The 140,564-nt window shown below is 41.8% G+C and overlaps 11 protein-coding genes across 20 annotated transcripts; 4 read left to right on the top strand and 7 right to left on the bottom strand.

The window, feature by feature from the left end:
- Window positions 1-144: 144 nt before the first annotated feature.
- LOC308402372 (bactericidal permeability-increasing protein-like) lies at window positions 145-5,150 on the top strand (the record flags this gene model as incomplete). Its single annotated transcript, XM_080891169.1, has 15 exons — window positions 145-247; window positions 340-454; window positions 549-680; window positions 754-909; window positions 1,001-1,064; window positions 1,744-1,804; window positions 1,883-1,974; window positions 2,076-2,252; window positions 2,335-2,394; window positions 2,467-2,634; window positions 2,718-2,785; window positions 2,870-2,912; window positions 2,987-3,050; window positions 4,099-4,175; window positions 4,337-5,150. The coding sequence occupies 15 exons, from the start codon at window positions 145-147 to the stop codon at window positions 4,373-4,375; spliced, it is 1,419 nt and encodes a 472-aa protein (XP_080747295.1). The 3' UTR covers window positions 4,376-5,150.
- Window positions 5,151-5,234: 84 nt separating this feature from the next.
- On the bottom strand, window positions 5,235-13,848 carry cdk5rap1 (CDK5 regulatory subunit associated protein 1). The gene is made up of 13 exons (XM_080891168.1): window positions 13,373-13,848; window positions 13,191-13,294; window positions 13,072-13,106; window positions 12,886-12,986; window positions 12,603-12,813; window positions 12,395-12,515; window positions 8,302-8,532; window positions 8,117-8,214; window positions 7,964-8,019; window positions 7,553-7,683; window positions 7,305-7,454; window positions 5,923-6,063; window positions 5,235-5,552 (listed from the first exon to the last, which is right to left on the bottom strand). Exons 1-13 carry the CDS (start codon window positions 13,656-13,658, stop codon window positions 5,421-5,423), a joined length of 1,797 nt encoding a protein of 598 aa, XP_080747294.1. The 5' UTR covers window positions 13,659-13,848; the 3' UTR covers window positions 5,235-5,420.
- Window positions 13,849-13,894: 46 nt separating this feature from the next.
- ghrh (growth hormone releasing hormone) lies at window positions 13,895-48,027 on the top strand. 3 transcript variants are annotated; one of them, XM_080891173.1, is made up of 8 exons: window positions 44,912-44,953; window positions 45,264-45,307; window positions 45,497-45,577; window positions 45,801-45,888; window positions 46,559-46,663; window positions 47,476-47,580; window positions 47,684-47,809; window positions 47,906-48,027. In XM_080891173.1, coding segments are annotated over exons 2-8 (519 nt in total). In that variant the 5' UTR covers window positions 44,912-44,953; window positions 45,264-45,306; the 3' UTR covers window positions 47,919-48,027. The 3 variants fall into 3 exon arrangements, with proteins under 3 accessions (XP_080747298.1, XP_080747300.1, XP_080747299.1); XM_080891172.1 differs by lacking the exons at window positions 44,912-44,953; window positions 45,264-45,307 and adding an exon at window positions 13,895-13,967; XM_080891174.1 differs by lacking the exons at window positions 44,912-44,953; window positions 45,264-45,307 and adding an exon at window positions 44,671-44,720.
- Window positions 33,298-44,715, bottom strand: LOC308402373 (mitochondrial tRNA methylthiotransferase CDK5RAP1-like). Of its 3 annotated transcripts, XR_013972743.1 has the most exons (6): window positions 44,089-44,592; window positions 43,907-44,010; window positions 43,788-43,822; window positions 43,602-43,702; window positions 42,332-42,447; window positions 33,298-35,167 (listed from the first exon to the last, which is right to left on the bottom strand). XR_013972743.1 is itself a non-coding variant. In XM_080891170.1 (5 exons), exons 1-5 carry the CDS (start codon window positions 44,372-44,374, stop codon window positions 34,974-34,976), a joined length of 720 nt encoding a protein of 239 aa, XP_080747296.1. In that variant the 5' UTR covers window positions 44,375-44,587; the 3' UTR covers window positions 33,299-34,973. The 3 variants fall into 3 exon arrangements, 2 of the variants coding, with proteins under 2 accessions (XP_080747296.1, XP_080747297.1); XM_080891170.1 differs by lacking the exon at window positions 42,332-42,447 and having other exon boundaries at window positions 33,299-35,167; window positions 44,089-44,587; XM_080891171.1 differs by lacking the exons at window positions 33,298-35,167; window positions 42,332-42,447 and adding an exon at window positions 42,570-43,529 and having other exon boundaries at window positions 44,089-44,715.
- A 3,177-nt stretch (window positions 48,028-51,204) lies between the features above and the next one.
- rpn2 (ribophorin II) lies at window positions 51,205-62,861 on the bottom strand. Of its 2 annotated transcripts, none has more exons than XM_080890378.1 (17): window positions 62,769-62,861; window positions 62,240-62,430; window positions 62,044-62,139; window positions 61,750-61,925; window positions 61,569-61,644; window positions 60,945-61,079; window positions 60,682-60,858; window positions 60,466-60,584; window positions 60,124-60,229; window positions 56,116-56,207; window positions 55,882-55,996; window positions 55,470-55,664; window positions 55,304-55,390; window positions 55,118-55,213; window positions 54,562-54,637; window positions 52,994-53,123; window positions 51,205-51,817 (listed from the first exon to the last, which is right to left on the bottom strand). In XM_080890378.1, exons 1-17 carry the CDS (start codon window positions 62,779-62,781, stop codon window positions 51,802-51,804), a joined length of 1,896 nt encoding a protein of 631 aa, XP_080746504.1. In that variant the 5' UTR covers window positions 62,782-62,861; the 3' UTR covers window positions 51,205-51,801. The 2 variants fall into 2 exon arrangements, with proteins under 2 accessions (XP_080746504.1, XP_080746503.1); XM_080890377.1 differs by lacking the exon at window positions 51,205-51,817 and adding an exon at window positions 52,321-52,431.
- Window positions 62,862-63,963: 1,102 nt separating this feature from the next.
- Window positions 63,964-72,775, bottom strand: mybl2b (v-myb avian myeloblastosis viral oncogene homolog-like 2b). 2 transcript variants are annotated; one of them, XM_080890379.1, is made up of 15 exons: window positions 72,511-72,775; window positions 71,979-72,075; window positions 71,772-71,843; window positions 71,596-71,688; window positions 71,278-71,498; window positions 70,604-70,736; window positions 70,450-70,509; window positions 70,147-70,347; window positions 69,701-69,973; window positions 69,486-69,625; window positions 68,421-68,517; window positions 68,225-68,332; window positions 65,201-65,305; window positions 64,980-65,111; window positions 63,964-64,882 (listed from the first exon to the last, which is right to left on the bottom strand). In XM_080890379.1, exons 1-15 carry the CDS (start codon window positions 72,528-72,530, stop codon window positions 64,754-64,756), a joined length of 1,881 nt encoding a protein of 626 aa, XP_080746505.1. In that variant the 5' UTR covers window positions 72,531-72,775; the 3' UTR covers window positions 63,964-64,753. The 2 variants fall into 2 exon arrangements, 1 of the variants encoding a protein (XP_080746505.1); XR_013972651.1 differs by lacking the exon at window positions 63,964-64,882 and having other exon boundaries at window positions 65,068-65,111; window positions 65,201-67,475.
- A 300-nt stretch (window positions 72,776-73,075) lies between these two features.
- On the top strand, window positions 73,076-74,274 carry LOC308401966 (uncharacterized protein). The gene is made up of 2 exons (XM_080890448.1): window positions 73,076-73,612; window positions 73,701-74,274. The coding sequence occupies exons 1-2, from the start codon at window positions 73,579-73,581 to the stop codon at window positions 74,186-74,188; spliced, it is 522 nt and encodes a 173-aa protein (XP_080746574.1). The 5' UTR covers window positions 73,076-73,578; the 3' UTR covers window positions 74,189-74,274.
- Window positions 74,275-74,423: 149 nt separating this feature from the next.
- ift52 (intraflagellar transport 52 homolog (Chlamydomonas)) lies at window positions 74,424-79,373 on the bottom strand. Of its 2 annotated transcripts, XR_013972657.1 has the most exons (14): window positions 78,882-79,373; window positions 78,456-78,543; window positions 78,176-78,305; window positions 78,004-78,079; window positions 77,779-77,850; window positions 77,570-77,696; window positions 77,397-77,480; window positions 77,230-77,298; window positions 76,842-76,996; window positions 76,675-76,762; window positions 76,445-76,553; window positions 74,725-74,870; window positions 74,550-74,650; window positions 74,424-74,518 (listed from the first exon to the last, which is right to left on the bottom strand). XR_013972657.1 is itself a non-coding variant. In XM_080890447.1 (13 exons), the coding sequence occupies exons 1-13, from the start codon at window positions 78,998-79,000 to the stop codon at window positions 74,609-74,611; spliced, it is 1,305 nt and encodes a 434-aa protein (XP_080746573.1). In that variant the 5' UTR covers window positions 79,001-79,373; the 3' UTR covers window positions 74,424-74,608. The 2 variants fall into 2 exon arrangements, 1 of the variants encoding a protein (XP_080746573.1); XM_080890447.1 differs by having other exon boundaries at window positions 74,424-74,650.
- A 2,047-nt stretch (window positions 79,374-81,420) lies between these two features.
- Window positions 81,421-85,982, bottom strand: srsf6b (serine and arginine rich splicing factor 6b). 2 transcript variants are annotated; one of them, XM_080892666.1, is made up of 6 exons: window positions 85,745-85,982; window positions 84,887-85,029; window positions 83,483-83,601; window positions 82,972-83,174; window positions 82,738-82,800; window positions 81,421-82,243 (listed from the first exon to the last, which is right to left on the bottom strand). In XM_080892666.1, the coding sequence occupies exons 1-6, from the start codon at window positions 85,849-85,851 to the stop codon at window positions 81,871-81,873; spliced, it is 1,008 nt and encodes a 335-aa protein (XP_080748792.1). In that variant the 5' UTR covers window positions 85,852-85,982; the 3' UTR covers window positions 81,421-81,870. The 2 variants fall into 2 exon arrangements, with proteins under 2 accessions (XP_080748792.1, XP_080748791.1); XM_080892665.1 differs by having other exon boundaries at window positions 83,483-83,604; window positions 85,745-85,981.
- A 204-nt stretch (window positions 85,983-86,186) lies between these two features.
- Window positions 86,187-92,693, bottom strand: acot8 (acyl-CoA thioesterase 8). Its single transcript, XM_080892664.1, has 7 exons — window positions 92,677-92,693; window positions 90,215-90,438; window positions 89,174-89,310; window positions 88,742-88,967; window positions 87,765-87,922; window positions 87,483-87,674; window positions 86,187-86,478 (listed from the first exon to the last, which is right to left on the bottom strand). Exons 2-7 carry the CDS (start codon window positions 90,412-90,414, stop codon window positions 86,360-86,362), a joined length of 1,032 nt encoding a protein of 343 aa, XP_080748790.1. The 5' UTR covers window positions 90,415-90,438; window positions 92,677-92,693; the 3' UTR covers window positions 86,187-86,359.
- A 51-nt stretch (window positions 92,694-92,744) lies between these two features.
- LOC308401911 (phosphatase and actin regulator 3-like) lies at window positions 92,745-128,866 on the top strand. Of its 2 annotated transcripts, none has more exons than XM_080890370.1 (8): window positions 92,745-92,995; window positions 122,145-122,303; window positions 122,435-122,509; window positions 122,649-122,789; window positions 123,726-123,956; window positions 124,030-124,237; window positions 126,835-127,025; window positions 128,691-128,866. In XM_080890370.1, exons 1-8 carry the CDS (start codon window positions 92,887-92,889, stop codon window positions 128,846-128,848), a joined length of 1,272 nt encoding a protein of 423 aa, XP_080746496.1. In that variant the 5' UTR covers window positions 92,745-92,886; the 3' UTR covers window positions 128,849-128,866. The 2 variants fall into 2 exon arrangements, with proteins under 2 accessions (XP_080746496.1, XP_080746497.1); XM_080890371.1 differs by lacking the exon at window positions 92,745-92,995 and adding an exon at window positions 117,002-117,273 and having other exon boundaries at window positions 128,691-128,865.
- Window positions 128,867-140,564: the final 11,698 nt, after the last annotated feature.

Raw genomic sequence — 140,564 nt, 5'->3', positions numbered from 1 at the left:
AACTGTCACTAAAAGAAGAAGCTGGATTTTATTGCTCTCCGATTTTTCCCCATAGATTTCGTAAGCAGAAGCTTAGCTTCTTCTGCTTTTGTGCTTGTATAAATATTCCTTGGTCTTCTTATTCTTCATGCCTCAGCTCTGAAGATGTTCCTGTGCTGTTGGCTGGTTCTGGGGGCTCTCATCCCCACAACCTTAAGCATCAATCCTGGAGTAAAGGTCAGGTTGACAGAAAAAGGCATTGAATATGGTAAGGTTTGTGTAAAAGCTGTCCTCTTGCTCAAAAAGGACCGATTTCTCCAGTGTTTGCTCAGTAAATTATTTTTCTTTACATTTTGTTAGGCAGGCAACTGGGCATGGCTGACATGCAGCAGAAACTCAATTCTATCCAAGTTCCAGACTTTTCAGGGGAACAGAGGGTGTCTCCGATTGGAAAAGTCCAGTACAATTTGTCAAAGTAAGGCTCCAGTTTGTTCAACATGTCTCTAAATTCTGTTACAAAGTATTTTGTCCTGTTTCCGCTTAAACAAACAAAACACGAATTCTTCCAGTATACGTGTATTGAAGGTGGGAATACCAAAGTCTTCAGTGGACCTGGTGCCAGGGACTGGAGTCAGAATGTCTATAGGTGATGCCTTCATCAGTCTGAATGGAAACTGGAGGGTCAAGTACCTGCGAATAATGTGAGTGAGGTAACATCTCTTCTTTAGAGAAGTAATTTATCTGCTTAAAAAGATATTTTTTCTCTTTTACCAGAAAGCACAGCGGGTCTTTTGAATTGAATGTGAATGGTCTCAGTATCGCTACAACCATCTCCATCAAGACTGATGAGACAGGCCGACCAGCGGTCAGCAGTGACAGCTGCTCAGCTGCTGTTGGAAGTGCAAAGGTCAAGTTTCATGGTGGAGCGAGGTGAGAAACCCAGCTGTGAGGGAGAAGGGTTTTACTATTTTACTTCATCTGCAGAATTCTTCTAATTCCTGCTGGTTTTGTTTTTTGATAGCTGGCTGTACAATCTCTTCACAAGGTTTATTGATAAGGCTCTGCGCAATGCGATTCAGAAACAGGTGAGGTCAAATCTGCTACATGCAGCAGAAATCCAGCTTACACACTTTACCTGCTAGGTAAGGTGTCTGCTAGTTCACAGTGTCTCACATTATCTTCCTTCATTTGTTACTCTGAAGTAACCGGGTAATGATGAAAATAAAGAAGTAAAGATTTATTGGTTCGGGCTTAGCCCGCAGTGTTTCAAGATACTTTGATTTACCTCCAAAATATGGAAACCTTAGGAGCCTTAGATATGCACTGAAAGTCAGAAGCAGGGAGGAAGGGAGGCAACAAACACAAACCAAACTACACTAACAATGTAGCCTAATTGAAATCATGAAACAAGCTGTATGTGGAATGAAACGTTCAACTGCAGCAGCATTAAGTTTATCATTAAACAAACACATCATCATCTCTTTGCTTTCCCAGTTAGAAGGATTTTGTTTGTTCTCAGAAAAACTTGTGTATGTTTTTTCATTAGGTTATTTTAAGCTGCTACATGGAGAACTGTGAGCTTCTCTTAATGGATATCCATGTTGCTCATGGATATCCATTAAGAGAAGCGATTAAGTGATTATTTAACATCTGCTCTTTTGTTCACCAATGTTTAATTTTGAAATGTCTTTGTGAGCCTTTAATGATGACTTTCTCCAATACAAATCAAAGTCTAACACCAGATTTCTTCCTTCCGCTTTGCAGATCTGCCCTCGGGCCACCACTGTAGTATCTGATTTAAACCCTCAGCTGAAAACTCTCAATGGTAAAGTATCCTGTTTAGTTACTCAATCAGCTGTTTCACTGGTGATGAACACATGAGTGAGCTTCTGTCTCTATGCAGTCTTAGCCAAGGTGGACAAGTATGCAGAGATTGAATATTCCATGGTATCGTCCCCGACTGTTTTAAAGTCCTCGATAGATCTGAGCTTGAAGGTAGAGAATTATGCAACACTACATTTTTACAGGAATCTAAAGATATCACTTTATTATTTTTTAAAAATCTGGAGCATTGTTTTCTGGGTCTTCTTTCTCAGGGGGAATTTTACAACATCGGGAAGCATCAGGAGCCTCCGTTCTCACCAGCGGCCTTTAACCTGCCACCCCAGAACAACAACATGTTGTACATCGGCATGTCTGCCTTTACTGTCAACTCTGCAGCCTTCGTCTACAACAATGCTGGAGTCCTCAGCCTGTCCATCACTGACGACATGGTAAACTGCTGCCTCCTGAGTCTCATACCTTCTTTTCAGGACATCAAACTGATCTCTAACTTTTCTCACTTTGTCGTGCCAGATACCAAAAAGCTCTCCAATCCGACTCAACACCATAACGTTTGGAGTCATTATCCCAGAGGTGACAACACATCCCAGTCATTTTATGTGACGCATTCTTGGCAGTTTTTCACATGAAATTCTTTTTTTCTAGATTGCTAAGCAGTTCCCAGGTCTGATGATGAAGCTACTGGTGAAGATGGAGAAAACCCCCACACTGACCTTTGAGCCCAACAACGCAACAGTCCAGGCCACCACCACAGTGACGGCCTTTGCCATCCAGCCCAACTCTACTCTGTCGCCTCTTTTTGTCCTGAACTTGGTAAGTTACCCAGCTGATATGATTTTAAATTGTCTTTGTGGTTTTAGAAAACCATCTGAAATGAACCACCATTGCCTTGACAGGAGGCCAGCGTGAGTGCCCGTATGTTTGTCAGTGAAATGAAATTGGCTGCAGCTGTCACCCTCAACAAGTGAGTTAACTGGCAAAGAAAAATAGGGCCGAGAGGTCTTTGTTAAGATGAACATCACGTTCTAATTTAGTCTAATTTGCACAGAATGGATCTGACCCTGGACAAAAGTAATGTGGGAGACTTTCAGGTAAGAAGTGCGTTTCTATACAATAACAGTCTGAATCATCAGCAACTCAAACTAACCCTACATCTAACCTACAGGTCAGCGCCCTCAATAGCATCTTACAAGGGGTCTTCAAATTGGTGGTGATACCCACAGTTAATGGTGAGTTCATCCTCACTTTGAAATTTAAAGAGTGTTTTTTTTTCACCAAAATCTCCAAAGAGGATTTCCATTTGCATTTTCACAGCAGCTCCAAAGTTCCAGGGAATATTAGACAAACAACATGAGGGACCAGCAGGATTATCATTTTTAGCTACATATGTCTGGATAATTATTAATATTGTATTGTGTAAAACAGACCCCCAGCTCTTACTTATATGGAGACTATTCTCATTCCTTTTCTTTCTTTCTGTTGATTTTATTTAGGCTATCAGCTCATATTTTATAAAGTCAATAAGTTTATGAAATCGGAAGAAGTTCATTATTTACCTCTCAGGTGTTGTTAAGAATTTAAAACATAAAAGATAAAGTTATTCAAGTAATTTACAAGAATCCAGAATACTTCCACCACAGTACAGGAACTGTACTCACCTACCTTCACTCCTGCTTTTATTGGAGATAAAATATCGGGAATTTCAGGAGTGGGACCACGCCTCCAAATATGCTCCTCCTGGTTCTCATCTATATACGTTCCCCCAGTTCTAACAGCTGTTCGTTCTCATTGACGTGTCCCACCCTCCCTCCACTTTTCAATTCTTTAACTTCTTCACTTCTGTTTAGTGCATGGGGATAGAGCTTGTACTGGTCTTCTGAATATTTTACCATTTATTTTAAGATTCTACCCCATTTTCTTATTGGGGAAATCATAAAATGTTCCAAAAATATATACCTTTGAATCACCTTCAGGGTCATCTCCTTGTGCATCTCTTTACCACTTCTAATGAGTCTGCTGTTTTTAATTTGCACTGTGGGAGTCTATTTTCTAACAGTTTAAATGAATGACGTTCATCAGAGACCTTACTTTAACACATTCCACTGTTTTCATCAATAATTTTATTGATGTCAGTATTTTCCTTAATTGAATTTGTGTATGAAGTTACATTAGGTGGAATGATTCCAGTGCATGCTATGTAATACATCTATAATATCATTATGACATTCTGCCACATTTGTGAAATTGTGGTCTAAAATTATGAATTTCATTTTGCAGTCCAACTTGCTAAGGGATACCCACTGCCCACAATTGGAAAGATGAAGCTTATGAACACCCAGCTTGATGTGCTGAAGGTCAGAGATACTGATAATATGTTGTTGTTGTTTTTTTAATCGATTTCATGCATGTGAGCGTATTGCTTCTTGTATATGACATGAGATCTAATTAAGAAATCTTGACATTTCTAAGGAATGAGCAGATTTTCTAACTCAAAGCTGTGAACTGTTCCTTCTAGGACTACATCCTGATTGGGACAGATGTTCAGTTCAGCTGAACTGCACTCCTGAAAACTCCCAGGATTCTTTTCTGCATTCTAGCATCCTTCCATGAAGACACAATTACAGTCAGAGTACGATAATCTGGCAGAAATTCCCAAGAAAAAGCTAAATAAGTATTACTTCAGACAGCAGTCAGAATATTGTGTTTTCTATGTATTGGTTCTCCTCTGAAGTTAACCATTTCTATATTTAGTGCGTATGGACTTTTTTAATATGAGTGAAATGAGTTGCCAAGGACATCATCAGCACACTCATCAGCAAAATGTCTTCTGAGCTCCAGTCTATAGACCACTTTAGGACTGCTAGTCTTTTTGCAAATGCATGCATCCCTCTGTGGTGGGTAGAGATTAAAAGAATATAAATATAAGCTACTTCCACATGGTTTTATGGGTGAAGCTACATGACATTAATCTTAGCAAGCAGCATACAGTTGCCAGGCTAGCTGTAACCAGGCTAGCTGTAACCAAGCTAGCTGTAACCAAGCTAGCTGCACAAATATGACATGATTCATTTGTAACAATAAGTATTTTGGCAAAAGAAAGCTAAGCTACTACTTCAGCCCTGCAATTAACCTTTTTCTCTCAAGACTACATTTTGACATATAAGTCAGGTTGGAATTTACCTTAGTTGGGATTAGAATTGGACTGTAGAATTTACCTTAGGGTGTCGTCCGGCTAATATTAGCTAACGCTTGCTTCCCCGTTTGCTTTTTGTAAGTTACCTTACAGCATGTTCAGACATTGGCAATTTAGAGTGCTTAATAAATGACAAAGTCACATAAAAGACAATGTGTCTCCTTATGATTCAATGATCTTAAAAAATGCCACTTTATGTATCACACAGAACACCGTCAGGCATCGTTCAAACAGCTTTTAATAAACTTCCATAGTTTGTTTACAAGTGAAACTTTCACAGCTTGTTGCAACAGTCCACCTGAAAGCATCCTCCATTTGTCAAAAACGTCAAACAAGTGATGAAGGAAATGTAGCAGTCTGTTCGATGTGGTATCATCCGAGTCCATCAATCAGTGACATGTTTAAGTCACGGTTGAGTGTGAGCTACATGTTCATCACGCTGGTCCTCAGGTGGAGTCCTACAGTGCACTTCTCTGGCTCTCAGGGAGCTGAGACTGAGAGCTCGACCTCTCAGGCTCTGGGAGTTGGCAGACAAGATCTAAAACAAGACAAAAGAAGACGCCAGAGAATAAAAGACTGAATACAAGAACCGTATTTATACATTCAAGATAATCAATATTCCTGAAACACTTTTCCAGTCACTTTCCTGACTGGTGACAGTGTACCCAGCATTTAAAGTTGGATCAACCAGTGCTTACAGCAGAAACATTAAACTGCTGACATGATGATACATCATAAACACATGATATATTCACTAAAGGATCCCTTAAAACTTGGCTTTGACTATTTCAGGTAGTGGCCTAACACTCATTCAATCTGCCAAACATCTTGCTCATATAAATTGTGTTTTTTTAGAAGACAACAGATATTCTTTAAAGTTGCATCCGTCTATATCAATTATATCCTACCTTCACCAGCACATAGTCTCCAACACTGATGGGTACAGTGCTGAATGCTGTAGGCTGAACATGAACGTCCTCTTTGGGGAAAATCACTTTCATATTGCCATCAGTTCTTCCACACAGGTCCTCAGCAGATCTTTTACTTTCCTGAATAAAAATCAAAAGCAGCCAATTCAGTTTCTTTCGACTCAAAGCAATTTAAGTTCCAGTCAAGAAGCAACATCCAGGCCTTAAGCCCACAATGAAGTGCCAAAAAACTTAGTTACTCAGCAAGTAAACCACCACAAACCTTAACAAATGTCAAAATATCTAACTAAACAGCACTGAAAAGCATGAGTACAGTCTATTACTTTGTTTTACTATGTCATTGTGGTGGGACGTGGTCTCGCCGGTTTAAAACATTAACTATGTCCTGTTGTTGTTGTGTGTAGGCTGTAGCTGAAAAGCTGCAGCCGAGTATGTAAATCGACAGCCGCAATAAAGAGGTGTAGCGACAAGTGCAAATATGTGGTCGGGTCTGTCATGCATCGTTTACAGACGTACATTTGGACACTGGCAAGGCTTGAAGTTAGGGGGGCTAATACAACTCAATGAACTGGACCTCTCGACGATGTGCTGTTGGTGCCTCTTTAATGGAATAGCCATATAATGGGGCTGTTACCAGGTACAAAGTGTGCTTCAGTTTGTGCAGTAATTGTGCACATTTGTGTTTGTGTTTTACTCATATAGCTCTGTCAGGGACCAAGCAGTAAAGCATAAAGGACACCGGTGGTTTTAATTCAAAAAAACGGGTTTTATTGACCCAAAAATATGAAAATATATTTAACAAAGCCAAAACTTAAACAGGCAGACCAATAAAAGAGGTCAACTCAACAGACTAAACTCAAGATAATAATTAACAAAACCTCAAACAAACATATGGTAAACTGACCTGCTGAAATGACACACAGGGGGACTTAAATACTGGTTTAGCTAAACCAAATGACACACGGGGGAAAACAAGATGGCTGCCATATAACCAACTAATACAAAACATTTAAACAAACATGAAACACCCCCCAGGCAATGAAGCATGTGGTGCAATCCAATTAGGCTGTCAGCAGTACTTCAGGTCTCCCAGCCCTTTGCCACACCTTTTGCCAGACAGGAGGAGACACCAACCCCCAGGTAACATGTGTGGCATGCCATCACAAGCTCAAAATGTCCAAAACCAATGGGTGACATCACAACAGCTACACCATCCTTTACATATGGCCTGTGGTTCAAGGGTGTGGCTGACGTAGTTACTGTTCACTGCTCTACCACCTGCAATCATGCTATTTGAAGGTCAACATATATTTAAAAACAATTTTGATAACACACTGGTAAACTCTGTGTGTATTACTCACTCCCTCCACCAGGACAAGCTGTGTACTGCCAATGAGAGCAGCGTTGACCCTTTCAGCTTCTCCTCTGAACACGGTGATGCACTCCTCCAGCCTTCGCTGCTTCACCTCCACTGGGACGTCATCTTGGAGCCGGTGGAAGGCATGCGTCTTCTGAATGTGTGGCAGACATGGAAAAACAATTACATCACATATCATTTAAAGGACGGGTGAAAAGAAAGTAAGTGAGTTCTAGAGTAAGAAGAACTCACCTTTCTCATACTGTAAGCAAAAAGGAATCCCACATTGTAGCCCACCTCTCTGATTAGAGACAAAGTCTGCTGGTGGTCGTCCTCAGTTTCACCACAGAAGCCTGAGATGAAGTCACTGCTGAGACTCACGTCTGACACACGAACAGAAATTATGTAAAACAGACTGCGGTTAAAGAGGACAGAAGGTGCTTTTCCTTATTTCTTAGTGTATTTTATAATTTTACAGATAGATTCAGGATTCTCCTGGAAAAAGGAGAAAGTTTTGTTAAAAATGAATGGACAATACCAAGATCTCTTTACATTCGTTCTACATACAAGTGAAAGATACTCAGGTAGTAAAATGAATGTTTAAATGTAATAATCATACCCAGAGACAGGTGACAAATTGAAGGAGAAACCTGATTTTAGTACCTGGGATGATCTGCTTTATGTTCCTCACAAGATCGAGGTAGGCCTCTCTGGTGTAGCTGTACATATTAGGAGGAAAACAACATGTTATGAGGACAATTAGTGGTGTTTAAGTTTAATTTCACAAAGTCATATGCTAGTGAACTAATCTCTTACCCGCGACGCATTGCTTTAAGGACCCGGCTGCTTCCACTCTGGGCTGGGAGGTGGATCTGCTTACAAATGTTCCCTCGCTCCGCAATCAGATGCAAAACCTGTAAGATCGACACACAGACCAGGTGAGCAGGGCTCACTGAACCAAGTGAATATCCAAAGGAAGAAAAGCATATTAAAGCAAATACCTCATCAGGAAAATCCTTGGGGTGAGGTGATGTGAATCTGATCCTCACGTTGGGATCGATACGTGACACTTGGTCGAGCAGGTCAGAGAAGCGCAGACCCCCCCGTTTTGTCTGGTAGACTGTCTTAAAGCCACGGCTGAGCTTGGTTGCATCTGAACCACAGACCTGCTCGTCTGACGTGTCCCTGTAGCTGTTCACATTCTGACCCAGCAGCGTCACCTCCTTCACACCCTGACAGAAGCACCCAGCACACACTCGTCAGGCACACTCAAGTGTTCATTTTAGAGAGCTGAACTCAAAGGACGAGAAATTTGCAGCAGTGTCAGACACATGAATAATTCAGAAGAAAAGGATCAAAATCAACACCAGAGAACCAGACATAATTATTAAAGCACTCGCCTACTGCCTATAGAGTGCAAACTGTATAAACACACATCTACATATGAATTTGGAGAATCTATAAACAAGGTGGATGATATTTGGGCACTGAAAGCTCTCTGACCAATCATATTCAAGCTTTGGATTCCTTCAGTACAACAGTCTATGTTCAGAGCAAGAGGGAGATTGCATTTACTGTGTAGAAAAGAGGGATAATGTCTCTGTAATGTTAGGGTTTTCACTGTCATCACATTAGCTTCTTTTATCCATACCAGACCAGTTAGGGGTGGATCTGACTGAGAAACAGAGGGATGCTCCAAGCTCACAGCCCAACGATTTGTTAATGAGATGGTAAAGCATACCCTGCTTTAGCTCCTTTTTTACTTTACTGGACAGTTTAAATTACAGAATGAACATCATACTGTAACAACTGAGACCTCAAACTGACAAGTAGCGCAATTGCTGAGGTGACAGATCAGGTGAGTTGACTCATAATCAGGGGTGCACATAAGTGGTCCGCAGGTGCGCTTGCGCTGTCAAAATAAAAGACACGTACCTGCGGACCACTTATGTGCACCCCTGATTATAGATGCATACATCTTTTTAACGATAAGAGGCATTGTTGCCCCCTGCTGGCCATAATAAGAATTAAAGGTTTCATGTACTTTTTCATAAACTTCATTTTTCAGACTTAGAAGCTACAAACTTTTTTATAATAGCAGGAAGTCTATGATTTATGGGTTATTATCAAAAAATGACTGGTTGTACAGAATTTTGTCGACTTCCTTATTGCATGACCTCAATAAACACTTTCATGACGAGATTATGGTCTTAATCAATAGTTTCAACCTTTATTGAAAGGAACATGGCATATGTGAAGCCTGGCATAGTACATCATGGCTGGACCACTGTATCTGTACAGCTGATGGACATGCAGCTTTAGCAAACATGACTATTAGGTATGAGGTAACTGTGTCAGATCATATACCTTTTGGTTTTACTGTGAATGTGGAACAAATGCCAGCAACAACTGGAAACAATATTGCTAATATTGCTACCAGTGTAAAATTAGACTGGTCAGCTTGTAGTGAAGATGATTTCTTAGCTTATCATAGTAATACCGATATACATCTGAACAACATTTCTTTGCCGAAAGAAGCTATTTTGTGCAAGGATGTCAACTGTAAGAATGCTGTGCATAAACATTTACTCTGCTCCATGTATGATGATATAGTGACTGCTCTGCATGAAAGTGGTACACTGCTTGATAAACAATATAAGCATAAGAAACCTAACATCAGACCTGGCTGGAAAGAACATGTATCCATGTACCATGATGAAGCTCGCATAGCTTATAAATGTTGGGCCATGGCTGGAAGACCTAAACAAGGCCCAGAATTTGAACAGAAAAAATGTGCGAATGCCAGATATAAGTACGCTGTTCGCTTTATAACTAAAAATGAGCAAATGCTGAGAGCAGATTCTTTGGCCAGGAAAATGTTGTGTAATAATATGGCAGATTTTTGGAAAGAGGTGAAAGCTCTTAATAACTGTAAACCATCTCTACCATCAACTGTTGAAGGTGTTTCTGGGGCAGATAACATTGCAGCATTATGGAGACAGCATTACAGTGCGTTGTTTAACTGTATAAAAAGTGAACCATATGAGGACAATCTTGACATGAGTAATGACACAATAAGTGTAAGGACACATGAAGTATATGAAGCCATTCATAGGTTGTCTGATAATAAATCCTCTGGTTTGGATCACATCACTGCAGAACATTTAAAACATGCTAGTTTAAGGCTAGCTCCTCTTTTAGCACTCTGTTTCACTGGGTTTATGATTCATGGCATATTACCAGACTCAATGCTGTGTATTTTACTGGTACCAGTTATGAAAGACAAAGCTGCAAAAGTGAGCTGTTTGGATAATTACAGGCCGATTGCACTAGCCAGTATTTTATCTAAGGTGTTAGAAAGAATCCTGTTTGATAGAGTTAGTGTGTTCATCTCTTCTCTGGATAATCAGTTTGGCTTCAAAGCACGGCACTGACATGTGCATATATGCACTCAAGGAAATAGTCAGTTTGTATAGGGCTAAAAATTCATCTGTCCTCATGTGTTTCATTGATGCCTCTAAGGCTTTTGATCGAGTGAACCACAGAAAACTTTTTGATAAAATGAAGAGACGGGGAGTTCCTCAATACATCGTGAGGATTCTCTCTTACTGGTACGCTCATCAGAACATGCAGGTTAAATGGGGAAGCAGTATTTCTGCCCCCTTTGGTGACAGCAATGGTGTCAGACAGGGTGGGATTTTGTCTCCAATTTTATTTAATTTATATGTCGATGATTTGTCCATACAGCTGAGAGCCTGTAACACTGGGTGTATATTAGGTAAAGCACTGATAAATCATCTCATGTATGCAGATGACCTGGTTGTTTTTAGTCCAAGCAGTGCTGGGTTACAGGATCTTCTTAATGTCTGTACTGAATATGGTGTGCAATATGACATTGAGTACAATGCTGCTAAAAGTGCTGTTTTGATATGTAGAACCAAGCAGGATAAACAGCTAAATTTCCCTTTGTTTAAACTGGCACAAAAAACTCTTGAAGTTCATAAAAAGGTGAAATACCTCGGTCACTTTATTACTGAGCAAATGAATGATGATGATGACATATACAGACAACGATGTAAGCTCTATGTGCAGGCAAATACTATTGCACGCAAATTCAGCTTTTGTTCACTTCCAGTTAAAGTGGCTTTGTTTAAAGCGTATTGCACACCGCTATATACTGCCCCCTTGTGGTCATCCTACAAACAATGTAGCATGCAGAAGCTGCATTTTGCATATAATGATGTGATGAGAATCCTTTGCAGGATACCTAGAAGTGGTAGTGCCAGTCAGATGTTTGTAGCTGTGGGTGTCTGGACTTTTAAAGCACTTTTAAGAAAGTTAATGTTCAGTTTTAGAGAACGACTGGATGGTTCGAGTAACAGTATAATTTTAGCACTTACAGATCCGACAGTGAGTGGTTCCCGTTACTCATCCAGTCTCAGAAAGCACTGGTTAAAGTGTTTGTGTATTTATTGATTTATTTTAAGTAATTGTGTTTTATGTATATTATGGTTTTATATTTTTACAAATGCTTTATATACTTATTTATATACATATATATATTTAATGGTATACCTTGTGTTGTGTGTGTGTGTGTGGGGGGGGGGGGGGGGGGGAGTTGTGTGTGTGTGTTTCTTGTCTTGTTTTTATGGACATGTAGTCTGCCAATAAAGATTGAATTGAATTGAATTGAATTGAATGTTTTCAGTCTTATCTCCCCTCGACCCCAACCAGTTACAGCAGATAGCTGTCCCTTCCTGGTTCTGCTGGAGGTTTCTTCCTGTTTAAAAGGGAGTTTTTCCTTCCCACTGTTGCCAAGTGCGTGCTCATGGGGTGTTGTTTTATTGTCTGGGCTTTTGCTTACCACATAAAGTGCTTGGAGGCAACTCTTCTCGTGATTTGGTGCTATATAAGTAAAACTGAATTGAGTTTGTTTCATAAGTCATGTTAAATTATTGTTGTATAGATTTTGCATTTATCATAAAACACAAACACAAAGTCACTTTCTTTTTTGTTTTTTTCCTATTCTGTTGTTGCGTGGTTACAAATGCAGGAGTTTTTCCAACCAACCTTAATGTTGAAGTTACAGCTTACCTGATCAGAGAGCATACGAACTTCCTCCAGGATAGAGCGGACGGGTCGACTCCTCTCTCTCCCTCGAGTGAAGGGAACAATGCAGTAACTGCACATGTTGTCACAGCCTCGCATGATGGACCTGCCGGTACACAAAACCATCAGCAGATTCAGTATGAAGATGCGTTGTTACAGGAAAAGGCGGATAACCATTTGATAAACAACATACACAAAAGCACTGTGCCCCCGAGGCGCGTGGTGGACGGGCATGACGTCAGCATAGGTCTCCTCTAAAGAGAGCAGCACATTGCACGCCTGCTGACCTCCATCAGATACAGCCAAGAGACGCGGAAGGTCCCGGTATGCATCTGGACCGGCGAGGACATCTACGAGCTTCTCTCGCTCCAGAAGCTCCATCTTCAGCCTCTCCGCCATACAGCCTGAGACAAACACACCCATGAACGTACCCTTAATGTGACCTCCATCATCTGAGTGCATGAGAGCTTACTCACCTAAAATTCCAATTTTCATTGGTGTGTGGGTCTTTAATCGTTTCCTCTTCATAGCTGTTAGTTGTTGCAGTCTATTCCATATTGTTTGCTCAGCCTTTTCTCTGTTAAGAAAAGAGATTAGGTTGCAAAGCTGCCATCACCTAGCACTAGATTTCAAAACTTTTCATGTTTGATCTTTGCTCCTACCTTACAGAGCACGTTACCAGAAGAACAACATCTGCCTGCAAGTACACGCACATCTTAAACAAACTGCATTAAAGTTACTTCTGCTAGATTCATAAAATAAAACCAGAAGTCAGCTGTACCTCGCTTAGATGAGCTGTGCGCTGATAGCCCTTCTTCTGCAGTATGGACCAGGCTATCTCTGTGTCATTCACATTCATTTGACATCCATAGGTTTCAAAATAAACTGCAACAATAAGCCAAAGAACCCCTTTAGCATCACCACAAGCATTCAAAGCTAAATAAACAAATGGCTTTCACCGACCTTTCCTTGAGTTTCCCATCAACAAGCCTTCAGAGAGATAGTCATGCTTTTCTGAGGGTTCTTCATCTGCAGCACGGCTCCTGTTAGCTGGAAGCCCTTTAACGAAATCCTGAAAACTTGGACCAGATGATAGCCGACTCTTGAACTTGTCTACAGTCTTCTTCTTTTCTCTCACAGTGTCAACAGCGCTAGCCAGTTTAGAACAGTATCTAGCCTGGATGCGGCTGACAGGTGGCCAGTGTTGGGTTACTGTAAATATGGGTTTTAAAGTCCTGAGGTACTCCATGCTTTAGCTAACCACAAGAGCAAAGGCTTCGTAATTCCCTATCGGGTGTATCTGGAAATGAGCGACTATGTATTTTAGTTAGCTACCTTTGCCGCAACCTAAAAACTAACATAGTGTCAAAAGTCCCTTTTTACTCAGTAAGATACAGCACGAGTGCTAACTACCTCGAGTGAATTGTCATTCAGGTACAGATATCATGTGGAGCCAAAGATGTCTTAGTATCAAGAGGAGTCACTCCCTGTTTCAAGTACCTGACGCTAATGAAACCCGGAAAAACGTGTCACTCTTGTGAAGTGCTGCTACATACTAGTAAGTTTGTTTCAAACATAGAGGAAGCTCGAAATGAGGTAAAAAAAAATTGTTTTTAAGTCAATTCAGGTGCTTATCTGGTGTGTTAATAAGATGTTACTGTGTCGTAAAAGATAATTAAATGTCAGACTGAAAATCCTCGAGAAGTCCGTAATGTCCGTTAGACAAAAATGTCACTGTACGTCCATCTTCACGGTCCGTCATCATAAACTCCTTATTCTAAACTATGGTTCCGTATGTGCGACAAAGCTTTGAAGGGAACTTTAACATTTACAGAATCGGGTTATTGATGGTGAGAGACGGATTTATGTCGTTAGGTTATTGTTCAAAACTCAGTTGAGATCGAGATTAGTGTGGCGAATGAAATAAAAAGTTAATGATTTGTGTTTGTTTATTTGCTTGCTTGTTTTGTTATTTACATGAATCGATTGAGCTATCGAGCGTTTTCTCATTCATTCATTCATTCATGCACAAGTTTAATTCAAGTCAAGTAGCGTTTTATTGTCAACATAACAATATACACTCAAGTATACAGTAGGACGAAATATCACCCTCCTGGATCAAAGGTGCACAGTGTAAAAATAAAATGAAAACATTTAAATATACATACATACAACTATACATTAATAAGATAAACTAAGAGTGAGTACAACACTATTGTTCTTGAATACAGAGAGAGTAAGAATAGAAAACAATGAGAATTAGAATAAATAAATACAATACACAGACAGATACGAACAGTGCAATACAGAATAGTGCAAGTATCGGGAGTGAGAGAGAGTGTTTTGTAGTCCAAGAAGAGAGTCCAGTGTGGAGGAGAGCAGCATGGTGTTCAGGAGCCGGACTGCTTGGGGGAAAAAATGTAGTGATGGCCAAATGAAGCTTTCTGAAGCATTGAAGCTTGTATTGAAAAAGGGTTCATTACTCGAAGCTTTTCAACACAGTCCTCTCTGGTCACATCTGGTGGCCAAAAATATGAAGAGCAGCTTGAAGCTCCAAAATGAAACGAACTGCTTCATTATGACTGCCCACTCTACAGCGTAGAGTTCACACTTCTGTCTGATATTGGGCCACCGTTGTCTTGCTTTGAACATGTATTTTTTGGGGTGAAAAAAATGTTGTTTATTTGTTTAATAAACAATTTTGATACATAAACTTTCCTCGATTAAACATGTGTCACGGTGTGGTCTTTCTTTACTTGTGACTTCTTGATGTCGGTAAATACAGTAATTGAAAAACACATATAATATACATGTAATAATGTACAACAGATTATGGAGTATGCTTCTGCTGTGAGGTCCTGCCTCCATGTACTAATGCAATTAATCACTGGACAGGTATGTTTATATATAATATTATATTAGGCCAATTTTCTTATATATGTTTTTGACCTGGGGGTAGAATTGATTGTGAACTGCAAAGGGAAAATGCTTATAAACTTGCAAATTAAAAACATGATGCATTTAAGGAAACCCCTTTTAAATTTTATTTAAGAATTAGTTCCACTGTGCGATGGCCGAATCTGTTTCTTTTCATGGAGATAATTTCCCCTGCCTTCCCCTCACATGGAACAGAAGAGGCTGGAGTGCACAGAAACTGTAGAGATGCAGGTATACGGTCTTCCCGGGCCTCACAGACTATCATCTAAAAAGAACAAACAAAGTAAATTGCTGCACATTTTGTAGAATACCATTTTAAGATTATTTTTAAAATAAAATATATTTTTTATAACATTAAAAGTAAAGAGTCAAATGGAAGTCTTTCTAAAGTTATTTAATGATATTTATATTATGAAGTAGATTTTTGACATTTTAAGTTTTTCACGTTTTCACGCTATTGGACAATCTCGCTGACTTGCTCCTCATGCCGCAGTCGTCTTCTGCAGCATAGGGGAGTAAACAGTTGGTGGGAGGGCTGATGTTGGACAGCCATGATGCTAGTGGCTATCCCAATCCAGAGTGAGGTGCAAATGTCCTGTAGACTGGGTAGAGAGCTGCCAATAACGCACTCAGCGGACCATACAATCCTCTGGAGGGCTCTGCGGTCGGACGCGTGGCAATTTCCATACCAGACTGTGATGCAGCGGGTTAGGGTGCTCTGTATGGTACCCCTGTAGAAGGTGTTAAGGATGGGTTTGGGGAGGCGCACCTTCTTCAGTCGTCTCTTGAAATGCAGTCACTGCCGAGCTCTTTTTGTCACTGATTTGGTGTTACTGGTCCAGGACAGGTCCTCTATGAAGTGAACACTGAGGAATCTGGTGCTCTTCACTCCGTCTACAGTGACACCAGCAATGCTGAGCGAGAGATGGACAGCCTCGGCTTTCCTAAAGTCAACAATCAGCTCTTTTGTCTTGTCAACATTGAGACATAGATTCTTGTCCTGCCACCAAAGCGCCAGCCGCTGCACCTCCTCCCTGTATGCCGCATCATCATCATCCCTGATGAGTACCACCACTGTGGTGTCATCTGCAAGCTTGATAATGTCGTTTGCTTTTGTTATGCCCCCCCCCCCACACACACACACACACACACACACACACAAACCCACCACCCAAGAAAGAGCAAAAACAATGTACTTTTAAGTAAGTAAGTAAGTAAAATTTATTTATATAGCACATTTCACAGATAAAAATCACAAAGTGCTTTACAGTAAGATCAGACATACAAGTTAAAATTAATTAAATTAGTTAAAAGCCCGTTTGTATAAAAATGTCTTCAGCTGCTTTTTAAAGGAGTCAGTATAGAGTCTAGACAGCGTAAAGACAACGGCAGAGAGTTCCACAGCCTAGGTGCCAGTGCCTGAAAAGCCCGATCCCCACGTGTTTTAAATCTAGTACGTGGGACCACCAGTAGCCTCTGACCTGAAGACCTAAGTGCTCGGGATGAAGCATGAGGTTTCAACAGGTCAGAGATATACTGGGGAGCTTCACCATGCAGAGCTCTAAAAGTTACAACTAAAATTTTAAAATGAACCCTAAAATTTACAGGCAACCAATGAAGAGAAGCCAAAACTGGAGTAATGTGTGACCTCTTGTTTGTACCAGTTAAAAGTCTTGCCGCTGCATTCTGTACAGACTGAAGGCGATCCAGAGCTGATTTGTTAAGACACGTAAAAAGACCGTTACAATCCGGTTGTTCAGTGATGACGCGACGAATCCTACTTCCGGGTCTAAAGTAGTCTGCGTTTAATATGGCTTTTGTGTTGTTAACATGTTTAATGTTATGTATTTTCTTCTATTTGATCTCAAAAAGCTCCTAAAACAGTCAGCGACCACTGTTGACCTCCCTCGGCTTTTATTACCGCTAATCATTTATTTAAGCTCAGTTTTTAAAACCTTAGGATGTAACTACAGCCCAGCCCATGCAGCAGTATATGAATGACTAACCTCGTATTGTGGATGGATTATCTCAGTTGTTCTCCTGGCTGAAGTTTGGTCCTTTTACAGCATCCTGCCATGCGATTACATTTGTTCCTGACCACCGAGAACACTCACATTAACTTTTATCGAGTGGAAAAAAAGTTAGCTTGTTTATATTATGCTAACATAGCTGTGTCGCTAGCGGTCACGTAGCAAATCATTATATACCAGCTAGCCCAACTTCAGTAACCCTACAAACGTCACTGCTATTTAGTTTTCTGTCTTCATTTATGCTGGAAGTGATAGCAGAGCTGTACGTTTTAATTTGTTTCCAAAACCCCGCAGTCAGGACATGCTATATTGTATTTAGATAGAAGCTAGCGAGCTAACTCCCTGCTAACTTCTAACTCCGTTAAATGTCATAAATTCGGTTTTCATGGATGCCTGGATGTTAAACTCAATTGTTACACCTGGTAGAGCAGAACGCTGATCATTTTATTAAAGATGAAAGACTTTAGACAGTTTTTCAACTCTCAGTAATGCCATAGTGATCGTTTGATATATGGACCTGCAGCGGAGTTTAGACCCAGACACGGCTAGTGACGTCAGACTGAACAAACGAGAAGAGATAAAAGCATGAATAATCATCTCAAGTTCTGCCTTTGACACCAGTAGCCTGAGTTTAGAAATGTTTCTTAGATGATAAAAACAGTTCCGGACAAGTTGTTTAGAGTGTTTCTCAAGAGACATTGAACTGTCAAATATAACACTGTGGAGTGTTTATATGCATACTTTATATGCAGCCATTTATTTACATCGCCAGTGAGCAATGCAAAAATAACAAACAAAAAAATCCCTAAAGGTACCCAAGCTTCCCGATTAAAAAAACAACAAAAAAATCCAACCAAAAAAGAAAACTGAGTCAGCAGAAAGGGCTTCATACCACTACTAGGCTGCTGCAGTGGACAATACATACACAGTGAGAAAGGCACGAAAATGCTACTTTACAAAGCTACTCACAACTATTTACAACGGAAATGCTCGAGCGCCAGACACACACACATCGGGTTATACATGCAAGTTTTCAGACAAAGACACTAAGTAAGCTTGGAAGGACAGGCTGTTTGTTGGGTGGTGGAGGATGGAGAGAGGGGACCAGGGGGTTGTCATCTAGTGGTTAAGTACTGGTGTGATCAACCAATTATTCAATCCCAGAACAGAAATGAATTCCACCCAATGACATTAAGAGGCTGATTATAAAAATGATCCATGCACGCCTTATGACCTACAGCATGTACAGTTAACACAGCTAAATGGCCGAGAAATTGCAAAGTTCCTTTTGAAATAAAGCTATTCAAAGTCATTTAACTGGGACTACAATAATAGCAATGTTAGCCAGCAAACAAAACGTTAGCACTAATTAACATAAGCTCCTAGGTGATGGTACTGTTTCAAGTTCTCTCATTGTTTGACATGTAGGGTGGATATTTTGGTGACACTGAGATTAGCCAGACACTAAACAGCAGTGTAATATCAACGCTAGATTAGATGTTTTCTAATCCGATAAACTGAAATGATTCCAGTTTAGAGAAGATGTTTGTCGCCTGTTTGTTTGAGTGACAGGAAAAGGAAACAGTGGTTGGAAATGACTGTTGTGTTACATGAGGGTAAAGAAGGGCTTTAAGCACCTGGGTAAAAACTGGACCCATGATGAAACACTACAACAAGTACAACATATTCTTCAGTTTTAATATGTGACCATACTGTGCAGACTCTATGGTAAATAACAGAGATTGAAACTTTACTGATAATTTGTCCAATTTAAAAAATGCCCTCTTCCACAAATGTCCTGTGACACACTCATTGGCTAAAAGAATGATGATGTCACACACATTTAGAATCATACCACCAATCTGATCCTTAAAACCCATAAATAGGGGTGAAAAGCAACCACTTTTAGTCCGTTATTGGCAGCATTTAAGTTCGCAGCATTCGAATCTTCGCCAGAGAAGCATTTCAAAACTTTTGGTCAAAGGAGCTTTTGGTCAAAAACTTTTGGACCCTTTGCAAAGTCAGTGCATCCAGACCTCAACATGTCTCAAAGAGAAGATCCAAACGGACAAGAAGTTGACCCCTACGCTCTTCCCTGGGATCAACCACTAGACCCTTACCTCTCCTCTCTTCCTTGGTGTGAACAGGTAGAAGTAGAGGACAAGCGCTTAGAATTAGAGAATGAAAATCTCGTCAGCAGAGAGAAGATTGTGTTATTGACACAAGAAAATGAGAAAAAGAGCGCCGAATTTAAAAAGCTGTCCTACCAGCTTCAAGATAAGGAAGCTGTTATTGATGAGAAACAATGGGAACTCCTAGATAAGGACAAAAAGATCCAAGAGCTCCAAGCAAAGCTTGATGAAGCTCTGCAAAAAAATACAGAAATCCTCCAACAGAAGAAACAAGAGGACAGAAAGCAGAAAGACATGAAGTTTCAACTCCAAAACACGGAGATACAACACAGAGTGCTAAAAGCAAGGCTTGATTACCAACTGAAAGCAAATGAAGATCTTCGTCAAGAGAAGAGGCAACATGAGATCAAGCAAAAAGACATGGAGTGCCAACTCCAACAAATACAGGAAAAAGACAGGATGCTGCAGGCAAGGCTTGATAAGACACTGCACAAATATGAGGAGTTGCTGCAAGAGAAAAGGCAACATGAGATCCAACAACAAGAAATGGATTTCAAGCTTCAGACCACCAAGAAAAAACACCAAGACTTGCAAGGAAAGCTTGACGAAGCGCTGCAAAAAAATGAAGAAATCATCCAAGACAAAAACAGCTGGAAAGGAAGCAGTAAGACACACAGTACCAACTCCAACAGATGCAGGGAGAAGAAAGGATGCTGCGGGCAATGCTTAATAACACACTCCAAAAATATGAGGAGTTGCTTCAAGCAAAAAAGCAACAGGAGATCAAAGAAAAAGAAATGGGCTGCAAGCTTCAGAGCGCTAAGAAACACAGCGAAGGCTTGCAAGGAAAGCTTGACGAAGCTCTGCAAAAACATCAAGAAATCTTTGAAGAGAAAGAACAGCTGGTCATAAAGCAGAAAGAAGAGAAACTTCTTCTCCAGGACTTTGAGAGGAAAAACAAAAGCCTGCAAGAACTTTATAACAAAATGAAAAACAAAACAACAGAACTGGTAGCAGAAAATGAAAAAGAGGCGGCAACATCTAAACAACTGAAAGAAAGGCTGGACGAAAAAGACGCCAAATTAGAAGCAGTGGAGAAAACGTGCAAGAAACTTGAGCAGCAAAATAGAGAAACAATCGATGAGCTGAGTACCCTGATCCTAGAAAAAAAAGTGCTCGTCGAAAAGCTGCTGCAAAAGAAGAAAAAACGCTTCTGCTTCTTCCGGAGGAGGGACACTCCTGCTTTTACTACTGCTGATGAAACCTCGTCTTCCTCCACCTCTGCTCCAGCTTAATTTTCCCCTCTCCGCATAGTGCTTGCTCAGAGGGGATTGTTGGGGTTTTCTCTCCTTTTTCTCTTTGCTCCTTTCTATCCCTTTCCATTACCCTCTTCTCTACAACACCCCCCCCCCCCCCCCCCTTCCATTTCCTCCATATTTTAATAAACACAATTGGCTCTATTTTACAACTGTCTGATTAGAGTCTTCATTCAAGAATGAACTGTCGTTGTCACGGTCTGGGGACCAAGGACTCGTCTGTATTTTGTGTTTGGCTGACCCTGGACTTCATAACAGCATCACAAGGTACCCCTGTACGGTACCCCTGTAGAAGGTGTTAAGGATGGGTTTGGGGAGGCGCACCTTCTTCAGTCGTCTCTTGAAATGCAGGCACTGCCGAGCTCTTTTTGTCACTGATTTGGTGTTACTGGTCCAGGACAGGTCCTCTATGAAGTGAACACTGAGGAATCTGGTGCTCTTCACTCCGTCTACAGTGACACCAGCAATGCTGAGCGAGAGATGGACAGCCTCGGTTTTCCTAAAGTCAACAATCAGCTCTTTTGTCTTGTCAACATTGAGACATAGATTCTTGTCCTGCCACCAAAGCGCCAGCCGCTGCACCTCCTCCCTGTATGCCGCATCATCATCGTCCCTGATGAGTACCACCACTGTGGTGTCATCTGCAAGCTTGATAATGTCGTTTGCTTTTGTTATCAATCACAAGCAATCACAACATTGAATCATCACATGTTGGAGCTGGAGGTGCAGTCGTCGGCGTGAAGAGTAGCGGGCTCAGCACACATCCCTGGGGGGACTTATATTTCCAACCTGTAGTGTCTGGGGTCTATCAGTAAGAAAGTCCAGGATCCAGTTGCAGGTGGAGGTGATAAGTCTGAGCAGGTCCAGCTTGCTGATCAGCTGCTGGACAATGATGGTGTTGAATGCTGAGATGAAATCATTGAGCAGCATTCTTAGATGGGCGTTGCATTGATCCAGTTGTGATAGGGCTAGGTGGAGGGCCAATGAGATCGCATCGTCCATTGTCTTCCAACTCCGAGCCTGTAGCTGTCTTTGGTACAGGTATGATGGTGGTGGTGGTTTTAAAGCACTGTGGCACAACAGCTTGACTCAGGGAGATGTTAAAGATGCCCGCTAGGACATCAGTCAGCTGGTCAGCACGGGCTCAGAGCACGCGTCCAGGTATATTGTCTGGTCCAGCAGCTTTGTGTGGGTTGACTTTAGTGAGAGTCCTTCTCACACTGGCCGTGGACAGGGACAGCACTTGGTTGTCTGGCGACGGGGTGGCCCTCTGTAGTCCATCTTGCATCCCATTTAAAGAAGTTCGTGTTCGCACTGCGCTTGGATGTCCTGGCCTCTGAGGTTAAGGTGTACGGCTCCTGGTTGTCAACTGACCAATTTATCATGGCAAAGCCTGTGGTGGACAAAAGATAAGAGGCTGATTATAAAAATGATCCATGCACACCTTATGACCTACAGCATGTACAGTTAACACAGCTAAATGGCTGTGAAATTGTAAAATTACTTTTGAAATAAAGCTATTCAAAGTCATTTAACTGGGACTATAATAATAGCAATGTTAGTGCTAATGTTTGTTTGCTGGCTAATTAAAATAAGCTGCTAGGTGATGGTACTGTTTCAAGTTCTCTCATTGTTTGACATGTAGGGCAGATATTTTAGTGACACTGAGATCAGCCAGACACTAAACAGCAGTGTAATATCAACGCTAGATTAGATGTTTTCTAATCCGATAAAATGACATTATTCCTGTTTATAGAAGATGTTTGTCGTCTGTTTGTTTGACTGACAGGAACAGGAAATAGTGGTTGGAAATTACTGTTGGTGTTACATGAGGGTAAAGAAGGGCTTTAAGCACCTGGGTAAAAACTGGACCCATGATGAAACACTACAACAAGTACAACATATTCTTCAGTTTTAATATGTGACCATACTGTGCAGACTGCTGATGAGTTACACGGTTACATTTCATTAATCATTGTTAAACTAAAGTGGTAAGCAGTTACTTTATCCTTTCACTTAAAATTTCCAGGAAAAACACTACCTTGGCTACTTTTGTGCTTACATTTGATCTATGCTGGGTCACTACTTTTGCACTATAATGCTGCTGCTGACACCTTGGTTCACACTGACAATTAGAAAAAAGCTGATAGGAAAAGAAGGATGGAAAATGCCTGGAATTTAGTTACACTTGCAAATACTGCTTCCTCCAAACTGCAAGCATCAATAAAATGTTACAGTATTGTTTTCTAGATCTGTGCATATATCCTTATTGGTAGTTTTCTCGAAATAGAAGATCTTCATTTTAAAAAAAAAATCTCTGATAACATTGCTGAAGCTAGCGCCCACCCCTACTGCACGTACTGCAAATCTAAAACTGATATATACTTACATCATGAAGCAGTTGATGTCTGGTTTCCGACAAATACAGTAAAGAGGTGCGTTCTCCCCCTCCATACCAGTGTTCTCAGGCACTGCTACATGGTCAGTGTCAGACACTTCACTGTCCTACAACATACCACATAGGACCACATTAGAAATGACATGTATGTAGACATGCTAATTATACCTGGCTAAATGGATGCAATAACAAAATGTTACTTAACTACTCTAGTTATTAGTTTCCAGATGTGTGCAGTTGCTCCAGTCTTACTGACAGTATACTGTTTCAAACACCAGTGCCAACATTTTATTTTTTAAATCTTAGTATGATTCTGCACCAAGACTTGTGGCCTGTTGCTCGGTAACTTATTGTCTGACTACATTAACTACACTTCATAAACATCATTCATTTTCTCCTACTTATTTTATTCAGGTTGTATTCCAGCTGTCATAGGGCAAAAGTACACCCTGGACAGGTCGCCAGTCTGTTGGAGGGTTATTAGAGAGACTCAGACAACCACTCACACCAACAGCCAACTAACCTAACCCCGCGCATGTCTTTGGAGTTCAACACCAGTCTGGCCGAATCACAGATAAGCAGGGTGTCTGTGCTGCAGAGCACAGCTGTGTCAGAGACTCTCGACATCAATGTAGCGTTAAGGATGCGGAGCGATGGGTGCACTAACACAATGTAAATATTAAAGTTCTCGCCATTGTCAATATGCTGTTGCGCCCTTGTTCGTATTATTGCAACCATATCTCGAGTCTAGCTTACCCTAAAAGTTTGGAGAGAATTGGTCTGTTAATAAACGCGATCGATTGTTTGGGACTGCTCTAGCAATCACGTCGCATAAACAACTCTACTTCCGGTGGGAAAACTAATTAAGGGTAAAGTCGCACTAATAACACCTACCACTCGCGTTCATAAGCATACACTATGATCACTTCCACGCAGTAACGTTGTAATAAATGTAATCCCCGGTAAAGTCAATTAGCGAACACTACTGGCATGTAATGCCAATGGCGACCATTTCACAAACTGTAGAAAATGCTCAAAATGTTGTCGGCACCAAAAGTGAAGGGCTGACAGTTGTGTTTATATACGAACCGTAAGCGCTAATGTTGGTTAGCATCAGCTAAAGCGAGGAAGTTTGACACTTGCAGAGGCAGTGAACGCAGAGAGAGCTTAAAAACGCATTGTGGGGTTTTTTTGTTTAGTCTTTGCTTCGTTGCTTTGCTTCGGGATTTTTTTTTTGCATTAAGACGTTGCACACAAAATTACAGATATAACGGTGACTTAGCTGCTCGTTGGATAAACCCATGGACCTTAGAAAAGATCAACACTACTCGGATGTAAGCACCCGTGTATAACACAATAGGCAAAATTACGCTTGCTAACCTTTCCACATGACAGGCTTCACATTAAATAAACATTTTTTCAAATACTCACCATGATCTGAGACCGTTTAAATATTTTGTTCCTCTGAAAATATGGCAGTATGAAGCTAAACCTTTAGCTTGACGGCTAAAGCAATGCTAAGATTTACACGGAAACGATCAGCGGACATCGGTCTACATTCTTCTTCTATGGTAGCAGCCTGGGCAGAGTAACAGCCAACTTTAAACTGCGCCATCTGTTGGCACCAATTACAGTAGAAAACATTATTGCGACAACACGTTTTTGGGGGAAAATAACAGAGATTGAAACTTTACTGATAATTTGTCCAAGTTGAAAAATGCCCTCCTCCAAAAATATCACGTGACAACCTCATTGCCTTACAGAATTATGACGTCACACACATGTAGAATCTTACCACCATTCTTTCCTTTGATCCTTTGATCCAAAAACCTATAAATAGGGGTGAAGAGCAACGACTTTTAGTCCGTTTCTCGCAGCGTTGATGTGTGCAGCATTGAACCGTTCGCCAGAAAAGCCTTTTGAAATATTTGGATCCTTTGCAATTGTAACTGTATCCAGACACAACATGTCTCAAACAAATCCAAAGGGACAAGAAGTTGACGCCTACACTCTTCCTTGGGATGAGCCACTAGACTCTTCCATTTCCTCTCTTCCTTGGTGTGACCAAGTGGAACTAGAGGAAAAGCGTTTGGAAGAAATGGAGGCTGAAGCGCTCAGAAACACAGAGAACATTAAGTTCTTGATGGAGGAAAATGAGCGAAAGAGCGCTCAACTAAAAAAGTTATCATACCAGCTTCAAGAAAAGGAAGCTATTATTGAGGAGAAACAACAGGATCTCCAAGACATGGACAAAAAGAACCAGGAGCTCCAAGGAAAGCTTGATGAAGCCCTGCAACAAAATAAAAAACTTGCCCAAGAGAAGAAACAAGATGGCATGAAGAAGAGAGGGCTGCACAGCAATCTCCAAGAAATGGAGCTAATGTACAGTGTAGACAAAAAAAGGCTTGATCGCACACTGCAAGAAAATGAAAAGCTTCTCCAAGAGAAAAGGCAACAGGAGTTAAAAGAGAAAGAAATGCATTCCAAGCTTCAGAGCATCAAGCAACACAATGAAAGCTTGCAAGGAAAGCTTGATCAAGCTCTGCGACAAAATAGAAAACTCCTCCAAGAGAAGATGCAAGACAGCACGAAGAAGAGAGGGCTGCACTCCAATCTCCGAGACATGGAGCTAATGTACAGTGTAGACAAAAAAAGGCTTGATCGCACAGAGCAAGCAAACGAGAAGCTTCTCCAAGAGAAAAGGGAACAAGAAATCAAACAAAAAGAAATGGATTCCAATCTGCAGAGCATCAAGCAACAAAATGAAAGCTTGCAAGGAAAGCTTGATGAAGCTCTGCAACAAAATAAAGAAATCCTTCAAGAGAAAGAGCAGCTGGACAGAAAGCAGGGAGACATGGAGTGCCAACTCCAGCTCATGGAGGGAAACAACAGGATGCTGCAGGTAAAGTTCGATGAGACACTGCACAAATATCAAGACCTGCTTCAAGAGAGAGAACAGCTGGTCGGTAAGCAGAGAGAAGAAAAACTTCTTCTCCAGGAGTTTGAGAAGAAAAACCAAAACCTGCAAGAACTTTACAACAAAATGAAGTTCAAAGCATCTGAGCTGGAAGGAGAAAATGAAAAGCTGCAAAAACAGGAGGCAACATCTAAAGTGCTGAAAGAAAGGTTGGAAGAAAAACAAGCCGAAAAAGAAGAAGTGCAGAAAAAATGCAACAAGCTGCAGAAGCAAAACACAGAAAAAATCGAGGAGCTGATCCTCATCCTCGAGAAAAAGCAGAAAAAGAAAAAACGCTTCTTCTGGAGGAAGAACACTCCTTCTTTCACTACTGCCAATGTCACCTCTTCTTCCCCCACCTCTGCTCCAGCTTAATTCCCCCCCCCCTCCCCCCAACCACCTCTCCCATCTCCCTCCCCTCTTTTCACAGTCACCCCCCAACCAGTCCCGACAGTTGACTGCCCCCTCTAGAGCCTGGTTCTGTCATAGGTTTCTTCCTTTAAAGGGAGTTTTTCCTATCCACTGTCGCCTCGTGCTTGCTCAGAGGGGATTGTTGGGGTTTTCTCTCCTCTCTCCCTTTACTTTACGCTCTTCTTTACATCCCACCCACCCACCCCCACCTTCTCTTTTTTCTTAATAATTGAACAATAAAAACAATTGGTCACTAATTAAATGTGTCAAATCAGTGTCTTTATTCAAGAATACAAGAAATGGGTAATAGCTGCATGTGTGTTTGTGTGTGTGCATAATATGCATACTTTACGTGTTGGATCCAAATCCCACAAGGAATTAAATAAAACAAGAAGACAAACAAAAACAAATATTTCTCTCCCTTCCCAGGTCAGGAATCAGGATGAGGAAGAAATGAGGTCAGATCAGTGCAGGTTTTTGCACTACTGACATAAAGTTTCTGCTGATTAAAAAAAGTATGTCGATATTTCTGAAATACATTTGCAAACAAATAACTTTGACAACTTGTGTTTTTTCATAAAAGAAAAATCAGAGAGCAGAGCTGGTAAAACAGCTTAGCTCCGCAGGTTACAGGAGATCAGATGCCAAATACTTTTCATGACAGTCTTCGTTACTGCATAAATCTCCCCTTTTATCATTGATCAGTAAATCACTGCATATACATTCATCTAACCGTTATAATTTCATGAGTAAAGATTCTCAGATGACTGAATGGCGGTTTTAGTAAATGTTGAACTTTATTGTGATTTCTATTTTTAGAATCAATAGCACACATTTTGATTTCGTTTTGCAAGCTGCTGATTTCACACAGATCCACTGCCCAAACGTGCCTTTGAGTTTTTCATCATTTAACAAGAATAGGCTCAGGCAATCATTGTGTAATTAGGCTTTGGGAAGGTCTGGGGACAGGTATGATGATGGTGGTGGTTTTAAAGCACTGTGGCACAACAGCTTGACTCAGGGAGATGTTAAAGATGCCCGCTAGGACATCAGTCAGCTGGTCAGCACGGGCTCCGAGCACGCGTCCAGGTATATTGTCTGGTCCAGCAGCTTTGTGTGGGTTGACTTTAGTGAGAGTCCTTCTCACACTGGCCGTGGACAGGGACAGCACTTGGTTGTCTGGCGACGGGGTGGCCCTCTGTAGTCCATCTTGCATCCCATTTAAAGAAGTTCGTGTTCGCACTGTGCTTGGATGTCCTGGCCTCTGAGGTTAAGGTGTACGGCTCCTGGTTGTCAACTGACCAATTTATCATGGCAAAGCCTGTGGTGGACAAAAGATAAGAGGCTGATTATAAAAATGATCCATGCACATCTTATGACCTACAGCATGTACAGTTAACACAACTAAATGGCTGTGAAATTGTAAAATTACTTTTGAAATAAAGCTATTCAAAGTCATTTAACTGGGACTATAATAATAGCAATGTTAGTGCTAATGTTTGTTTGCTGGCTAATTAAAATAAGCTGCTAGGTGATGTTACTGTTTCAAGTTCTCTCATTGTTTGACATGTAGGGCAGATATTTTGGTGACACTGAGATCAGCCAGACACTAAACAGCAGTGTAATATCAACGCTAGATTAGATGTTTTCTAATCCGATAAAATGACATTATTCCTGTTTATAGAAGATGTTTGTCGTCTGTTTGTTTGACTGACAGGAACAGGAAATAGTGGTTGGAAATTACTGTTGGTGTTACATGAGGGTAAAGAAGGGCTTTAAGCACCTGGGTAAAAACTGGACCCATGATGAAACACTACAACAAGTACAACATATTCTTCAGTTTTAATATGTGACCATACTGTGCAGACTGCTGATGAGTTACACGGTTACATTTCATTAATCATTGTTAAACTAAAGTGTTAAGCAGTTACTTTATCCTTTCACTTAAAATTTCCAGGAAAAACACTACCTTGGCTACTTTTGTGCTTACATTTGATCTATGCTGGGTCACTACTTTTGCACTATAATGCTGCTGCTGACACCTTGGTTCACACTGACAACTAGAAAAAAGCTGATAGGAAAAGAAGGATGGAAAATGCCTGGAATTTAGTTACACTTGCAAATACTGCTTCCTCCAAACTGCAAGCATCAATAAAATGTTACAGTATTGTTTTCTAGATCTGTGCATATATCCTTATTGGTAGTTTTCTCGAAATAGAAGCTCTTCATTTTAAAACAAAAAAACCTCTGATAACATTGCTGAAGCTAGCGCCCACCCCTACTGTGCGTACTGCAAATATAAAACTGATATATACTTACATCATGGAGCAGTTGATGTCTGGTTTCCGACAAATACAGTAAAGAGGTGCGTTCTCCCCCTCCATACCAGTGTTCTCAGGCACTGGTACATGGTCAGTGTCAGACACTTCACTGTGCTACAACATACCACATAGGACCACATTAGAAATGACATGTATGTAGACATGCTAATTATACCTGGCTAAATGGATGCAATAACAAAATGTTACTTAACTACTCTAGTTATTAGTTTCCAGATGTGTGCAGTTGCTCCAGTCTTACTGACAGTATACCGTTTCAAACACCAGTGCCAACATTTTATTTTTTAAATCTTAGTATGATTCTGCACCAAGACTTGTGGCCTGTTGCTCGGTAACTTATTGTCTGACTACATTAACTACACTTCATAAACATCATTCATTTTCTCCTACTTATTTTATTCAGGTTGTATTCCAGCTGTCATAGGGCAAAAGTACACCCTGGACAGGTCGCCAGTCTGTTGGAGGGTTATTAGAGAGACTCAGACAACCACTCACACCAACAGCCAACTAACCTAACCCCGCGCATGTCTTTGGAGTTCAACACCAGTCTGGCCGAATCACAGATAAGCAGGGTGTCTGTGCTGCAGAGCACAGCTGTGTCAGAGACTCTCGACATCAATGTAGCGTTAAGGATGCGGAGCGATGGGTGCACTAACACAATGTAAATATTAAAGTTCTCGCCATTGTCAATATGCTGTTGCGCCCTTGTTCGTATTATTGCAACCATATCTCGAGTCTAGCTTACCCTAAAAGTTTGGAGAGAATTGGTCTGTTAATAAACGCGATCGATTGTTTGGGACTGCTCTAGCCATCACGTCGCATAAACAACTCTACTTCCGGTGGGAAAACTAATTAAGGGTAAAGTCGCACTAATAACACCTACCACTCGCGTTCATAAGCATACACTATGATCACTTCCACGCAGTAACGTTGTAATAAATGTAATCCCCGGTAAAGTCAATTAGCGAACACTACTGGCATGTAATGCCAATGGCGACCATTTCACAAACTGTAGAAAATGCTCAAAATGTTGTCGGCACCAAAAGTGAAGGGCTGACAGTTGTGTTTATATACGAACCGTAAGCGCTAATGTTGGTTAGCATCAGCTAAAGCGATGAAGTTTGACACTTGCAGAGGCAGTGAACGCAGAGAGAGCTTAAAAACGCATTGTGGGGTTTTTTTGTTTAGTCTTTGCTTCGTTGCTTTGCTTCGGGATTTTTTTTTTTGCATTAAGACGTTGCACACAAAATTACAGATATAACGGTGACTTAGCTGCTCGTTGGATAAACCCATGGACCTTAGAAAAGATCAACACTACTCGGATGTAAGCACCCGTGTATAACACAATAGGCAAAATTACGCTTGCTAACCTTTCCACATGACAGGCTTCACATTAAATAAACATTTTTTCAAATACTCACCATGATCTGAGACCGTTTAAATATTTTGTTCCTCTGAAAATATGGCAGTATGAAGCTAAACCTTTAGCTTGACGGCTAAAGCAATGCTAAGATTTACACGGAAACGATCAGCGGACATCGGTCTACATTCTTCTTCTATGGTAGCAGCCTGGGCAGAGTAACAGCCAACTTTAAACTGCGCCATCTGTTGGCACCAATTACAGTAGAAAACATTATTGCGACAACACGTTTTTGGGGGAAAATAACAGAGATTGAAACTTTACTGATAATTTGTCCAAGTTGAAAAATGCCCTCCTCCAAAAATATCACGTGACAACCTCATTGCCTTACAGAATTATGACGTCACACACATGTAGAATCTTACCACCATTCTTTCCTTTGATCCTTTGATCCAAAAACCTATAAATAGGGGTGAAGAGCAACGACTTTTAGTCCGTTTCTCGCAGCGTTGATGTGTGCAGCATTGAACCGTTCGCCAGAAAAGCCTTTTGAAATATTTGGATCCTTTGCAATTGTAACTGTATCCAGACACAACATGTCTCAAACAAATCCAAAGGGACAAGAAGTTGACGCCTACACTCTTCCTTGGGATGAGCCACTAGACTCTTCCATTTCCTCTCTTCCTTGGTGTGACCAAGTGGAACTAGAGGAAAAGCGTTTGGAAGAAATGGAGGCTGAAGCGCTCAGAAACACAGAGAACATTAAGTTCTTGATGGAGGAAAATGAGCGAAAGAGCGCTCAACTAAAAAAGTTATCATACCAGCTTCAAGAAAAGGAAGCTATTATTGAGGAGAAACAACAGGATCTCCAAGACATGGACAAAAAGAACCAGGAGCTCCAAGGAAAGCTTGATGAAGCCCTGCAACAAAATAAAAAACTTGCCCAAGAGAAGAAACAAGATGGCATGAAGAAGAGAGGGCTGCACAGCAATCTCCAAGAAATGGAGCTAATGTACAGTGTAGACAAAAAAAGGCTTGATCGCACACTGCAAGAAAATGAAAAGCTTCTCCAAGAGAAAAGGCAACAGGAGTTAAAAGAGAAAGAAATGCATTCCAAGCTTCAGAGCATCAAGCAACACAATGAAAGCTTGCAAGGAAAGCTTGATCAAGCTCTGCGACAAAATAGAAAACTCCTCCAAGAGAAGATGCAAGACAGCACGAAGAAGAGAGGGCTGCACTCCAATCTCCGAGACATGGAGCTAATGTACAGTGTAGACAAAAAAAGGCTTGATCGCACAGAGCAAGCAAATGAGAAGCTTCTCCAAGAGAAAAGGGAACAAGAAATCAAACAAAAAGAAATGGATTCCAATCTGCAGAGCATCAAGCAACAAAATGAAAGCTTGCAAGGAAAGCTTGATGAAGCTCTGCAACAAAATAAAGAAATCCTTCAAGAGAAAGAGCAGCTGGACAGAAAGCAGGGAGACATGGAGTGCCAACTCCAGCTCATGGAGGGAAACAACAGGATGCTGCAGGTAAAGTTCGATGAGACACTGCACAAATATCAAGACCTGCTTCAAGAGAGAGAACAGCTGGTCGGTAAGCAGAGAGAAGAAAAACTTCTTCTCCAGGAGTTTGAGAAGAAAAACCAAAACCTGCAAGAACTTTACAACAAAATGAAGTTCAAAGCATCTGAGCTGGAAGGAGAAAATGAAAAGCTGCAAAAACAGGAGGCAACATCTAAAGTGCTGAAAGAAAGGTTGGAAGAAAAACAAGCCGAAAAAGAAGAAGTGCAGAAAAAATGCAACAAGCTGCAGAAGCAAAACACAGAAAAAATCGAGGAGCTGATCCTCATCCTCGAGAAAAAGCAGAAAAAGAAAAAACGCTTCTTCTGGAGGAAGAACACTCCTTCTTTCACTACTGCCAATGTCACCTCTTCTTCCCCCACCGCTGCTCCAGCTTAATTCCCCCCCCCCTCCCCCCAACCACCTCTCCCATCTCCCTCCCCTCTTTTCACAGTCACCCCCCAACCAGTCCCGACAGTTGACTGCCCCCTCTAGAGCCTGGTTCTGTCATAGGTTTCTTCCTTTAAAGGGAGTTTTTCCTATCCACTGTCGCCTCGTGCTTGCTCAGAGGGGATTGTTGGGGTTTTCTCTCCTCTCTCCCTTTACTTTACGCTCTTCTTTACATCCCACCCACCCCCACCTTCTCTTTTTTCTTAATAATTGAACAATAAAAACAATTGGTCACTAATTAAATGTGTCAAATCAATGTCTTTATTCAAGAATACAAGAAATGGGTAATAGCTGCATGTGTGTTTGTGTGTGTGCATAATATGCATACTTTACGTGTTGGATCCAAATCCCACAAGGAATTAAATAAAACAAGAAGACAAACAAAAACAAATATTTCTCTCCCTTCCCAGGTCAGGAATCAGGATGAGGAAGAAATGAGGTCAGATCAGTGCAGGTTTTTGCACTACTGACATAAAGTTTCTGCTGATTAAAAAAAGTATGTCGATATTTCTGAAATACATTTGCAAACAAATAACTTTGACAACTTGTGTTTTTTCATAAAAGAAAAATCAGAGAGCAGAGCTGGTAAAACAGCTTAGCTCCGCAGGTTACAGGAGATCAGATGCCAAATACTTTTCATGACAGTCTTCGTTACTGCATAAATCTCCCCTTTTATCATTGATCAGTAAATCACTGCATATACATTCATCTAACCGTTATAATTTCATGAGTAAAGATTCTCAGATGACTGAATGGCGGTTTTAGTAAATGTTGAACTTTATTGTGATTTCTATTTTTAGAATCAATAGCACACATTTTGATTTAGTTTTGCAAGCTGCTGATTTCACACAGATCCACTGCCCAAACGTGCCTTTGAGTTTTTCATCATTTAACAAGAATAGGCTCAGGCAATCATTGTGGAATTAGGCTTTGGGAAGGTCTGGGGACAGGTATGATGATGGTGGTGGTTTTAAAGCACAGCGAAACACAGCGAAGGCTTGCAAGGAAAGCTTGACGAAGCTCTGCAAAAACATCAAGAAATCTTTGAAGAGAAAGAACAGCTGGTCATAAAGCAGAAAGAAGAGAAACTTCTTCTCCAGGACTTTGAGAGGAAAAACAAAAGCCTGCAAGAACTTTATAACAAAATGAAAAACAAAACAACAGAACTGGTAGCAGAAAATGAAAAAGAGGCGGCAACATCTAAACAACTGAAAGAAAGGCTGGACGAAAAAGACGCCAAATTAGAAGCAGTGGAGAAAACGTGCAAGAAACTTGAGCAGCAAAATAGAGAAACAATCGATGAGCTGAGTACCCTGATCCTAGAAAAAAAAGTGCTCGTCGAAAAGCTGCTGCAAAAGAAGAAAAAACGCTTCTGCTTCTTCCGGAGGAGGGACACTCCTGCTTTTACTACTGCTGATGAAACCTCGTCTTCCTCCACCTCTGCTCCAGCTTAATTTTCCCCTCTCCGCATAGTGCTTGCTCAGAGGGGATTGTTGGGGTTTTCTCTCCTTTTTCTCTTTGCTCCTTTCTATCCCTTTCCATTACCCTCTTCTCTACAACACCCCCCCCCCCCCCCCCTTCCATTTCCTCCATATTTTAATAAACACAATTGGCTCTATTTTACAACTGTCTGATTAGAGTCTTCATTCAAGAATGAACTGTCGTTGTCACGGTCTGGGGACCAAGGACTCGTCTGTATTTTGTGTTTGGCTGACCCTGGACTTCATAACAGCATCACAAGGTACCCCTGTACGGTACCCCTGTAGAAGGTGTTAAGGATGGGTTTGGGGAGGCGCACCTTCTTCAGTCGTCTCTTGAAATGCAGGCACTGCCGAGCTCTTTTTGTCACTGATTTGGTGTTACTGGTCCAGGACAGGTCCTCTATGAAGTGAACACTGAGGAATCTGGTGCTCTTCACTCCGTCTACAGTGACACCAGCAATGCTGAGCGAGAGATGGACAGCCTCGGTTTTCCTAAAGTCAACAATCAGCTCTTTTGTCTTGTCAACATTGAGACATAGATTCTTGTCCTGCCACCAAAGCGCCAGCCGCTGCACCTCCTCCCTGTATGCCGCATCATCATCGTCCCTGATGAGTACCACCACTGTGGTGTCATCTGCAAGCTTGATAATGTCGTTTGCTTTTGTTATCAATCACAAGCAATCACAACATTGAATCATCACATGTTGGAGCTGGAGGTGCAGTCGTCGGCGTGAAGAGTAGCGGGCTCAGCACACATCCCTGGGGGGACTTATATTTCCAACCTGTAGTGTCTGGGGTCTATCAGTAAGAAAGTCCAGGATCCAGTTGCAGGTGGAGGTGATAAGTCTGAGCAGGTCCAGCTTGCTGATCAGCTGCTGGACAATGATGGTGTTGAATGCTGAGATGAAATCATTGAGCAGCATTCTTAGATGGGCGTTGCATTGATCCAGTTGTGATAGGGCTAGGTGGAGGGCCAATGAGATCGCATCGTCCATTGTCTTCCAACTCCGAGCCTGTAGCTGTCTTTGGTACAGGTATGATGGTGGTGGTGGTTTTAAAGCACTGTGGCACAACAGCTTGACTCAGGGAGATGTTAAAGATGCCCGCTAGGACATCAGTCAGCTGGTCAGCACGGGCTCAGAGCACGCGTCCAGGTATATTGTCTGGTCCAGCAGCTTTGTGTGGGTTGACTTTAGTGAGAGTCCTTCTCACACTGGCCGTGGACAGGGACAGCACTTGGTTGTCTGGCGACGGGGTGGCCCTCTGTAGTCCATCTTGCATCCCATTTAAAGAAGTTCGTGTTCGCACTGCGCTTGGATGTCCTGGCCTCTGAGGTTAAGGTGTACGGCTCCTGGTTGTCAACTGACCAATTTATCATGGCAAAGCCTGTGGTGGACAAAAGATAAGAGGCTGATTATAAAAATGATCCATGCACACCTTATGACCTACAGCATGTACAGTTAACACAGCTAAATGGCTGTGAAATTGTAAAATTACTTTTGAAATAAAGCTATTCAAAGTCATTTAACTGGGACTATAATAATAGCAATGTTAGTGCTAATGTTTGTTTGCTGGCTAATTAAAATAAGCTGCTAGGTGATGTTACTGTTTCAAGTTCTCTCATTGTTTGACATGTAGGGCAGATATTTTAGTGACACTGAGATCAGCCAGACACTAAACAGCAGTGTAATATCAACGCTAGATTAGATGTTTTCTAATCTGATAAAATGACATTATTCCTGTTTATAGAAGATGTTTGTCGTCTGTTTGTTTGACTGACAGGAACAGGAAATAGTGGTTGGAAATTACTGTTGGTGTTACATGAGGGTAAAGAAGGGCTTTAAGCACCTGGGTAAACACTGGACCCATGATGAAACACTACAACAAGTACAACATATTCTTCAGTTTTAATATGTGACCATACTGTGCAGTAGGGCTGTGCGATATGACCAAAATCTCATATCCCGATATCAGACATCTATCGTCCTGATAACGATATAAATCACAAAATTTTTACATTTTCTGAAAGTTCTGTGAATCTCCTGCAGCTCGACTTGCGTGAAGTGTTTCCAGCTGGGCGTGGTGTGCCTGGAGTCGAGTGTTTTATCCGATGCATGAAACGATACATTTTTAGACATAGGTTGTAACAGCCGCTGTTTTCTTTGTGAGTATTTATTACACGGCGTGCTGCGGGGAAAAGCCTGTTCTAACATTCGAGTCTAAGGTTTATGTTTTAGCACCTGGCGGCTCTTTTTTGCTTCTCATCCGTAAACACTCTGAATACTCTTTCACGTAATTCGGTTTATTTTGAAAAGTCTCAACAGGATCTTGAGCTTTATCCTGAAAGGTTTATGTGGAAAATAAACAAGCGGACACGCGATGGTTTTACCGTCGTTGTTGCTAATGACAACGCATAAAAACAGTCACTTGTCCGTCTGTAGTGTGGTTATATTAAATATAAGAGAAAGAGAGAACTTTAAGAAATTAATATAGCCACTACAGTGACCATCAAAATGGTGAAAAAATATTGCCGTAAACAGTTTATTTTGCGACACCATGAAACAAACGATAGCGTAAAATGAAACGATAGATGTTTTTATATCGTCATCCGATATATATCGTTATATCGAACAGCCCTACTGTGCAGACTGCTGATGAGTTACATGGTTACATTTCATTAATCATTGTTAAACTAAAGTGTTAAGCAGTTACTTTATCCTTTCACTTAAAATTTCCAGGAAAAACACTACCTTGGCTACTTTTGTGCTTACATTTGATCTATTCATATTAATGTACAGAATTCACCTGCTTGCTGCTACTACTGCACATTCACCCAGTGTGTGTGTGTGTGTGTGTGTGTGTGTGTGTGTGTGTGTGTGTGTGTGTGTGTGTGTGTGTATATATATATATATATATATATATATATATATATATATATATATATATATATATATATATATATATATATATATATATATATATATATACATACATACATATATACATACATATACATATATATATACATATATACATACACTCAACAAAAATATAAACGCAACACCTTTGTTACTGCTCCCATTCCCCATGGGATGGACGTAGAGACCTAAAATTCATTCCAGATACACAATATAACCATCCCTCCCAAACAGTGGTCACAAATCAGTCCAAATGTGTGGTAGTGGGCACATCTGCTATATTGAGATAATCCATCCCACCTCACAGGTGTGCCACATCAGGATGCTGATCGGACATCATGAGTAGTGCACAGGTGTACCTCAGACTGCCCACAACAAAAGGCCACCCTGGAATGTGCAGTTTTGTCTCACAGCAAAATGCCACAGATGCCACAAGCAATGAGGGAGCGTGCAATTGGCATGCTGACAGCAGGAATGTCAACCAGATCTGTCGCCCGTGCATTGAATGTTCATTTCTCAACCATAAGCCGTCTCCACAGGCGTTTCAGAGAATATGGCAGCACATCCAACCGGCCTCACAACCGCAGACCTCGTGCAACCACACCAGCCCAGGACCTCCACATCCAGCAGGTTCACCTCCAAGATCGTCTGAGACCAGCCACCCAGACAGCTGCTGGAACAATTGGTTTGCACAACCAAACAATTTCTGCACAAACTGTCAGAAACCGTCTCAGGGACGCTCAACTGCATGCCCGTCGTCCTCATCGGGGTCTTGACCTGACTCCAGCTCGTCGCCGTAACAGACTTGTGTGGGCAAGTGCTCACATTCGATGGCGTCTAGCACGTTGGAGAGGTGTGCGCTTCACGGATGAATCATGGTTCACATTGTTCAGGGCAGATGGCAGCTGAGAATGTCCCAGTTCTTGCATGGCCAGCATACTCACCGGACATGTCACCCATTGAGCATGTTCGGGATGTGCTTGACCGGCGTATACGACAGCGTGTACCAGTTCCCACGAATATCCAACAACCTCGCACAGCCATTGAAGTGGAGTGGACCAACATTCCAAAGGCCACAATTGACAATCTGATAGACTCCATGCAACGATGTGTTGCACTGCATGAGGCAAATGGTGGTCACACCAGATACTGACCGGTTCTGGGTCCCCAGACCCCCAATAGCACAAAAAACTGCACATTCCAGGGTGGCCTTTTGTTGTGGGCAGTCTGAGGTACACCTGTGCACTACTCATGATGTCAGATCAGCATCCTGATGTGGCACACCTGTGAGGTGGGATGGATTATCTCAATATAGCAGATGTGCCCACTACCACACATTTGGACTGATTTGTGACCACTGTTTGGGAGGGATGGTTATATTGTGTATCTGGAATGAATTTTAGGTCTCTACGTCCATCCCATGGGGAATGGGAGCAGTAACAAAGGTGTTGCGTTTATATTTTTGTTGAGTGTATATATTAGGGGTGCAACAATACACAAAATTCACGGTTCGGTTCGGTTCGATACTTTGGTGTCACGGTTCGATATTTTTTCGATACAAAAAAATGTTCATGCCTTTTTAATTTGTCATTTATTACATTTTCACGGCACATTCTGCACCACATCTCTGTGCGTTCATCATTTGTTTGAAGCCAGCTCACCTCCTGCAACTACTTTTCCGAGAATACGTGCTTCTTTTGTGGTTCGGACTCCTTCTGACATTTCTTTGGAGGTGGAGGAACATCACAGTAATTGCTTAAAGGAGCTTCTTCGACATCTTTAAGAGTTCTAAACAAATGTCTGTCCTCCTCCTGAAAATCTTATGTATGTAAACACGCGTTGCAACTTCTTATCTTGTGCCCGTTTTTTATTTTGACAGCGAATGCGCACCTGCGGACCACTTATGTGCAGCCCTGGTTATTTCGCTTGTGATATTGCAGCCACAGAAATTCTTTTGTCCATGAAACCATAAAGCTGCACTTTCTTTTTGCCTTATAGTCTGATTTGTCATAACTTCTCCGTTTTGTGGTAAGCTTTTCTTTGGCTGTCACTTCTTCACCCTGACCTGTCTTATTTGGCTCAGCAGAACTAAAATATATATCCTGCTGCTTTTACACGCGCACTCACATAACGGTCAGCGATTCTCTGCGCGATCAACCTCTCACATGTTTAAGCTTGCTGCGGGAGATTTCACTTGTCATGTTTGCATAGTAAGCTAACGATTGATAAGACGATGTCAGAGGAATTGGTGCGCAAATTATCATCACTCACCAATCAGTGCTGTCGCTCTCTATACACAGTTCGCACAATTGCAAAGTGAAAGCAAAAAACAAGCGCAAATTCAAACCGATTTCAATATGTCACATATTGACAGTGGCTCACCGATGCCAATGACATAATTACCCAGCTACATTTCCGAAAGAATGCAAAAGCATTGACATATATTTTTCCTTCCTAAGATAGGCCTACGGGCAGGGCAGAGATAGATTTTGGTAGCCCGACTGGAAAAATCGCTAGCCCCGGGACATCGGGCAGGCGATTTTGCGAGCCCTGTATCTGATTGAGGAATCACTCATCTTTGGAAAAGAGAGTTTATTACAGAGAAATGTCTCTTTCCAAAATAAAAGCTATACTATCCGCTTCTTCTGGGCTATATTCTCAGCAGCATATTAAACATATCAGGTCCCCATAAGGAGAATCATGTGCTAACGGCTGTCTAAATGACTCAGGTAAAGTTTGTAGCATGCTGCTTGTTGTTTTCTGCTTCCACTTGTCTTTGCACTAGGATGATGTCGGTGTAAATGTGCAGTCATATTCGTTGTGTTCCCACTAGTGCTGTCAGCGTTAATCTCGTTGAAATGACGTTAACGCCACAACACGGCAAATCTCCGTTAACGAGCTACCGCGGATCGCCCGTGCATGGGGCTGGACGGCCAACACGAGCTAACTGCGCTAACACACTAGCTCCCACCCATGTAATTGAGCATTGCGTGGCACATCCAACATACTGTTTTACTTTAGTCCATGATGCGCTTACCTTCAGGGTCATACGTCACATGAAAACCAAAATAGTTCCAAACGCCAGATCTGAATGAGGGTGGGGGAGGTTCAATTTGCCATGTTGCAAGGAGAGCTTAACTTCTGTCTCGCTAGCTTGCCCTGCACTCAGTGAATCTGCGTTCGACTACTCCGCCTAGGCTGCACTGTCGAGCGCAGATCCACTGAGCGCTCAACACAGACAGCATCGTCAGAAGGAAAGTTGATAAAATAAATTAAAATTTTATTTTGTATTGTTCATACATATGCGTACCGAACCGAAAGCACTGTATCGAACGGTTCAATATCGATACGAGTATCGTTGCACCCCATATATATATATATATATATATATATATATATATATATATATATATATATATATAATAATGTTCTTCCTCTAACCCCCCCCGCACATGTCGAGGAGCGTGTCAGGCTACATTTCACTGTGTGTTATACTATATAACTATGCATGTGACAAATACAGGGAGTGCAGAATTATTAGGCAAATGAGTATTTTGTCCACATCATCCTCTTCATGCATGTTGTCTTACTCCAAGCTGTATAGGCTCGAAAGCCTACTACCAATTAAGCATATTAGGTGATGTGCATCTCTGTAATGAGAAGGGGTGTGGTCTAATGACATCAACACCCTATATCAGGTGTGCATAATTATTAGGCAACGTCCTTTCCTTTGGCAAAATGGGTCAAAAGAAGGACTTGACATGCTCAGAAAAGTCAAAAATAGTGAGATATCTTGCAGAGGGATGCAGCAGTCTCAAAATTGCAAAGCTTCTGAAGCGTGATCATCGAACAATCAAGCGTTTCATTCAAAATAGTCAACAGGGTCGCAAGAAGCGTGTGGAAAAACCAAGGCGCAAAATAACTGCCCATGAACTGAGAAAAGTCAAGCGTGCAGCTGCCAAGATGCCACTTGCCACCAGTTTGGCCATATTTCAGAGCTGCAACATCACTGGAGTGCCCAAAAGCACAAGGTGTGCAATACTCAGAGACATGGCCAAGGTAAGAAAGGCTGAAAGACGACCACCACTGAACAAGATACACAAGCTGAAACGTCAAGACTGGGCCAAGAAATATCTCAAGACTGGTTTTTCTAAGGTTTTATGGACTGATGAAATGAGAGTGAGTCTTGATGGGCCAGATGGATGGGCCCGTGGCTGGATTGGTAAAGGGCAGAGAGCTCCAGTCCGACTCAGACGCCAGCAAGGTGGAGGTGGAGTACTGGTTTGGGCTGGTATCATCAAAGATGAGCTTGTGGGGCCTTTTCGGGTTGAGGATGGAGTCAAGCTCAACTCCCAGTCCTACTGCCAGTTTCTGGAAGACACCTTCTTCAAGCAGTGGTACATGAAGAAGTCTGCATCCTTCAAGAAAAACATGATTTTCATGCAGGACAATGCTCCATCACACGCGTCCAAGTACTCCACAGCGTGGCTGCAAGAAAGGGTATAAAAGAAGAAAAACTAATGACATGGCCTCCTTGTTCAACCCCATTGAGAACCTGTGGTCCATCATCAAATGTGAGATTTACAAGGAGGGAAAACAGTACACCTCTCTGAACAGTGTCTGGGAGGCTGTGGTTGCTGCTGCACGCAATGTTGATGGTGAACAGATCAAAACACTGACAGAATCCATGGATGGCAGGCTTTTGAGTGTCCTTGCAAAGAAAGGTGGCTATATTGGTCGCTGATTTGTTTTTGTTTTGTTTTTGAATGTCAGAAATGTATATTTGTGAATGTGGAGATGTTATATTGGTTTCACTGGTAAAAATAAATAATTGAAATGGGTATATATTTGTTTTTTGTTAAGTTGCCTAATAATTATGCACAGTAATAGTCACCTGCACACACAGATATCCCCCTAAAATAGCTAAAACTAAAAACAAACTAAAAACTACTTCCAAAAACATTCAGCTTTGATATTAATGAGTTTTTTGGGTTCATTGAGAACATGGTTGTTGTTCAATAATAAAATTATTCCTCAAAAATACAACTTGCCTAATAATTCTGCACTCCCTGTAAAGAACCTTGAACCTATGCTGGGTCACTGTAATGCTGCTGCTGGCACCTTGTTTCACACTGAAAATTAGGAAATGTGTCATCAGTTACAAAAAAGCTGATAGGAAAAGAAGGATGGAAAATGCCTGGAATTTAATTACACTTACAAATACTGCTGCCTCCAAACTGCAAGCATCAATAAAATGTTACCGTATTGTTTCTATATCTGTGGATATATCATTATTGCTAGTTTTCTTGAAACAGAAGATTTCCATCCATCCATCCACTTCCGCTTATCCTTTTTCAGGGTTGCGGGGGTGCTGGAGCCTATCCCAGCTATCATAGGGCGAGAGGCAGGGTACACCCTGGACAGGTCGCCAGTCTGTCACAGGGCTAACACACAGGGACAGACAACCAGTCGCACTCACATTCACACCTATGGACAATTTAGATTTTTCAATTAACCTATCCCCGCAAAGTGGAGAAGATTTCCATTAAAAAGAAAATCTCTGATATCAATTTTGAAGCTAGCGCCCAGCCCTATTGCATGTACTGCAAATATAAAACTGATATATACTTACATCATGAAGCAGTTGATGTCTGGTTTCTGACAAATACAGCAAAGAGGTGCGTTCTCCCCCTCCATACCAGTGTTCTCAGGCACTGGGACATGGTCAGTGTCAGACATTTCACTGTGCTACAACATACAACATACAGCACGGACCACATTACAAATCATGTATATGTAGATGTACTAATTATACATGGCTGAATGGATGCAATAACAACATGTTACTTAGCTACTGTAGTTATTTGTTTCCAGCTGTGTGCAGTTGCTCAAGTCTTATTGACAGTATACTGCTTCAAACACCAGTGCCAACATTTTATTTTTTAAATCTTAGTATGATTCTGCACCAAGACTTGTGGCCTGTTGCTCGGTAACTTATTGTCTGACTATATTAACTACAGTTCATAAACATCATTCATTTTCTCCCACTTATTCCATTCAAGGTCTATTCCAGCTGTCATGGGGCAAAAGTACACCCTGGACATGTCGCCAGTCTGTCGGAGGGTTATTAGAGAGACAACCACGCACACCAATGCCAACTAACATAGACTGTTTCTTCCTATCCTACGCAAGGCCACCTGGGTTGGCTGGAGGACTGTTTACTTAGCCTGGCAGGGCGAAGGACACTGTCTCAGCTGAACTCTGGACACACACACACACTGATAGACACTCATCCCCCCTCCCTTTCCAAACGCCTGCGATGCTTGTTCCCTCCCAGTGCAGATGCCGCAGACATGCTGCAGGACCGGATGCGCTGTCCACACCGGCTCTCTCTTACCCACCCATGTTGCTTGTCTTGTGTTTTTATGGTGTATTGACAGTCATGTGCTTTTTGTGCTGTGGTGGGGGTTTTTTCTGTTCTCAAACTGTTCTCCCATTAGGAGCTCAGTCTGAGTGGATTTTTTTTTCTCCTCCTCTCACCTCATGTTATGTATTTTCTTTTTGGTTTTTCCTATCAGCCTACCTCTCTGACATGTCTTCCCAATGTGATGTTTGTGTAAAGTTCGGTCAGAAGGTTCCTTTGTAAGCGCGCATGCGACATTAGTGTGCTGCCTGCTGTAACCCATAATTTCCTTCGGGATTAATAAAGTATTCTGATTCTGGTACAGTCAAGAGACGCGGAAGGTCCCGGTATGCATCTGGACCGGCGAGGACATCTACGAGCTTCTCTCGCTCCAGAAGCTCCATCTTCAGCCTCTCCGCCATACAGCCTGAGACAAACACACCCATGAACGTACCCTTAATGTGACCTCCATCATCTGAGTGCATGAGAGCTTACTCACCTAAAATTCCAATTTTCATTGGTGTGTGGGTCTTTAATCGTTTCCTCTTCATAGCTGTTAGTTGTTGCAGTCTATTCCATATTGTTTGCTCAGCCTTTTCTCTGTTAAGAAAAGAGATTAGGTTGCAAAGCTGCCATCACCTAGCACTAGATTTCAAAACTTTTCATGTTTGATCTTTGCTCCTACCTTACAGAGCACGTTACCAGAAGAACAACATCTGCCTGCAAGTACACGCACATCTTAAACAAACTGCATTAAAGTTACTTCTGCTAGATTCATAAAATAAAACCAGAAGTCAGCTGTACCTCGCTTAGATGAGCTGTGCGCTGATAGCCCTTCTTCTGCAGTATGGACCAGGCTATCTCTGTGTCATTCACATTCATTTGACATCCATAGGTTTCAAAATAAACTGCAACAATAAGCCAAAGAACCCCTTTAGCATCACCACAAACATTCAAAGCTAAGTAAACAAATGGCTTTCACCGACCTTTCCTTGAGTTTCCCATCAACAAGCCTTCAGAGAGATAGTCATGCTTTTCTGAGGGTTCTTCATCTGCAGCACGGCTCCTGTTAGCTGGAAGCCCTTTAACGAAATCCTGAAAACTTGGACCAGATGATAGCCGACTCTTGAACTTGTCTACAGTCTTCTTCTTTTCTCTCACAGTGTCAACAGCGCTAGCCAGTTTAGAACAGTATCTAGCCTGGATGCGGCTGACAGGTGGCCAGTGTTGGGTTACTGTAAATATGGGTTTTAAAGTCCTGAGGTACTCCATGCTTAGCTAACCACAAGAGCAAAGGCTTCGTAATTCCCTATCGGGTGTATCTGGAAATGAGCGACTATGTATTTTAGTTAGCTACTTTTGCCGCAACCTAAAAACTAACATAGTGTCAAAAGTGCCTTTTTACTCAGTAAGATACAGCACGAGTGCTAACTACCTCGAGTGAATTGTCACTCAGGTACAGATATCATGTGGAGCCAAAGATGTCTTAGTATCAAGAGGAGTCACTCCCTGTTTCAAGTACCTGACGCTAATGAAACCCGGAAAAACGTTTCACTCTTGTGAAGTGCTGCTACATACTAGTAAGTTTGTTTCAAACATAGAGGAAGCTCGAAAAGAGGTAAATAGTTTTTATCTTTAAGTCAATTCAGGCGCTTATCCAGTGTGTTAATAAGGTAATTAAATGTCAGACTACAATCCTCGAGAAGTCCGTAATGTCCGTTAGACAAAAATGTCACTGTACGTCCATCTTCACGGTCCGTCGTCATAATCTCCTTAGTCTAAACTATGGTTCCGTATGTGCGACAAAGCTTTGAAGGGAACTTTAACATTTACAGAATCGGGTTATTGATGGTGAGAGACGGATTTATGTCGTTAGGTTATTGTTCAAAACTCAGCTGAGGTCGAGATGAGAGTGGCGCATGAAAAAAAAAACGTTAATGGTTTTTGTTTGTTTATTCGTTTGCTTGTTTTATTATTTACATTAATCGAGGTCTTGATCTTATAAAAATATTCAATATTGTTGCATACCGACGTAAAGTATTAATATCAGGCCATAAGAACAAAACATTGTTCATACTTATCATGTAAATATGAAATCCTGCCAAAACAGTTTCAGACAGATGCTTTTAAATAAAGTTTTTGTTTTTGTTTTTTAAAGAAGAAGAACAAACGGTGACGAGAGAAAGCAACTTCTCATATGAATAAGTGAATATGCCCCCAATCCGCATCCCGGACGCACACACAGACAGAGAGAGAGAGAGAGAGAGAGAGAGAGAGAATCATGTGTGATGTAGGCGTGACTGGAGCCACAGGTTCAGTATAAAGTGAGCATGAACTCTGGGATGAGAAACAGTACTGTTCCAGTGTTTTCTTTTGTTCGTTCTTTCCTGGAAGTGAGACATCATGAGAGTGGAAGGTGCGGAATAAAACTGCAGAGGCACTCAGGATTCTTACCAAGAAAAAAAAAAAATCAAGGTAACTTAGAAAAAACACTCTGAATTTGATATCCATGTTTGTATAAATGTATTATTTATTCTTAAAATCATGATATTTCCTGTCACGTTATACATCTCTGCCTGCCTCAACTTCAGTTCCTTGTGCAGAGCGATGAGGCTGGTCTGGGAAACTGTGGTTTCAGCGTTTTTTCTAATGTAATTTCTACTCCTGTCATTTGTTCTGGCTATCCACTCTTCTCCAGGACTAGCTGTGATGATGGAGAAAGCTGCACTGCTGCTTTGCTGCCTGATCATGACTTTGTCAGGCTCCCCACTCTACCCATCCATTAGGTAAGTCCTGACAAAATCACTCAAATTCATTAGGTGTTGTTCATTTCCATTTTTACTGAGGTTTAGGCATATTTTGAAAGTTACGTAAACCCTTTGCTTAGTTCAGCTGTTCAGCTTTGGGAATGCCGATCAATGACAGCATTGGATGATTACACAAAGGGAACATTTTTTGTAAACTCATGGCAAATCACACCAATATGCACTATATATGCATCATTTAGCTAAAATGTTTGGAAACCTTACCAAGTGACATAGAAAATTTTCTTAATATTCAAAATCTGAATGAAACATTAAATATAACATATTTGATCTCTGTCAGGATTAGAAAAATGGTCGTGTCGAAGCTCATCTAACAGTTGACTCTTTACTTTACATGTCATAGCTGTGTCCTCTGTACTTCTGCTAAAAAGGGTCAAGAAGTCTGGATTAGTCACCGCGTTACGTTTACGAGGCATCATCGTCACAGTGTCGTGTACCAAAGCTGCAGATGTAATTTTTCACGCGCTAAAGCATTTTGCAGACTGATGATATTTTCTTTTCTTTTAAATCTGTCATCTTTACAAAGACTGCACTACTATGAAATCATCGTTCTTGCTAGATAAAGGGCTATGTTTGAATAATGGCATTTAAGATGTTCTGCATTCATATAGTTCATGGGGATGTTTCTCAGGTTCGGCCAGAGGGATACATCTATCCTGATGACATCTTCACTAAAGAATCCAGCAGAGCAGCAGGAGGAAGACGCACGTCCTCCCAGGGAGCCAGCAGAGTTGCGGTCCGTATGTTAATATGGTCTGAGTGGCTGATGTAAAATATGGCTCAAAGGCTCAGCTAATGAAACGTCCCAGTCAGAGTGGATCATTTACACATTTTTTAATGGGGATTCTTGATTTATTAGAAGGTACATCATTTTCAAAGATATGTCAAAAAAATACACACAGCTGAATACAATGCAAGCAAACATTGGACTACAGATAGTCTATGCTGGACCTAAATCTTTATATTTTGACCTTTTAGATACTGAGCTACATTTTATTAAAATAGTGCACAAAGTTTTCATTTATGAATTAATTATGAAATGTGGCTAATATCGATCCACCCCATAATACAGCCCGTGCTGCAAATATAACATATTTCTAATGTAAGATGGGGAAATATTGTTTTTCTACAATATTATGATTTCATTGCACATTACTTAAAATGGATTGTGCAGTGAACATGCACTTGTCATTACAGTATATTTTTTGGTTTCCTGTAAAAACTTCACTTGTTAATTTCTTATTTTGGTGTACTTACCTTTAAATATTTATAGGTAACCATGACTACATTGTAATTTCAAAGCAAATATGTTGAAATTCCATTTGATTACAGGGTACTTACACCTTTAGTTGCAGGCCGTATTTTAAAGTTTTACTAAATGTGTCTTAATACTTCGAACTTTAGTGTGGATGCATAAAAAGATGTGAGCAAATTGTAAATCGACCGCTGGCCAGCTCCCAGATAAATCCTGCCGCTGCACTGCAGTTTACTTTATTTTCTGCTTACACTGACTGAACTGATGCAAACTGTCCCCATTTCTGATTCCAGCTTAGGGCGCCACGCTGATGCCATCTTTACAAACAGCTACAGGAAAGTCCTGGGCCAAATCTCTGCCAGAAAGTTCCTTCAGACAATCATGGGCAAACGGCTGGGGTAGGTAACACAAGTGGACTGAAATCGCTCCAATGTGTGTGGGTTACCAGTACAAATAGCCAGTGAAAGAGGAATTATTGTGGGGTTTGTTTTTTCCCCACAGGGATGGAAGTGAGAGCTACATGAAACGTCAGTCAGATATCTATGAGGGGACATACAAGGAAGACCTCACAGCCATCCAGAGAAATCAGAGATACAGGGGGGTGCACGGGAATGTCCTGAGACACAGGTATACACGTCTCCGATCTTTAAAAAGCCTAAACATTCAGAATTTGGCTTTTCCCACAACTGCAGATTCACTAAACTGAATCTTTTCTCTTTACAGACTGCTGAGTTGAGGAGGAAAGCTTTATCATCACATTTTTTTTAACCATCTTTTATTTGTTTGAGGGTGTCCTTTAAAGAAAAGAAAAGAAATCATCTTATATATTCACATTAAAAGTTGTGAGGAAATCCTACAGCCTAGCTTATCATTGTGTGTATGTATGTGTATGTGTGTGTGTGTGTGTGTGTGGGCGAGGGGGGGTTGGGTTATTCAAACACCCAAATCAAACTATGTGACCAGATTTCATTAAAAAACCCTTTAGTGGCTTTCTGATTGTGTATCTTTATGAAACGTGTATCTTATGTGAGGATTGTCTCAAGAATGTGTCTTCAGGGCCACGTCTGCATTATAAATGCCAACTCTGTGTTACAGGTTTCCTGCTATGATTAACAGATGCGACCTTGATGGCCTGTTAAATGGCCGTGCGTGTTGATGTTACTGTACATCTGCACCTTTTCTTTAACATTTCAAGATGTTTCACGAGACAAAAGATGTGATATTTAGAAAGCTTGTATGGAAATGAAGTACATATTTGAAGCAATAATATATTTTACGAGTTTAAAAAGAAGTCAATCAAATCAAATCAAATCAAAATTTATTTATATAGCACATTTTTAAGACCGAAGTACACCAAAGTGCTTTCCAGTAAAATCACAATACAGATAAAATCACAATAAAATATAAATTACAAATATATAAAATATAAGATGATTACATAATCTAAATACAGAGCCAGATGTAAATTACCCTAATTCGCCTTAAATGCCAGATCAAACAAATACGTTTTTAAACGTGATTTAAAAGACTGAATGGAATCTGACGCGCGAATATGAAGAGGGAGAGTATTCCATAGCCTGGGTGCAGCAACGGCAAAGGCACGGTCTCCTCTGGTCTTCAGCCGAGACCTAGGTTGTACTAAGAGCAGTTGGTCCGATGATCTTAGTGCTCTCTGAGGGCTGTACAGACAGAGGAGATCAGCTAAATAGTCAGGTGCCATATTGTTTAAAATTTTATAAGTAAACAATAAAATTTTAAAATCAATTCGATATTTGATAGGAAGCCAGTGTAAATTTTTCAGAACAGGGGTGATAGAGTCAAACTTTCTAGTGCCGGTCAACAGACGTGCTGCGGCATTCTGGACCAGCTGCAGACGCTGCAGAAGAGAAGATTGTAGACCCAAGTAGAGTGAGTTACAATAGTCCAGTCTTGACGTAATGAAAGCATGAATGAGTTTCTCTATATCTTTGTGTGGTATGTAGGGTTTAGCCTTAGAAATTAGGCGTAGTTGATGAAAGCTAGTTTTCACCACAGTAGAGACCTGTTTATCAAGTTTGAAGGAACTGTCCATGAAAACTCCAAGATTCCTGGCAGTATCAGTAAGGTAGTTAGCAACAGGCCCAAATGTGCCAGTCAATTGTCCCAGAGGCATATTTCGGTCAAAAACAATAATTTCTGTCTTCTTTCCATTTAAAGTAAGAAAGTTACGTGATAACCAGTCTTTGACATCACTCGGACAGTCAAACAGAGGATGTGGTGAGGATAGAGCATCCCCAGTCAGGTGAAGGTAGATTTGAATATCATCAGCATAACAGTGAAAAGAGACATTGTGTTTCAAAAGTCTGCTGTAGTCGCATGCAACTAGTAGTTTTTGCTGCCTAATGCGACTCTTCAAACACTGCAGATTAACTGGATGTCATTCTGCTGTGTTCTGTACCTGTTACACTACAGTATGTGCTGGCATTACCATTAGCCTGTAATTGTCTACTGTGGCCATCATGGGCACGCTTTATAGACTACACAACTTCACAGAGTGTGAAACACCTTCAAAGATCCCTCCATAGGGACCACGGAGCACCTTAACTCTGGGAAGGTGAACCGTTTTTATCTTGTGTGAAGACTGATTAAAAAAATATCCCTTTAAGGGACACACATGTGTGTACAATAGCGGGGAGTGTAATCACGGTACTGTCTGCACAACTGAGGAACAAACCCCAGCAGGCAGCTGGACTCGTGGCAGCACAGGTGCTGCTTCTAACATTGTCTTAATAACAGCTCTGCTCCGTTTAGAACTCTCATTAAGCTCTGCCATTGATCCATAATGCACAAACACCAGTACCCGACATTTGAATCATCCATGAATCGGTTCTATGGATTAATAATCTTCGCAACCTGTCATTTGATCTGACTTTGAATTAATCAGGGTGTGTTATCCACAATCCACGTGAGTCCAAGTGACGAGCTTTTGATGTGATTTCTATGAGTGATTCTTAATGTTTAGGATAAAAGTTGCTCTCTGTTCCTAATGCTTCCTCCAGCCTGCTCCACTGTGTGCAGGAGAAGAGCCAAACATGTTTGGCTCTTTGTGAACACACTGATGCCTTCTACGTAAAGGACAATAAATCTCCCTCAGGTCATTTTCTCTGCATCAATGATTACAAGACTTACTGAAAACATCACAAAATGATGACAGCTACTTCACTTAATGCTGGCATCCATTTGTAAATACAGATGTAAAGCAGTTTTCAGATAACTATAAAATACTTTGTTTAGTGCCACACTGCTGGTTTCGTTTTCTTTCAGCTCCTTGCTTAGAGAATTTTTTTAAAATACTAATAATTTTATTCTGTGATATATTTTTATCAGACGAAGCATTTTTCACAATAAATTCCTAACTTTTGGAGATAAAAGTATTCATCTTTTATCTTATATAAGCTATAGTAATAGGTTATATTCTGACTGCACTACAAAATAGCGAACTCTCCACTTTTTTTTCCCCTATGCTGTGCTTTTTATTTTTATTCCCACAATCTGCTCATTTGCATTCAGTACATGTAGCCGCCCTCCACTCAGACCTGCAATAAATTCGAGGCTGCTGTGGCTCAGGAGATAGAGCAGGTCATCTACCAATCAGAGGGTTAGTAGTTCAATCTCTGGCTATTCCAGTTCAAGCACCTTAGAGTCCTTAGGTGAGATACTGAACCCTGAATGGCCTCTGATGCATTCAGTGGAGTCTGTGGGATCACTAAAGGTGTAGCTTTTAAAAGCAGCAGTGTGACTTTGATTAAGAAAGTACTATGGCAGTGCAAGTACATTTATCATTTATCTAATGTGTTTAGGAGACACCTTTAGATTGTAGCTGGAAAAAGAAGAATGTTTTTACCCAAGCAAATATCATTTCTTTCTCCCCTACTGTGATGACAAAAAAATAAAATATATAAGAGATATATATATATATATAATCAATTTGACATACACAAAAAACCCACTGAGCTCATATTCTTCTCTATAATAAGAAAAAGAAAGAAACACGTGAGACTTGACCTCCCCAGCACCTTTATTTCCTGTTCTTCTTTACAAAAACATCCTCAAATTGCCCTCTTTTTTTACTTATTAACAGACTTTCTCAGAGACATCGACTCTGTATCAAATAGGAAACAGCCACAGAAATGTTCCATGTGTCAGTATTACTGCCAATATGGTTCATTAACAGTTGAAAAATGTTACGAGGTGAGCTGAGGGACAAAAAAAGAGGAATGTACCAAAAAAAATAAAATAAAATAAGGAGGGGGGCGGGACAAACCCAGGTTTAAAAAAACAAACAAACAAACAAAAAAGAAACCAACAAAAACAGCTCGCAATAAGAAAACAAATCTCACAGGAAGATGAAGTGCAATGATCAGTAGCTCCACAGTCCTCTGCACTGAGTGTTATTCCAGACTCCCAGAGACGTGGTGATATTTCAATTTCTTCCATTTGGCAACACAGACAAACTGCATGCTTTGAAGTTTTCAACTTTTCGTCCCATTTTCTCTTAAAAAAAACAAAAAAAAACAAACAAAAAACAAAACAAGGTTTTGATGGAAACAACAAAACAATCATCTTCTTTTTTCTTGCCCCTATTTTTTCTGATTTCTGTGGAGAGATACAAAAACAAGCATTAGTTATTACAGACATGACAATGAATGAATGAATGAATGAATGAGAACCTCTCTGGGTTCTCACTGAGCACCTGATCACTGACAAATCATGGATCATGCATTCTGATTGTGCACCCTACCACAAAAACACAGTGTAAGTAGGCAAAAACACAGAGCAACCATCATGACCAAAATCTCTCAAGTCGTGGACGATGCACGGACATGGACACAAAACACATCTCTCAAATGTAATGGTACAACCAGAACCACGAGTGTTAGACAACACAATGGAGGGACTGTCCAAGTGGCTGCATGGCTATGGTTGCAGTGATCGTGGTGGGATGAGTGAAGAGGCAAACCAGAGGGGAGGGGGGGGGGGGGGGGGGGGGGGGGGTGGTGGCAGCAAGTACATGTGAACACTCGGAGTTAGAATGAGCACCACACAGCCATGCACGCTGCGAGACATTATGGAAATGCGCAGTGGATGCAGTCTGTGAGGATGCCCTTACTTCAGCCTGGAAGCAGAACCGACTCATTTGTTACAAATGGGGGAGGCTTTATCGAAGGCTTCTATACTTTGCCAATCTACTACTTTGCTCTGCAGCAATCCTGTAAGACACAGCGAGGTGTGGATAGAAGGGTTAAAGAAAAGAAAAGAGCTTCACGAGACAAAAACTAGCCTGGAAGAAGGGACAAAGTCCTCAGTTGGAGAATGACATTGGTGAAATCGTTAATTGAAATCTTCTACGTTGTTAAATGGGCTGTTGTGAGATCAAGAGGTAAAGGCGGACAATTACAAAGCGAGCTCTCGAGTCAGAGACAAATTGCTCACTCTGGCCCTCAAAGAGCTCTACATAATCACGGTGAAGAAATTGCCCCTGATATCATCACTGCTTTCACTCCTTTAGATCTTGCTGCTGTTCTTCTCTCCTTTTCCAAGTATGCACAAGCTCTTCTACTGGCAGAGAGCCTGATATTGAAATTAGCCTCTGCAGGCCCACTGAACAGCTACGAATATAGAATAGGCACTTTCCCTCAAGTTTGGAGATAAGAACTACCTAGAAGCCTCACAGCACTGAAGTCCTTGTTATCTGGAAAAGGGCTAGGCTTTCTCTCTACCATTAAGGACTCTCTAGGAGCCATTTGTGCCAGTCGCATTTGGCAGGCGTACCTCTTCACTGCTTTCTGGGCCAGCATGCGGTTTCCGGCAAGGAAAGTTACACCGCCGATGATTGCCAGGTACTTCAGAGTCTGGAACATGTTCAGGTGGGTCCAGTAGACGTACATCAGGCCCAGCATGGCTGAAATGAAACAGCCAAATAGATTTGAACATTAATGACCACCCAGCCAAGTTCCCCATCTCCACTCCTTCACAACATATAGAATGCTCCAATGCTATGATATACTGAGCCATAGTCCTTTGAATTTGACATATATCTTCATGGTAACAAAAGGAAATAATTATAGAATAAAATCTTTAATATTTTTACTGGAAGTATTACAGTGGTCCTGTGGTTTGGACAGCCAGCAACAGCCATTAACAGAACTGCAGCCACCATCCTGTTGCGCTGTAGTAGCCATTGTGCTGTCACGTCATTCACTCTAAAACTTACACTATAGCCTACATGTGTTAGTATCATGGATCACATTAGCTGGTTAATTAACATGCCAACTCAACTAGCATTTAACAAGTGGCTTCTTCCTAATGGCTCATCCTACAAAGCTTACAGAAACCACGCTCTGTCCTGACATCTGCAAACACGTTGCTGATGAGTTTATGGGCTCAGTCACTTGTTACGGGTCACACTAAATGAGTCCAATATTTAAATATTTAAACTTCTAAGAGTCCCTCAGCCTAGTGACTGTTTAGTGATCCCCAGGGAGCCGCTGGTCTAAGAAAAACTGAACCCGACCCAGTTAGCAAGTAGTTGTGGCAGGTTGCTGCCAGTCACTAACATGAGATAGGTTTCCTATCCCATTCTGGTTCTAAAAACACTACCCTGTGCAACTGGTTTCACCCAGCAGTAACCAGCCAACATTTGCTAACTGGTTGGGGAACACACATTTTTCCCTTTATATTCTGGGAAGCGGCCACTAAGAAAGCACAAATGTTCCACGAAAATGTTTTAAGTTGCGTTAAAAATTACATTAAACTGTTACAGAGCCATGAAGGTTTTGCCACGTGTGCACAGAGACATCGGGAGACACGGCACTTCGAAGGAAATTTTTTATGCCTAAAACACAAACCTCCCTTTAAAGAGAGCACTGTGGCAGGTGAAGCATCGGATCTGTGTGGCGTGACGATTCTGCATTGTTTTCCTGTCACAATTGCCTGTCGCACTTTTGTGTCATCATGAAGTGCCCTCGATTTCAGTGGTTTTGACACTTCATGGGAGATGTAGCCCCACCAGATGTTTACTTTGGAGAGCAATTTGCACAACAATAGTGATGATGGAAATGAGCAGAAATTTGCATTTCCTGTTGTCGTGCTTTTCTGGGTTTAAATTTTTGCTTCTTTTGGCTGCTAAATTCCGCACATGGAAAACTGACTTAATGTCACAGAGGTGTTTGGGGAATTTCATGAATAATGCATACTTAGAATAATCATTCTGCGTAATGTCAGCTGTTCTTACAGCAATTCGCTCATCGTGTAGAACAACAGCGGGCAAACAGCAGGCAGAGAAGCTGGAAAAAAGTCGAGTCTGTGGCAAAGATTTCATTTCAAACACGGGGACTAACCTGCGTGTCCCAGATGGAACAGGATGGTGCTCGGAGAGAAGCTGAAGCTGGAGATGTTGGCGCCGAGCTTGACCCACTACAGAGGAGAGAGGGGAATAAAACACAATGTGATTTTTCGTCCTCTGCAAGAGGACAAAAGAGCCAAAAAAATTGTTTACCACCTAACGCACAATGAACTGATCCACGGTAACAATGACTATTATTCATCACTGAAAATGCCAGGGGAAAAATACACTATAGCTTTTGTGATTTCAAATTAAAACAAGTATTATAGTCATAGTGGACTAGAGTCTCATTCACTGTCTGTGAAGGCTTCATACTGAAGAGCTTTTCAACAGGGGAAAAAAAGATCACTGCACAGAGCAATAGCACAGGCGGACGAGCTATCAGGGAAAGCTTGGACTGATAATGAAATAGGTTTGTTTGTAGGTGTGTCTCTTTAAATAGCAAATTACTTCCATACGTATACGAAACCACAGCTAGATGGAGAGTGGGGAAAAAAAAAAAAAAAGGGAAACATTTTGTACAAACATATTATTATTATTATTATTATTACCAGAATGAGCAGCAGCAGGAAGGGAGACAGGATGAGTGCAGTGAAGGTGTTGGAAACCACTGTGGAGGGCTTCTTCTCAGGTTCTCTGAACAGATGCTGCACAAACATGAGGAGATTGTTAAAATCAAGCTGGTTTCATTCTATCATCAGCCAGTAAATGAGATGTTAAGAGAGCATAACTAGTACCTGAATCTCTGGTTTGGGTACATAAAGAGTCTTAGGTTGAATTGTTGCCGGGGCCTCCTCATCCACGAACTTCAGAATGACGTCGGCCTTTCAAAAGATTAAAAGTGGGTGAGCAGGGTTTACGTCAGCGAGGACTCGCTATCGCCAACAGGCCTCAGACACTCACCACGTTCCACAGGATGGGATTCTCTAAAGTGGCGTCTCCAACGATGAGGTAGAGAGAATAGGTGCCAGAGATGGAGTCGAATTCCGATTTCCGCTCGGCTGTGTCCAACTCAAACTTGTACAGGTTCTTGCTGTCGGGTTCGGCCACAAACACGACCTCCTGGCCAGTTTTCTGATTGTGCAGCCGTACAAAGGTCTGCAACATGGACAAGAAACAGGTTTTTGACATCAGGTGAGGGTTTGAGCTCACCCTCCTGCCATAACCAGTGTGTGTCTTCTTGCGTTTGACTAGACGTTCACTATGAGGGCCGTATGGTCACAAACGAGACTATAAAAGCAGACGAAGTCAGAAACAAGTGTTCTGTCAGCAGTTTGCTGTAGACATGTGTTCCTGTCACACTCTGATTACACACCTGGTGAGGTGTGAGCTCCACTCCAGTGTTAATGTCAACCAGCTGGAAGGACATGGCAAAGTTCTGGTGGCTGTCTGCTGTGAAGGAGCTCTTAGCTTTGGAAGGATAGTCCACCCTGCATGTGTATTTACCAAAAAGAAAAGACAAAAACAGATGAAAATCATTTAGTATTTTACTTTCCTCTTACGGTGGATCAACAAAAGCTGGCACCACTTTTTAAATTTGATTTCCAACCTGGTGGTCTTTGTGCCGATGCTCTGGTCCTTATCCACCACAGAGAGGTCCATGTTGGTCACAGCCACCTCTGTGGACACCTTCACTTTAAGCTACAGGTGGAGACAGAGTACAAAGCAGAGTCATGAGTACAGTAGTCAAAGTGTGTGCACAAACAATGCAATGAGAATTCAGTGGTTCCCCACACAGCCTGCACACGGGCAGGCAGCCCGGGTATATTAAAGCCTGAACAGATTATCCTGGATGCAAATCACATTCTACACATCTGTGATGGATCTAAAAGGAGTGGACAATCCCTTTACTCTTGTTTTCAAAGTTTAATCACTGCTCAAATGTCTCCTTAATATGGTTTAATATGCTACTGTGGAAAAACTCAACAGCATTCAGCTGCTTCCCCAGAGAGGATCGCAGAATCCAACTCAACAGTAGCTGGACCAAAGCTTGCATCAGCAGCCCCGGAGGGCCACTCCAACCAAAATGTGTAGCAGATGGAGAGCTGGTCCATACGTGACTACACCGAGACTGCAAAAGAGCAAAATGAGAACTACAAGTGCCAACTTCAAGACGGTGCCATCATCCCTCGGATCAGAGGTTTGCTGGACTGACATATGATTTTACTTTTTTTTTTTTTCCCCACAAAGTACATGGCAAATAAAATACTTGCTGATGAGAACCTTATAAACATAATTATTTCTTTATTCATTTAAGAAATGATGGATCCCTGTTTTTCCTTCTCCATCCTTTCCTTCTTCTGCTTTCCTTCTCCAAGCTGCTGGACTTGAATGAACACAAATTTTAAACTGGTGCAGCAGGTACTTCTCTCTCTCTCACTCACACACACACACACACACACACACACACACACACACACACACACACACACACACACACACACACACACACACACACACACACACACACACACACACCACGTTAGAGTGGTCTGTCCAACGATTTCTGTAACTGGGTTCACATCCACTTCATGTCGTGACTGGCCAGCTGCAAGGAGCCAAGAAAGCAGCCTGATTTTGTACTTCTCTCTCTCGTGTTCCCTTTTCCATTGGACACAGAGCATTTTACGGCACTTCTCCTGCGAACAACCAGGTGAAATATCCTGACAGTCTCCATGGAGAGACTGTCTGATGACGTGCACCATTGTTCCCACATACTGCACAGTATCCTGTTATACCCCACCCTCCAGCTTTGTCATGTCTCAATATGAATGAACAAGAGCTGCACAAATATGTTCTTCTAATTTTTGTTTTTAACTATATAGAAAACAAGATCATCTGCATAACCACATCTCCCTGATCAAGTTTTATTTATTTGGTTTTCAGTTAGATTGTAGCTAAAGTTCAATCTGCTGGAAAAAACAAACATGTTTTTAAGTTAGGAAATACATAAAGATTGTAGAGCACTCGTGTTAATAATTGCAAACTCATTACTGACCAAAACTATTCTGATTTCTGCCATAACTGAACATCAGCAGTGAAAGAAAGCTCCTGAAGCTGTAGAGGACCACCATTTCCACAAGCCCAACAGCAGGCACTTTGTCATTAATACAAACAGCCTGCTGGTTAGTGGGATGGGCAGTACACCAGATGTATCAGCATACATGCAGTAATTTCTTTAATTATATGAATATTAAGTCAATAATAAGTCAAATAGCACTCAATAAACCAAAATGCCTATTGTGGATTTTACAGGAGTTAGAGCTGCATCCACACGTAGCGACCAGAGCCCACAGAAAGTGATCGAGTAAAATAATCACTGGGATGCAAAGTTGGCGGAAAGCGAGTACCAATGCGAGTGCAGGATACTTTCGATTGAGATATGACCTAGTAGTAAATGCATTAAAGGGTTACCTAGGCAACTGGAGCCTGGAACGTGTGCAAGCGATGAGCTGTCAGCTTCAAAGGGAATCATTTTGTGTGGACACAGTTTAAGAAGTTGAAGCTCAAGCTACACTTGTAGTATATTCATTAAAAGGAAAGTTTTCTATGCAGTCTATGCAGCGCTGTTCAAAACTAAGCACACCCCAACATTCAACAGCTAGCAGAACCACCGTCACTGTTTTGTGTACGACTTTATCCGTCTCTCATGTCGTTGTAGAGGAATTTTGACCCCACCCTTCTTTACAAAACTGCGTCAGCTCATTGAGGTTTGACTATATTTGATTAAGGCATTAATTTAAGCACAGCTCTCTTAAGATCAACAGCATATTGATCAGGTTGAGTTCTAGACTTTGACTGGACCTTTACGACATGTTGATTCTTTTCTCTTTCAGCCATTCCAAACTTTACTGCCAGAAAGAAGAAGAGTTTGTGCTGATGTGCCGTGTTTGGTTTTTCCCAAACATGGTAGATGTACATTATGGCCAAACATCTCCACCTATTCACATAAGTTTTGCTTTAATAATCAACAGCTTCCTGAAATCAAAGCACGTAACAGTGTTTGAAATATGAACACTTTCCAAATCTTTCATATTTACAGAATGGTATTCTGGGTAATGTCATCTTTCAAGGTAGAATAACAGTACAACAGCTGGGAGGATGTTTGTGGCTACATATAAAGACGAGGATGAAGAAAGAGACGCGACATGCCCTAACGCAGACCTTCCCAAAGTGGGGGCGCAGAGCCATTGCAGGGGGGGCGCGGTATGAAAAGGGGGGGGGGAGGCTTGGACACTGCTAGCACGGGGCGCCCACACAAACGCAAAGCAGGAGATGAAGCATCGCGGAATATGTTTCCAAACCAACTTCATTCTAAGCCAAAGACTAGAAAATATGGTGAAGCATGTCTGCCCTTTGGCTTCACCTGCACAAGTGCCGAGGTAGGTCTCCCCTGCAGGATTGGTTTTCCCTGCGTCGGGAGCAGCGCTGGGCTGTTCAAATCACGGACAAACAGGATCCCACAGCTGTTTGTTTTTAAACCCATTTTGCACAGAGAGGCATTTTTTGAAAAATGGATTGATAGTAATGTTGAATATTATTACACAGGAAAAAAAACAACTACACGTAAAATAATCCCACTGTGACGCCTCTGCCTTTGTAAATGGAGGGACAGTAACTGCGTGTGTATATGTAAACATGTAAAACCTGAAGATTAACAGTATTTTGTCTCTATCTGCCATTCTGCAATTCATCTCACGTAAACAATAACGTGGCGCACAGCGTGACGTGAAAAAAAGGCACACACCTTTGACGTTGTGTTACGAACTCTGTATTCCTCGTCCACACGTAAACATAAAAAAGGAGTTTTAAAAAAAAATCTCAGTTTTCGGTGATTTGAAACGCCGTTTAGGTGCGGACGAAAGGCCCAAGCACATAGAAACAGCTGCGTTTTCAAAAATACCCGTGTAGGTGTGGACGTACCGTACAAGAGTTAGTAGTTTATTTTATTATTACCTGTAATTTATTGCAGATTACTTGTATTTGCTTAATTGTTTACTAAATGTTTGAGGTGTGAAATAAACCGCAATGGAGCAAAATATGGGTGTGTGTGGTTGGAGGATGTGTTTGTGCGCGCGCAGGGCGCGAACATTTTTCTTGTAAAACAAAGGGGGGCCCAGCAAAATAAAGTTTGGGAACCACTGCCCTAACGTAACATAACATGTGACTAACAGAGAGCTGTGTGTATTTTAAGCTTTTTAGTTAAAGAAAAAATGAAAAAAAATTTTTTTTGACTTTTTCATATTTGCTTGTTGCTTTGCTCTGCAAACACTAACGAGTCACATATTTGCTTCAAAACAGCAGCAATTAAAAGTGACCTTAGGTGCAGACTACAGGCCTCAGGCAAATATTTCATATTAGTTAAGGGGGGGTCTAAGACTACTTTTCTTATTGTTCTGATTGTGTGTTATTACAATGATTTATTTTACATATACCCCTGACAAAAGGGAAAAGGAGTCACTGTAAACCTAAATAAAGAACCACTGATTGGAAAAATAACAATGACTATTATTGTGCATGCCAATTCCAGCTAAATGCAGCAAGAAAAAAAACGTACCTCGACATGATTGGCAACCAGCCGGCTGTCCCCGGTCACTGCAATGGTGAACTGGTAATATCCGCTGGCTGGCTGGCTGGACATGAAGTTCAGTTCAAAGACGCCGCTGAAAAGGAGAAAATAAGAAGAACTCAGTATAACAGCTGGGGTTGCAGTCACAATTTACTGTAAAATGAAAGTACGTTGGGATATTATGTAAAGAGGATTAGAAACACAATCTACAGCCAATGACAACTGTCTGCTTTAATACTGGAGTTTACCCTGTCGTTGGGGATAAATCTCAACTTCTGGGGAACTTGAGAGACGACTGTACAGCTAACACATCTGGATTCTTATACATACTCATTAATTGTGAATGGTGCTTGGTTGAGAATAGCAGCCTTCGAGGCCACAGCGTATGCAGATTCCACCACCACGTTGGCTGAGTCTAGTGGTTGAGACATGACATCAGTGACAAGGAGCTGTGAATCAGAAAGAGAGAGAGACAGGGTGATGTGACTGTGAGGTGATTAAAACCACACTGAGGGCTGTAGATAGAACACGATCCATCATGTGTACCTGCAGGGTTGGCTGGCTGTGGGAAACAGTAGCTGGGCCCTGGGCAGTGACGACTACCGGTACGTGGAAGCGGTTGCCGGACAGAGCAGCGGCGGCGCTTGCCACGCTGAAAGCCTCAGCCAGAGAGTCCCAGGATTTCTTGCTGAAGATAGAATTCACCAGCTGGATGACCTGATCCTGTGTGAAGAGAACATTTGCCATCAATACCAAGCCAAATCGATATAACTTCAGCTGGTACAGCACCTCACAAACAGATATCAGACCTCTTTGATAGGAGGCTCCATGTCCATGTGATCTGACAGGGAATAAGCAGCGGTCACAAACATGGCGGTTGCTTCGAGTCCCTCTTCAAACTGGAGGTAGAGGCCACCGAGGTCATCCAAGCGAGCTGTCAGATCCTGGAAGGGAAAAGCCATCAGAAGGGGAGTTAGAATTTACCTTAATTTCTGTCGTGCATATTGTTGCAGTGATAGATACTCTTATTAAACAAAGCCAAGGTCAGCATATGTACAAGTAACACCTCCGAGTCAAAAGTTCAGACTTCAGAGGTTTTTTTTTACTCCCGACTCCTTACTGTCACTGAGAGAGGATATCACTGACTTGCTCAGCTCATCTGTTGTTCACACCTTGTGACTGGTAAAAAGAAGCCAACCAGAAGGAAACTAAAATGCCTCATTTGAACAAAGAGGCTGTCCCAAGGCCTAGTGCAACACAAATGTGGATCATTTGCAGCTTTACATCATGCAAAGCAATCCTTTTAGGGTCAAAGAATAAAAATATAAAACCATAAGTAAATACAATAGGGCCCATTTTGAAGATATAGGATTTCTTGCTATAAATCAAAAAATAGTGAGACAGCACCATCTGGTGGTAGTTTTAAAGTTCACCTCAATTTCTTCCAGTATTCCTCCGAGCTCTGCCTGCTGGGAAAGCTGGGATGCTGTTTGCAGAGCCATGGTGATGCTGTCCAAAGAGAACACCCATTTATTGTAAAATAAGATGCATAGACTCTCTTTATTTTTATTGTATTTTTTTGGTAATGACAACTGAAAAGCATCTAACACTTACGCCATAACATTATCCTCTTTGTTGATCCGGGCTGTCAAGGAACCTACAACTTCCTGGGAAGCAAGAGGAAGCCCAAGAGAGCTGAGAGCAGTCACAGCCCGATGAATCTGAGTCATGGTCGAATCTTCACTGACTGCAGCCAGGAGGAGGTCGCGGGTTTCGTTGGATACAGGGATCTAAAGAGTTAAAAACAAAAACAATGCACACAAATGTAATTCATGCATTTCTGTTACACTTATCTCTAACAGAAAGAAGGGATAACAGACAGAGAGACACCATGAAATATTTTTATACCTCACATCCTGAAATGGCACGACTGATCTCAGCAGCAAAGAAGAGTGAATCAACACTAGTGGAATCAAGCTGAGATTTCACAAACTGGCACACATCCTAAAAACAAACAAATGCAAAACAGCCACATAGTGAAGACCGATGGGAGTCTAGAGTCCATATATTACATATGCAAATAATGAAGGACTGTTTTTCTCACTTCGTGATCGGGAACTGTCGCTCCCAGCTTGGTCAGACCTACAACTGAGTAGTATGCGGACTCCAGGTCAGTGAACTGCTGGCTCAGGAGGTTCTGCAGTCGGGCCACATCAGACAGGGAGAGGTAATGTGACGGTGTGAGCGCCTGAGCTCCGGAAAGAGCCAGGCTGAGAAAGAACAACCCGAACAGCCCTGCGGACACACAGCATGGACTAAGTAATCTGACGCCGGCTGCTGCTCGAAAGGTGAATTCTTAAACACAAAATTAAATATATAATAAACAGAATAATACATTTTTATAATAGCTTCTCAACATACAATTCATTCATTCATGTAACGCTCGCTCGTGCAGGTCTAGCTACGAGCCAGCAAGCTAACGTCAGTAGGAAACGGCACACTGCGAGCACAGAGCGGTATTTTTCCACCAACGATAAAACCTGCATTTCAACAAAAGCTTACACGACATGAATAAAACCAAAGATGCACATAAATGACATTCAATTCGGCGTTTTGTAAAGGAATGTACTCACTAGACCGGTCCATGTCTTGAGGTCTAATGCAGCGTCACCAAAAGCGACGATTACTTCCGGTGTCTCAGAGCGCGACCTGTCAGTAGGGGGATATCCGGCTGTACACGTTGCATTTAAAAATAAATGCCCACTAAAATTATCATTTTTATTATTATTATTTTAATATATAAATACTTTGTATACGTGTAAGACGCACTGTAAATAAAATAATGGTCTATATTTACATTCTTTGACATCGAATGCAAACTGTAGATCATGTTCGCAAATATCAGCTGTGCCGTCGCCATACTGCAACAGGATTCTGGATGCTTTCAGGAAATTTCTAGATTTTTGTACCTATACAGCTACCGATATCACTGTAAAGTAGTATTTGCAAATCGGACTTGTTTAGTTTTTGTTTTTCATTTATAAAAACCGCATTTAAATTGTAAGCATTTTACAACTAATTTTAAAAGTACACTAATGTGACCAACTGTGCTTTTTTTTTGCACTTGACTTGTAAAAGCCTATATGACTTTTTTTATTTCACCATTCATTAACCGCATAGAGAAGTTTTCGTCGTTTAATAATGTTAAAGTTTTCTTGAAGCAAACGGTATTATTAAAGTTCTTCATGACCGGGCCAAGTGTCCTCTTATGTGGAAATCAAAATATGGTCACCCTAAAGTACACCACGTGAGTCAACTGCCAAAACCTGTTTTTATCGAGGTGGTTTCTTGTGCTGATGGTGAGTACATTAAGTGTACTCCACTTACACTGATACTTTCAATGGAAACAGTTTGTTTTTGAATTTTTCACAGGCTTACATAGAGCCTTAGGAAATTGTTTTTTCACATTCCTGTGTACTCAGAAATTTAGATCTTGCATTAAGAAAATGTGATTGGAAAATTCTGAAAGTTAATATCTTAATTTAAGTTACCTGGACAACTCCAACTCAAGCTAGGAAAGAACTTTAACCTCTAACCTTTAACCTGCTGAGGCTTCCTGATTGTTGGGTCTTTGCCTTGTGACCCGATTCAAATGTTGTGAATTGGTGCCATATAAACATAATTGAACAAAATGTTGCATAAACTAAGACAGGCTCCAATTATTAGACCACACTTTCAGCACATTCCAACTAAAACAAAGCCTACTTTATACACCTTAATTTGTCAGGACTGCATCACAAAGTTGCAGCAGCATAATCAAACAGCAAGTGTATTGAACATATCAGTATTTTATTCAATTCTGCAACATTCTTGTATGACAGAGCAAACAGTCAACTCTATTTACAGTGTCACATTATTTATAATCCCCTTCACACCAACAGTTGGAACACTTTTACACCTTCACTACATCTCACATAAATGACTATTACAGATTAAAACTTGAGATGTACGCATCTTGATGGGTAGCTCCTCATCTTTAGAGATATGATTAGTGTCAATTTCTCTCCAATGTGTGGGAAGCTACAATTTGTGTGTACCGAAATGCATCATAAAACGAATCTATACATGCTAAATAGATCCTACAATAAGTGTTCCCTTCATGCATTACTGTTCAACCTGTAAATCCTCTATAACACAGAACATGGATATGGAGGGGCAACCTTTGTACAAAACACAATGTTAAAAAAACTGTTTAATCACATGTAAAACCTTTTTTTTTTCCCCAGTGATGGCAAAACTATACAGCCTTGATTTTTCATTTACACATTCTTCTTCTTCCCCCTCAACATTCATTCGTTCTTTTCAAACACTGAAATAACAACTATGGAATTAAACATGCCTGGCAGCCTGACTCTACATCTAAAAGCAACATTCTCTTTCAGACAGGCCTAACACTGTCAATAACCTGATCGCTAACGTGTTGTTCAAACATGGCGCTAACCTTACAAGACGTGACTCTTTCTCCGCCACAAAGTACACCAGGCCCTCAGGAGAAATGGGAAAATAGCAACTGTAAGTTCTGGATAAGTAACATTTTGGCGTAAAAACACGAGCCATCTCAGGACAGGATCAGAGCCCGGCTAGGAGCGTGGGATTTTAGTGAGCGAAGGTAGCGCCGGGCTTTTTCTGTCATTATTAACTGGTCTTTAGTTTGTCCGCAAACAACCATTTCCCATTCCTTTGACATCTGTGGAGGAAAAAAAAACCCATAAACAGATGTAAATGACTTCACACTCTGATTACACTTATAACTCCTCTCAAAAGAGCAAAAAGGTGGAACATACTGGAACTGGGGGGACTGTGCTGGGAAATATGGCACTGTCACTTGGTCCCAAAAGGAAGCCCTGATCCAAAATGTTTTCGTGCCGCTTGCTGCTAAGTGGTGAAGAGCTGACAGAAATCAACATCGGTTCTTCCTGTGGCCAAAAAAGTAAGGACCAAATATCAAGAATTAGGATATGACTAAACCACACGCAGGCTAATAAAGAGTTTCCACACACTTTACCTTGATGTTGTGTTTGGCTGATTTACGTTTGGATGTAGGCATCACCTGGCAGTCCATTACATCCAGCGCCAACGACTTACGCACTTTCTTCATAGGAGGGCGATGCTGGCAATAAAAGACGATCAAATCGGCAAAGAGAAACAAGGTCTGTTAAAAATATCTGAGTGAAGAATGGAAGGAGGGTAGCAATGAGCTGTCAGCAGCTCTTAGCTCAAAGCATTCTCACAGAGTGGTGGCAGTAAGAGCCTGCTTTGGGTACAGCGACTGAACAAGGCTGCTTTCTGTGTGTGACAACTGTGATTGACAGCCCCGAGGTGGGCACTCCTGAGTGTGAAGAAAGGAGGTGCTATGTTCCAAAACTTTACAAGTTACAAAAGGCTCAGTGTTTGTGTAGCTGAAGGTCATTAACAGAATAAAATAGCATCCCCTGCATGCACCATTACAAAAACCCTTTTAAACAGAATTCCTCCGTACTAACATTTGTCAGTTTGCAGCTACGGCTCTAGGTGTATTATACTCATACATGTTGCACTCAGAATGATTTTTTCTTTAAATTATGTGGAACATAGCAGAACAAAAAGAGTGCAAAACCGTGCAGCCTATATAGTGGAAAGAAGACCACCTAAGACTATTCAGCCAGTAGGGGAAGGATATGTCATAAACAGCGGTAGATCCTTTCCCTGCCCCAGGTATTAGTGTTTTTTGGCATTTGTGTCTTAAACTCGAATATTCAGTGTAGGATTAGCACTGTGTTATACTGCCCACAGTATAAGTGTACAAAAGTGAAGGGACCTGATGCATGTGAGCAGAAACACACTGCTATCACTGACAGAGCATGACAGCACATGTAACTGAACTGTAAAGTTTGATGATTTTAGCAACTTACATCTACTTACAACTGCTAGTGAGACTTTTAGTAGTTTTCCTAGGATCAGTTTCACTCCAGGTTTTAGATATTTAGTGCACAATATGTATACTATGGATGTTATGATCAGGAGTATCAAGATGTCAGAGCACCCGCACTACTACTATATTAGTATAGCGGGTCCATGGGGATGAAAAAAAAGAGACAGTTTTTGTGAATTAAGAGAACGCTAATGATTTTTAAATTAAATTCTAGATATTGAGCTGCTAGCCAGAATTTTTTTAATTTTATGATGTTATTTTATTTATTTTTTCCAGTGTAAGCCTAATGAGCCATGATGATGACGACTTTCTTTAATTTACTGTAGTAGCATCTTCCTAAAGTGGACAAACTCAAAATTGTGTTTATTTTTATAATACATCTCAGCCTCATATTAATGGATGGGGTATCCGACCGGTGGCACTGACGTCACATCTTATGAAGACTCTAGAGCGGCTCTTCCTCAACCTCCTCCGACCACAGGTACAACATGCCCAGGACCCACTACAGTTTGCATACAAGGCGGGTGTCGGAGTGGAGGATGCCATCCTGTACCTCCTACACAGAGCCCACTCACACCTGGATGGGGGAAAAGGCACGGTCAGGATCCTGTTTCTTGACTTTTCCAGTGCCTTTAATACCATCCGGCCCTGTATGCTTCAGGAAAAACTGAACAGGATGGAGGTGGACCCCTGCCTGGTGGCTTGGATCTCCGACTACCTCACCGACAGGCCACAGTACGTCAGGCTGAAGGACATCACGTCTGACACTGTGGTCAGCAGCACAGGAGCACCACAGGGAACTGTGCTGTCCCCTCTTCTCTTCACCCTGTACACCTCTGACTTCTGCTACAACTCTGAATTATGCCATATTCAGAAGTTTGCAGACGACACGGCCATCATGGGGTGTATCTGGGATGATCAGGAAGAGGAGTACAGAAGTCTGGTGAGGAACTTTGTCGCATGGAGTCACACAAACCACCTGCAACTCAACACCTCAAAGACTAAGGAACTGGTTGTGGACTTCGGGAGGTCCAGAGAAGGTCCACTGCCGGTTCAGATAGAGGGGGAGGAGGTGGAGGTGGTCAACAAGTACAAGTACCTCGGGCTGTGGGTGGACAATAAACTGGACTGGTCATGCAACACAGAGCACCTGTATAAAAAAGCCCAAAGCCGACTGTACTTCCTCAGGAGGCTGAGGTCTTTTAACATCTGCAGGAAGCTCCTGAGGATGTTTTACCAGTCAGTGGTTGCTGGAGTACTTTTCTATGCTGTGGTGTGCTGGGGGAGCAGCACAGCAAAGAAGGACTCATCCAGGCTGGAGAAACTGATCAGGAAGGCTAGCTCTGTGGTCGGCATGAAGCTGGACACTCTGGTGACAGTGGCAGAGAAAAGGACATTAAAGAAACTGCTGGACATTATGAACAATGCTGGGCATCCTCTGCACACGGCCATAAACAATCAGAAGAGTCTGTTCAGTGACAGGTTGCTTCTCCCCAAGACAAGAACTAACAGACTTAAAAACTCCTTTGTCCCACACGCCATCAGACTGTTTAACTCCTCTCTGGAGGGGAGAGGGAGGAGAAACAGGTGGACAAAGGAGGGGGGAACAACTAAGCTGTAGTGCCTCTTCACCTCACTGTACAATACCTTGTGCAATACTTTTTGTAAATAGTCAACAGTGCAATAGACTCAATACTTGAAATGTGCAATTCACTTGTATTTTTGTTTTTTATTCCTATTTATTCTATTTATCCCCTTTGTATATTTTATTTATATTTGTCTCTGTATTTATATATATGTGTGTGTATATATATATATATATATATATATATAACAATTCTGTAACTGTAACTTCGGTCGTTGCTGTGCTTTTTGGAAGTCGAATTTCCCAGAGGAACCCACCCGAGGGATTAATAAAGTTCTATCTTATCTTATCTTATCTTATTATATTTCTTTATACTAAAAGAAAGGGGAACAATATGCAGGTGTATTAGGTTAGTAAATCTACCAGTCTGGCCTACTTGGAATCAAATGTTGGGCAGAAAGTGAGTCTGACACCAGCCTCTGACTGAAATGACTAAAAATCTGTGCAATGTATTAAAATCGGCTTTTAGTTACCACAGTTTTGCGCCTCTGTTCGGGTGGAGTTAAGCGCATCATTAAGTCGATCCCCGCATCTCTCAAGATGACCTCATTTATGTCGTCCTCGAGGTTGGGAGTCTGAGGCTGACAAAAGAGCAGAAAAGGCTGTTAACAGCACAGGAGAAAGACGAGAGCTAGCATGTTTTCCCAGACAGCACATGCTGATGCTCACCAGAGGCTGCAGAGGCCCGTACTTCTCCATGGCATTTTTAAACGGTGTTGGAGTTCGTGGGGTACACAGCTCAGACTTGTGGTTGGGTGTAACAAAACTAGAGAAAACAAAAAGGAGAACACAGAGAAGTTCATATACACTGTGTTAGATTAACAACGTATAATTCTTACTGTGAGAAAGACGCTAGAAGTCATTGTTCAGATTAACATCAGGCCCTGCTTAAACTATGTTAATGACAAAAATAAAAATCCTACTTCCAATTTTATCCACTCATTTCAGCTCAGTGTTACGTCACTTATGATCACCCTCACTGGTGGGTGTACCGCCTCACTAATACGTGTGGCTTTGAGCAGATAAGACACAAGCAGGCTGAATAGTTACAGTAATCGAGGTGCTGGCGAGATATTATGTTAGTGCAAGTGCTGCATTAAACACTGAACATAGGACTCGATTAGCCCATCGTCACCAATATCTAATCTCTCCAAACTTGAATCAGCATCAAACCGATATCTGATTTTTACACCACTTTACAATTAATGATTAGTTATTATTAATCTCTCACTCTCTTTCACAGTGTCTCTTTTGTCCTGTTTCCAAACCTCTGCCTGAGGCTTCTTCCTGTTAAAAGGGAGTTTTTCCTTCCCACTGCTGCCAAGTGCTTGCTCATGGGGGGGGGGGGGGGGGGGGGGGGGGGTCGCCTGATTGTTGGGGTTTTCTCTCTATTGTTGTAGTGTCTTTACCTTACAATATAAAGTGCCTTAGGTGACTTTTGTTGTGATTTGGTTCTATATAATAAATGAATAAACTGAATTGATGTAAAAAATACTAGTAATAAATGTTAATCCATTGAATCTGACATATTCAATCCACAACCCTTTGTACTTGTAGAAAAACACACTCTAATAATTCTAAGAACATTACATGAGATTAAAATGTGCAAGAATCATTATTATAAGTTGGTGGAGATGCTTTGATGGCATCAGATCTTCAGAAATTTGTCTGTTTTTAGATGAACCCATGAAAAACAAAGCCATCAGATGCCTCCACCAATTAGAGGACTCTTACACTGAGTTTTCCTTTTGAGTGAGAGGCGTCTTGTCTCGCTGCAGTGGAGTGGTAACTATGGCTTTCTGGCTGCACACGGGTGTGGACGTGAGAGGCGACTCTAAGTCATGAGTGTCCTGCTTAGTCCACATGTTGAGAAACTGCAAAAACACACATTTGTCAGTAGAGTGCATTAATAGGACATGACTGCGAGTACCACTGAACAAGGGACTTACTTGAGATGGAGAAAAGGGCAAGATTTTGACAGGGGTGCTCTTAGGAGTCATGGACTTGTTGGCGTCGGGAGACAAAGCGATGCACCTTCGGCTCCGGTGGCTCAGTATGGAGGGGGGTGTGACGCCCCCAGGAGAGATGGGGATGAGTTCTCCTTTGCTGCCTTTGCTTAGTTCCTGCAGGGCGCTGCCTTCCAGACGAAACTGATGTCGCTCTGGGCTGGGACTGTCCTCGGGGAGGTCAAAGGCTGCGAGGTTGCACCAGCCATCAAGATCCTTAGTGCAGAAGAGACATTTATTTGTTAGGTCAGCATGCAACCACGACTGTGAAATAGCCAAGACTGAACAGGTGCAGGACAAACTGTATAGAGAATACATTATAGACAATATAAAACCAGGACAGTTTTGTTTTTTTTTTTAAATAACCCCGTAGTATTGTAGATATTCACCCCATCCACCATGTCTAACACTTCCTTCAGAGCTGGGCCAGTGGGAGACAGAAATCCGGAGCTGTCCACCACCCAGCTGGTGCTGTTCAGCGCTCCTGTGCTGTCCACCTCACTCTTGGGACTCAGACTGTTGGTTGGAGAGGGAACAGACTTTGACGGCCCAGCTTTGCTGGTGCCAGCTTTAGCTGACGTTTCTTGCAGCTATTGGAAAAAGGAGATTCTATAACAACACTAGCATAGACTAGTTTCTGATACTTAAGATAACTGTGTTATTTTCTTTAATGAATGCGAACAGTCACTTACTGAAGGAGGGATCTTCTGCTCAGAGTCCTTGTATGAACTGTCTTGAGAGCAACTGGGCACCTGTGTAATGAGAAGAACCCAATTTCTGTATCTCACCATACATATCTTTTGTATCTTGTATCATAGAGGAGGACATCATGGAAACACAGCCCACCTGACCATCCTTGTTAACACGAGCCCACAGCTCCTCCAGCTCATTGGGCCTGAAGACCTCCCCGGAGTAGAAGCCCATCTCTAACTTCCGTTTGATGGTCGAATTCCAGTGATTCTTCACTGCATTGTCCGTCCTGTCAATATATATCAGGACATGAATTGCAGTGTTTCCCCACATACTGACTTTATTTGGCAACACAAAGTAATCCTTGCACTTGTTTTGAAAGTTGACTTATTGCTAACAACCTAGCCCTGGCCCTTCTCCTGAGACATCCAACAATGTAATACACTACCTCTTAAGTGTGTCTCACACCCTGTGGATGAAAGGATTCCAACAAACAACAGTAGACAATACTCTGCTGCGAAGATCTGCTGTGACCTACAGGCTCAGTCTAGCTGGAACAAGTCCCTTGTGGCTGAGAACAGAACAAGGACTACTGTTTAAGTTTAAGACTGTGGTGTAGGAGTCCATGCAGTCCATTGCAGGACAAGTGACCCACCAGATAGGCAGCTGATTAAATTGTTCATCAGTTGTTACAAAGTATCTGACAAGCACAGCAAAGTATCAAACTTTTCTAAGTTAAAAATTTAAGAATTCAATTCAGAAAAGAGCAGGAGTTTGCATGTAAAAGCTCATATCAGCCAAATTCTGTTTCTGGCAGAGTAGCTACTTGCCTTCCAGGGAGCAGTTTTGCGATCTCAGCCCAGCGATTGCCAAGCAGGCAGTGAGCCTTATAGATGATGAGGTCCTCCTCAGCCGTCCATGAAGACTTCTTGACACTGGGATTGAGGTGGTTGTGCCAGCGCTCTCTGCACTGCTTCCCCAGTCTGCCTTTCAGGTGCTTGGCTACCAGTGCCCACTGTTTGTTGCCATAAAGATTGACAAGCTCTATAACCTAGAGGACAAAAAAGAAAAGTTAAAAAAAAAAGAAGATCACCAGCATGCTTTTATTCACAACATATTTACTCCGTTAACACCTCTAAACTACCTACCTTCTCATCTTCCTCTTTAGTCCAGGGGCCTTTCACTAATTCTGGGTCCAAGACTTTAAACCAGCGGTGCTGACACTGATGTTCAGTATGATTCTAAAAAACAAAAAAGCAAACTCAAAATACTGAAAAAGATTTCTGTTGACATACATTCTTACAGAAAAGATGTTCAGACTCACAGGTATGTAGCTGGCTATGGTTTTCCAGTCATTTGGTCCCAGTTTCTGAACCAGCGTTTTAAGCTTCTCATCCTGTATACACACCCAAAAATGAGCATTTTTATGATCCCTGTCCTCTAAAGCCATCTAAATAGTCGGTTTACTTCAATGTTTAAATGAAGGTCTGGTTTACATTATATATATCAAAAAATAAAAATAAACAAATACCTCCTCTTGAGTCCATTTCACCTTCACTTTCCCTCCATCCCTCTGCTCTGCCACATCAGAATCAGTGTCCTGATGCATGGCCTCCTCTCCATCCTCACTGAGAGACAAACAACTGTGATGTGGACGAACATAGCTGACAGACAACTCACTACTGACCGGCCCTGGTGATGTCCGGAAGACAGCTAGATTATCGTTCTTATTTTTCTAGCAACTGCGCGGACAACAGCTCGCAGAAATAACATACTGTTTGCCAATTATGTCTGTGTTGAGCAGTGATTTATTTATCTAGTGAGATCTAAGAGAAACCGTGTTTGGCCTCAAGTTTAACCCTAAGCCTGTTTTCCGTGTCCGGAAAAAGGGCGGCACAGACACAAGCGAGCTCCCAGGCATAGCAGGGTTAGGTCAAACAGTAAAGACTGCAGTTTCCAACTGACTGTATTAAACAGAAGACGTTAAATACTCACATTATCCCCCGTGTTAAAAAAAATAAAATAAGCACAGCTAATTTAGGTAATAAATATTAACATCTTACCCGCGCGGCCACCGGGACATTTCCCTCTATTTCTGTTGTTTACGGTCCGAAAGCGATTTCTCCGGCGGCCGTTGCACGTCATGTACATACGTACTCGGTATTATGTCGTCGTAATACCCGTGATTAATGTCTCTATGCTGTAGCCAGTGTTGGTGATGGAGGCTCGGCACTTTTCTAATGTTACAGCCTATACAACCAGCTGGTGCGGAGCGCCAGAGTTGTCCGCGCTCTTGGATTTCTATCTCGCGCTCTTCTCTGTCGTAGGAACCGGATAGTGACGTAGCTGCGCATTGGAGCTGCGCGTAGCCACAAAGAACGCTTCCGGTTTGTCCCAGCGGTGTAAATTTTGTTTTATTATCGTAAAATAATGTTTTTTGCTGTCATTTGTGTGTCCTAGTCAAACACTGTAAACACCCAATTGCTCAGAGGAGATGTTTAGATATTGTTACATAATAAAACAGTAAAACAGTAAATTTAGTTTGAAAAAACACGATTTTTCTACTAGAAAATTTCAGACACTTTCACATAAATATTTTTACTTATGAAGTCATTTTAATTTATTTTTTTGTTTGTTTTTTCATATTTACACTTTTAACTAAATATACTTTCTACCATTTCCTTCCCAGAAAATCTATAGTATGTTTGTGAACAGCTTTTAAATAATACAGTGCTTATTAGACCACCACCCAGTGTAAGGTTTATGCCACAGCTGCCTTAAATTGATAGTACTAGTATTCAAAAAGTATTTTTTTATGTTTCTGTATTGGTTAGGCCACCAGTATGTGTGAGCTCTTTAATAAAAATTATATTTTTATGCTAAAAGATTTTTTTAAACAGCATACAAAAAAAATAGTTTTTAAAAAGTTTAGTGATTTTGTTAAAATTACAGCCTTAGATATAACCTAACAGATTAGTGCTCAATAAACCACAAGTAAATTAAAGGGCCTGAATCTGTACAGGGCTGACAGGTCCACCTCCTTCTCCCACTGATGATCTGCAGCTGGGTCAATTAGCAAGTAGCTCCAACAGCTTAAAAGCCAGCTGGAGCTCAGGCAGCCCTGATTAAACATGGAGACAATGGAGAAAGTGTTTGTGGTCAAAGGTAAGAAAACTGGACTGAATTAGACGTGTTCATTTGCCTCATCAGGTGATTTGTTTCTGAATTCTGTCCAACATGTTTTACCTTTTAGATATGAAAAGCTTTGAGTGCTCATCTCCATCAGAGCTTGACAGGAAGTTTTATGGGGAACAGAGTCTGCTGTCTGCACTGTCAGTGGAACAACTGTCCACATCGAGGGTGTTGAATGACACGACAGCTGATGGATTGGACACCAGGCCGTCTGTTGGAGCCTCTCTCTGCCTGTCCTCTGACACCGCCTCCCCCTATTCAGGGTTTTCAGTGAACACCATGAACACTCATGAAGCTGACGGCTGCTACCTGGCCATCCCATTACTGGGGAAGTCCTCCACTCCCCATATGCTCCTTCAGAAGCCAAAGCAGCCAGCTTGTTTTGATCAGTCATACAACGATCTCACCGCCTCGCAAATGTCATGGGACGTGTCTGTGATCAAGTCTGAGAGCAATAGCCCCAAATTCTACGTGGAGTCCTGCACTCTGGAGCAAACGTGGAGTCCAAAACCCTCACAACAAGAGTCACTAGCTGATGTTTCGCCCTGATGTGGCTAAAATTAACACTTTACAAGGGAAAAACGTTAGATGTCAAGTGTGATGTGTACTCCCAGCCTCTTAACACACTATGTCCAAGTTACCCCCTGCCCCGCCCTCAAATCTGTAGTTTGACATCATGTTCTGTTTTTAAGGGATCCATGTGAGGACTGATGCAGAACAGTTTGCCTTTTTAATAATCATATCAATGTTTTAACTACAAAAATATTTTCAAAGCACTGTTAAATAAAGGGTATAGAACTTTATTTGCTCTGGTATATTCTTACAATGAAAGACAATACAAAGTTATAAAATGTAGCTGTACATGTTCTGAAAAGTGTGGTTACCGCAGTCCCTCCATTGTAACTGTGTGCTCATAAGCTTTCTAATTTCAACAGGGACGTATCGAATGTTCAGGTTTCTTGAATCCAATCACAGCGGAGTGAACCGGGCCTCCGGGTCCACATCGTGTTCCTGCCAAAAGTGAGGAAAGTCATTATTGGACAAAGCCTTTAGATACAGGAAGATGTAGTTATGAACACACTCACCTGATTTAGTTTCTTGAACTCTACAACCTGGAAGAAAATGTGTTCCAAGATGTGCTTGGCATCCCTCTGCTCTTTATCCAACTTAGAAGTCACTCCGAGAATTTCACCACATTTCCGGACGTAGAATTCAAGGTCATCGTCTGTACCTGTGAACACAACCAGTTTAATATCAGGATGAGTACGATTAACTGCCTGCTTCAAAACCGGCAAGTTCAGAAATAAACTTAGTTTAAGGGAGATGTCTGGGTAAAGTGTACAAGAGGTGGGACTAGGATGATCAGATTTAGACTCCTGAGCAAACATTTAACATGTAAAGAATATCAGTAGCAGGAGGATTGAAAGTTGCATCCTACCTGACGGGAGGTATCAACAGGCCTTTTTAGACTTGTTTAAAAAAAAAAAAACCCACTGCATTTCCTATTATTTGTAGTACTTTTATTCATATTCCATGAACATTTCATTCACTTTTGGTGATTTGTAAATTTAAACTTTAAGTAAACAGAAAAATATCATGAAATGCTAACCTGCAGGAGAATTATGACAACATTCTTCAGACATTCAATAATTCGATTAAATTTTATTTATATAGTGCCAATTCACAGTCCCCTATATTTTATTGTAAATACCCTACAATAATAGAGAGAAAACCCCAGCAATCAGATGCTCCCTATGAGCAAGCAACTGGTGACAGCGGGAAGGAAAAACTCCCTTTTAACAGGAAGAAGCCAACAGAACCAGGCTCACGGAGGGGCAGCCATCTGCCACGATTAGATGGGGTGAGGGGAGGACACTGTGGAAGTAGAGTTAGGTAGCTGCTCTGCTTCGTGTTGCCACATGACACTAAAGATAACAACTGTGGAGGAATTGGCTGACTTTTGAAGTGTCCTGTCTTATATATAATATATATGTTGAACAGAAGAGTCTGTTCAGTGACAGGTTGCTTCTCCCCAAGACAAGAACTAACAGACTTAAAAACTCCTTTGTCCCACACGCCATCAGACTGTTTAACTCCTCTCTGGGGGGGAGAGGGAGGGGAAACAGGAGGACAAAGGAGGGGGGAACAACTAAGCTGTAGTGCCTCTTCACTTCACTGTGCAATACCTTTTGTGTAATACTTTTGTTAATAGTCAACGGTGCAATAGACCTCAATACTTGAAATGTGCAATTCACTTGTATTTTTATTTTTATTCCTATTTATTCTATTTATCCCCTTCGTATATTTTATTTATATTTGTCTCTGTATTTATGTGTGTGTGTGTGTGTGTGTGTATAATATTCTGTAACTCTGTAACTTCTGTCGGTGCTGTGCTTTTGGAAACCGAATTTCCCAGAGGAACCCACCCGAGGGATTAATAAAGTTTTATCTAATCTAATCTAATCTTTTAAAACTAGGTCCAATTAAAAGATAAGACATAGGTTAAGTCTTAATATGTGATGCAAGAGCTGAAACTGCTGTGCAGTCCCACGTAAAGAGGGACACCTGATCAACCTATATGAGATACAGGATGACTACTGAACTGCTGTGAAAATAACCACCAAGCTTCTCACATTAGCTTATCACACATCATTAGTCTTATACGTGATAAGTAGCAAATGAAAGTCAGTTTAATGTGGAATCTCACTGCCCTGGACATGTAAGTCCTCACATACGCGTCCATCAAATGATATCTAGAGGGCTGCAGTGCATGTTTGGATGCTCCATTAGCAATTCTGAACTTACACTTATTGGTGAGCTGTGCCAGACGCACTTTCTCCGACGAGAATGTTTCGTCTAGATCGAACAGATCCAGCATGGGTGGAGGCAAATCGTTTAAGGCAGGCGGAAAGACCTGAAAGACAGGGCAGCACCTACTTTTGGCTTCAAACTTGTGGGACTTTAAGCAAAAATGTTATCTTAAGATTTCAGTGAAATCCTTTGTACAGAAAAACCCCAGGGGAAAAAAAACTCACAGCAGGCTGAAGCTGAGGCAGAGGAGTTTCAAACTGCGGTGCAATCAGCTGCAGCGGCTCAGCTTTCACATTAAGCTGCTTGTAAGCACTGCAAACCAAAGATCTGTTTTTAGCTTCGAAGGGAAACAACAGCGTTTGGACTCAGGGGAGGGTGACCGATTTCTCACCTGATGACTTGGGGTAAGGTGTCAGTCGACAGATTGAACAAAGACATATCAAAGAGAGAGGTGAAGTCCCGTGGGTTTTCGTCTCCTTCTTGTAAGCACACTCTGAGCTGTTCAGACAAACAGCCAGTGTCTGGCAGCATCGTGTAATCTGTGATCTGGGGGACAAAAAAAAGGACAAGAAGAAAAGAAGAACCTTGGCTCATTAAAAAAAAAAAGAGAGAGGGAGAGAACACAATTAGAATCAGAATACTTTATTGATCCCTGGGGGAAATTATTTTTTTGTTACAGTGCTCCATTATAAACCAACATTAAGACAAGACAGACAATACGCTAACTAAGAATAGGAATGGCTAGGAAAGCCATTCTGCCATGCACTCTTCTTCCTCACCTCTGGGTCTTCGGCATCAATCTGATTCAGCTGAATGTTATCGGTCATGAGCCACTGAAGCACAACGTCCTGTGATAAAATAAAAAGTTTCATTTAAAGGAGCTTTATTCTAGAAAGATCATGCTTTTACCTTTACCTAATAAATTACACAAAAAAAGTGGACTTACCATGATTTTACTGTTCTCCTCTTTGTCTATGTATTGATCACTGAACATGTGGCAGGAACCCAAGACAGCCAGTTTGCCAGAATTCTACATTTAAAAAAAAGTAATCTCCATCTTACCACATTTCTGACCATATGGTTAGAAAAACAAAGTTGTTACTACACTGTGCCTCTGACCTTGCCATGATAGAAAGCCACGACAGGCCTGTTGAGGGGGAAGCAGACGGAGCCCGTTGAAAGAACAGCCACGGCCGGCTTCATCACGGTCAGTGTGGCACCGTACGGGTACACAAATGTGAGCGCCCTGCACAAAGAAAGACAACAGCTCAAATGTGAAGTCTTTCTCTTTAATACAGAAGATGGAGGTGTACAAGATTGAGACTCACTGTGCATTGTTTCCAACATTTTCATCTTCAATGATTCCCGTGACCACTTTTCCAGCAGCACGGCTGATCTCCCTGCAGAGGAAACAGGCAACTGAATTGATAGTTTGGCATGTATCAGCATACAGATGAAATTAGATAAATCTTAGATTATGCCAGCATAAATTTAGGCTAGAACAATCTGGGACTCTGTGAAATATACATAAAAAGAGAAAAACACTGGTGAACCTGTTCAGTACACCATTGGACACAAGCGCCTCCTTAGGATGGAAGTATTTGTAGTACACATTCCTCACCACAGCATCTTGGATAAACAAGATGAAAACAAATACAAAGCATTTTAAAAACAGCATGGGCAATGTTTGCATAGCTGTTTTCCCAACAAGGTTTCAATACGCACCATTGTTGACCATTACTCCGAAGTCCTCCAGGAGAAAATTGATGTTTGTGTCATACTTCATTTCTCCTCCTTCACCGAGCATGACCAAGATATTCCCTCCTCCATCCAGGTAGACTTTCAGCGCCTCCATCTGAAATAAAAGGAAATAACTAATGTGAAAATGTGTTTGCGGTTGAACAAATGAAAGAAGCTTAAATATTTTGGGTGGCCCTAAGCCTTGTAGAATTTTAGACTGCTTGGAAATTAGCCTTCAAATAACATCTTTTCGCCCATACATCACCTCTGACCCTGTGAACCTCTCCCTTGGACCTGCAGTTATCCACAACTTGACACTCTTCAGCTTATCCAAGGACAGCTCTTCTTTTATGCTACAGGAGACAGCACAGATTTTGCATTTGAGGTTTTGAAATTGCTGCAGAACTATGCGAAAATGTTGGTTAAGCTTGAGAAAAATGACAAAGTAAAATATAACTCAGTAAACATACTAAAGTGCTTTATTAAGATTATTACCAATACGTCCCATTTTATTATTTTACTTTACTATACTTACTTACAGAGACGAATATTCTAGCCTCCTATGTCTATATGCTTGCTTTGTTTACCAGGTCCACTGTATCACATTTACATTTAAGAGCATGTCTTAGCTGATAACTAGAGGACTTGGTACTATTTCTCTCTTGTATTTAATCGTCCCCAAACACCTTACCTTTGGATTTTCCACTGAGCTTTTAGTCTCTTCTGCATGGATTTGTAGCCATTGTTCGTAGTAAAAAGCTCTCTTTTTGAAGCATTGAAGACCACGCTGTTGCACTGTTCCTTCTCCATTATTTACCAGCTTCAGTCACCAAAGTTAGTGCTCTTATCATCCACACACCTAAAAGACGTTAAAAGCCCAAGTCAGACTTTACCATTAGTCCAGGGCTGCTATTCGCCAGCTGTAATTAGCATAGTTTTGGGTTTGCATCCACCGTCGTGTGCTAAAATGGTGTTAGCAAAAAACAGCCAAGAAGCTCGCTAACATTATGGTTAGCCGTGAAGCTAATAGCGAGGTGTTTTCGCTTCGTTTCACTAAAGACTGCTATGGTAACGTGTCAACTGTAGCACTCTGTTTTCCCCTTATGTTAAAGCCCAGGTTTACATTATTAAATGTTAATTACCTCAAAGCGCTCTTAGAAGCGGTGCATTATGGGAAATAATGGTAACCAAGGGCGCTAACAGCATAGCAACTGGATAGCGCAGAGCATTGTGTCAAAGCAACGTACGGTTAAAACAGCTTTTCAGCGCGTTTGTTCAGTAAGCATCACTCCAAGGTCAAAATATTTGCACTTTGAAGTGCTAGATAAAGTTAAAGGAATGTTCTGTGGTTTAACGATGGTTTTTATAAACAGAAAAACTTACAAACAAGTCAAAACTTTAAAGGTATTATTTCATCCCTGTCTATTAGTGCCATCACGGTGCATACACTAGTGCGGCTGATCCCAATAACCAACCAAGTATGACAGGAACTAAAGGTCTGTGGTTCAGATGAGGTGTGGGGACCTTCACCAGATGTGCCAGCAACTCTTACATTTGAAGTATATAAGTAAAGTTGTAAAAGAGGCTCACACTCATTCCAAAAAATATATTTTTTTAGTTATGGTAAATGGCCTGTATTTATATAGCGCTTTTCTAGTCCCTAAGGACCCCAAAGCGCTTTACATATCCAGTCATCCACCCATTCACACACTGGTGATGGCAAGCTACATTGTAGCCACAGCCACCCTGGGGCGCACTGACAGAGGCCAGGCTGCCGGACACTGGCGCCACCGGGCCCTCTGACCACCACCAGTAGGCAACGGGTGAAGTGTCTTGCCCAAGGACACAACGACCGAGACTGTCCAAGCCGGGGCTCGAACCGGCAACCTTCCGATTACAAGGCGAACTCCCAACTCTTGAGCCACGATCGTAGTTATGATATCTGTTCCTCCAGTCTGCCTTCAGCACAAAAATATCTGCCTTTTCTGGAAGAACTGGAGTCAGGATCTGAGAATGTGTGTGGGACCCTGGAGGCCAGCTGGTGAGTCTGTAGGAGGAGATGGAGTGGTGTTCCCCCTCGGACTCTGCTGCACAGGGGTAAAAAAAGGTGTCATCAGCTGCTCTGAGTGAAACAATCCCCTGACTGCGATATGAGGAAACTCCTTGGACCCCGTAACCAGGTCAGGGTAAAGGGAGAGGAATAGATTGTTCATAGAGTCCAAATGGCTGCTGTTTAAAGGATGGTTCCTCAAGTTTGTGATGAAAATCTGACGTACGAACATCACACAACTGTGGGATACTGTCTGTTCGTGACTTGGACAGGGGGAACAAACTGTAGCAGGATCAGCCTGATATTATTTGTATCCCACTGTAACTTTACTGTATAAAGAGCTAACATCTCCAAAATTTCAGGAGTAGTTAGTCATTATAAGAAGTGTTTATGAACTAAAAATCAAGAATGTGGGGTGCTGTTTGTCCATGATTTGGAAAGCCCAGAGCGTGCTCCCGACGCTGGGGAAACAAATTCTGCCGTGGATACTTACCTTGGCATCACTGTTGTGCAGGTGAAGCCAAAGACAAGATAGGCTTCATCATATTTTCTAGTCTTTGGCTTGGAAACATATTTGGCGTTACTTCATCTTCTGCTTTGCGTTTGTGTGGGAGCCCCCCCACACACACACACACTTTGGGAACAACTGTGTTACTGGGTGGTTGTGGCCTATGAGGTGAGTCACATTCGCCCCTAAGTAATGAATACATTTCATACAAATCATCTACTGATGGAAATGTTGGCAGTTCCATCCCTGGCTGCTCCAGTCTGTATCCCAAAGTATCCTTGGGCACAATACTGAACACAAGTTGAATGTGGGAAAGAAAGTTAGAGAAGGAAAACGTTAGATAGAAAGCCCTTAGATGTAGGAAGGGTGCTTGTATGAATGTGTGTGAATGACACATGTTGTATAAAGTGCTTTGAGTGCATGAGTAGAAAAGTGCTATATAAAAGTTCATTTTATAAAGCAGTTGCTTATTGCTATGTGATAGCCTCTAGCAGATTTGGAGGTAGACTCCAGGTGCCTTATTCGTGGTAAAACAAGAGACAGATTTATCTGTGAGGATTTCTCTTTTTTTTTTTTTTTTTTTACAAACTAGCTTCAAATGAATGAATATTAGTAAATAAAAAAATTAAATAAATATTGTTAAACATTAACAAAAAACAGCAGAGCCTTGTTCTTTTTATTCTGTTATTTTATTACAATATAACATTACAAATAAATGATGTAGACTGTTTAAAAAGGACTGGGGACTTTAAAAGGCAAACAGCTAAAAAAAACAACCATCACAAACCATGCAAATGTATTCATTACAAACAAAAGTATTAGTTGGGACTGAAAAAATATGAAGCAACTTTCGCTGCTGCTGTCAGCTGTTCGACTCAAATTGTACATTTGGACTTCACTAAAGAGAGAAATACTGTCACGTAAAGAGTTTCATCTAATAACTATTTAATTTAACAGAAAATACAAACGAAGAAACAAAAAAAAAACAAAAAAAAAAAAAAAAAAGACTGTCAAGAAAAGACAGATTTATAGATTCCACAGCCTCCCAGTTTGTGCCAGAAGATTGAAACCTTTCTGCTTCTGTAAACACCTCAGACAGGCCTGAGATTGTCAGAGATCCAATCAATCCTGCGAGGCCGATCTGGATCGAGAGCGAGACTTGGAGCGGGAGGCGGAGTGCTTGGCAGGGGACTTGGATGCCTCCTTGCTCGGGGGTGATTTGGAGGTATCTTTCTCTCCCCTACTCTCTGAACGGGACCTTGATCGGCTTCGTGACTTCTTACTGGACGACTTCTCCTTGGAACGACTCCGGGATTTGCGCGTGGCTTTGACTTTGGATGAGCTCTTGGAGCGAGACTTCCGAGTGCTGCTCTTGGAGGGACTGTGAGATTTGCGAGTCTTCTCTGGAGATTTAGAACGGGAGTTCCTCTTGGATCTGGAATGCGACTTCCCCTCTGACCTGGAGCGAGATCGCCCTTTGCTGCGTGACCGAGACCTGCAACACACACACACACACACACACACACACACACACACACACACACACACACACACACACACACACACACACACACACACACACACACACACACACACACACACACACACACACACACACACACACACACACACACACACACACACACACACACACACACACACAGAGAGGGAGAGGAATAATTCATCACCAACTTGGTCTGGTCCCTGCACACCATCAACTACCAGGTTTCAGGACTGAGATGTAGTACACAATCACAGTAACTGGGTACTTTGGCTTTCTCTGACACCATATTTCCTTAATAACATGACAAAAACATGACTTCCTGCTGCTGAAAAGTTTAAAAAACTGAACAGATGAAGAAGCAGTCCACATGAAAATGACAAATGGGTTTGCCGTCTTCGTCAAAGTCAAAATTAAAACGGCTGCTGAAAAGACAAAAAGCTAAATGTGCTTAAAGCATGAGACAAAGCCATTCAAACGTAACTGACCGTGAGCGGGACCTGGACGAGCTTCTACTTCTGCGGCTGTGAGAGCGCCGTCTGCTACGAGACCTGTGGGTTCGAAAGTAAAAATAACTTTAAAGTGGACGTGGAAATCTGCTCACCACCAACATTACGTGTTAAGTTTAAAATAATCCTTAATTATGCTGAACAGCAATTACAGATAAAACATAAGAAAAGTGAACAAACAATAAGCATGAAAAAAATATAAGCCTCACTTACCTGGATCTGCTGCCAGAATATGAGCGTCGGCGGCGAGGTTTGTCTTCCACCAGACGAATCTTCCTTCCATTAATATCAGTGCCGTCCAGTTTTTCCAGAGCTCGTTTCATGTCTGAACGGGAACGAAATTCGATGACGCCCTCGTTGGCCCGTCCTTTATGAGCGTCAGCATAGGTTACTTCACCCGCCTGCCTCATAAAGTCCTATGACACAAATAAAAACATGACTCTGAAAATGACTGTGGCTAGTTGTGGATGACATGTGGCACGTTAGCTCTATCTACCACTGGACATTATTAAGCTGTTCCCACACAGGAAGCAATTTGCTTGTTGCACATCGATTTGAAACTGAAGTTTGGTTGTTCGTGTAGCAGCCAATCAAATCTCAAAACAGATTCATCCTGTAGGTGGTTAGGTCCAGGCTAATTTTTCTTTCTTGCAAGGGCAACTGCCATCCTCTGCTGACATGCAGAGGTGGTCAGGAAAAGGAGACAGGAGATACAAAGTCTCACCTTAAGGTCCTGCCAGCTGCACCTGCTGGACAGGTTCTCCACAATGAGGCGGTGTTCAGTGCGAACAGGTGGCCCGTACTTATCCCTGCCGGTGCGATTCCAACTGCTGTAGCCTCCACCTTCAACAAAGACAGAGAGACTAACATTTCATTCAAGGCCAGAAAACCTCAAAAAAAGGACCAAACTGGCCTAAAAAGATTTACTAGATCACTGCAGACTGAACCTCTCGTTTTTGTTCTTAAACCTCCTTCAACTATTAATTATACCATCAACTAATACCTGTGAACCTGTCTTAATTGTGTAAGTGAAGGGGATTAAAGATGCCAGTGGTTTTTAGTATAAATCCCAGAGTCCTATTGATTGTTTTATATGTAGACAGGGATCGCTTAATTTAGCATTTAAAGAACAGAGAAAATGTGCAGCACCCTATGCCCTGTGGACAAGGAATAAAAACCACTTTATTAAGAATTACACAGCAGTTCTTCTCCTTTAGTTGTATTTATTAAACAGCTACAGATTTGCCTAAATATACAAAAAAAAGGATTTTTTATTCTGTCCTTATAAGACACAACTAACGCCTCTTTTTTTCCTCTTTATATACTGGGAATAATGTGATGCTTGATTCTTGCTGTTGAAGCTGTTTTAGAGTCTACAGTTTAAATATAAGGTAAGGCTCTTTCTAAATTTCTTATTTTCTAGTCTTACTGTACAATAAAATATGCCTTGTTCTGAACTCTATCCACTTGAAACTCAATGACACAAACATGAAACCTACCAAACTCTTTTACTACAGAGTACAGGGAGCCAATTCACAGGCTCAAACGCGTGTTGGCTCGATCCTCTGCGACATGTCTTGCGTCAGTAAAACCAACAGGATTCCTCACCATCACCCTGGTCTATTGGAAAAGGGTGCTGTCATCACGGCTTCCGGTTATGTCAACCAATGGTCAAAGGGCAAAGGTCACACACACATTTCAAGGGAGAAAACCCAGGCCAAACAGGTCAGGCAGTCATCGTTACCCTCATTGGACTCGGACCCAGCCCGCAGTGGACTCTTTCAAATTGAAACATCAAGCACTGTGTTAATGTCGACTTCAAATTGAATACATCGTAGCTTCACAAGTCTTACCTTTTCTTTAATCACTGTTACTCATTGGATTTTAATACAGTTCTCTTTACACAAAGGCACAATGGATTTGAGTGCTAATGGGAATAGACGTGTAAATTAGCAATGTGTATGGCAGGGCATGTCACATGTCTACAGGCAGCTTCAGTGAAACTCATTTAATTCTTTGCTTCAAGAGTCAGTGCAAGTGTAGCTCACGTTAGTTAGCACAAACGTGTAAGAACCCCACGTCTGTATGACAATCATGCTTTGCTCTCAATCAGACGTGTTCAACTTACTACGTCCCCCATAGCCATATCCGTCTCTCCTGGGTCCACGGGCATGCTCGATAACGACCCGCTCTCCACAAAGTTCCTTTCCATTCAGCTCATACACAGCATCATCAGCATCTCGCATGTCCTCAAACTCGACAAAGCCGTACCTAAGAATCAGTGTGCAGGAGTCAAAACAATGGCAAACACTAGCCATTAATATCATTACCAATTAATGCAAATGATTCATAATTAACTCTAAAGACTGTCTAATATGGTAAACTTTTAATCAGCGGCTAAGAGAACTGCTTTCCAATTTAAAAATCCTGGTGCTCCTGTCAAACTTTACAAGCAAGGGAATAAAGGGATTTGGGAAGCTATGGCAATTAATCTAGGAATATTTCTGTAAAGTTTATCATAGACTCTGACTCTATCTGATCTGATTTGGTAATTATATGCAATCTATTTCTCTAATACAGCAATTATCTAAAACTTACACTTAACTATTATATTTGTGCTCAGCAGCCTTTCTGTTTTGTAGGCATATAACCAGAATACAACCAGCTGGCAGCCAGCTGATAGAGTCCCCTTGTTTGCGCTCACTGACAAATTCTCATTTAAACTGATGATTGACCCTGTAGCGTTTCCCAAGCAGCTAGTGTAATGTTAGCGAAGAAAAATTAGCTAAAAGTACCAAAAGCAGAGCTTTGTAAAACTTAAATGACAAAAGACAGGACACTGTACCGCAAATTCAACTTTTAGCTGACATTAGCGCGGTTAGCACCGCACACTGTCCCTACTAGGGCATCAACTCTCGGGGTTAACATTAAAATAACATCAAGCTAGCTCACTAGCTAGCAGCTAAGAAAGATGAGACGGTCTTACCCATTTTTCAGGTCGATCTCTAATAATTTGCCATAGCCACTAAAAAACCTTTGAATATCTTTCTCTCGAACATGGTAGCTAAGTTTGCCAACATAGACCCGAGGCATGCCTGAAAATATTGGGCAGAACAAGTTAAACACAACTTGTTTGGAGCTACACACAGGCCTAGGCGACGCTCGAGGTTAGACTTCCGGAAAAAACAACTTCAGAATAAAAGCTGACGAAAATGTAGGCACAAAGTACACACTTCAGTTTTGTGTGTGTGAAGCTTGTACATAAGACCTGTGCGGTACCTTCACACTGTACATGTCTCTTTTGACTTATGTGAATATTCAAGTCTTTGCCTTGATAAGGAGAATTTCCTGTAGGAATATGAATGAAGGATTGAATCATGTTTATGTGTGAGAATGAAGGCATTTCTCAAACAAATGACAAGCGTGCATCCATTACAACTATTTTAGTCTTTATTGACGGAAAATACATTTATTAAAAAAAAAATTAAAAAAAATCATGCTTTCATATATTAATTTTTAAACGTTTAGAATTCTTTTGCTAATCATATAATTAGATTATACAAATAAATTAGGGTTTCAAAAGGAAACACATAAAGTATCCCTATAATTTGCTGGGCTCAGTGACTGGTTTCACTCTCAGGACACCCTCCTGGGAACATGAGGCAGCCAGCATCCCATCTCTTCTCCACATTCGGCCCTGCACCAGTCCCCTGCTGCTCCCTGTAGGGCACAAAACAGAAAGTCATTTCAGGAATGGACAAAAGGACAAGCAAAGCATAAACAAATACAAAGTCTTTGAAAGTTAGAACCAAATACACAACAATCATCATCACTGATGATGGTACTCAAAAATACTACTGTTACATTAATACTACTTAAGATAAGATTTTATTGGTTCCACAACGGGGAAATTTCAAGGTTCAAGGTTCTTTATTCGTCACATGCATAGTTATACTTATGCATGGGGGGGGGGGGGGGGGGGTTGTTTTTGCGGTACCTCAGCTCAGGTACAGATATCAGAAGGAAAATACAAAAAATACAAATAAAATAGAAACAAATATAAAATAAGTAAGATAATACACAATATACAACGGTAGCATACACAGTGATTATAGATATGGTTGTGGAAATATGCAAGACATAAACTATATAGCTTAACATAACTATTCTACCACTACTATTCCTATGTAAGTAATAGATATCTATAAGTATAGATATCAGACATCAGAGACATCAGAGAAACACTTTAAATGTTTTAGTATTATAAATGGTATACACAGTTATTAGTTTAGGTAGTTATCAACATAATTAGACTAAAAGACTTAAAACAAACACAGATGATGGATTATAAACACTGTAATGAGGATGGGAACAGATAACTCATGGGGTGTAACAATAATCATGCACTGATGAACTATCTATCTATCTCCCATGACAACAAATTATAACAAAGAAAAGCTAAAAACAATATTTAATCTAATAAAAATGAAACACATACCATGTGTTCCCAGGGACAGAAAAACAAAGACTGCTTTTCAAACGAGTTCAAGCTACTAGTTTGAATAATGCAGGACATTACTTGTGGACTTTGTTTCAAAATAAAAACAAAGTGCTTACCTAAGAAAACAGTGAAGCTGGAAACATGACCGGTCATATTCTGATGTTAAAAACATATGCTTTACTGTGTTCTGCATTCGTTCTTGAGATGTGACCAACATACTGACCTGCCCATGGGCTCTCACACTCGTACAGCATCCACTCATCACTGCGGAACGTGCTGTGGAACCACATGGAGTGGTCGAGCGAGGCGGCGAACTTGGCCCTGTACTCTGGGTAAGGCAGCAGCACTGTGCCCAGCAGAGCAAAGTCTGACACATAAGCAGCAACGCAGCAGTGTAGCTTCATGTTACCTTCCCCTACGCAAACACACAACAAAAACAGCTTAGCATGTACCATACGTCTTACTCTGATCTCAAACACGAGGCAGGATGACAATGATATTTTACCAATATGTCCTCGTGCTCGCCCCCAAAACAGCCTTCTTGGTTGCTCTGGACCCAGTCTGTAAAAGTGTGCTGGGTTGACTGGTTTTATCTCAATGGGGACTTCATTAGCCAGCAGTTTTTTCAGGCCTTTCTTTGCCTCCTCTGCCAGGTCAGGTTTACTGCAAAACAACCCACAGACAGAGAGAAAACACAGTTATATGTTTGCTTTATTTATTCTAACTGCAGTTCTTTAGTAATGCATAATAGCAGTGTTAGCAAAACTGTTGTTTTAAACAATAATAATAAGTTTTACATTTTTTGATGTCTATGAACTTCAAGATTTTTGACTTCAAAAATAAAATGCTAGTGTGGTTTCTCCTGATTAATGATCCTAATCCATGAAGTTTGCATAATAAATAAAGTGAAGTTTTATATGATTATAACTAAAGTGAATACAAAAAACCCCACAGGGTACCTGAAACTAGACAGATGGATAATGACAAATTTAGCAGACTTTATAGCTGGACTGAGATATTAGTGTTGTAAACAACAGCTTAACCAACAGTTAAATCTAAGTTTTAATCAGCTGATATGTGTCGTAGGAGAAACAACACAATCTGGACTTGTCCAAGCGAAAAAGCTCTTGTTTCTTAGCACTTCCTCTCAGCTCCTTACTGTATACGCCTGCAAACAAAGACACAATGCAGAAAGAAAACAGTGAAGCTGGAAACATGATTATAGATGATTATATAAGTTAAAAAAAAAAAAAAAGAAACTAAAGCGATCTGCAATAGTGTCGTTTACAAGACTGCTCCTTGGTCACACACAAAGTTTTGGTCAGTGTGACTTTAGAGGCCATTCTGCCTGAGGAAGCCTCAAAGGTGCCTAAAATTTACAGAAAACAGTGACTTGGAATGTTATTTTATATAACTTTAAGCACAATGTGGATCAGACGAAGGCACAGTCTAATCCACAATAATAAATAAAGTCAATGCTACCTGAGGTAATGGTGAATAAGTTCCTCCACGGTGAGGAGGTCTTCAGGCGGAGGGACCACTGGCATGGGGAACTGGTGCTGCAGGGGGCTGGGCTGCAGTGTTTGGAAGGAGGCTTGGCAGATTAGTATGGGCTGTCCATGCTGGATGGCCTTCACAGAGCGCACGGTGAAGCTGCGGCCGTCTCGTGTGCGGTCCACCTGGTAAAGCACCGGAACCTTCGGATCACCTGGAAAACACCAAGAACAGTAAAGTGCTATCATAACTGACTGAAAAGGAAAACAGGTGCACATTTGCTTGTACAGAAAAAGAAGAGGAGATGAAGCTATTTAAGCCAATCTGTATGCTGTCTCTTTCTCTCTGTCTTTGCTGACTTCCAAATGGATTCTTTGTAATGTTATTCTTTCATCACCGAGGAAGTTCAGCTCATCTTACCTGCTCGGACAAAGTAGCAGTGCAGGGAGTGGGCGTACAGGCTGTCGCTCACAGACTTGGCCGCAGCCACCAGGGCCTGGCCAACTATCTGACCTCCAAACAGACGCTGAGTGCGGGGCACCCAGTGGTGGGTCCCCCTGTGGGAACAGAGGATACACTGCTGAAAGGTAATCAGGCAAATGCTTATAAAAGGTGAACTGAACTTACCACAGGACGTAAAGAAAATTTGTGTTTGGTGGATTATTTTATTTATATACCATTTGAAATCCTGTTTATTTCCCCTTAAATGGTGCCACATTTGGATCTATCATCTTTCGCCTCCGTTGATGACAAGCCTAGCTTTTCCAGTGAGGGAGACGCTGCCCCACACCATCACACTGCCTCCACCAAAAGCTGGTGCAGCAATCAGTGTAGTGTTCTCTACATCTTCTCCACACTTTGACCCTATGATCCCGTTGCTGTCGCAGAATATGAACTCATTGCTGAACATAACTTTCCTCCCAACACGTTCTCATCCCAATGTCTAACATACCGACGCAATGTGCCAAATCGTCGGCATGAGAGCCAAATATTCCACATAACAGGGAGCGCATCCCCTGTTATATGGAATATTTGGCCTTAAATTTGGAGTTGGTACTAGGGCTCCATCCAGATAATGCGGCAGCTTGGTTTTGTGGAAAACAGGCTTGAAGTTGTCCTATGCATACTTTCAATAAAGGCCATAATTTCGTTGTACATGTACAATGACAACAAATGCCTATTCCATTGATTCCTAATCAGTCAAACGTGGCGTGCTTAGAGCAGACACCTGCTGACCGCTGTAGGAGGGTCCATGCTCACAGGTGCTGCTTGCTAATCAGGAGCCAATCAGGTCCCTGGTTGTCAACACCTGTGGTACCAGAAGCTCAAAAAGAGTCAGCAGCAGATAGAGAAGGTTTGGGAGGTCGCTGCCTACAATGACGTGTTTTAAATATTACCTTCCTGTTGTATACCGAGCGGGGACCAGTGCACATCAAACAGCGAGCTGCAGTGGAAACTTACCGGTACAGGTCGACATCCAGCTTCTCCAGGTTTAAAACGCTGGTGAGGAGGACGCTTTTCAGGTCCTGCTGATACTGAGAGTTACGGCTCTGCGAAACTTCATCTTGTTCTGATTTCAGTGCCTCATTAGCTTCCAGAATTTTGTTTTTATCGATTAAACCGCTATTTTCATGACATCCGCCGAGTTCTTTCTCCGCCATGTTTGTTTGGAAACTTCTTCTACACTGTAAAACGAAAAAATGGTGAAAAGTTCATAACTGCCACCTAGCGTTGGGACAAAACACAGACATTTACTACTACCATTAAGTACCAAAGTTTCTCAGCACTTGAATTGGATCCATTTATTTTGCACTTTTGCAAAGACACGGATCGGGTATAACATTATGAACGCCTGACTAATATTGTGTTGGTTCCCTCTTTTTGCCCTGACCCATCGAGGCATGGACTCCTCTAGACCCCTGAAGGTGTGCTGTCGTATCAACACTAAGGTGTCTATATTGTGATTAGAAAATTAACCACCTGACTGGTTCACTGCATATTTGTGCAGCGTTTATATAGCAGGTCTTCCTTTACATTGTTAATGTTGTAGTGTGTTATCATTGGCATATGGCAAAATATGTAAATGAGTGTCTGAGAACAACATGTTTATTGATTTGAGTTTTACTCTGACGGCATTTTGAAGGGAACGTCTTAATAAGGAGGAAACAATACGTCTCTTACTTGTCGAGGAGTTATCAGTCTTCTTAGCTGTGCTTGAAACAGTCAGAGCAGAATAATGATTTTCCTTTACCAGTCATTCTGGTCATATTATGGCATTTACAGGGATGGCGTTAGGGACACTCATGGACAGTTTAAAGTATTTACAGTTGGTTTACTGTTTTCATTTCTAAATTTGGTAAGCAGTCACAAGATAGTAGGTTTTAGTATACATTCGCAAACAGTTTCCAGACCTTTACAGACTGTTGTTAAAGAAAATTAGATAAATGAGAGACTACACAGTGTTACCCTCTCTAGAGGGATTTGAGACTGCCATCAAATTCCAAATAGTCTTTAACAAAAATTATTTAAACACTTGACATACTTTGTATTGTGAATAAAATATGAGTTTTTAAGATTTGCAAATTATTGCATTGTTTTTATTTACATTTTACAGTGTGCAGTGTCTTTGTACCTTTCATCAACTCAATAAATCCAACTATCAGCTTTTTATTAAAATTTGTCGTCTGTTTGTGGTTTTAAATTAAAATTAAATTATTAGTTAAATTTTAGTTTAGAAATTCCATAAAACTGTCATCATTAATTAAATATCGTATATACAGAAATCGAGCAGCAGGCCAGAGACGCAGAGATGACTATCAGGAAATGTGCATCATCTGTGTTGAGTCAGCGACATGTATCCACAACTCTTCAAAAGCTGTACCAAAAGAACAATTTTCTATGTGTGTGCAGTTAACCTGATATTTAATCTTTTCAAAAACGATTTGTAAAAAACAAAAAGGTTCTTGCTAAATGTGAAGACTTTGTGCACTGTTGCAATCTTGAGTTGAAACTGATTTTTTTTTTATGTTGCTGTTGACTTTGACTTTAAAGTGACTGATTGTTTAAGGTTGACTGTTTTTGTTGAAGAAAAAAAAAAAAAGATTTGTTCACTGCAGGAACCATGACTGAGTCAAGTCTATAAACTACAGTTTTCAGTGCGTCATTTGGGAGAAACATTTTCCCAAATGTACTTTACATTATACCTGCATGTTGTTATGTTTGTTTTTTGTTTTTTTTACTTTCTGCTTTGTTGATGGAAATGTGTTGATAACATGTTATACTCATAAGACCAACCTTTTTAATACATAATCACCAGTGATAACTGCCATTTCAAACCCAAAGCTGAAGTATCTCACATGTAATAGTGTTACGTCTGTGTTAATGACTTTGGCCATGGCAGTGAACTGAAAACGATGTCTCTGGCACTGATGTCAAATTCTGACTGCTATGCACTGCCTCTCCTCCTTATATTCAGATGTATTTGGTGCTTAAAGTGATTCAAGCGTTGATCTGAAGTATTAAGGAGAGAACAGCGCAGCAGACTTCAGAGGGATCGAGCAGCACAAACTATGAATTTAACCAACATTGACATGGTTTGCATGAACTGGACAGAAGGCTGAAACCAAAGCATGGATTCAGACGAAGATTCCATTAAGAGGCTGCCCATTTTCAGCTAATACCAAGCAGGCCATGACTCTGATGCTGCCTTCAGAGGCTGTAGGATCTATTGCTTTCAAATGTGGCCTGATATTTAAGACATTAAAGGGCAAAGAAAAAACACTAAAAGGCACAAGCCTTTCTTACCAAATTGCACAAACCGGGACTGCAACAGAGGACAGATTTAAATGGAGTTCTTTATTATATGAATTTGAATCAATATTGCGCTTTCCTAGTTTTATTTACCACTCAAATTCACTTACTACCTGTTAACGTTGCTGATTTTGCGAGCAACACCTGAAGGCGCCATGATGCTGCGCGCGTAATGGATTTCCCCAGCGCTGCTGCTTTTCGGGGACCAGGAGCTGCAGCTGCAGCACTCCGACCACATTTAATCCGCACCACCTCTTGATGCCGGTGACCTTGGCTGACGGAGATCGCCCCTTTCAGTCTCGTGTCGCCGTCTTGTTTTCACCATGGCATCATCGGATGGGCTGGAGGAGGACTGTGTGTTGCAGCGGGGAAGATCTCAGAGTGACCCGAGCAGCATCACCGAGGTCCGCCTGGGTGAAGCGCACAGAGCAGGTAAGAGGAGGGGGGCGGTAATCCGACTGCTTGTTGGACATGTGTCAGCTGTCTCATTTACTGCTGCTTCACGCGGTCGACTGGGTAGGCGTGACATCACGGAGTCCGGGCTCGCCCGCATCCAGTCACGCAGACTGCACCCGTGGTGGTCCCACTTCATTTGTGTGCTTGTGTTGTAAACGTGCGTCATTTACTACCCAGTGCTCGCTCTGGCTGTGAGAAGTAGGCCTTCTGTGTGGCTGCCTTTAAAATATCAACCACACCGTAATGAATCAGGCTATGATGGGTTTTTTCCCCCACTAGTGTCATGCAGGTCATATGTAGAGTCCCCCTTTTTAAGCATTGCACTGATTTTATCCCAATAATGGCATCCAGACTTGTAACATCAGCTCCTCATTGCCCAAATCTCCTTCACATCATCAAGCTGTGACATCTTTGAATAAACACGATGTCATGATGTAGAACTGGGTGTTCTCTCTCTCCTCCCCCTCTCTATTCTCGCTCTCTTATTTCTGCATTTGTGAACGAGGTGTGTGCTTGCAGCATGGGGGCACACAAGTTGCTATCACACATGGACTGTAGTGTGTTGAGCCGAAGCTGACGAGAGTGCTGGTTGTGTATTTGGCTGTTTCCATGGTGATCTAAATGGCAGAAGGCAGCGCTTGGCTCTCCAACTGTGAGACGACATGGTGTTTGTCTGTCTGCTCCACACTGGTGATGTACAGCAGCCAGCAATTCAAAGCGAAATGCCACTTAGGCCGTGAGTTGTGCTTATTCGTGAGGTGGGATTCGCAGTTCCACCGGGAGTCTGTGGGAAGGCGTTCACTGTTGCTGTGTAGATGTGAAGCAGGAGTCATAAAAATGTTCTGCTTTCAAAGGTACTGAGCGACAGACTCATGTGAAAGTGAGTTGATTATTTGCAGGCTGGAAGCACAATGCTGTTTGTTTGCCAGCATTACATTCAACTGGTTTCAGGTAAACGGCAACCTCAAGGTCCGAAAACTGAAGCCAACACGGAAGTGCCAAACACTACACTTCCTCTAATGGCCACTAGAGGCTGGCTTCTGGAATGAGTCAATCCTCAGATGATAAAATGTACAACTTTACATGTTTACAGCCTCACACTTAAAAGCTTTTGGCCCTTATGAATATTTCCCCTTTGTAACAGCTGTGTGGAGGGTGATTTTTCTTTAAAAAAAAAAGAGTCATCCATCTCGATACTGTTAATGCTTAAAGTTAAGGGTGTGGCCATTTTGATTGTTTGCTAACATGGGCAGCTAGCTGGTTACTGAAATGAACTCTTGGCCATATTTATGGTGGTACCTTGCCCCTAACCCCTCCACCACTCCACAGTGATTATGCATAGAGGTTTAAACCATTTTTTTCCTGCACCAGGCCATGAACATGGCTTTTAATGCTGTGAAGTTGGGCATTTCAATGAGGGAGTCCTTGGGGTTTGACTTGCTTTTGGAGTCAGCATCAAGTTGCCATTAGATGAAATGCTGTCTTTGTATGTTCTGCGTTGGCTTCATTCCAGAGGCTGTTGCTCAGTGGCTCCAAAAATCCAGAAATATTGCATGGCATCATTCAAAATGGCAATGTTGGGACTTGGAAATACAAATTCCAAAAGCAATGCGTGCCTACATACACCCATCTTTTATATACGGTCCATGGTTTCACAGCCAAAGTGATGAGTGCAGACATTGATGCTGCTGTATCTCTACAAATAAGAGGCTCAGTTACTGAATCACAAGTGTGGGGGTTGCAGTATAATGCACATGACAGGATTCATTCATCTTGTGGCATGCATGCCACACTTTCATTTTCACCAGTGTGTGATGTTACAGTCTGTTTGAACATTGGACTCCTTCAGCTGGCTGTCTTTAGAGAAGGAGAGCCACAGCAATGCTGCAGAAAAGGATGTTCAAGTTCTCTCGCTGGCGGCGAATACCGTTGTGTTCATGCCTTCGGTTTCTACTGCTTGTCACGTTGTTGTGGTTGTTATAGTTACGTAACAGCGTTGGTGTATATGTGAAACTCTAAGGCATCACTGGCAGGGTTGTCCTGTCATATGCTGCTTATTACCATTTTTATCTAAATGTCAAATAGGCTCAGATCTCATTTCATCTCATCTCTGAAGCACTGTGGCAGATTTCTCCCCAAAAGCTGGACATTTCCAGTGCAGCATTAGACAGACAGAGCTCAGGCAATGCAGCAAGTGCAAACCTGCCTGTCCTGTTCCTCCCCCACTTCTCCATCCCCTCAGATCGGTGCTAACCCTTTCCGAGCCCCCTACTGCGGCTTTGATCCTTCTACTTGAAGAATCCTATCCATTAGAGGGGAGGGAAAGGGGAGTGACAGATCACTGATGGTGGTATTATCACAGCACCCAGCTGGGCAATGTCAAACTGAATCAGCTGCACAATCGACCGGACTTAATACAAATGACTTCTTACAATGTAAACATTTCCTCTGAATTACAAGGTTGTAACCAGAAATGGAAAATCACTTGCCATTTGTGCTTAGTCCTCACTCAGTGCTTTTAGCATCTGCTAAGCACTGAAGACTGATTTAACCCAAATACTTGTTACCCTGAAGTTTAAAGGTTGTCAGACAGGTCTTTGCTTTACCAACTAGTCAGCAGGCTGAGAACAGAACAGCATGCCATGTATTAAAATCTCTCCCTATGGACTTCGTTAAGTGGTGATAAGCAGCCGCCTTGATCAGCCCATAGAGGTTACATCATTGTCTCTGCTAGAGATGGTGCAGAACAATATGTGCCGCCAAAAACATTGTAGCCCAAAGGTGGATTCAAATTCAGGGTGTACAGGGACAGGGTGGAGCAACAGTTTGACAACCCTCGGAGTATGTGGCAGGGACTAAACACGATCACAGACTTTAGAGGGAAAACCAGCACACCGCAGACCACGGCCTCTCTGTGTGAGGATCTAAACGTATTCTACGCTAGATTCGACACAGCGAACACCATGAGACCGGACAGTGTGCGCACCGCGGATGACGTCAGTGCGCACACTGTGTCTGAGGAGGATGTGCGGAAGTGCTTCGGGAAGGTGAACGCACGCAAAGCTACTGGTCCGGACGGGATTCCCGGCCGCGTCCTCAAGTCATGCGCGGCTCAGCTGGTTGGAGTGTTCACGCACATCTTCAACCTTTCCCTCTCTCTGTCTGTAGTCCCAGCCTGCTTCAAAATGGCCACCATCGTCCCTGTACCCAAATCCTCCACCATCTCCTCATTGAACGACTGGCGACCTGTAGCCCTGACCCCCATCGTAAGCAAATGCTTCGAGAAGCTGGTCAGGGACTTCATCTGCTCTGCACTACCCGACTCACTGGACCCTCTACAGTTTGCATACCGCCACAACAGGTCCACTGATGATGCCATAGCCCTGACACTACATACTGCCCTGTCACACCTGGAGAAGAGAGACACGTATGTGAGGATGCTGTTTGTAGATTACAGCTCAGCATTCAATACCATCGTTCCCTCGAAGCTGGACAGGAAACTGCAGGATCTAGGACTGAGCAGCTCCCTCTGCAGCTGGATCCTTAGCTTCCTGTCTGACAGACGCCAGGTGGTCAGACTGGGCAGCATCACCTCATCCCCCATCACACTGAACAATGGTGCTCCACAGGGGTGTGTACTGAGCCCTCTCCTGTACTCACTCTACACCTACGACTGCACAGCCACTAACAGCTCCAACATCATTGTGAAGTTTGCGGACGACACTACAGTGGTGGGTCTTATCACCAACGGTGATGAGACGGCTTACAGGGAGGAGGTCAGCGCCCTGACCCACTGGTGTCAAGACAACCATCTCACCCTCAACGTCGCAAAGACAAAGGAGTTGATAGTGGACTTCCGGAGGTGCAGAGAAGTACACACCCCCATCACCATCAACGGCGCTGCTGTGGAGAGAGTGAGCAGCTTCCGGTTCCTTGGAGTACATCTGGCTGAGGATCTTACGTGGTCAGTACACACAAACAAAACAGTGAAGAAGGCGCAGCAGCGCCTCTTCTTTCTCAGGAGACTGAAAAGATTCGGCATGAGCCCCCACATCCTCAGGACCTTCTATCACTGTGCCATTGAGAGCATCCTCACTGGATGCATCACCACCTGGTATGGCAACAGCACCGCCTACAACTGCAAAGCTCTCCAGCGAGTAGTGCGGTGCTCTGAACGGATAATTGGAGGTGAGCTTCCCTCCCTCCAAGACATCTACAGGAAGCGCTGCCTGAGGAAAGCGGGGAGGATCATCAAGGACTCCAGTCACCCCAGCCATAAACTGTTCAGACTGCTTCCATCAGGAAGGAGGTTCTGCAGCATCCGGTCCCGTACCAGCAGACTGAGAGACAGCTTTTTCCATCAGGCCATCAGACTGCTGAACACGTCATAGACACCTCAGCTTCACTACTGGAACTTCAACATTATGCACTCCACACTGTATATAAATGCCACTTGTTTTGCACATATTCAACTCTGTATATTTTATATATTTTATTATTATTATTATTATTATTATTATTATTATTATTATTATTATTATTTTTTTTTTTTTTTTTTTTTTTTTTTTTTTACTATTTAATTTGTAAAAATGTGTATACACACACACACACACACACACACACACACACACACACACACACACACACACACACGTAGGAAAATATTTAGTATACACATCCAGAAATGCATACACTATTATATATTGTACATATATTTATTAGTTTCAGGTTGGCCATTCTTGTATTTTGCTCGTTTGTGTTGTTGTGTTTGCACATCTCTGTTGCTTGTGGGGCTCGCACACAAGAATTTCACTCGCATGTGCTGTGCCAGTGTGCCTGCACATGTGATGTGACAATAAAAGTGATTTGATTTGATTTGATTTGATTTGAAATTCACATTTTGGCATTTACACTAAGAGTCAAAAGTTTGGACATACCTTCTCATTTAATGTTTTTTCTTTATTCCATATTGTAGATTCTCACTGAAGGCATCAAAACTATGAATGAACACATATGGAATTATGTAGTAAAACAGCCACCCTTAGCTTTGATTCCTGCTTTGGACACTCTCGGCATTCTCTCGATGAACTTCATGAGGTCGTCATCTGAAATGGTTTTCCAACAGTCTTGAAGGAGTTCCCAGAGATGGTCAGCACTTGTTGGTTCTTTTGCCTTCACTCTGCGCTCCATCTCATCCCAAACCATCTCGATTGGGTTAAGGTCAGGTGACTGTGGAGGCCAGGCCATCTGGTGCAGCACTCCATCACTCTTCTTCTTGGTCAGATAGCCCTTACACAGCCTGGAGGTGTGTTTGGGGTCGTTGTCCTGTTGAAAAATTAATGATGGTCTAACTAAATGCAGGATGCTGTGGTAGCCATGCTGGTTCAGTGTGCCTTCAGTTTTGAATAAATCCCCAACAGTGTCACCAGCAAAGCACCCCACACCATCACACCTCCTCCACCATGCTTCACGGTGGGATCCATGCATGTGGAGACCATCCGTTCACCTTTTCTGCGTTGCACAAAGACACGGCAGGTGGAACCAAAGATGTCAAATTTGGACTCATCAGACCAAAGCACAGATTTCCACTGGTGGTGTCCACTCTTTGTTTCTTGACCCAAACAAATCTCTTCTGCTTGTGTTTTTTTCTTAGTAGTGGTTTCTTAGCAGCTATTTGACTATAAAGGCCTGATTCACAGTCTCCTCTGAACAGTTGATGTAGGGATGTGTCTGCTACTGTAACTCTGTGTGGCATTTATCTGTGCTCTAATCTGAGATGCGGTTCCTGAGGCTGGTGTGTGGAGGGGTGTGGTTTGTGGCTCGGCTGCAGAGGACGTGTGGAGTGAGGTCCCAGTGTGGTGTTAGGGGGGAGGCTGACTTGCACACCTGACCTCCATCATCGAATCATGACTCCTCTTTAAAGGATGTTGCCAGACAGGAGGGGAGAGCGGTGTGGCAGCTGGTAAGCTGCTCAGACAGAAAGTGCCTAAACGTATACACAAGAAAACGCATAGCAACGTGCAACACTGTGTGTGTGGGTTCTCATTCGTGCCACGTGATGACTCGGATGAATGTATCCTCAGCAGCAGAGGTGGCTCTTGGTCTTGCTTTCCTGGTGCGGTCCTCATGTGAGCCAGTTTCATCGTAGCGCTTGATGGTTTTTGCGACTGCATTTGGGGATGCATTAAAAGTTTTAGCAATTCTCAATTTCCCTTTAGCTCTACATTTTCATTTTACAGTTTATATTGCTTTTAACTAATCTTGCTAACCGACTAGCTCACGAAATGTTGCATATTTCAAAAGGTAGTCAGTAAATTAAAATAAAATAATGCAGACTTACATACAATAGGCTATTCATATTAATGTACAGAATTCACCTGCTTGCTGCTACTACTGCACATTCACCCAGTGTATATACTATATGTATGTATATATATATATATATATATATATATATATGTTCTTCCTCTACACCCCCCCCCCCATTTTTGCACATGTCGAGGAGCGTGTCAGGCTACATTTCACTGTGTGTTATACTTGTATAACTATGCATGTGACAAATAAAGAACCTTGAACCTTGAAATACAAAACTAAAATAGTTTAGTGAGACAAAACTTGCAATGTGTATAGATAAGAAAAGGTTTGCTAGCTGCCTAGCTTAAAGCAGGTAGCATTGTTCAAAATGCAGGCTGAAAAACAATAAATAAAATAATACAGAGTGTTCTCATATAGTTTTCCAATGCTGTGATCAATTGTCAGCAGTGTTTTACAGTTTACCAGATTTACTACCTGCAGTCTAACAGCTGAAGCTTTTTGCTCAACAGGGTTTATTTTTGTAATATTATGAAGCAAGCTGCAAGCAAGTACACACACATAATGTCAACATTGATAATGATAATATATATGATACAGTATTATCATTAAATGTTAGAATTGAACGTATCTTATTAACTGTATTAAGACAGAAAATTCTTTAAGTTAAACGAAGTATTCATTTATGCCAAATGTACTGTTGCTTGTGCACTAAAGATGTGAAGCTTGCTGACACTGTAACATTGCCCTGTCCCTCCCTGCTGTTGCCTTTAGCCTGCAGGAGCCTCTTCCCTTGCTCCCCTCATCTCCCTATTTGAGTCACTGCTGTTGTACTAATCTGACATGCTGCTCCGACATCAAAGGCTTTCTCCCTGGACTCCTCTGCTGTTCTCGTACACTGCACCCCACCACCATCACACCGCCGCAACCCTCGGTTACTGATGGGCCTCAGTTTAGTCCTCGCATTCAGTCAGAGGCGATGGCGGCAGCCTGATGAGAAGATTAGGATTCTTTTTATTTGAATTCCTCATGTTTTATTAATCAGGAAGCCTTTACATAAGCCGGTTTGTCTCATTCCATATTCACTGCTGTGATTGAGAGGACAGAATAGCAAGCCTGGCACCTGGCAGCTCACTCCTACATGCATGTTGAGCTCAGCGAGGAACGAGTGCTAAATGTCTCCACATGAGTCACTGCACAGCAGCTGCAGTTGGAGATGAGACAGAATAAAAGGTGTGCATAGCTGGAAATAGAAAACAATAAAGCAATGTCACTTCCATTGTCCTCATGTGTGTCTGTGGAAATGTCAGCTGTAACAGCATTTGGCAAGAGCCTTGTCATAAAGTTTTTGGGTTTCTGAAATCCATGTTGTGAACCTGGAAGACGTTTTCTTGTCTTCACTGCATACTTAAATTTCCCCTCTCACAGTCTGTGTGAATTACCCATGGGTATGCGGCTTAGATTTTAACATGAGATACAGAGAAGCATGCAGCTGCAGACTGTTTACCCTAGGTCTATCAGCTAGTTAAAGGATACTTAGATTCTCAGTATCTTACCTTATGTTATTTCACTAATATGATTCTAATATAATATATGAATGAAACTTTGTCACACACAGTGATTGTTACCATCTAGTTGTTTTAAAAAAAGGATTTATTATAAATCACAATTCACGTGCAATGTTCAGTGCATATTAGGCTTAGTGGTCACCAAAATTTGTATCTCCAACTCACCACAAAATATGGAAGGAAGAATATGAAAAAGTGGCACAGGCTAGCAGATCAATAGATGGACATAGCTACCACCTAATAACACGTTTGTAAAGTGCTGATGTATTGACTACCACCATGTTGGGCTTTTTTTCTTTTGCTTTAAACTAGTACTGATTGCATTTGGTTTAGAGGTTGGCGTGCTCAGTTAAGAGCTAATGCCGGTAAGCTTAGCTGGAAAGATGCGCTGAACAGAAATCAGTACTTTCCTTCCATCTAATTAGTAATAACCACAGGTTGCAAATAAAATGCTGGTAACACCACAAACATGATTGAAAGGTCCAGTTCAGTGAATTAGTGGACGCAAACAGACAGCTGGTGGCTTAGCTGGCAAAGCAGTATTTCCAGTCTATGTCTATACAGGTTTACGCCATGTAGACCTGTGTCTACATGGCGTAAACCTCATTTTCAGAGCATCTAATATCTGCTATTATTTTTTTACCGTGCTGAATTTTGACTGCTTCTTGATTTTGATTGTTTTGTGAGAAGTTCAACTTCTCAGTTCAACTCAACATTAGGTTTATGGTTTTCCAACAGGTGGTAGTACATGGTACCCAGACCTTTTTAGTGCCTATTTGGCTGGGGTTTCAGGCGATCTGAGGCGATCCAAAAATGTGACATCAACAGACTGCATTGGCTAGTCAGTTGCATCACTCCATGAGTGTCTCATTCACAAAAATCTAAACCGCCATTTTTTTAAACCCAGTAAAGAGGGAAATCCATCCATCCATTCATTTTCTTCCGCTTATCCGGGGTCGGGTACCCGGGACAGCAGCCCTAGCAGAGAAGCCTAGACCCCAGCCTCCTCCTCCAGCTTGTCCGGGGGAACACCGATGCGTTCCCAGGCCAGCTGAGAGATATAATCTCTCCTGTGTGTCCTGGGTCTCCCTTCTGGTGGGACATGCTCAGAACACCAGGGAGGCATCCTTGTCAGATGCCCAAACCACCTCAACTAGCTCCTTTCGATGTGAAGGAGCAGCAGCTCTACTCTGAGCCCCTCCCAGATGGCCGAACTTCTCACCCTTTTCACCCAGAGAGAGCTTCAGAGGAAGCCCATTTCCGCCGCTTGTATCCGCGATCTCGTTCTTTTGGTCACTACCACAGCTCGTGACCATAGGTGAGGGTAGGGACGTAGATCGACCGGTAAACTGAGAGCTTCACTTTTACACTCAGCTGTCTCTTCACCGCAACAGACCGGTACAGCATCCACATCACTGCAGCCGGAGCACCAATCCGTCTGTCGATCTCTCGCTCCCTTCTCCCGTCACTCGTGAACAAGACCCCGAGATTCTTAAACTCTTCCACTTGGTGCAGGAACTTATCCCTGACCCGGAGTGGACATTCCACCCTACACAAAAAACACACTGCATTCCCCAATTCTGACAAAAAGCCTTATGCACAGCAGCAGGTATACCATCACGCTATAACAACCCCACGCACATTAGGTGGTACTCGATTGTAATGGAAAACATGTGAAATCCAGTTGAGGCAAGTCGAGCTGTGTCAAGTAGGTACTAGTGGAAAAAGGCTTTAAGTGTTACCTTAATTTTTCAGCCTGAAAGGTTCTACTTTAGGACAGACTACACGGATGCTACTGACTCCTTAAGGCAGTCCTGTCCTGTCATCATTTGTTGCATCGTTTTATCAGAAGAAAGTTCCTTTGGTTCATTTTCATGCTAACAGGCAAAAATACTTCCAGGGTTTTATTTGCTTCTTTTAAAATCTAAACTCACTATATAATTAACCAAGGGGTTCCCTAACATGTGCTTAGAAATGCATTTCCACCACTAAAAAGCGCTTTGGGTGCCTAGAAAAGCGCTATATAAATCCAATCCATTATCATTATCTGCAGCTGGAGTAGATATGAGATTTGAGACATTTTGAAAGACTTGTTAATAACTTACATAGTGGCAGAGCCCTGAATATGCTTCTAAGTGGGTTCAAGAGCAGTTGAAAGGTGAAACACAGCCACAAGAGGGCTCTACTCGGCAGATGGCTTAATGTTGCATAAGTGCAGTGAGCAGTCACTGTCACGGCAAGTCCAGCACTGCAGTCACCAGGTCTCTCTCAAAAAAGAGGGACAGCACATGGTTTGTTCAAGGTCATGCTGCATACGGTGAGAGCGGGCAGACTCCTTCCTAGGATTAATCAGCATTACTCTCCATGTTTTAAGAGGAGTCTGAACTGGTATTGAACTGAGGGGCACTTCAACTCAATATTCACTTCATGTCAAAGACCGCAGGGATGAGCGCAGTGAAGGCAATATTAGAATAAGTTTCGAAATCTTTTGAAATTCAATTAGAGGTGGTTACAACTGCACACGGGAAATGAAACTTTGCTCATCTTCACACCCCTCTATTTTCAGAGCTGATGCAATTCCTCTCAAGCTCTTTTTTTGTGATCTCATGTCTGTTTCAAAAGAGGAACATCTTGAAAGCAGTGATGAAGGATTTAACATGGACAGCTTGGCCATGATTAATGCGGAGCATTCCAGAAGTGATGTGACTGTAATGTAGGACTATAAATGAAATGTGGCTTTGCTGAGACAGTAATGGGTTGTTCAGAGTGAATGTTACCCTTGAGTCTTTGGTGCAGCATTGATTCTTTTTTATTGGTTGGCCAAGGCTCAGTAGTACAGTGGCTAATTCAAAAGCACTTCGCTTTTTTCCCCTCCCTGTTTTTTTTGTGCCAACTCATCTCTCATACCCTTGTGCACTATGCAGAGACATCGCTGGGTTCCACTGACTACAGGGCCCTGGGGAGCAACGCAGCAAGCAGGGAAAAACATGACGTCACTGTTGGCCAATGCCATGAGAGGACAAAACACTGTTATGCAGAATGCTGTAGCTAGGTCATTAAAAAAACTGAAGTCACCAGTCCAAAATAATATAAAGGAAGTGATCAATTTGGCGGTTCGGTTTGGTTCGATACTTTGGTGTCACGGCTCGATATTTTTTCGATACAAAGAAAATGTTCATGCCTTTTTAATTTGTCATTTATTAAAATTATAAATATATATTTTAACTCAAAAGTACAGTTTTTAAATGTAATGTTGCTGAAACAACAAAATAATAAAAAAAATCTATCTGATCGAGAAATCACTCATCTTTGGAAAAGAGTTTATTACAGAGAAATGGCTCTTTCTAAAATAAAAGCTATACTATATGCTTCTTCTGGGCTATATTCTCAGCAGCACATTAAACATATCAGGTCCCCATAAGGAGAATCATGTGCTAACACTGTCTAAATGACTCGGGTAAAGTTTGTAGCATGCATGCTTGTTGTTTTTGTCTGCTTCCACTTGTCTTTGCACTAGAATGATGTCAGCGTAAATGTGCAGTCATATTCATTTTGTTCCCTGTCAGCGTTAATCTCGTTAAAATGACGTAAACGCCATAACGCGGCAAATCTCCGTTAACAAGTTACCGCGGATCGCCCCGTGCATGGGGCTGGACAGCGTCAACACGTTAACGAGCAAACTGTGCTAACACACTAGTTCCCACCCATGTAATTGAGCATTGCGTGGCACATCCGACATACTGTTTTACTTTAGTCCATGACGCGCTTACCTTCAGGGTCATACGTCACATGAAGACCAAAATAGTTCCAAAGGCCAGATCTGAATGAGGGTGGGGGAGGTTCAGTTTGCCATGTTGCAACGAGCTTAGCTTCTGTCTCGCTAGCTTGCGCTGCGCTCAGTGGATCTGCGCTCGACAGTGCAGCCTAGGCGGAGTAGTCGAACGCAGATCCACTGAGTGCTCAACACAGACAGCATCGTCAGAAGAAAAGTTGATAAAATAAATGAAAAATTTTGTATTGTTCGATACATATGCGTACCGAACCGAAAGCACTGTATCGAACGGTTCAATATCGATACGAGTATCGTTGCACCCCTAATAAATATATATCTATATATATATAGATATGTATGTGTGTATATATATATATATATATATATATATATATATATATATATATATATATATATATATATATATATATATATATATATATATATGTATGTGTGTATATATGTATATATATATATATATATATATATATATATATATATATATATATATATATATATATATATATACACACATACACATATATATATATATATATATATATATATATATATATATATATATATATATATATATATATATATATATATATATATATATATATATATATATATATATATGTATGTGTGTATATATATATGTGTATGTGTGTATATGTGTGTGTATATATATGAATAAATAAACATCAAGGTCTTGGTGAGTAGGGCTGGGCCATATCATACCGTTCATGGTAATATCGGTATAATGTTGGGCAACGATAAGAAAATGAAATATCGCGATAGAATATGGGTAAAATGCGCATGCACGGTAGCTTTGTTTTCATACGCACATGGCGGAAAAAGCATGACAGAGAATGAGAAGGGCTAAAGCGGATCGTTGAATGAAACGGGTGAACCAGAATTGGTTTGTAAAAATGCTGCAACTTCAGTGGTGTGGAACTGGTTTAGCTTTCGTCCGTCATATACACAACAAAGCACTATTTTTGGTAGCGCATGCTAGCGGGCCGTCGTTATTACCGTGTTGTTTGGAAAATACGGCACACTTAAAATCAATCCTTTGATTTTTCTGAAAATCGAGAGTGCCCCTTATAATCCCGTGTGCCTTATGTATGAATTCTGGTTGTTTACTGACCTTGAAACGATTTTATGTGGTACACGGCGCTCGAAAATCTGTCAAATGTTTTAGTACGACTTTGCTAAGCTACAAACCCGCACCGCTTGATGGATTGTCGGAGCATTACGGCTATCGTAGGCAGGCGCCTCGCGGAGTGATACGTACTGTGCTTCAACATAATATTACCGTATTGTGTGTGTATAACCTCTTTTTAAGTTTTGTGGATATTATACATGGTTATGCTGAGGATATGTCGGACAATTTCCACTGGAAATGCCTTTTGGTTAAACTGTCAGCAAGGAATTTGCATTTGCACTGTTACATTTTTATATAACTTTAATGCACATAAAAAACAGCTGCTTGTTTAAGTGAAAATACATTGATGGTTTTTTTGCACTAATAAAGTTGTGGAGTTGTAAAGTATTTTGTCTAGTGTCAATTATATCGTCAGTTATATCGTTATCGCAAATTTTCAAATGTATATCGTGATAAATATTTTTGGTCATATCGCCCTGCTCTAGTGGTGAGTACCCGTGCATATTTGAAAAGCACTTTATAAAGCGCTTTAGAAGAGTCAGTTGGGTCTGAAGGCTACAAGTTCAAATTTTAAAAAGAGGTGTATAGTATTCCCGAGTACTTCAAGTCATTTTAGCATAACACAGCGGGGTTAAACTGTTAGGGGCTATAAAATGTGTACGTTGCATAATGGGTGATGTAAGCACTTGGGTTTGTCAACGGAAACAAATAAGAAATAAGAAAAGGTCTCTGGTTCTGGTTTTGAGCAACAACCTTGCGGCCTGAAAATTTAAGCCAATGGGAGAAGTTCCAAAATCTGCAGTTCCTTGTGTGGCGACTTGAGTCAGTCTTCACAGACACAATTTAAGAGCACAAATAAACACGTTTAGAGTCTGTACAAGGAGCAGTTTTGGGCTCTATAACTATTTACCATTATATATATTTTTGTTTATAGCTCACATGTTTAGCTTTTGTTTGGGCTCAGGCTTAAGGTTCAAGGTAGCCAGCAGCTGTCTCCTCAATTTTATCCCCAGACCTGGCCCTGTGCTGTTAAGTGAGTGGACCAGTTCTTCCCGTAATGTGCTGTATGTATTGCTGATACGCTGCATCGCATTCAAAAATCAAAACACTGAGTTTTTTTTGTTTATATTAGTTACAAAATATCAAAATTAGGCATTACAAACATAAAATAAGCAATATGAGTAAATAAAAGAAGTGCTACTGGAGCCCCTCAAACACCACAATCATTTCATGGTTTGAAATGATTGCAAAACAATAGAGAAATCGAAATATTATGCTTAAAATATCAGTTCAGGCACTTGGGAAGGTTTAGAAAAAAATACATCAATGTATATTGTTAATGTCTTCAAAATAAAATCCTCTGATTACTTTTTCAAACCTATCTAAAGTGCCTGGACTTGGATTTCTTGTGCAGTTTTTGGAGCATAGTGTTTTACAAAATATGCAATGTGGACTTAAACAGTAAAAGGTAATCAGCTTAAATTCTCAGAAATGTGAATTATGCTCTCCGTACTATCACCACGTACAAAGTACTTAGGGCCTATTTGATAACGAATGGAAAGGAAGGACTGCAGAGCTGGTGATAATTCTATGTTTTGTCCTCACAATTTGCTGTTTTTAAACTTCAGGGCAGAAACATAATTTCCTAATCAGAGTGGTTAAGGTTAAAAAGCTTTAGCAAACTGACACAGTGGACTGGTAAGGCTTCTGACTTTGAAACTGAAACCCAAGAAACTTCCCGAGCAATTTGACCATCTCGGTGAATGAAGCGGGAGCTGTCTGGCATAAGGATGTAATTAACATCAAAGCAATAACATGTGATGATGTGCTAATTCTTTTTCAGGGCAGGTTTTTCCCCTCTCATAGAAAAGATGAATATAAATAGGCTGATAGTCTTTGTCTCTTTGTCTCCGAGTACACACTTGATTGAACGGCAGCACAAACACGACTGGTATGGATGTACCATCCCCTCCCCGCTGCACGCACACACACGCTACTGTCTCCCCTCCCCCCAGCTACAAAAAAAAATCTCTACAAAAACAAGGATGTCTCCCGTACACTGGGACTTTAACATGCTTCTCTGGTGCGTTTGAGTCCTCGACAGTATCTGCAAAATTAAAAACAGAGTGGCGGTGAAGCCGTGCCCAGAGAGATGAATGGCTTGTGGCTTGTATTTATTGCTCTGCATGCTGCCCACAGTAAGCTTAATGTTTTCACACCAAACAGAGCTTCACTTTTGTGCCTTACTGTGATCTCTCTGCCTCTGATCTGCACTGCAATGGAGCAACCCTGGCTTTACTGCATGTTTGTAGTAATAGTTTATGCATCTCGTGTCTTAACGTGAGCTTACCGTTTGCTATATGTGTAACGGAGACAGAGATGTACCCTGCGACTGGGCCAGACATGCTGGGGGAAGCGATTCGAGTTAAGCTGTCAGCCATTTACACATAATGTATCTTTTATGAATGTTTCATGTGCTGACCTAATTCCTTTCAGAGCCGAGTAAAAGCAATATGTTGCACATGAGAAGACACCAGAGCATCCAGCTGATCCTTTTGACATCCTCGGCCCACGACGAGGGGATAGGAAGGGTCGGCCAAATGGAAACAGAGCTGCGATGTGAAAGTCGAGAATAGAGGCTGTAGACCGCCCCGGCAGAGTTATTTTCAGCCATTTGTTTCTACAAAATCTACACTGCATCCCACAGAGATGGGGAATAAAACAGACACACAAGCAGATACTGTACTTTGCTCTCCGCCTTACGTGTAATTAAACCGCGCGCTTAAGCCTAGAGTTAAGAGACTGATCACTCTGACAGACTTGAATGTTTCAGCAGTGTTAAACAAGGACGAGGATCAGGAAGAGGAGGGGGAGGAGGGGGTGCTGCAGCTGCAGAAATCAGTGTGGGTGCTGTTGCTGAACTCCATCTAGAATTAAGTAAAATCAAACTGCTGTTCCAATGTGACGAGAGCTAACCCAAAGAAATTCATGCAGGGAAAAAGTGTGGCTGCTCAGAGTCGTCTCAAAACACAGATGTGTCACGTTATGTGATTACAGTGACAAACCTGTTTGATTTCATGAGCTTGCCAGACTACCGCGAGAGCAATTAGTCGCATCACTGATGGACTCGATACCGGAGGCTGTCTTCACAAGTAAATGAGCAAATTCAGTTTGTGTTTACGTTCACCTAACTGGAAGCAGACATCACATTTATGATCCTTGTAGTAAGAAATGCAAAGGCCTTGTAGGGAGCATGTCAGGTTTGATAGAAGGGTCTTTTGGTTTCATCAATCTTTTCAATGATTGTTGTGCCAGGAGGCACTGAGGACCACAACAAAACTTTCAGCTGTACAACTGAGGAAGCTTCCGACGGTAGTCCGTTAGATGTTCAGGTTTGTTTAGGATCATTGTTCTGATGTAGTGGCCTCTCTTTTCTAACAGTACAATAGTAAAAAACCCTTACTGGAAGGATGTGAGGTTTGATACCTGCGATCGTGGCTCAAGAGTTGGGAGTTCACCTTGTAATCGGAAGGTTGCTGGTTCGAGCCCCGGCTCGGAAAGTCTCGGTCATTGTGTCCTTGGGCAAGACACTTCACCTGCCGCCTACTGGTGTTGGCCAGAAGGGCCGATGGTGTGATATGGCAGCCTCGCTTCTGTCAGTCTGCAGCTGTGGCTACAACTGTAGCTTGCCTCCACCAGTGTGTGAATGGGTGGATGACTGGATGTGTAAAGCGCTTTGGGGTCCCTTAGGGGGGACTAGTAAAAGCGCTATACAAATAAGCTCTTTTGTCTTACCCTTGTATGCAGAAGCTCGGGCTGCTGTGAAAGGCTTCGTAAGATGAACTGATCTCCAAAAGGTGTATAATACAGGCATTTTCATTCTAAACAAGCCAAAAGGACACTAATATTGTCTTTTAAAAACATGCAGGTTTACTGAACTGGCCAAAATAGTGTGTGACCCCGATGGTATAACATGTAAGTAAATCTTGATGCTTCTAATTTTAAAATCTACTTTACACTTATACAGACAGGCTTGTGGATCTAATGTAGTCCTGTTTTAAGTATTTGTGCATGCTTTACAGTTTATTGAATGGGGAAAGGGGGCCCACTGATATTGCTAATTAGAGGCCACGGATATCTGTGCTACACCACTGCTTTTGTGCTCCAGCCTTATTAAACTTTAATCACAGCAGAGGCAGATGAAACATAGTAATAAAAGTGGTCACCTAATGTTAATTGTTTGGTTGCATAACAATATTAAGCAATAATTGAAGACGGCACTGATTAATGGCCTCCTGCCATAGAGCTCTCTAACGGGAAAATGTGTTGATCAGACAAAAAAAAACCCAAGACCAGTTTTGAAGACATCAGCTAGTTCTCTGGGAAGACGATTAAACCAATAAATTAAAATAAAATGTAAAAAATCGATAAAGTACGCTCTTGCTCTGCCCAGGCAGCATCCTGGCCTCCTCCCAACCTTGAAACCTCTCCTTCAGAGGAATCCCAGAGACTGTTTTGTTTGCAGCTCACACACTCTACGCACTCAAGACTGTGTCTTCCCCACTGCTACAGTCCCCCCATCTGTCACTGTGACACTGCACTGGCTCCAAGGCTACGCAGGCTGTGGTTGTACCTGATGAATGATTAAGCAGATTTAAAGGGGGCCAGGGCAGAAGTGGAGTAGCAGCAGCAGAGGCCTTTAGGAGCACTTACCTTTTAAATGTGGCTGCACTGCCACGGTGCAAAGCCTGCTTTGGAGTGAAATGCCACAGAGTCAGTCTCCTACGGCCTGTGGAGCTGCTTCCAGCCTGGCATGGTTTGCCTCGTGAATCGCTGCCTTAATGTAGAGTTTGTAAGCAGTTCATGTATCATTTGTGTCTTTGTGAGCACATATTTGAATGATACGCAGCTTTAAAAAAAATAATAAAAAAAAGTGTAGTTAAATGTGTAGTTTAAATAGAAATGAGAAATCTGAATACGAATATCAGACTAATTTGATTATTCAACATTACTTTTCGTTAACCCTCATGTGCCTTCTGATTCGGTTACTTTGTGGCTTATCTCTGATGCTCAGAAGCTCTCACTCCAAAGAGAATGTGACCATGCTGCTGCTGAGGCTTGCAATCAATTTTAAAGTGCTTTGGTGCAAATTGCTCCACAAATGGACAGTCCATAACTGCAGGTTTGAGCATTTATACTGCTGATGTACAGCACGTTTCTCCATCTCCCTCATCCCCCCTGTGACTGCACCACAGTTAAATTCACTCTACAGATACACACAAACATAAAAAAGTGCATACATCTACACGTCGCTGCCAGTGATCATTTACAGTCATCAACAGTAAAAATGCAAAAGTGCCCTAATGATGTGACATCTTATGTTATGCAGTTTTACATCATCTGCAGCAGCAGATTGATCGTGCAAAGGAACGTCAACACGTGTTGGTGCTATGTCTTTATCATGATATGACGGCAGTGTCATTGCAGAGCTGAGCATAAATTTAACTGAACAGTAAAATGACACCATTAAATAAATGCAGAATTATTAGAAATATTTGCTCCTCCTGTTTGTGAACAGACAACTGACACAGGCTCACTTTGGCACTGAGGAAAAGTTTAAATATCATAAACGAGTTAAAATTGACACTGAACTTTACAATGGAGCAGTTTGCATACATGCGACTCGTGCTTGTCTCACTCTTATTGCAAATTGTGTTACCTAATTAGCAAATTCATCTTCGTGATATCCCAGTGTGAAACTTCCTTCAAGACCTGTGGTTTGAAATGAATGAACAAAGTAATTATAGCTGTTTTTCCTTTGGGCATCTCCAGTTCAGGGCCCATGGTACAGATATTTTAAGGCGGATATTAACTCTCTTGTCTATTCCTAGATGGGTAGACCCACTGCTGACCTTGTAGTCACACAATTTAAATTGCTTAATTTAGTTTATCTGAAGTGATTCATTAAAAATCATTACAGTTGAAATCAAAAACACAGCAGCCGTGTTTAGCCCCCTTTCCTTTCACCAGAATTAATTCAACTGTGTTGATATTGGATTTAATGTTGCTTTAACTGCCAGTGATAGCTGCTCTGCAGCCGTGTTACTAGCAGTTTGTTGAAACCTCTGGGAGGTGCACAGCGATTACAGCAGAGGTATCGCTCATAACTATGATTTGGGAAAGAGGGCTGGTGTTTATGAATCCTGGAGAAGCAGACATACAAATGACTTTGTTTCCACTGAAGGGCGGTTACGATCAGGCTTTCTATCATCATAAAACAGGAAGTTTATGCATATGCCCATGCAAAGTAGGTTTTAATGTGCTCTATGTTGCCTGTTTGAGCCTCTACTACAAAGTACACACTGCATTTCTTTGCATTCTCTTCTTTGTGTAGGTCTGACTTCCCCTTTTCATTTTTTTTTTTTTTTTCCCGCCTGTCCCATTTGGTTCTTTAGCCATCAGAATTGTTGTCTGAAGACCAACAAGGATACCCAATGGATTTACTTTGCCAAATGGATCATCGTGGCATTGCCGTATTGGTCCATTTGGTCGATCTTTGTTTTTATTATTTATTATATTTTATTTTCAGATGTTACAGACGGGACAGACATGAGTGAGAGATAGGAAAGGGAGAAAGAAAGAGGAAGGAAAGGAAAAACAGAAGGGGAGAGGGACAGTGAGAAAGGGGGGGGGAGAAAAAAAATCTCCTGGATCACCTGTTGAGAGAAGAATAGAAAACAAGCAAAAAAAGACAAAAAAAAAAACAAAGCAACATACTAAACACAACACCATCGCATTAATCTAGCTAAGTGTAAACAGCAGTAAATACTAAATATTCAATGTTGTTGTGCAGCACGCAGGACAGATGTGCTTCGAAGTAGCAGCCAAGAAAGGTGTAATTTGGGTCTACGAGCAGTGAACACCCGTGTGCATACCTGTGTGGATCAGCGCGCTTGTATTCCAAAGGTTTCTCCATGTAACGATCTGCTAGGGAGTGTGGGGGGGCCACAGCCCCGTCCTCCAGGGTGTGAAGCAGGTATGGAGGAGATCAAAACTCCAGACATCCAGAGGCCCCCAGAACACAAGAAACCATGGAAGACCAACAGAGGGGCAGCCGCGCCACTGTTCCAGTAAGAGCTGAGGAGAGTCCCAGATGAGGGTTCACTCAGCAGCCGCGGAGCAGAAGCCAGGGGGAGTTGCAGTGACGCGCCCGTGAGCTCCGCCGGCCGCCAGCTGTGCCTGAGTGACCGAGCCCCAGGCCGAGAGGCCGGGGGCACCCCACCCCCGAAGGGGCCCGAGCGAGCCCCAGGCTCCAGGCCCCGATAAGCGGCCGCCAAGGAGTGAGCTGGTGTGTACCTGGGCGCCCACCCCCAGACACAAAGAACCACCAACGCACCGACACCTGAGGGAGTCCGCCACCGGCAGGGGAAGTGGTGGTAGGTGGAGATAGGCCTGTTTGAGCCTCTACTACAAAGTACACACTGCATTTCTTTGCATTCTCTTCTTTGTGTAGGTCTGACTTCCCCTTTTCAACTAAAGTACTAACACAACCCTGACAGATGTGCAATTCTGAAAATAATAGTACTTTATACAACATATAGAGCCTATTAAATTAAAATGAACTATTGGTAATTCTATCAAAAATATGACTCTGATTATGTCATCACCTCACACGGCTGCATGGGCCCCTGAATATAATAACAAGCTGTAGACTCCAAAAATACAAAGCATTAGTGCGACGTCTTGCAGTATAATCAACAATATATAACTGCACACAAGATGTACAGTAATATATTAAAGTCCTTCTAGAGGAAATTCTGTCACCTGACACCCATCTTGAAAAATACCTACATGCACTTAAATGGTTATGTTGAAGCATATCTTCATGAAACTGAGATAAAGACAACATATAGAATCATAAGTCAAATCTGATGACTTTCCCTTAAAACAAGATTATAAGAAATCTTTCTGCACCACAGATTTAAATTCAGTGTTCTCCCAGTGCTGTGTTTCTCTTTATGTCTCTGGCTTTAAAATTGGACAGTTTGTATCTATAAATGTACAAAGGTGCAATTTCCTATTAAAATGTCCCCGTGCACGATATCAGAGCCCACACTGACACTCCACAGTGGGAAGCAGCCATCACTGAAACTATTAATGACACGTCGTGACTTTTTCCAGCTGTGACAACAAGCGATTTGTTTAATATGAATGCTAAAAATTGTCTTTAGTAATAATAATAATAATAATAATCTTTAGCTGTAACTACTGAAGCAGTGCCTTTAATATTTCTACATGTGGGCTTACATAATGGGGTATAGTCTTGTTTTTTCATCTTCAAGTTAGCCAGCTTGAGGTCATGTGTCAGTTCCTTATTAACTGGTCAAAATGTGCTCGCGCAACCTTTTGGCCATATTAAATGAAGCCTTGTAAATATTGAATGAGACGCTATTCGGTGAGTACCCTACATCCTTGTTTATATTCTTCGCTGACTGCTAGTGTGTCCCTAAGGAGATATCCAGCCACGGACTTTCATCATCTCTGATGTAACTCGGCTCTTCCTGCTGTTAATGTATGAGGGGCCCTCTGAAGGATCGATGAGAAATCACAAAAGACTTTATTTACACATAAGTGATGTTGTTTGATAAATTATTAAATCATCTGTGTTTCAAGCAGACTTTACGGAAGTCGAGGAAACATATCTTTAAGAATAGATCTAACAAGAAAGGTTGCCTATTTAAAAATATGCACAGGAAAAATTGAAAGTGGTAACCCTGTGTTCTTGCAGTGGCAGCTGTACTGTCTGAACAAGAGGCTTGCAGTTACTAGTGTGGACATATTTATCTCTTTATCACCAGTCATTTTTCCTGTGGTATAAATATCTGTCCTCAAGTAGGTGCCTGATCTTTTTATATTTACTTGCTATTGTCTGTTTGACTAAAGGACAAACTTGTGAACCGGTGATTTTCTTTCCTCTAGCCCAAACACCAGGCTGACTTTGAGGGCTTTGAGTGACGTCACTTAACTTTTTCGACACATGTTCACATTAGGTTGAACTTTGGTGACTTCTTGACTCTTTGTCTAGCATCATTGTGGCCATTTAACAAATTGTGTAATTTATGACCATTAAGCATTAAAGCACCTCTTTAAACTTAACTGAGCACTTAAACATTTGGTGATGGGAATTTTTACTATTTTTATACATCATATAGACTTTGTGGTTAATGAAACTGAGATATTAGCTTTCATGATAATCATAATGGTTAGCTGAAACAAAGCACCAACCTCAAGAGCTGAAAAATCAAACAAATATGAAAGTGATTTTAAAAGATTGCAGTTCCTCAAATGGCCCCTTGAGGCTGCTTCCAATGGTGAGTCAGTCCACGAAAACGCGCCCATTTTAATTCTTTTATCAAGCATTTTTGCAGCATTGTACAAGATAGTTTGGGCGTCTGTGGTTACTTAAACATAAGTGTCCCCTTATAATGATAAACAAGTTTTAAAAGGGGGAAAAAACTCATTTACATGGATACTGGTGAGGTTCAAAGTTAGGGGTGTGGTTGTTTGGCTTGACAGGTTGGTTTACCCAGACAGCTGTTGCCCATTACGGTCTGCTAGGCCTCAATTATTACACCTCACCTCTTTTTGGAGTATTTTAATGGGTTTAAGAGTATTGCTTGCTCTTTGGTTCCAAGAACACCCCGTCTAAGAGGTTTGTGCTTCATTTTTGGTGAATTAAATTCTAAAATGTTATCAGTCTGTTAATTAGCAGAGGTGTATTCTTTGGATCCCTACATGAAAGATAGGAGTAGCTACTGTGACATCCCATTTTGAAGCCTTGAAATGAGTGTTTCCAGTCTTTGTTTTGAAACAGTAAAGGTTTAAGGCAGGGGTGTCCTGCAGGTTTTAGATGTGTCCTTGATCCAACGCAGCTGATTTAAATGGTTAAATTACCACCTCAACATGTCTTGAAGTTCTCCAGAGACCTGGTAATGAACTAATCATTTTATTCAGGTGTGTTGACCCAGGGTGAGATCTAAAATCTGCAGGACACCGGCCCTCGAGGCCTGGAGTTAGACACCCCTGGTTTAAGGCATTTCCATTGGCTTCTTTTTATTGTGAGAAAGACTCAGAAGTTCATGTTAGTGTCTAAGTTGTGGATGCAGCTTGCTCAGCACTTCAGCTTCTGGTCTACTAAAAAAGACACTAAGCTGCTCTGCTGCTATAGAGTCCAACACCAATAAGTGATGTCATGGTGGCTTTGTCCATCTTTTATATGCAGTCTTTATATGTGGTCTTTATCTACAGGGGTGATCGTGGCTCAAGAGTTGTGAGTTCGCCTTGTAATCGGAAGGTTGCCGGTTTGAGCCCGGCTTGGACAGTCTCGGTTGTTGTGTCCTTGGGCAAGACACTTCACCCGTTGCCTACTGGTGGTGGTCAGAGGGCCCAGTGGTGCCAGTGTCCGGCAGCCTCGCCTCTGTCAGTGCGCCCCAGGGTGGCTGTGGCTACAATGTAGCTGCCATCACCAGTGTGTGAATGGGTGGATGACTGGATATGTAAAGCGCTTTGGGGTCCTTAGGGACTAGTAAAGCGCTATATAAATACAGGCCATTTACCATTTACAGTCCGTTTTCAATTCATTTTTAAATCCCCAAGAGCAAATTTAAACCCATACAATTTAATCCCATTCATTTAAAGCAAGTGTAATCTAGGTGTTTTTAACATTATATCCTCCTGAGAGCCAGCCTATTCCTTTATGTCCTCTCTAATGGACATTTGTTTTTGGTCTATATCTTTTGACTTATTTGAGCTAGTCCAAATGACCTTAATAGAGAACATCCTGGACTTTCCATTGATATCTCATGTATTTGGGCGGGTTATTAAAGGCTATTTTAGGATACAAAAAAAAAAACATGTACAAAAAGCATTAAAATCCCTTTACATTAATTATTATATATAGTAATGCATATATGACGTATATTATACATTAAACCCTGTTAATGTTAAACCTGTAGTCGCGGCTAAGCAGCTGTTAGCAGCGTGTATGTTTGCTACTGTACTACATGCACAGTACAGTGTGTCAGAGTGTATTGGTGTATTTGCCCTCCTCCTCCCGGCGGAGGGGCGGGGTCCATATGATTGCACATCAACACTCACGGCTAGCTGCAGACGCAACTCGGTCGCTCACACTTTCTCCACTTTCAGCTCACTCCCGGCGTTCCCGTCGCTGTTTAAACAACGTTTCCGCAACTTTTAGGAAGAGGAAATTTGAACATAAAGTATTTTTTAAATTATTATCATTGTGTGGTAATTCAAGAAAGAAAAAGAAGAGGAAGAGAAACCATCAGTCTCTGGTTCAGCCGCTCCGCTCTTTGGGAAGATATGATGTGAGCACCGAAGCTGCAGGAGGACTGGATAACCGCGCATCCTTTAAGTAAGTGCTTCACGCCTCACCGGCACGGATTTATGGCTCGTGGAGATTAATAACCCCTAACATAGTGCTGCTCTTTTACCTTTTTTTGCGCGGGGGTCATACGCTGCTTGCCTACCGTGGATATCATTTTCCTCTGATAATCTTATTGTGACCCGTAGCGTTCAGCAGCTAGCCTGTACCTAATATTGTTGTTCTTTCACTGCTATGACTCTACAGATGAACGACTCTTTGGGGACTTTAGGTGTAACATTACTGGAAACGACCTCTCCCTGCTGACTGACTGTTTTTATGTTATCTGCAGCACTAAACTCATGACAGATCATTTGTAGTGTAAGTGATGAGGCTGTTGTAACATTTCCAGGAGCTCTGTGTTTCCCATCCTCAGCAGCCTCATTATGTGCACAGCTTTTCTCTAGGTTACTGTGCACACACTACAGAATCTGACTTTCACCACTTGTTTTTTTCCCCCTTTGCTCCAAAACCCTCCACCAAACAAGTGTCCTGCATTTGCAGAAAGCCATGCTGACGCCCTTACCACTTCAATAAATATTTTAGCATTAGTTGTACAAATGAAACATGCAGCATCTCCCTGACTTACATTATGCACACTTGCACGCTGAGACGCGATTGGCTGCAGCTCAGCGTCTCTCCGTGTGGCAACAAGCCTTCCCCATCCACCCAGCAACTCCCTATTCCTCATGCTGTGGTGAGTCTCTCTGCCTCTGAGGGCCCTTTCTGCAGCATCCGACGTGGTAACCATGGCAACGGAGCCTGACCCTGGGCATGCTTACTACAGGCTTGACCTGGATTTCTCTCTACATGCCAGGCAGGGGCGCATGACTTGGGCAACTGACCCGCTTCTCACATTGATTGGCTGTCGAGCAGTGAGATCAGAGGCGACGATACGCTGCTTGTTCAACGAATCAATGAACTCACTTGTGATTGGCTTTGTGTCACTGGGTGTCTGAGTAATGTGTTTGTAATGTTAACACATTTGGTAATGCTGTTCTGGGAGACGAGACGGGTGCTTTGCCAGTTTTTCTAGGATGAAGACTGGCTTTTCTTTCTTTTCTTTTTTTTTTTTTTTTGAATTAATCTAATGTGCCAGTAGGTTTAATCGTTTTGGATTGTGCACTAATGCTTGGGGAAAAAAAGACATCTGAAGATGATTTCTAATCCGTGTAAGTTAAGATGATCTCTGGCTTCTTGTTGCTTGGTTTTGGAGGATTTGAGCTTAATAATGAATTATTTTTAATTACATATTTAAAAATTTTCTAAAATTAATTTTTGTTTAGCACTTTTGCGTCACATGCCTGGTTTCATATCCACCACCTGGCTGGTTTCTGTGTGGAGTTTGCACGTTCTTCCTGTGTTTGCGTGGGTTCTCTCTGGGTACTCCGGCTTCCTCCCAGAGTACAGAGACATGCAGTTAGTGGGGTTAGGTTAATGGGTGATTCTAAATGCTAAATTCCCCTTGCTGCAAATTTTGAGTGTAAATGCTTGTTTGTCTCTCTGTGTAAACCCTGTGACAGGGGCAGCCTGTCACCCCGGCAACCCTGAATTGGATAAGTGGAAGAGAGAGAAATTAATTTATTACGAAATTCTGTCCTTATTTTTTTTACTTTTAACTATTTACTTCTCTTCATTCCAGGGAAACAAAGCAATCTTTGTCAAAAATGACTGTGTTAAAGGTACTTTTTGTAAAAAACTTCTATAAACTACAGTTAAAACTTTGACCACAAGATGGCAGTGTTTTAAATGAAAATGTTAGTGTAGTTGCCTGCTGCGCCAGAATTAAATGCACAGTACTGTGCAAAAGTCGTGAGCCACCCCTCATTTGATCATATTTTGGTAGGAAATGGGACATAGGTGCATTGATTTATTGAAATATGCAAATACAAAAAATAAGAAAAAAACTGAGTTTATTCATTTCTAACAAGCTTGAAAGTCAATATTTGGTACGAGCACCTTTATTCTTCAACACAGCTTGAAGTCTCTTGTGCATCTTTCTTATCCTTTCTTCAAGTTGTCTTAAGGAACAGTTCTCCAGGCTTCTTGAAGGACATTAAACGCTCTTCTTTGGACACGATCTCACGCTGCTTCAGTAATGTTGAGCGAACCATGACTGAGCTTCCACCATGTTTTAGAGACAGGAGGCACTCACAGTTGTACCCCTCTCCTCATTTCCATAGTGGTTATTGATTTAACCACAATTTTCAAATTTGGATTCATCACTTCATGAGACCTGTTGTCACTAACTTTCAGGTCTTGTGTAATTTGGCACACCTCGGTTTCATCCCATGAACTTGGTGCCTTTTTTCTACTTGAACGATTCACGATTCACAGTGTTAAGTAGCAAGGACTGGACTGAAAATGAGTGAAGAATCAGCCAATTTCTAAAGAACTTTAGCAACATTGTTCCGTTGGATGTGGAAGATATGTTCCTGATATGCACCTGTTTGGCAGATACACTTTTTCCTGCTTTTTAAATTGAGTTTTTTTTTACTATTTATTCCCTCTTTGTTCCAGGGAAACACAGAATTCCTGATAAGCAAAGTGACCACACAGTGTTTAATATCTAGCTAGCACAAAACTGCAGATAAATATCGGCTACATATAACTGTATTAAAATGTCAGTGTGTTTGCTCACGCTGATGTCACTGGGACCGGCTGCAGATATTCAGTCGATATTTCTGCACATCCTTAGTTTCAAATATCAGCTGATTTTTGACCTTTTTTGTGTTACATTTGCTTGCCTTGCCTCCACACAGACACACACCCGCCCACCTGTGGAATTTCCCTGTATAAATAGCGGCACATTCAATGTCTTCCTCTTACTGTGTAATTCGAGTGTATATGTAATTCATTTCTGGAGGGATAAGTGAGCAGATGTTGTGGATTTAGTCGCCTTTGACAGAAAATGGAAGTGTTCATAGATCCGTCGCTGCGCAGCCCACGGCTCAGCTGTAAGATCCCCGAGGTGTCAGCTTGTTGTCGGAGCCAGACTGTGTAGGAGTGCCTATTTCTGTCCTCTCTCTCTCTCTCTGTGTGTCTCTCTGCCACTCGGTGCATCATGACTGAAGTCAGCACGGTCAGCCTCTTTGCTTCTCTGCCTGTCAATGTGAACCCTCGTATGCAGCTTAGCGTGCAGACTTAAGAGCACTCGAAGGAGTCAGAGTACCTGCTAAGAGGGAGAGCCATTGATTGAGTTTGTCTGTGGCAAGAGATCAAAGCTTCAGTGCAAAATTAGTCTATATGCAAAATGTGAATCTGCAGCTGTTTAGATTGTTGCTCTGAAGCAGTGAAATATTTTTAATTTGCAGCTTTGAAGATTTCCTTGCCCTGCTTGCCCTCAGTGAAGACTAGAAGCCACTAATACAAGTGATTAGTCATCACGCAGCGATGATATTATATTGGTCATTTTTAAAAAGTAATATAATATAATAACTCTGATATTCCTCATTAATTGTGAGTGGTGTTAATTCAAAGTGGACACATTTAGGAACCGCAGGAACAGAGAAACCACATCGGCTCATAAGGATTCCTTCCAAACACAAGTTTGTCCAGGATTTACAGTCCTGTGATTTTTCTCCAGGCTTTCTGAAGCTCTTTCAAAGTTTTTCTCTTTATCACTCATTTTCAATCCAGCCCTCGTAACTGTCCAATATCAGAGGATTTTCTTTTTGTTTGTTGAGCCACTTAACTCTGGTGGGCAGTTAATACAAATAAATAATAAATAAATGAAAATACTGACAATAAATTAGTTTAAAGGAAAAAAACCCTCTGGTCTTACTTTTCTTGACAGAGTACATAATTGCAAACTTGAGCATCTTCACTGATAACTTTAGCATATTGGATAAAATAAAAATGACAAAGCTGAACTTTGGGGAGATCATCTGCAGCTGAAGGTAATGTTATTGCAATACTCAGCTTATTGCGATTTTTAACATTTTGCAATAACATCGTATCGTGAGTGAAATTCTGTGATAATATCGTATATGGTAGACATACATCTTTATAGTGTGTTATGAAGGTTTCTTGTTTTTAACAGTGTCAGCTTGAGCTCTGGGAAATCTTGGTCAGCATCTAAACTATTTTAAACTATTTTCTGGTCTTTTACTGAGGGGAAAAAGGAAATAATATGCAGTGTTTCCTTGCAGTCTTGCATTAATGGAGTAATTATTCAACCACTGACAGAACATGAATTGTAAAAACTTGAATCACCTCTTTTCAAAAGCAGGCCTTCCAACACACGCTCATCAGTATCCAAAAATAAAAACAAACGCCGGACTAAAAGAGACAACAAAAATAAACAGTGGGGGCTCGGAGGCGGGCAGGAGGTTCTAAAGGGCTGTCAGTAGCTGCATGCAGGATTTGTACGACTCTGTCACTAATGCACGATGTTTCGCATGCTGATGTTTACTTCACTGAGAGAAGAGTGCAGGCTGAAATGGTGTAAAATCAGTGTGGAGTCAGGCTGCAGATGTCTGCTCTGATGACCTAAGGAGAGGCATTCGAGCTGAAGCTGATTTTATTTATTCCCTACGTCGTTTAAAAGCCTTCCATTGTGTGCGTGTTTTGGGGCCGGCGAGGTCTGGCTGCCGTCGAACCATGTGAGTCACACGGCAACAATGCGATTCTCTGTCCTCTCCCCTCAGCACCGCTTCTCCTCAGAAATGAGGCTGGAATCAATAAGGTGTTTGCAGCCAGTGACCCACATTTACTGCTCTCAGATGATGAGAGGTTATCGGTAAACGAGGGATTCAAGAAATTCCTCCAGTCCTCACCGTGCTCGTGACGGATGTCGTGAACGCCTGGGTGGATTTTGTTTTCTCAGCCCGTGTTAAAGGCAGCTGTGTTCTGTATTGCAGATGTGATGGACCAGCAGAGGGCTCTGCATTCAGGTTGCCTGGTCTCAGGGGTCCGTACGCCTCCCGTTCGCCGCAACAGCAAGCTGGCCAGTCTGGGACGCATCTTCAAGCCCTGGAAGTGGAGGAAAAAGAAAAACGAGAAGCTGAAGCCCACAGGAGGTGAGTGTGACGCCGTGCACTTCCACGGGTGGCGTTAAACGCTGAAAGCCATAACATGCAAATAGTCCCACGCGCTCTCATTTCCTTATGCAGTCTGAGGACCGGTTTGATTAATGTTTGTGTTCGTGTAGCGGTGGAGAAGAAGGCAGCTGTACGGCAGAAGAGAGATGACCTCGTCAGGAGGAACCCCGGGGAGACCGAGACAGGTGCAGAACCACAGATGAACACACGTTAGCGCACTAGCACACATATGACTCCAGGCTTTGCACGGTTCACTTGCTCAGCCGCATGAGGCCTAAACTGCCACGCAGACTCATTCCTGTCGCCTCTGTGTGCTATGTGCAGAGTCAGATCTTGCTTGTGGGGGTAACAGTGAGGACCTGGACACCCCCCCTCACTCTGACGGTGAGGACAGAGACGAGGAGCCGGTGGCACCGCTGGCCAACACTAATGAAGACCTGGGCAGTGATTTAGAAAGCTCAACAGGTACAGCGATGTAGGCTCAGGCTTTGTGTTCACCTTGTTGCTAGCACTATTTTCTTTTTATACATATCCTGTAACTGCCTCACAAAAATGCTGCTTTATTGCATCAGTTGTGCAAAACTGCTAAACATATTTGTCACATCTCTAAGAAACTTTAGGAAAACTGTTTTTAGCATCTTTTAGCTCATTGTTTTGATTTTATAGCTCATCTGTTTTTTACTGGATAGTCTCACATATGTAAATTCATCACAGCAAACAACAGACCCACACCACGCTGGGGGACACAGGGAAGCATTTATCGTGTAAAGATGGGAATTTCCCAAAACAGTTGGTTTATAACAAATATAAAAAATACAGGAGAGTAAATAAAGGTCACGACTTGACCAAAAGTATGGCTCTTAGCGCTTAGCTAATACTGGCCCCGCCAGTATCTCAGCCAGCTATATTTGCCATTATTTTGGTATATATATTAAAATTAAATAGAAATTCAAAAGAAAGGAAGAGATGAAAAACATTTCAAATATGTTATAAAAGTTTCTGCAACTTCCTTGTTGACATGTGTTCACAAAACAAAGAAAACAACCACCTGATGCGAGTCAGAGTATAAACAAATAATCCATGACTTGTTGTAACAGTGCAACAATTATTTTAAGGGCTCATAAATAACAACACACAACAAATGTCAGAAATCTGTTTGTTTTTCACGTGTCTGAAAGAAAATGTAAAAACATCCGCCAATGTTTAAATCGCCAAATATGGATACAGACTCTTCCTTACTTTAGTTTCTATTTTCATCACCTGATTTAAAATAAGTGATATTGATTATAAAATGGGTTTTCCGAGTGCAGTTGCGCTATGTCTCTGATTGTCCACTAGGTGGAGCCAAAGGCTTCAGAAACTCACTAAACCTTTCGGCTTACCTTCGCTGTGTGCTTTCAGTACAAGATGTGACTGAAGTGGCAAAGACAGCAGGTGATCAGAGTCAGAGTGAAGATGGAGAAGATGAAAGCACCTCAATCAGTGACCCCAGCGAAGAGCAGATGCAGGGCAAAGCCGAGGGTATCGAGGGGAAGCAGGAGGCGGCGGCGACCAAGCCTCAGAGACGAGCCAGCACCCCTCCTCCACCCAGCCTGCCTGTCAAACTGCTCACCAGGCTGGGCAGCTTAGAAGGTGCGTCCAGCAGGACTCACACTGATGTAAAACCAGCGTTCGGTATCTGACTCGATGTGTTTCGCTTCTCCAGGTGCTCCTCCAGTGCCGGTGAAGAAGTCCCCTGCCACCTTACCCAGGAACTTCACTCTGCCCAAAGACCCTCATGGCTCTCTGTTGAGAGGCAGGATCTCCACACCCACCGGGTCCCCTCACCTCGGGGCGCTGCACCCACAGCTGCCCCCCAGCTGCATCATTGAGGAGCTGCACCGCGCCCTGGCTACCAAACACAGACAGGACAGGTCAGGCTTGATGTGCAGCATTTCCACCACGTCTCTGTTTGTGTAGTTGCCAAAGAACACAAACAGCATTTTGGTCAGTGAATGGATTTGCATTAGTCCTGTTAGACAGAAACTCCCACGACAAAAATGTAACCAATGTGGAGCCAAAAAAAAGACCACAGGCGTCGTGTAAAAAGAGGAAGTATTTCTAAATATATTTCATGTATGGATTTTAAAGACCTGTTTTAAATGATGACCCCTTCAGAACAGAATCCAACTTATAATCAGCTTAATCTCACCAACAACATATTGGGACAGTTTCTTTTTAACAAGGAGCAGCCACGTCTGACCCCCTCTGACCTTCAGGGGCAGCTGTGCTGTGTGAGGATATGCTTCACGCTCGTCCTTCAGGACATAGTGGAAGGGTTGGAGTCATATGTGAGCGTTACTCACAGACTGGAGCTGCAGGCCAGCAGGCTGTTGATTAGATTTAAAGAAGCAGCCTTCTGTTTGAGTTTGCCTCCCGTTAATGCTGACCCAGACAGTGTGTGCACGTGGACAAAGATGCTAATCTTCAAGTGCTAAAAATGAATGAAATGAGGATAAAATATGAACTTTTTTTGTATTCTAGTGCAGAAACCAACAAAATGTGAACAAGTGTTTAAAAAAAATGAATGAATGGACTAGAGATGGCACGATACCACTTTTTTATGTCCGATACCGATACCGATATCATAAATTTGGATATCTGCCGATACCGATATGAATCCGATATAGTGTTTTTTTTAATCAACAAAACTGTTTTTTAAATATCTTGCTGCATTTTGTATAAGTTCATACTCAAGTTTAAAACAACAACTACACTAAAGCTATTCTGTTATACCTGTATGCAAAAAAAAATATTTCATAGTTCAGCAATACTGATCAATCTAATAAACTTAGACCTACACCATCCTCCCTATTCTGGTATTTTAAAGAGTACTTAGCATAAATATTAAGCAACCTAACTAATAGGGTTCCAACTCCCAGCAACAACACAAATAAATAAATAAAAAATAGGGAACCACCCCTCACGCTCCACCTCATGATGCTTAATCGACGTAATCAACCTTAATTTGATGCAGTGTGAAAAAAAATGCACAGAAATCAATTATTTTTCAAGAAATATTAAATAGATTCAACATCTTTCTTCAACAAAATTGCAGACTGCACAGATGGTACCTTCCCAAAGGAAAAAGTACTATAGCTTACTAGGGTATATATATATATATATTAGACTTAATAGTTACTATATACAGTAATGGACTTCTATTCATTTTGCATCAAATTAAAACTTTGGCTGTCAGATAATTATTTATTAAAAGCTAGACATTTTAAATGAGAATAAGAAAGAAAAGTATGTCTTTGTGCCCCCTTTTCCCTGTTAATGCCCTATCGGCCCCCCTGGCTAAACTTTGCTAGATCCGCCCCTGCACAGTTACCAGCCGTCAGCTGTAGAAAAAGATCCTCGAGTAGAAAGTAATATTAAATAAATTCTAACAACAGCTTATCGAGCTTAAACGTGCTGCTGTTGTTCAGCCGCTGGTTTCCTCTTTCTGGTGCAAAGTGGGCCAAAAGCAAACTAGAGACACGGACTCGTGACAGAAAAGCCGATCAGCTGATCATTAAGCAGTTTCATGATCGAAGTAGCAGCAGGAGAGGCAGTCGTTTGTTAAGCTTAACGCAGGAATGCTTTACAAACATTCAGAGATGGACTTACACACTTGCTTTACTTCTCTCGGGGTAACTTTGTCAGAGATGAAATGCCAGGTTGCTAGCGAAGCTCCACATGCTATCCAGACCACCGACAGGTCCCGCATGCCACAGCCGCTCTATCACGTGATGCATACTGCTCCGACGTGCTAACGTTCTGAGGTGAGTTACGGCGTGTTGCAAGTTTTGTGAGGTGCTTTCGTGATATTTAATGGATCGGATTACATTTTTTATTTTTCTCCGATATCCGATCCAGTAATTTAGGTCAGTATCGGACCGATACGTAATATCGGATCGGTCCATCTCTAGAATGGACGATTGATTGTGTTTAGTTTTCTCTAGATTTGCTTTGATGTTGGAGCTTGAACAAGGACGTGCAAGTAAATGCTTCACAGACCTATAGTATTATTGGTATTTTGAGTGTTGTTGTTGTTTTTTTTTTTTTTAGATCTGTAAACCTGTTAGTGAAGCAGAAAACAACAGAGAGGGATTCCCGGTGTATTCAAAGCTTTTCATCTCTTATTTTGCCTTTGGAACCCAAACTGAAGCTTTATGCAGTTTAACGACTGTTTAGTGCTCTGTTTTATAGTTTACAGTCAGCTCATGAAGATAAATCAGTCTGTTGTTCCAGTGTCTTGGTCACAGGATTGTTACATTGTGATGCTTTAGTTGTGCGATTTCTGCCTGGGCTGCAGACACAACCTGAACTCTTTAATCACTTCAGTGACTGCTGCTCGACCACGTTCGGTGGTAAACTAACATTTCAGCTGCTCTCTGAAAGATGAGCCGTGCAGCATCTCAGTCGCTCAAACACAACAATCCACCACAGCTGTAACTGACAGACATTTCGTGACATGCGACCTCAGTTTTCAGATGAAGGAGGCGCGCTCGTCTCCGAAACGCCGTCCGGAGGGCCGCCTGTCTCGCACGTCCAGCACAGAGAAGGACCCGGCCGGAGAGTCCGAGAGCAAGAAGGAGTCTGACGAGAACAAGGAGAACTGGCGTCTGGATGAATACTTGAGCGACCAGGACAGCTGGAACGAGTCTGTGATCTCCGGTATGTGTGCCGACAGCCGACTTGTGGTATGATGTTTGCTTTACTGTTATCGCCCACGTTCTGTACAGAGCCCAAATCTGGGCACCCTGTCAGTGGATAATGAAGCTGCATAATCTGTGGTGATGTTTGTTTATACTCGCAGCCTGACGGGGAGATTTACATGGATGATGAATGGCATACTTGCTGGTGTTAAGTTTCAGAGCCTGTCAACATCTGCTCTGGTGGCCTAATTCTTAGCTGTTCATTTGGGTCAGTGGTGCTCGGACTCCTGCCGTTAGCATGTCTGCGACTCTGGGGGAAAAAATGTTAAAAGGGTGAACTGTGGAGCTCACTGGAGACTTAAATAGCACTGCCACAAAGGTTTACTCTTACCCAGAAAGGGTTAGTCGCAGAGATCGTGATGCTAATGTGTGGTGAAGGAGATGCTAACAGGATGAAAGCAGGAAAAAAAACAATGAATCAAAGGGAGTCACAGCTCAGATTTAAGAATGGTAGCAGTGCATCTTTGCACAAATCAGATATTTTTGGATACTATGAATGCCTTTAATGGCCTCTTTTGTCAAGCAGAAACATGTGGTGTTAAAACTTAGAGCCCAAAAACGGCAGTTCTTTCAGTGGACGAGCGAGGCTCGGTAATAATTTGAATATTTTTGATGCCTAAAGTTGGGTTTAGTTGACACTCCTCTGCATCAAAAGGAGCCAGTTGAGGCCCAGGATGCCTTCTGGGCATCTTGGCTGGCTTGGGAACATCTTGGTGTCCCCTCAGAAGTGTTGGAGGAGGTGGTCAGGGGAGAGGGGAGGTCCGCTGCCCTTGCGACCTGGAATGGCAGAAAATATGCGGATGCTGGGATGGGCATTTGCTTTTACCAATGATTCCAGACACAAACTCTGCCTCATGAATGTTTGTGTCAGGAAGGGCATCCACCACAAAATCTGTGCCAAATCAAACATGTGGATCCATCTGCCGTGGTGACCTCAGCCAAGTTCTAACATTAGTCTAAGTAATTGGCAGGTATCCGTGTTTGTGCACAGCAGGCATGTCACAGTTGATACTTTCATCTTTTATATGCAGTCTGTGTTCTTTTAAATTGAACATAAACTCAAAATATTTAAAACATGAAAGGTTTGATGGAGACGAGCACTCAGTCAAGGTGTGACATCTGATCTGCTCAGTCCGATCAGTTTTCCTGGTAAAGACAAAAATACCAGCTAATTTCCCAGGAAACAACTACAGCACTGGGCATCTGTGAAGGGAGGGAATTTTATGGAAATACTTCAACATGCTTCAGTCTGCAAGAGACGTGCAAGCCTGGGTGAAGATTTTCTGTATTTTTTTTTTAATCAAGCCAACTCAGCAAACATGAAATCAAAGCTTCACACTGGCTTAAAAAAACCCGTTAATACCCCAGAGCAGACCCGAACTTAATCCCGAGTTTGTGGAAGGTGTTTTATGTAAGAGAACGAGGGTTCAGACCTGTCCACTCAGACTCGGGCTCTAATCAAATGTGTAGCTGTTGCGAGGAATGTGTGAAAGTTCACAGGCTAATTCTTAGATGATTAGAATCAGTTTAGCAGGTTAAGCTGGAAAACTATGTGCAGCAGCTAGAAAGCCACTGTACAGCCACTGTACAGCCACTGACGTTAACTTGTGTTCGACGACGACAGGGACCCTCCCACGCAGAATGAAGAAGGAGCTGCTGGCTGTGAAGCTTCGGAACAGGCCCAGCAAGCAGGAGCTGGAGGACCGCAACATCTTCCCCGTCCGCAGCGATCAGGAGCGGCAAGAAATCCGCCAACAGATAGAGATGAAGCTGGCCAAGTGAGTCGCTGTGTGTGGAGCCAGACCAGCATCCCACCCCTGTCTGACCCCCACCCCCTCATCGTGCTCTGTCTCATGTATGTCCGTTTCATCTCTCATCATCGCTGTTGACTGCACTTTGCCTGCTTGTCTATTTCCCATATGTAAATAATAATTATAATGATTATAATAATATGAATGATAGATGTCCTTGAATGCAACACAGAGGCTTTTAATGCACATTCAGTTTGTGCCCTCAAACTGAGATGTGTAAATCTCTGCACAGTGTAAACCGGTAACAAGTACAGCAGAACATTGTTTTTACACACAACACTTTAATCACATCCGATGCGGTAAATGAGACAGAAACCATTTACAGACAAGCAGATGCACTTCCTATGACTGTGCACAGAAAGTTCACCAAGAGGGCAGATGGCCGTCAATGAAAGGAGGGAATGGAGCTAAAATATTTATTTATACCTGCTCCAAGACAAAAAGCAAACATCAACTTGGTTTTTGCAAATATTTCATTGAATGCAATATTTCCATTTATCAGAGTTGAAGTATAACAACATTAATGTTACATTGCTGTTATCACATAATTACTAGAATCCTGCTAATATATGCTCGATTGTTTGAAACAGAAACGTGTATAAAAGAAGCATCAGGCTGAGGTGGCTGTTGTCAGGCAGATCCTGCTAGAAGTTCTCTGCTCACAAATACTGTAACTACCTGTGTCAAAACTGAGCCTTTTCTATATGGAGCTTAATGAAAAGTTCCAGACATCCCAGGAATGTTCATTTTGTGGGTTACAGTTCAGCTCCTTGTGAAACTTTCCAGGAAAGGTCGTTTTCCCTCTTATTTCTGAAATACACCGGGTATCTCTGACGTAGCTTCACTCTGTCCTTTACACGTTTTCCCATCACAGCCAGAGAATTTTAAAAGCAGGACATATAATCCAGAAGGAGACTTTTATTATGAAAATCATCCCATGTGTGTTTATCAGAGCATGTCAGTGAAACGTTCACTGAGATTCGCTGCTGCCGGTGAGAACAGTTGGTGACAGTGAGCCTAGATTGTGTTTAAAAGATGGATTTAGCCACTGTGATGTCACCCTTTATATATTTATTTATTCATTCATTCAAATTTCATTCAAATGTAGCCCTTTGGCTGCTGCCATGTTGTTTTTTTCTGGCCCAGAAATAACCGTATTTGTGCAAGAGGTTGGAGTGCTGAGTTATCAGCTTGATTAGCATTTTTCAACCCCAGTATTTGCTGCTGGAACCAGGCAGTGACCGAACACACTACAAGTCAACCTAACGCTTTTATTTTCAGGTGTCTACAGCAGGGGTCTAATCTAATCTAGTACTAAACTTTCACGTCATGTTTTAGTGATTACCAGTTTTCTTGAATATTTTTTTTTATTATGCAAAATATAAAACATCTCTCCCCTTTAAACACTCCTAAGAAGCCATCATCGTCATACAAGCGCCATCACTCTTAATAAACCTAAAAATTAAAAATAGGCCATGATACTTGATTGAACATGACGTCGAATGTGTTTGTTGCCACTTGTCTCCTAAAACAATGAATCTGAGCTAAATGGCAGTGGGATCTAGAATTTTATGAGTCCTTTCCCAAAATTCCTGCACCTCCCTACATGTGCCTTCTCCTCATTTTATACATCTGTGATGATCTTGGATCACTTTGACATAGATCACGTCAAGTGTACCAGCCATCCACATCATACAGATACAGTCGCCTAAAGAAATGGTGTAATGCCTCCATAACCATGCTCACAACAGCTACGTTCACACTGCAGGTCTTAATGCTCAATCCCGATTTTTTTTTGATCAAATACGATTTTTTTTTTGTCTGCTCGTTCACTCTACAAATAAAATGTGACAGCAAACGCGCTCTAGTGTGAACCCTCAAAGCGGCCAGCATGCGCAAAAGAAGACGTCACACACAACGCGCTCTGTTTAGACCCAGAGCAAACAGTATTGTTTGACTGATGGGCCTTAATATAAAGACTTGTTTCGGACTTTACGTTTCCCAATTTTGCTTTAAGTTATAAAGTTATTTTGTTCTTTACATATGGCCTAATAATGATCCTTATTGCTGTTTTAGAGGAGCAGTGCTTCAAAGGATAGTTGCAGATTTCTGTCAGAATCTGCAGATTATACAGTACAAATAAAATGTTCACATTCCTCCAACGTTGTCTTCCCAACAGTTTCACTGGATGGCCAACAAGTGTTCACGATGTCTTCTCCGGCGCTGATAATTGGTGTCTGTCTTGTGTCAGTGACGTAAAAGACGGAGACAGCAGTCACTTTCTAAAACATCAGATATGTATCGGATTCAGTACCACATACGAAAGTGACCCAGATCGGATTTGAAAATATGGGATTTGTGCTGTTCACACTGTCAAACCATGATCAGATATTGGTCGCAGAGGGTCAAAAAAGTTGGATTTGATGCGCTTTCGCCTGCAGTGTGAACGTAGCCTAAGTTGCTCTGTTGCGTGTAGTTCCATGTAAATAGTGCAGTCGAGTCCTACCTTTATAAAGCTCATTCATTTTTGTTGTAATGCACACCTGTGTGAATTTTACGCAGTGGAAATGTATTATGTATTATGCAGGTTTGAAAAAAGAAGGAGACACCTTTCAATGAGTGTATATGTGAGCAGGCAGAATGAATGCTAGGTTATTTGAGAGTTTCTGTGCTAACGTGGGTTTTGGTTCTTATAGCGCTTTTCTAATGAGTATTGAGCACCAAGTGATTTTTGCTACAAGCCTCATTCACCCAGTTATAGACCCGCATTCATACAAGCAGTTTTTTCCTATACCTAAGCAAACACTAACTGGTGGATGCATCGGGGTTCAGTAGAAATCGATCGACCAACCTTCTCCTTGATAGGACTTCCTCCTGACCCAGAGCCACCCCAGCTGTTTTCCACATCAGCTGTGTGTAGATTGTAAACATAGCGATTGTTGTTGCTCACCTTTGCTTGGATGTGCTTTTCTGGAATGTGGAACAGGATTTTCTGAAAGGCAGAGCAGAAAGGCCACGCAGATCATAATAGTATTTGTCATCTTATGTAAAAGGCAATAGGCTGTTACTACGGTGACTTTAATAGGATTATAGTGACTATAAAATTAGATTTTCTTTTGTGTGTGTGAATAACACAGCGACAGGGTGTTCTGGTATGCTTCTGCAGCGTCAGAATTGAGAAGGAAAGTTCATATTTCTCCGAGTCCCCAAAATAAATGAGTTCTTTGGAACACTTTCATACCACGGTGAGATCAAGTGTGGGCGTTGGACAGTAACACAGGCTCTCTCCACAGTGAGCGACTCCGACTTTGAGGACTCACACAGAGTCGATGCTGATTTTAGAGCTGTTTGCACTTTTCTCTCAGAGGACTATTAACACATTGAGTTGTTTTTCATACCTTTGTTGATACGGGCAGCTGTGATAATAGCCTGTTAGCAAAGTGTTCACACCTCACTTGTGCTTCCGAGGCTGCTAAGTGCTGTAATTCGACGTTGACCCGCTTTCAGCGAGCTGAAATAGAAGCTATTGTTCTCAGAGAGTGACAAACAAGTGCAAGTTTCTAATTAGCTTCTCCAAATGCATCGCTACGGCTCTCAGCTCTGAAGACTGAATTACAGTAAACGTATTTTCTCAGCTGAACAGCTTCAAATCATGTTGCAGTGCAGAATGCTGTGACGTTTTCTTCAGTGATAGCTTATTATATGTGCATATGAAAGCCTCTAAATAATGCAATAGTTAATAAAGCACCTGCGTTATACTGTAATGCTGTTTGCTTTTGTTGAACAGGCTCCTTTAAGAGCAGTCTACTGCTGTAATCAGTCAGTTTGTAGTAACCGTGGGTCGGACCACTGCGTGTGATGTGCAATATGCATTGTGATGATGATGATGATGAAGATGATGAAGATGATGATGCAGAGGATCCTGCCGCTTTACAGGTCCTCTCAGCTCTATGGAGAGTTTTAGCTTCTTTGAGCTTTTTGTTTTGATTTTATTCATATTTCTCAGCAGAACAAAGAAACTGCTGAAAGGAGGCTTTAATTGTACTTCAGATAAATGCCTCTGCTGTTCTGTGTTTGCTGTGTTTCATAACGAAGTTGTTGTATGTTCCTCTATGAGATGATCGGGAATCTTTGTGGTTGCAGTTTCGCTTGATTTGTAATGCTACAATCCAACAAATTTCTCTTAAAAGCACTTGTTTACTTTACTGAATGTAACACTGTGCTGTTATAGACTGACTATAAGGGCTGCTCAGTTCCCATGCCACATTCTTGGCTTTCTATGAGAAAGACTAAGACTAAATCACTGGAGGTTCATCTGTGGAGGATATGAGAGACACTGTGGTGATTCTCACTGTGGAGTCTGCCCGTGAACCAAACCACAGACAATAAATGGGAAGTTAAGCGGCGGATACCAATGTGACTCTAGTGTGTCTAAAGTGTTGTTGGAACTATTTTTTACCAGAGTCAGGTGGTTTCCGTCATTGGGTCTTTCATGTTCACACAGACGTTTTTTTTTTTTATCTTAGGTTAGATAAGATCACCATTGATTAAAATGTTGAATAAGCAATAAAATGTTGTTTGTCATACATGAGGGGCATTTCAAGTCTTATACAATAAAGATGCTTTCTAAATATGAATACTTCATACTTTAAACCAGTGTTTCCCAACTGGTGTGCCGCGGCCCACAGGTGTGCCGTGAGAAATGATCAGTTATCTGGTTCCACCTGATTAGTACTCGAGCGATCGGCTTGAGTAACGCGCAGAACAATTACATACCTGCTCTAATTGATTGGGTTGCAAACTGCCAGTTTAACAGAAGTCCTGGAGAAAATTCGGACCCAGATGAAGGCCCTAGCATGAGTAGTGGTCAGAAGAAAGCAAAAGAGGTATAACTGGGGACAAACGAGCCTGGTGTGCGGGAACATGCCGTGTGACTTTTCTAATGTGAAATATGTGCAGTGGCTCTAAAAGGTTGGGAAACACGGGTGTAAAGTATGATCTGGATGTGTTGCATTATATCCTATTGTATAATAATATGTGTTTAGGGGCTTAAAGGTGGTCTGTTGGATTGACGTCTGGTGACTGTGGAGGGTATTTGAGTACAGAGAACTCGCTGTCGTGTCAGGAGATGGCTGCACTGTGGTGCTAAAGGGATGGATGGCAACAATACTGTGTGAGCGTAATGTGGAGAAGATTTCCTCTACGCCATTACGCCATCACCAACCATGAACCATTGATACAGGAAAGGTTGGATCCATCCTGCCATGTTGTTTGTGCCAAGTTCTGACCCTGCCGTCTGAATGTTTCTCTAGAAATGGTCATTAGACTAACAGTCAAGAGGCTTTGGCAACTGAAACGTCACATGGAGTCAGTGAACTCCCTTGATGTCCTGGATGTAATTTCCTTCCGTATCCAAACACATCACAGGTCAGAGCAGTTAATGAGAGAGATGAAGAGTCTGAGCTGAGAGAGAGGTGCTTTCCATTCCCGTCTCCCCACACTGAGACGGGAAACAAGGCGCTGAGTGTTTGATGAAGCCTAATTAATTTACAGCTAAGCCTTTTGCTCCCCGCTTTGTAACTTTGTAACTGTGAGAGATGAGTAAAGCAGGGAGACATTCAGACAGGCTACATAATGCTTCTCATGAGCTCCTTTGAACCAGGCATCATGCTTTTTAATGTGCCTTTTTCCTGCGCTTTCACCAGAGGCATTTCACAGCTGCGTGCTAGTCTGGTTAGGCACCGTTCCTATGCCTGCATGCAGTATACGCGAAATTATCACAAATCCAAACTAGTTCCAAGCACGCCTCCTTCCATGTGCACAGACACATTTCAGCAAGTAACTGCAAAATAGAAAAAAAAAAAGGCTTCGTGGGTTTTTTCCCCAAAACTTACTTATCTTTATTCTGCAGGGGGCAGTGCAGTGAGACCCAGCTTGACCCCAAGCAACACTTATATAAAGTCAACTCCTGATCACTCTTGCATAATGAAAACAGAAAGCGATCAATTGTGTGTCATAAGTGCACAGTGTAACAGTGGGGCTCTGGGTATGAACAGTGTGTGCACTGTGTTAGGTAAGGACAGAGGTCAGCTGCTCTGTTGTGAGCCAAGGTTCCTGCTGATAAAACCCAGTTCACTGTGTGCTACATTACTGCAGCGATTAGTTTTGTGACTGCAGCTCTATACAGTATATAAGCCTCCACATACACCAAAGGTACTAATTATGTTTCTGAAACAAGCAGCAACCTGTGGCCAAGTTCAGTTCATCCAAAAGTGAGTCGGTTCCATAGACTGTCCTGTTAAAATGCTTCTCTTTATCGTAGGAATAATTTCTCCTTATAGGTACATTTTATTGTAACTAACCTGTTGTACTTGTATTAGGACTTAAGTTACACACGACTGTGGAGTGGGGAAATTTATGCCGGAGTGGTGTCTGAAACCCCAAACTGTGACCCACATCTGAACCCTCGAAGTGTAACTACACCTCAGTCGACGCCGCACGCGTCTGCTGTGATTCGCCTGTTCAGCGCCCTCGATACTTTTTCACCACCTTTTTTAAATTTATCAGTATAACAATCATCCTCTCAGCATAAGGAATAATAATCGATAAAATGTCAATATGAGCACCTTGAGGCAACTGTTGTTGTGATTTGTGATGTAAATAAAGTTGAATTGAATTGAAAGGAATCACAAATGTAACAGTCGGAATAGATGTGAGGGAATGTACGAAAGACCGAGGAAAAACCTCCCAGCATTTTATTAATTTCTGTCATGGCTGGCATAGCTATAAACACTCAGAGCGGCCACATACTAATTAACACATAATTAACCGGCAGTGCCTTAAATGACATCAGCCACTTTTTTATTAATCCTTTATTTATCCAGGTAAAAAATCTCATTGAGATTAAAAATCTCATTTCCAAGAGAGACCTGGCACTTGTGTAGGTTACATCAGCAGGATCTACAAAGCTTCCCTGCAGAAGTCCAAGTCAGGCCTTAATAGAAGCATACCCAAGATAGCTGAAACCCTCATCTAGCTCAGCTAGTTCTGGCTGAGCAAAACTAACAAGTTGATGACCATGAAAATAAAATTGCACCTTTAATTTGCAATGTGCAAAAACCAGTGGGTGACGTCACAATTGGCTACATCAATCTTTTATATACAGTTTATGATTCAAATGAGACATTGAGCCAAAAGCAGGCATAGTAAAGTACATCGTGTCATTTTAAACAAAGAGCCAGCTGGGTGTAAAGCCTTCTTTTTCAGATGTGCAAAAGTTATCTGCGGGTAAAAATCTGCAGTTGAATTATACTGACATGAAGATCAGAGAGCTGGCTGTGACCTCAAAACAGATCATCCATGAAAAAAAGAGTCAAAGCGCAGGAAGTGCACGCATCGAGAAGAAAGGGGAAGCCACTGGTGTACTTGAAAAATAAATAGAGCACAAGACGATGACAGAAAAATCCTTTGAGCTGTGAAGACGGACACCAAAACGGCGACTTCGCTGCCAGTCTGTAGAGCTGTTGTGGTATGTGTCACAGTTCACAGGTTTTAGAAGACTTAAGCAGCAAAATTTCAGAAAATATCAAAAGATGTACAGCTCGAGGTCGAGCAGAGAGAGTCCAACTCACAAAGTGGAATTTGCCGAATATTAGAGGAAAGCTTTATGTGGGTGCCGCCATCCAGACTCCATAAAATTTACATGTTATTTTGCTGCTTTTGGGACTAGCTGAGCCTAACGGCAGCATTCAGAGACGTACTCATGTGTTGTGTCTGCTTATGTACTGAGGATTTCTCTGATCTCAGTGGCTGACCTCTGATTTACAGACAGACAGACAGTGATTTAACACATACCAATGCAACCTCAGCTTTTATCAGTGACAAACCTGGAAGGTCTTACACAACTGCAGTAACAAACAGCCAATAAAGGCAGCTGCTTTATGGTAAAAAGAGAAGCACTTTCCCCAAAGGTGATACTGCTTGCTTAAGCAGTGTCATACTCATGGTCGACTGCGCTCTGCTTGCCCGTCTGCCTGCAGAGAGCTCTGTTGGCCGATGGAGGCAGTGTAGAAAGTGTTCCAGCCAGTCTGTGGGCCACGCTCAGTTGTGCTGTTGTTCTGTCATCCAGCCTCACAGGAGAGCGAAGTTATAACATTCAACTAGCTAAAGTGAGACTTGGGTGTTAAAAACAGTGGAAGCACTGTCTGCACCCTGGCTGAAATGTCCCTTTATGTATTGATTGAGGTAATCTTCAATTCCAGATGGACTGTAACAAGTGTCCCATCCAAGCCATTAAGTGCCTGCAGTTTTGCTGTGTTTGCAGGCTTTCTCACAGGTGCTGCCTCGCTCAGCTCTGACCCAGACTGGCTGGTCAACAAGACTCATCTACATGAACTGAGTCAGGGCTGCGGGCAGCTGAGGCGTGCCATTGTTTAGATTAACAGAACCGTATGTTTGTCTGCGAGCGTCTCCGTCCCGCTGACCACGGGCTTCTGGCACAGGACGTGATGAGTCTCTCCCTCCCAACAGCGGTAAACAAACGCTGATTCGGCCTCTCCCGTGCCTGCTCTTGAAACACCCATCCTGCACCGGTGATTTTGTCCGCGATGAGTGAATCACACTTAATGTGTCGCATTGAGTGAGTCGTGCTGAATCAAACAGAGCTGTGTTTGTGGAGGTGGCTGAGCACTGCGTGTCCTGGTTAAAGCTGTGAAGGGCCTTGGGAGGCACAGCTGTTTGTGCAACATCAGGAACAGAACAGCCTTCGTTAGGGACAGAGAACAATCAGTTGTTCTCACCTTGAGTCATCTGCAGAGCAGCAGCACACATGACAGACAGCTGCACGTTGCCCTGAGCTGATCCAGTCAACATTTTAAAGTGGCTTTGTCCCGAATTTAAATGTGATTTTTAGATATTTTTTTCAAATTGTTTTTATAAAGTAGGTTTTGCTTGTGTAAAAAGGGACGTATCCTAGAAGTCAACACTGCATTTTCAGAAATGCAATACAGTACGGATGTAAGGAGTAAGGAGGTGCTGCAGAACTGCACTACACATTTTGACAGGTTTGAGAAGCAAACATTATTCAGCAATGCATAGATGAAGCCGAGGTGATAGCAATGTGCTAAGCTGTTTGCAGAGAGAATTTAATGGTTTCATCAGTATTTACAACAGAGACAGAAGTTTGAATTATCTGCAATCCTGCAGTTTTGGCATGTTTGTGGTCTAAATACTAGAGGCTCAGCCAGGACGGCAATATAGCCTTAAAACTACGTCACGATATTTCATGGAAACTTGTGATAACAGTATTTCACACGATATTAAAAATAAATCTGGAACATTTTATCATGACTGCAGTGTGCAAGCAGCAGCATTTAATAGTGCTAACAGTGAAAAATGAAACAACATAAAAGATCTTTTGATTCAACTTTTCAGTCAGCTGCATGTGACAGACTACCTGATGAACGTGACTCTTTAGAAACAAGGTTCCAGCAGCATCGTTGTAGTGTAATAGCAGGGACACAGCATTGTATCCAGTGACACTGCAAAGGTAGGACATTAGTAAAAAAAGTAGCCTAGTTAGTGTTTTCCCTGGAAATAGTTTTATTGTAACCACAGTAAAGTAACCATGAAATTCTTTTTACCTGGAACGTTGAGTCTTGGATCGAACTTTCTAACCAGTCGATTGCAGCCCTGCTTTTCTGCGGTTACGTATAGGCCACACACTATATGTCCTGATATATGACGTGAAAATGGCGAGTGCTCCAGCGAGGTTCTGTTGAGTAATTTGATTACATTTGGATCACAAATCAGTACCTCCTTATTCCTTCACAGCCTGGTTGTTCTCAACAGTTTGCTCTTTGAGGCCTGACCTCTTGTACTTAAACCACCTTCACACTGTTGAAGTTTTTCCCTTTTTAGATCCTAATGCTTCAGTCACATGAGGGACAACAGCGATTGAAGACTGTGAAGTTTTGCAACAGTGTGCAGTTAACTTGCAGTCATGTTCCCTCGGTTGCTTCAGAGATGTTGATCAGTAGATTCAGATCAGATTCAGAGTCCAGACAAAACATCTTCAATTTAAACCTCGTAAATTCAGAAATTCCTCCTCAAATAGTGACGGAGTTTAACTGCAAAATGACTTAGGCACTCGCCAGCTTTGCTTTAATATAGGAATATATCCAGAATGCAGTCAGTTAGCAACCAGCTGAGTTGAGACCCCAGCTGCAAACAGTTGCAGACCAGTTGCACTTATTGGCGCAGACAGACTCAGATTGACTGCGATTTGTTGGCAGGCTGTGTTTACAAATGAAACTGCAAGTATTTGCAAACCTTCGCCACTCTGTCTGACAGTGACTGCCTTCAGATTGTAATTGTTTGGAGACGGGTTCCTTCTCGCCACATGAACTGTGCAATCTGTTTGTGATCAAAAGTGGTCACCCAGAAGTTGGAGTTGAAGGCAGCTACTTGCTGTCAGTTATTAAATGCAATCACCAGGCAACCATTGAGGTTTTTTGCTTTCTTTTTTCATAGCTGTTCTATTTTTACTCTGGTGTGATAGAACCATAAATTGCCATTGGAGGCAGACACACTGCTCTAAGACTTGTTTGGGTTTGTGTTGTTGTTGTTGTGTGTGCTAGGAAATGTAAATGCATGATGTAGCTATAGCATTCATATCATGACACTTTGTTTATCACTTAAAGATTTCCACCCTAGTGAAGAAATTCAGAGCACTTTGGCAAAACCAGACTAATTCCTCATGCCAGATTCTTTAGGAAACACTGTTCACACTGTTATTGGGAAATATTCAGGTTGGATTAATGTGTCTAGATATCAGAAACCTATCTGTAGCCATTGCTGTGTTAACAATATACTTTTCATACTTTTAGCATTTGTCCACACACTGCTGTTCTCTGTGTCGCCCTCCTTAGGTTTTACTTGCAGCACTTTGGATTCTCCTGCTCTGATTGTGACGCCATTGCTGAATTTTTCTTGGCAACCGATGCAAAAGATGCACAAATCTGATTTGAGTAGCACGAGCATCAGGGCTGAAATGCAGTTTAATTTAACTGGAGTCACATTAAACCACCTCAAAATGTTTTTGTTTTTATAACTAAAAATTTTATAGCTGCTTTGTAAATATATACATTGGCAAATGTTGTAAGATTAAACAAATAGCAGGCTGCAGAACTTATGTCAGTAATCTAGCTTGGTGTTTGAATGTTTCCTACCAACATGCAAGTCATTACTGATATATTGTTTTCATACCAGCTTTGTAAACAGGCAGAGTGTAAAGCAGATCCAAGCAGTAGAAGTGGTGCAACTTTGAGTCACCTATCTGTGGGAGAAAACGGATAGACCCGGGGATTCCCGAAATAGTTCCTCCCACTTCACAGCTCTGTTCCTTTACACATATGCTTTTTGGAGGAATGCATTAACTACATTATGGCGGTTTCAATCCAGTTAAGAAACTCTGCATTGCTGTTAAGCATCGTAGGAGGCTCATTAAGTCACGAAACAGTGTCAGACTGACAACCCTGAATCAGGATTGTTGTCTTTAAAGACAGTCAGCACAGAATGTGTGAGAGCATTGTTGTATTTTCATGTGTGCTGTGATGCAACACATGCACTGATATTCACCGAAGCACACAGACCATGTTGCATTGATTTGCATTACTTAAGCACGGCGC

Source organism: Rhamphochromis sp. 'chilingali' (genome assembly GCF_963969265.1).
Source record: "Rhamphochromis sp. 'chilingali' genome assembly, chromosome: 9".
In the NCBI taxonomy this organism is placed as follows: domain Eukaryota; kingdom Metazoa; phylum Chordata; class Actinopteri; order Cichliformes; family Cichlidae; genus Rhamphochromis; species Rhamphochromis sp. 'chilingali'.
This window is presented reverse-complemented; position numbering and strand designations above follow the sequence as displayed.

Coding starts and splice junctions, on each gene's coding strand:
- cdk5rap1 (XM_080891168.1), bottom strand. CDS start 13,658: ATGGAGTACCTCAGGACTTTAAAACCCATATTTACAGTAACCCAACAC. Junction 12,516..12,602: donor CGGGGGCACAGTGCTTTTGT/GTATGTTGTTTA, acceptor GTGTACCGGCAG/GTCCATCATGCGAGGCTGTG. Junction 8,533..12,394: donor TTCGTATGCTCTCTGATCAG/GTAAGCTGTAAC, acceptor TGCTTCTGTCAG/GGTGTGAAGGAGGTGACGCT.
- ghrh (XM_080891172.1), top strand. CDS start 13,919: ATGAAACCCGGAAAAACGTGTCACTCTTGTGAAGTGCTGCTACATACT. Junction 13,968..45,496: donor TGAAGTGCTGCTACATACTA/GTAAGTTTGTTT, acceptor CTTTCCTGGAAG/TGAGACATCATGAGAGTGGA. Junction 46,664..47,475: donor AGGGAGCCAGCAGAGTTGCG/GTCCGTATGTTA, acceptor TTCTGATTCCAG/CTTAGGGCGCCACGCTGATG.
- LOC308402373 (XM_080891170.1), bottom strand. CDS start 44,374: ATGGAGTACCTCAGGACTTTAAAACCCATATTTACAGTAACCCAACAC. Junction 44,011..44,088: donor GATGGGAAACTCAAGGAAAG/GTCGGTGAAAGC, acceptor TTATTGTTGCAG/TTTATTTTGAAACCTATGGA. Junction 43,823..43,906: donor GCACAGCTCATCTAAGCGAG/GTACAGCTGACT, acceptor GTGTACTTGCAG/GCAGATGTTGTTCTTCTGGT.
- rpn2 (XM_080890377.1), bottom strand. Junction 61,926..62,043: donor GTGCCATTTCAGGATGTGAG/GTATAAAAATAT, acceptor TTAACTCTTTAG/ATCCCTGTATCCAACGAAAC. Junction 61,080..61,568: donor GAATACTGGAAGAAATTGAG/GTGAACTTTAAA, acceptor TTTCCCTTCCAG/GATCTGACAGCTCGCTTGGA.
- mybl2b (XM_080890379.1), bottom strand. CDS start 72,530: ATGTCCCGGTGGCCGCGCGG. Junction 71,844..71,978: donor TGAAATGGACTCAAGAGGAG/GTATTTGTTTAT, acceptor GTGTGTATACAG/GATGAGAAGCTTAAAACGCT. Junction 64,883..64,979: donor GCACAGTCCCCCCAGTTCCA/GTATGTTCCACC, acceptor TTTCCTCCACAG/ATGTCAAAGGAATGGGAAAT.
- LOC308401966 (XM_080890448.1), top strand. CDS start 73,579: ATGGAGACAATGGAGAAAGTGTTTGTGGTCAAAG. Junction 73,613..73,700: donor GAAAGTGTTTGTGGTCAAAG/GTAAGAAAACTG, acceptor TTTACCTTTTAG/ATATGAAAAGCTTTGAGTGC.
- ift52 (XM_080890447.1), bottom strand. CDS start 79,000: ATGGAGAAGGAACAGTGCAACAGCGTGGTCTTCAATGCTTCAAAAAGA. Junction 78,544..78,881: donor GCTCAGTGGAAAATCCAAAG/GTAAGGTGTTTG, acceptor TGTCTCCTGTAG/CATAAAAGAAGAGCTGTCCT. Junction 76,554..76,674: donor TGCCTCAGCTTCAGCCTGCT/GTGAGTTTTTTT, acceptor CCTGTCTTTCAG/GTCTTTCCGCCTGCCTTAAA.
- srsf6b (XM_080892665.1), bottom strand. CDS start 85,851: ATGCCTCGGGTCTATGTTGGCAAACTTAGCTACCATGTTCGAGAGAAA. Junction 83,175..83,482: donor GCAGCTGGCAGGACCTTAAG/GTGAGACTTTGT, acceptor TTTGTGTCATAG/GACTTTATGAGGCAGGCGGG. Junction 82,801..82,971: donor TATTCTGGCAGCAGATCCAG/GTAAGTGAGGCT, acceptor TCGAACCCACAG/GTCTCGTAGCAGACGGCGCT.
- acot8 (XM_080892664.1), bottom strand. CDS start 90,414: ATGGCGGAGAAAGAACTCGGCGGATGTCATGAAAATAGCGGTTTAATC. Junction 88,968..89,173: donor CTGCTACTTTGTCCGAGCAG/GTAAGATGAGCT, acceptor GGTGTTTTCCAG/GTGATCCGAAGGTTCCGGTG. Junction 87,923..88,741: donor CTTATTCACCATTACCTCAG/GTAGCATTGACT, acceptor GTTGTTTTGCAG/TAAACCTGACCTGGCAGAGG.
- LOC308401911 (XM_080890370.1), top strand. CDS start 92,887: ATGGCATCATCGGATGGGCTGGAGGAGGACTGTGTGTTGCAGCGGGGA. Junction 92,996..122,144: donor GGGTGAAGCGCACAGAGCAG/GTAAGAGGAGGG, acceptor TCTGTATTGCAG/ATGTGATGGACCAGCAGAGG. Junction 124,238..126,834: donor ACCAAACACAGACAGGACAG/GTCAGGCTTGAT, acceptor ATGCGACCTCAG/TTTTCAGATGAAGGAGGCGC.